The sequence below is a fragment of the Talpa occidentalis genome, unplaced genomic scaffold (genome assembly GCF_014898055.3).
Source record: "Talpa occidentalis isolate TD23 unplaced genomic scaffold, MPIMG_talOcc4v2.1 talOcc4.9, whole genome shotgun sequence".
In the NCBI taxonomy this organism is placed as follows: domain Eukaryota; kingdom Metazoa; phylum Chordata; class Mammalia; order Eulipotyphla; family Talpidae; genus Talpa; species Talpa occidentalis.
The window spans coordinates 75,850,698-75,987,167 of record NW_023605305.1 but is presented as its reverse complement, the minus strand read 5'-3'; the positions used below and the strand labels follow the sequence as shown (position 1 = coordinate 75,987,167).

Sequence of the window (136,470 nt, the reverse complement as noted above, 5' to 3'; positions counted from 1 at the left end):
TCTCGCTCCGGGAGAGCTCCCTCCCGCCTCTTCTGCCCTCCCTCTTTACACCAAGTCCACGGCTTCTCATTTCCAGAACGATGTCCTACTTCGCTCGTCCTTGCTCTCGCTGCTGCCACCGCCGGGAATCGACGCAGAACAGGGAGCGAGTCCCGTGACCTTCTCTAGCCCCCCGCGTTCGCGACCAGGGGCGGGGGCTGCCCAGGGAAGAGCGGGGTGGGGGCGGGGGAAAGAAAGGGGGTTTTGTACGGTGCCCGGCGGCCCGGCGCCCTCTTCTGAGCGTCCTACGGGCCCAGCCTCTCCCTGCGCCCGCGCAGTCCCCGCCGCAGTCTCGGTTGCAGCTGCAGGACCGAGCCGTGGACCCGGTGGAGACCCCCGGAGGAGGCGGCAAAGTTCGCTGTGCCTCACCCCCAAGCCAGTCCTCAGCCGCCTGCTGGTAGGTGAGTGCGGCCGCGGCCCTGACGCCTGGTCCTGGAGGGGAGAGAAGGGACTGCCCCCATCCCTCATCCCTGGCCTCTGAGGCTCCGGTGCCCCTCAGTCACGGGACCTGACACCTCGGCCAGGTACGCCGTCCGCCGGCCCAGGGCGCCGACAGCCCCCATCCCAGTCCCAGCTCGGCTACTCAGTACTGCGGCTGGCACTCCCACTGCCGCTTGCATCCTGCCCCGGGTCCGCGGCTAGTGGGAACGCCCCTCTCGGCCCTCTCGTTCTCCCGCTGCCCGCTCCCAGCCCAGCGCCGCTGCGGAGATTTCCGACCTGGCCGTGGGCTGGGGGCGGCGGTCCGAGTCAGTCCCCGAGTCCGGTGCACGCAGCACCGCAGGAAGAGCCGCGGTGAGCCACCTTTCTTTTGGGGACACCTCCCGGTTCGCCTCAGGACAGCCGATAGGAGGCGCTGTAGCGGGTGATCCGGCAGGGACTGGAGCTAGACCCCCCAACTCTCTCGTGGTGTGTGACCTTGGGCAAGATAGTTGACTTCCCTGAACCTGGGCTCCGCAGCAGCTTGATGACAACACATAAGCAACATTAAGTGAGAGGTCTGACTTAGGTGGATGCTCAGTAACTGGTAAGCAGGGAATTCTAAGCATTAACTTGTTGGCTGGGAACCCCCTCTTCCCCTGACTAGCCCCTCCTATCTGACTAGTTCTGCCCACTTGGCTCTAAGGAGGAGAGATTTGCCATTACTTTTGTGAGCACCATGATTATCTGCATCGGTGAGATTCCAGCAAATACCAGTAAGATCAAAGAACACGGTTACCCATAGATCCACCCACGGTACTGCCAGTGCGGGTGTTGTCCCACCTAACTTTGCCATGGATAAAAGTATAATCCACGCTTCAGATCTTGTACTAGGAGGGGCTACAATAGCTCTGTTGGTGATAGTTGTGCTTCCAATAAATAGGACTATTTATACAAATGTTACAATGATTCCTGCAGGCTGGGCTAAGGACTTGCCTGTATTGTGTAGGTTCATGTTACTCCCCACACAGCCATTAAGGGGATGACTGAGAGCTTCCTTCCTGCTGTGCCCAAAGCTCTGCCCCCCTGTGCAGATTTGCTGACCCTGCTGAGCCTGGAGCTCAGTTCCTGTGGGGCAGAGTTTGGGCTGCTAGCCTGTGACATTCACAGCATAGGTATGGTGGGTTTTGAGGGTGAGTACACATGTGGGTACACACAACACACACACACACACACACACACGCACAGCCTGGTCTTGATTCTTTGTGGATTAGGCTTCCACAGCCCATAAGAGAGATAGATGTCTGTGGTCAGGCAGTTATGATAATGTAACAAGAAGTTTCCTGAAGAGCTCCAGAAACTCAAGAAAGGGGGCAGAAATCTAGAAGCTGGAGCAGGAAAAGAGAGAGCCAGAGAGAGGGATGGTGTGGCATTAAGGGCAGAGACAGAATGACCGAGCTACCAGTGCTAGAGATGGGGCAGAGGGCCCCCTGCTCCTGCTCTGGAGGAAGAGAAGACAGCGTGGAGAAGAGTGGGTGTGTGGGATGGAGAAGGCCAAGGCCTGGACCGGTGCTTCTGAGTCTGGTGCCAGGTGAGGGGATGCTGAAGATGCCTGTGGTCATCTTAGCGTTCTTAGCTATACAGGGAAGGGATGAGGAACAAGCTTAACGCAACTGGCAGGGGGTGAGGAAGACCTAGCTCGCTGGTTGTGAGAATCATGCACTCTGGGCCTGGCCTCCTCTAGTCAGTGACTTCCTTTCGTAGAGTTAGGAAAGGATCCCCTCCATGTTTCAGAGCTGCTAAATCTGCATCAGCCTTGGGTCTTCTTTCATTCCGCCAACTTCAAAACAGAGGTGAAACAGTGATCTTTGGTGCTGGTTTCAGAGCGACTCCAATTATATGGGTCTCTGGGCTGCCTGTAACAGAGCTTGGAACCAGCTCTGTGAACAGCCCCAGCTCTAGCCCAGAGAAAGGGGAAGGAGGACACCAGGAAGGGCTCAGACTCAAGACCTGGAACAGTCCCCCCAGCACCTGGCAGGCACTATCAAATGGTCCCCCTCCATCTCCAAAAAACAGCCCCCTTGCCTGGAGCTGGTCTCAGCACCTTCTGACCTGTACGCTTCAAGAACTTCCTTCCTCTCAAAGGCCAGAGAGAGGCTCTGGAAACTGGTTCCTGCCACTCTTCCCACAACTCTGACCCTGAGGAATTGATGCCCAGTCGCCAAAAAGGAAATGAAAGTTACAGTAGTGAGAGGTACCCTAGGAGGTGGGAGGAGGTGGGAAGGCTCCCATCAATACAGACGCAAGAAAGGGGATGAGTGTGAAGGCAGAGGCTGAGAGGCTGGAGAGGATGGAGGTTGAACTTCGGGCCTCAAGTAGAAGCGAGTAGACAGTGGGAATCAGCCTGATATCTTGGCAGTCTTGTCTGCAGTCTAACCATCATCCCTCCTGCTGTACCAGTGGCCTACTCCATAACAGACTTGGGTTGCCATGATCTTCTGAAGCTAGTCTCACCCTTGAGGATGATGTTGGACATTAACTCTCCAGCCTTCCTGCCAGGGGGCACCATTGGCTTGGTGCCTGATTTGGCTTTGCTGGGGACCCAGGGTCAGGCTTTCCCTCTCTGGGTCTCATTTCTCAATGTCACACTCCCTTACCCCTCCACTGGGAGAGTCTAAGTGTGTTGAGATTTTTGGAAAATATTCTAGGTTCTCAAAGTTTCTGATAGCAAGGGTAATTTCTGATGGCCTCTCCCATTTATTCTAACATACACCCCCACCTTAACACAATCTCCAGGCCAGGGCTGGAGTGGGGGGAAGGGAGAGGCTGGATGGAGGCCAGAATGGCAGAAACAGGGGCTTTGTCCCAGCTGGTTTCTGAGCCAGGAGATCCGGTGGGAAAGCCCATGCCAGGCAGAAAGGAATGGCTGGGAGAGGAAGAAGAGAGGAGGCAGCCAGGAGGTATTTGGGGGGGGGGGGATGCTGTGGTATAAAGAGAGAGTTTCCTTATAAGTAATGAATGATGGGGTGGGTGGGGTGAGATTAGAGAGAGTTGTGCATTGCCTGGGTTCAATCTAAGAGACCTCCTGGAGGGCCTCAGGCAGGAATGGCACTCAGGGAGAGGAAGGGAAGGTTGCAGGTATGCTGGGGGAGACGGGGGCTCTGCGTTAGAGGAAGGAGTCTGGAGTTAGGAGGGGGAGAGGGCACCTACCATTCATGCTATAAGCATCTGTTGAGCACCAAATATGTGCCTGGCACTGTGCATTTGTACAGGTTTTTTTTTTTTTAAGATTTATTTATTTATGCATACAAGAACTGGGGTACAGGCTAGAGGTGTGGAGTGAGAGGATTCACCAGAGTCAGAGTGGGGAACAGAACAGGCAGATGTACTGAAATATACTGCTGAGGGGAGCAGCGGGGGAGACAGGAGAGGTCTGCTGCGCCATGTGGGTCACCTCCCTTGCTGGGGATCGAACTCATGTGCAGTGGCTGCGGGTAGCTTCACTATGCTGTGTCTTAACCCCTTGCGCCACTAGGGAGGCCCCTGCACAGAGTTTTAAGGATATAAAGGACTCTCAAAGCACAACCTCAACACAACCTATTTGGTAGTAGTAGTAGTAGTGCTCTTTTACCAGTAAGAAAATAAAGGCCCAGAGAATGTAAGGTACTTGCCTTAAGTCACAGAGAGTTGACTAGGACCCAGGTCTTGACTCTGAGGAAGAACTCCTGGATGGTGAGATCAGAAAGAGAGCTAATGGTGAGGTGGGGTTCTGGGGACAGGATATGTGGCAAGTCCACATGGGTGTAGCAGGCATCCAGAGGAAGACTATCCTGAGGTTTAACCGTATCTTTTCTCCTTAAGTCCCCCCATCAGCTTGAGGCATGTTCCTGCCCCTGCTGGCAATCCTGACCCTGGCCGGGGTCCCTCTGGCCTTAGCTGATGCCCTTGATGAGGACAGCTCAGGTAAGCGACCCCACTCAGGGTCATCTCCCTGATGGCAAGAGTGGCCTCTTGTTGACCATAACCAACCTCTGTCTGTCTGGGCTGGGAAATAAAGAAGAGTTTTGGGCCCCTGGTGGAGTGGCAGACAGGGCTGGGGCAGGTCAGAGGTGGCAGTCTCTAGGGAGGAGGATGAGTCACAAGGATAGGATGAAGGGTGCTGGGAGGCTGAACACGGGTGGAGCTGGAAGAAAACCTGAAGGTGACTCTAAGGGGAACAGACAGAATATTTGTCACTAGGGCTGGGGCACAGAGAATGTGAGATTAGAAAATGTGGGGTGGTCCCTGGAATCCTAGGGGGGTGCCGAGAGACCCTAGGAGTGAAACTGACGGGGATATTTTGGGGAGGGGTCTAGAGGCCGTGGAAGGTGAGCCTGAGGGACCCTGGGCTGGGACCCAGGTACGGGGGGGGGGGGGGGAGGTGGTGGGGGGGGGGGGGGCGCGGGGCGGCGTGAGATCAAGAAAATCCTAAAGCCAGGGAGGCAGGGAATTCTGGGGCGGGCGTGGCCAATCCCCGAGTCTGGAGGAGCCCAGGTGAAGGCGGGGAAAGCCTGGGTTGGGCCCCCGCGGATTCCCACACGAAGCTCCAGCCCGCCCCGCCCGCCCACAGAGGACCGGGCCTTCCGCGTGCTCATCGCGGGCGACGCGCCGCTGCAGGGCGTGCTGGGCGGCGCCCTCACCATCCCGTGCCACGTTCACTACCTGCGGCCGCCACCCAGCCGCCGCGCAGCGCCTGGCTCTCCCCGCGTCAAGTGGACCTTCCTGTCGGGAGGCCGGGAGGCCGAGGTGCTGGTGGCGCGCGGGCTGCGAGTCAAGGTGAGCGAGGCCTACCGGTTCCGCGTGGCGCTGCCCGCCTACCCCGCGTCGCTCACCGACGTCTCTCTGGCGCTGAGCGAGCTGCGGCCCAACGACTCAGGCATCTACCGCTGCGAGGTCCAGCACGGCATCGACGACAGCAGCGACGCGGTGGAGGTGAAGGTCAAAGGTGAGAGGGCGGGGCCTGAGGCAGGACTCCGCCTTCGGGGGGCGGGCCCGCGGCCTGAGGGGTAGGCAAACACCACCGAAGGCGGAAGGCGCGGCCGAATCGGAAACGGGGTGAATAGATACCCTGGCCACCCCCTTCTTCTCTTCAGTTGGCGGAATTCTGCCTTCAGCGTAACTTACCTTAACTCCTCATGCTGAAGGGGCACGACTCAGATTTTACCCTGTGTGTACAGGGAGGTGAGGAGGCTCCCTGTACACACAGGGGCTGATGAGTGTGTGGTCAGGCCTCAGGTGCCCTTTCTGCCCACAGGGGTCGTCTTTCTCTACCGGGAGGGCTCTGCCCGCTATGCTTTCTCCTTCACGGGGGCGCAGGAGGCTTGCGCCCGCATCGGAGCCCGCATCGCCACCCCGGAGCAGCTTTATGCCGCCTACCTGGGGGGCTATGAGCAGTGTGATGCTGGCTGGCTGTCCGACCAGACTGTGAGGTGGGCTGGGGTTGGGGCCCAGTAACTACCAGTTGTCTCCGTGGTGGCTGTGCTCTTGGGTTCTCCCAAGAGCTGCCTGTGGCCCCCAGGGAAAGAGGTTCATCTGGGGAGGGGGTGAGGACCCTGTGTTGGGGGTGTGGGTTCCTGCTGAGCTGGGAATTGGCTGCATTGAAAGACAATGTGACGCCGAATGGGCACCAGGGCAGCTCCCTGGTGAAGCCATCTGTGCTCCCTCCCTAGGTATCCCATCCAGACCCCAAGAGAGGCCTGTTATGGAGACATGGATGGCTTCCCTGGGGTCCGAAACTATGGAGTGGTGGACCCGAATGACCTCTATGATGTCTACTGTTATGCTGAAGACCTAAATGGTGACTGGGGGTGAGGGGATTACCAGGGAATGAGCCCCTTCACTAGTGTTGTCCATAGGTCCTCCTGGGTCCTCTATTAGACCATATTGTTTCTCATGTGTTTAAAGGAGCAGCCAGGGAGAAGGAAACTGCCTCTCCTTCCAGACACTGTTATATAGGCAAGTCTATGGCTAAAACCCGAGACTGAGCTTGAGTTTCCTCTGCTGCTACCTACTGTGTATCTCTTTATCTCTTAAAATCTCTGGGCCTCAGTTTCCTTCTTTGCAGATTAGGAAGTTGGGTCAGTTTCCTTTGAGCAATGATATTCATCCAGAGGTTTTATCCAGACTTTGATCCAATGAAGTAGGATGGTTAACTCCATGTCATAGATGGAGACTGAACCTAGAGAAGCTTCCTGAACGTTCCTATGGGATTCCAAGGTGAAAGCGGCTACCAACTTCCTGATAACCAAATCTCGTCTTCCTGAACAGGAGAGCTGTTCCTGGGTGCCCCTCCAGACAAGCTGACATTGGAGGAGGCGCGAGCATACTGCCAGGAGCGTGGTGCAGAGATTGCCACCACAGGCCAGCTGTATGCGGCCTGGGATGGTGGCCTGGACCGCTGCAGTCCGGGCTGGCTAGCTGATGGCAGTGTGCGCTACCCCATCATCACACCGAGCCAGCGCTGTGGTGGGGGCCTGCCTGGTGTCAAGACTCTCTTCCTCTTCCCCAACCAGACTGGCTTTCCCAACAAGCACAGCCGTTTCAACGTCTACTGCTTCCGAGGTGAGCTGGCCTTCTCATAGAGGCTGAGTGAGCTCAGAGAGGCAGAGTGGCGCCATGAGGTCCTGTACCAGCTTGGGCTATTTTCTCTCAGGTCTTTTCCGCTTGCCTGAAGGAGAGTTGGTTGATAATCAGCTTGCTGACTAGTTTTCTAATTCTGGTCGTATCTTCTGGCTTGGACAGTGAGGCCTCAGCCGCCGCTCTGCGTTGCTTTACCTGCCTCCACATGGCAGCCCATGCCTGGTCTCCCCCAGTTCCACAGCTGCTTGTTCTATATTGGGCTGCCAAATATGTTTCCATTTCTGGTCAGCTCATTGGCAGAACAGAGGTGATGAGTCTCTGAATCCATGAATGATCTGCTCCACTAAACCAAATGTACTCAAGAACCCTCAGAGGGGTTACCAGAACCTTTAACTTAATCTTTAACCACCAAATATTAATGGGTAGAAACCATTCCCCAGTCCCCACATGCAGCAGATCCTTAAGGATAGTTGGGTATAGAAATAGCTCCTGCCATATTACGTATTGGGAGCAGAAGAGGCAGTGCCTGAAACTCCCAGGAGCACAGGGCCCAGACCAAGGGTAATTGATAATCAGGGAGGCATTGCCATGGGGTGTCCTGGGCCTTACCCCAGTACTGTATGTATGAGGACTAGAGGTAGAAATGAGAGGAATGTACTGGTATGAGGACTAGAGGTAGAAATGTGAGGAAAATACATAGCTTTTTCCCTCAGGGAGTCCCTAATCTGAGGGAGGAAGATACAACTTCTATGAGAGTCCCCAATCTAAGGGGAGACAAGGTGGCTTGCTCCCAGCATGAGGAAAGTCTGGGAGAAAAGCATTACTTTCACTGGGCAGATCTCCAGACATCTTAGGCCTGGAGTTGGGGAGGGGTAGGGAAGTGAAACCCCTAGGAAGGTAGGTCCATCTGGAAAGGCTTACTGGAGCAGGGGTGAAGATGGTGATGGTGATGGTGGTGACACCTAGCCCTTCTATGCACTGATTACAATTATGTGCCAAGCACTGTTCTGGGAAAACATAAAAGGAGGAACTGAATCAGGAGGAAAGGAAGAGGGTGGCACATGGAGGAAAGAAGCAAGTATGGGCACAGGTTTGCTTGTCTGGCACGAGCAGGCTCACTGGAGCAGGTGAGGAGGGCAGGACGTGCTGTCCTGTCTTGTCTGACTGAGCACAGGCCCTTAGGGCTTTTCTTAGCCCAATTCCAGCCTTACTTCATTGGTTTTCTACTCCTGGTTCCCTTCCCCAGAGACAAGGTAATCTATTCTAAAACTCTGGATATTTGAAGGGACCAGATCCTGGAAGGATGGGGTGGCCTCTGCTTTTGCCCTCTTCCTGCAAAATGCTGAGATCCTCAGCTAGGGACTGTTGAACATTCATACAACACTCTGCCCTTCAACCTAGACTGGTGGCTGCCTGTCCCCTTCCATTTTAAGTCTTGGGATGACCAGGACTCCTTGCTCGTTGGCCCAAGCCTAGAGACCAGTCTGTCTGTCCTACTGCCTTCATCCCTTACTCAAGGGAACATCTTTTCCCTGAGCCTTTCCTGCTCAGTCTATCTAAAGCAGTACTTTTCCATCCTATCTGCTTATTATTCTTTATATGGTAACATTATAATAGGTGTTTATTATCTGTACCTGAAATATACATTCCCTTGAGGGCAGGAAACTGTTTTGCTCTTTACTATATTCTCAGGGCCTAAGACAATACTTGGCATTACTCATTGTGCGTACTTGATTACCACTTGAGGAGTGAGTCACCAAGTACAGGTGCTCCACAGGGGAGGTATGAGCGAACTGGCTTCAGTGGCTGGAGTCTAACCCAGAGTCCTCTGACCCAGAGCCACCTATTTGACTTCCCGTTGGCACTTTCCTCCTGCCACAGACTCTGTCCAGCCCTCTGCCATCCCTGAGGCCTCCAACCCAGCCTCTGATGGACTTGAGGCCATTGTCACAGTGACAGAGACCCTGGAGGAACTGCAGCTGCCCCGGGAAGCAGTGGAGAGCGAGTCCCGTGGAGCCATCTACTCCATTCCCATCATGGAGGATGGAGGAGGGGGAAGCTCCACTCCAGAAGACCCGGCAGAGGCCCCTAAGACTGTCCTAGGTAACTTGAACCCCTTATCCTGCATGTCTTCTTTTGAGAGAAGTTGGAAGTAGAAGGTTCAATCCCAGGTTGATGTTGGTGTTGTGGCTGGAATGACTCTGCCCTGTCCTTTCGCAGCAGCTCAGTGGTACAGGACATCTCTCCTGTCAACCTCCCAACCTGCCTTTCTAACAAATTCCACTCCCATATCTCTAGGTCTGGAATGTTTGGAATAAGGAGAGTCCTCCTGGGAAGGGGGGGTGGGTCTCCTTTTTTTTTTTTGGTTCTTCCCCATTTACCTACTCAAAATAGAACATTTGAACAGACTGAAAGGGAGATCATGTTTTCCTGTGCTAATGAAAAGCCTCAGAGCCTTCTCAGGTGTTGCCTGTTTACAGCTCAGTTTGAAATTCTTCTGGTGTGGAGCAAAGACAGCCTCTCCCCTGGGCAGGCTCTTCCCACTCCCTCAGGCCTCACTCCAGCCAGCTGGCTTTTCTCCCCTTTCCCTCCCTTCTTCCTGGCCTCTGGTGGTGCTGTCCCTGGTGCTGAACCATTTCTACTCTGCCTAGAATTTGAAACCCAATCCATTGTACCTCCCATGGGGTCTTCAGAAGAGGAAGGCAAGGATGAAGAAGAAAAAGAGGAGGAGGATGAAGAGGAGAAAGTGGAAGAGGAGGCCTTATGGGCCTGGCCCAGCGAGCTCAGCAGCCCGGACCCAGACACCCCTCATCCCACCTTAGAGGATTTGCTGTCCCAGGCAACTCCACCAACAAGGGCAGTCCTACAGCCTGGTGCATCACAATCTCCTGATAGAAAACCAGAAGCTCCCAGGCCTCCAAGGGTCCTTGGACCACCCACTGAGACTCTGCCTACTCCCAGAAAGGGGAACCTGGCATCCCTGCCACCTTCCACTCCAGTTGGGGAGAGAGAGGTGGGGAGGGAGACTGGGAGTCCTGAGCTGTCCGGGGGCCCCAAAGGAGAGAGTGAGGAGATAGGGAGCTCCGAGGAGGCCTCTTCCCTGCTTCCAGCCACACCGGCCCCTGAGGGCACCAGGGAGCTGGCGGCCCCCTCCGAAGAGAATTCTGGAAGAACTGTCCCAGCAGGGACCTCAGTGCAGGCCCAGCCAGTGCTGCCCACTGACAGCGCCAACCGTGGTGGAGTGGCCGTGGCCCCCTCATCAGGTAACTCTGCCCAAGGCTCAACCACCCTCTTTGTCCTCCTCCTTCTCCCCCTGCAGCTCTGGGTCACCTGACCTATAGTCCTTTAACCACATTCCCCAAGCTCTCCTGTCCTCTGCCTTCATTCTTCTTCACACCTCCACTTGTGGATCTCCCATCTTGGATACCCCACCTCATGGCTTCCTTTCCAGACCTCTAATTCCTTACCCATGTCCCCCAATTCCATGATCCACACGCTGTGGCCCTCTCCCTGTTGCTGAAATTCTCACCCTGTGACTCCAGGCCTACCGCTGACCACCTGTGACTCTTCTCTACCCTTGGGTTCTCCACCTGTTGACTCACATGCCACTGACCAGGGCACCCCCAGGCCTCATGAGCTAATAGGGTTCCATGGTCACTTACTACACCCTTAGAGTCCAGGTTCATCTTCCACTGCTCCTCCCCCAGTCAGGTGTGCCCTTCAGATATCTGCCACTGATACTGGGGAGTCTGGGATTCCATCCCCGTCCCTCAACCTCTGGGGTCCTAGCGAACCCTTATTCCCACAGAGCCTTAATCGACTACTTCTGTGAAGTATTTTTTGACTGTTTCATGGAAAACAAACCTTGGAAATAAATCTCTATTAAACTGCTTTATAACCAAAACTCTAGCACCCTCTGTCTCCATCCACAGCTCCCTTTTCACTCCATGGATTTGTGTCATGGGTAGCTCTTTAATCTCTCTCTCTCTCTCATATCTTTAGCCTACACCTTTCCTGTCCTGGTGATCTAACAGCCCTATGCTATTCCCTCATCCTCTCCTTTTGTGGTCTCTCTCCACCTTCCTTTCTGACTACTGAATTCCCAGATCTAACCCTACACATTACCCCAGAGAAGGCATTTTCCACCAGTCTTCAGGAGCGCTGGGACTTGTAGTCCCTACCTCATGATGGGGAGGACCTCTACAGCCTGGAATGTTCGTGTGTGTGCATCTGTATTCATTTCTGATCCATATAGAATCATACATACATAGTAGTGACTGGGAAAGTCTCTCTTGGCATAGAGGTGTTCCCTGGCATCCAGGTGCCCCAGCTCCCTGCCCCCATTTCAGCAGGGGACAGTATCTAACTTTAATCACTCTGCCCACAGCCTCCCCCTCCTCCACTAACCTTTACACTAATGACCACCCCTGTCCTCTAGGGGGAATAGTTTCATTCTCCTTGAATCCAAAGGATCTCAGAGTCCCTAATGCTGGAGAAGACAAAATCGGGAGTCAAGGTTGGAGGGGGTGGAGGGAGGGAGAATAAGGAGGTAGCCTTTAGGGTCCAAGAGAAGCCCTACCTACACAAAGAAGGCTGAGCTTCCCAGTGGAGAACCTGGAGAAAGCTGGGATCCCTCCAGTCTCAGGAATCCTTGTCCTATGTGGCCTGGGAGCCCTGGGGTCCCTGTATCATACCCGGGCTCACCCATTTCAACTATTGGCTCCCTGCCCAGCTGGCCTTCAAGTTCAGTGTGTGAAAGTTGGGGACGGGTTTAGTGGGAACAGGAGCACATTCAAATTATCCTCCATGTCTTAGTTACCACACCTGGAGGATGAGGGACAGTTCTGGTCTGCTACTGCAGCAGAAAGGAAAGGAAAGTTTCTCTTCAGTCCTAGAGAAAAGAGGAAGGAAAGAAGAGCTTCAAGAGAAATTCCTTCACTCCACCTGACCTCTTCTGGTTTAGGTTCTGCCACCCAGAGCCAGGAGGGGGGCCTATGAACTGGATGGGGAGCCAAGAGCTGAGTTTGAGAGTCTCTGTCTCCCCGGATTGGAGAGAACAGAGAGAACAACAGGAGGAGCAGGAAGTGTGAGGAATGAGAAGGGGGTTCAGGACTTCTACTCTGTGGGACCTAGTGCTTAATGGATTAAGTAAAAACACCTCCCTTCCCCCTTTGCACAAGAAGGATAGCACTACCAGCTTGGAAGAAGCTATTGGCAGGAAAGGACAGGACAGGGGGACCTGTGTTAAAACAGCTGATTCATTTTTATGCAAAACAGCTAGGTCATCCCAGCAAATTTCTTTGAATCAATTCCAGCTTCTCCTCCTCTCTTGTTTCCTCTGATCCCCACCAAGCAGAGAGATTTCAGGTGAGAGTGAAGTCTTGTGGGCCTAGGGTAGATGGCACAGTCTGAAGGGTCCTGCCTAGAGAAGGTTTTACCTCCCAGATTTGAGAGCGCAGACCTGAACTGTTGCAACAGATTCATGGGGCTGTCCTCCCCTGTGATCATCAGACCAGAAAGGAGTGGAAACTTGACACCACCCTTCCACATTCAAGCCCAGTTTAAGAGCAGCCACTTCCCACCCTAGGATCCAGAGAGGGAGTGTCCAGAGAAGACAAATGACCTAGCCAGATGGAGCTAGAGCCACACGACAGATTGCAAGCCTTCAGGGTTGTGTGTTAGTCTAAGAAGACAGCCTGGAGGTTGACAGGGAGCCATCTGGATCAGAGAGGTTTCTAGATGAGGAGACTGTAGGCCTGAAGTGGGGGAGGGACCCTGGTCAAGGGGAGTAAGGAGAGAGAAAGAGATCGGATATGTTGGGGGAGGAGTAGTGCTGTAGGACAGTGGGAGCCTCTGCAGCTCCATCCCTTGGGCTTTTGGGGTCCTGTGGACAGCGGGAGGAATAGTTAGCTCCCATATGGAGCACCTTAATATCAGGTCCCAGAAGCGATGATGGACAGACGACTGATGCTATGGGGACGCTCCTCAGGTTCTCTACAGCCCACCGAGACTGCAGAGAACTGTCCTGGGGCTTGGCGCAAAACCTAGAGGGTGGGGAACTAAGCTTCCAGATAAAATGTAAAGTGACCTTCACAATGTCACCCACCAGAGGCAGGAAACGCATGAGAGTACAGGTCTCTTGACTGACAGCCCAGTCTCTTCCCCTTAGCGGGGTTGAGTCCTGAGGGCCTTTCTGGCCACTTCCCCAGTCCCTGTCTAGCTGGGCTCACATTGGTGGCCATGACAATGACCAGCCCAGGCTGAGCCTGTGCCAGAGCAGAGGGCAGTGAAAGGGGGTGGAGAGGGGGGCAGAAACCCAGCAGTCAAGTTTGGACTGACCGGAGGCAGCTTCAGCGCGAACCATTGGGGTCTATGACAGCTCCTGGGACAAGGGGATTGGAGGCTCAGACTGCAGAACTGTGCTCCCCTGCGTCCCCCACCTCACTTCTCTCCCCCTTAGGTGTCTGTGTCCCCAGCCCCTGCCACAATGGTGGGACATGCTTGGAGGAGGAGGAGGGGGTCCGCTGCCTATGTTTGCCTGGCTATGGGGGGGACCTGTGCGATGTTGGTGAGTGTGTGGAGGGACCTGCCGGAGGTGGGGGTATATCTGAAGCCGCGACCCCACAGGACATGCTAGCTCCCCAGTGGAGAGGAAGGGCGCTGGTTTTAGCTTTGTCATTAGAGAATCCCCATTTTAGGAGAATCCCTCAGAGAACCGCATGTAGTTCCCTTGCTGGTTAACTAGACCCCGGAATCCTGAACGCTTTTCTCCGCGGGCACGGGAGAGGAGAGCTCAGCATGATTCTGCCCTTGCTAGGCGGTCAGTACCTGCCGGCGTCCATTCTCCTGGAAGGAGCGGAGGGTAGAGCTGTTGAGGATGGAGGGTGGCAGAGACTCAGGCGGGGACTCCAGCCTTCACCCCGGCCACTGCTGTTCAGAAAATGGTGGCATCAACACCCTCGGCTCCCAGACCCTCTGGGCTCCTCCTGGTCGCCCCTCACTCGCCATTAGTCCCTTCCCTAGCCCCGCCCCGCGGTCGCGGTGGTGGGAGGAGCCGGGCCCCTTCCCCGGAACCTGGCCGCTCTGGGCTCCCCGCTCCTCGGCCCTAAGGTACCCGCCCTTCTGTGCCCCAGGCCTTCGCTTCTGCAGCCCTGGTTGGGACGCCTTCCAGGGCGCCTGCTACAAGCACTTTTCCACTCGAAGGAGCTGGGAGGAGGCAGAGACCCAGTGCCGGATGTACGGCGCGCACCTGACCAGCATCAGCACGCCCGAGGAGCAGGACTTCATCAACAGTGGGCTGGGGCGGGCGGAGGGGAGCCTGCCATCGCTCTCGCGCGCTATGCCTGAGTGCCTGTGCTAACTCGTCTGGGCACTCAGTGTCACTTGGTTTCCCTCACTCATCCCTGGACTTTCCCACCTTCTCTCCCTCCGCTCCTCTTGTGGCTAGTGGGGCTTCAGGCAGCGGAGGGCTGAGGTTCCCGCAGGAAATGCAGCTGCTTCCGCCCGGCAGTGGCTCAGGGGCCCACTTTCAACCCGCCCCACCTCTTACCTCCATCTGTTTCCTGACTCTGACTTTGTTGAAAGTTTTTACTCGTTTTCCAGTTTTCCTTTTCTAGCCCTGGTGCTGTTTTCCTTCTCCCCACAACCCCTCCCTCACGCCCCTGCCTTCCATCTGTCCGGGGCAGAGGTCGGAGGGAGGGGTTGAAAACTGGGAAGCGCAGGTTCGGGGTTGCCAGAGGGACTTGCCTCCCGGCCATCCACACACAGCGCAACACCGGGGACGTTGCCATCTGCTGGCGGCGGAGCCCACTGCACACCTGCGTGTCCCTGTGGCTTCTTCCCAGATCGCTATAGAGAGTACCAGTGGATCGGACTCAACGACAGGACCATCGAAGGCGATTTCCTATGGTCAGATGGCGTCCCCCTGGTGAGACCCCCGCTGCCCCCCTCCATGTGTAGGCTGCTCCTGCCAAGCATTCTGTCCTCCACCCCTAGGGACCTCATGCCCTTCTCTCCTTTTTCTGGCCCCTTCCCTTTCCCATGCTTTCCCCTCTTCCATCTAGACGCTCCTCCCCTTCTTGGGTACCTCTCCTCCTCTTAGGTACCTCTCCATTATCCCTTCCCAAAGCCTCTGGCCTCCTCTTTCCTCTTCCCTGGGGTCCCCTACCTTCTCTCTCCTGCTATCCCTTGCGCCCCTCCACCCCCTCAGGTCCTCTGGGCCTATTCTACCCAGTGCTCCGGAGGGATCCTCACTACCCCCTCCCTCTCTGCCCAGCTCTATGAGAACTGGAACCCTGGGCAGCCTGACAGCTACTTCCTGTCCGGAGAGAACTGTGTGGTGATGGTGTGGCATGACCAGGGGCAATGGAGTGACGTGCCCTGCAACTACCACCTGTCCTACACCTGCAAGATGGGGCTGGGTGAGGGCAGCCAGGGTGGGGGCAGGGCATCGGGTTCTGATGTATGTGTAGGGAGGGTACAGGGCCACACAGAAAAGTTTGAAATGCCACCCAAACTGGGCGGATCCACTTGGAATCCCTATTTTTTATGGTAAATCAGATTATGGTCCATTCATCTCCTCATCTGAATTTTGGGAACAGTCACCCCAGAACCAGGCTCTAAGTTCCCGACTGTGTCACTTCTCCTCCTCCCCCCACAGTGTCCTGTGGGCCCCCACCAGAGCTGCCCTTGGCTCAAGTGTTTGGCCGTCCTCGGCTGCGCTATGAAGTGGACACTGTGCTTCGTTACCGGTGCCGGGAGGGGCTGGCCCAGCGAAACCTGCCACTGATCCGCTGCCAGGAGAATGGTCACTGGGAGCCCCCCCAGATCTCCTGTGTGCCTCGCAGGCCTGTGAGTGCCAGGAAGAGGCAGGTGGGGGTTGTAGCCAGCAGTAACTGTGGGTTCCAATCCTAATTCTGCCAGCCAGTCATGGCTGTGTGACCTTGGAGTCGTTACTGCTCTTCCTTTGGGCAAAAGGAAGCTGCTGTCCTAGCGCATGCACCTACACTCTGGGATTTTAAGGGCTGAGCCAGGGCAAGTAATTAGATGAGGTGGAAATTAAGAAGCAAGAACACCAGAGGGCAGACTCTGAGAAGAAAGGGAAGAGGAGGAGCCCAGGGTGGAGGGTGAGTATGTTTTTCTTTTCTAGGCTCGAGAATGGCACCCAATGAAGGCCCTAGAAGGCCCTCGGGGGAGGCATTGGAAGGCCCCACGGACCTCTCCTTCCAGTTCCACTCCAGGTGCCTAAAGGCAAGGTCTTGAACACTGCTGGGGGCCCCAGTCTTGCCTTCTCTTCCTAATCTGCCCCTGGAACCTGTGCTCTTGCCACCACAGGAAGTGACATCATGAGAGGGGTGGAGCTGGAGTCCAGGTGACAGTGTCTGAAGGGGCTTCTGGGAAATACCTGGGTGCCTCTGGCCCAGCCCTGGCCTCTTACCCTTACCCAGGGCATCAGATTTTCCCCTCAAGGCCTTGAGTAAGCCCCTAAGTGCCTCTACTGCCCTCTTCTTGCCAACTATCCTGCCCCCTCCATTCCCCTGGGGAGTACTGTGCCTGCTTATTAAGTTTTCCAAGGGAATAGGTTTGCAGGATAAGCACCTGTAAAACCAGCAGGAAATAAAGCGGTGTTTGAGCCCAAACAAATCTGATGCTTCTGTGTGTAAGAGAGAGAGGTGAATGGCAGCCAATGTCTCAGGGGACACATAGACCTTCTGGGTAGAATGTGCCTGGCATAGAATAGATGCCCAGTAATATGAAATGAAAGATACACAGGGGTTGGGGAACAGTATATGGACATTTGGATGGAGATGGAGTGCCCTGAGTCAAGTGGGTCTAAGTGTGTTCAGACTGGAGAGGGAGAAAGGTTGAGTCCCCAAGGAAAAAGGCAGGAAGGTGTTTGGGGTTCCCAAAGGAGTTTTCAGGGAGTGTGAGAGAGAGGGTGAGAGTGAGAGGGACGCACATCTGGAGGTTAGGCTGCAGGAAGGCTTGCTTTGGGCAGAGGAGGCAGACATGCAGGAACAAGGAAACAAGGTAAGGGCAGAGGAGAGGTCCCCAGGGCAGCTCTGGGCTGGACTCTGGGAATGGCCTGCAGGCTCCTAGGCTGTGGCCGGCAGTGGGCGCTGTGGATGCAGAGTGAAGAGGACAGGTGAGGAGTTCCAGGGGACACCAGGGGGCGCTGTGGCCTCTCTTTTGGAGCAGCTCAGGGTGGGGCCAGAGGACTGGCTGTGGAGGGGAGGGGAAGGCTTCATCCAGGCTGGGCTGGCAGAGGTTGTGAGTCAGCGGAGCTGGAGATGGTGAGGTCACTCTGAGAACTGGGGAGAGAATGGCTCGTGTGTGTGTGTGTGTGTGTGTGTGTGTGTGTGTGTGTGTGTGTGTGTGTGTACACCTCGCTGCAGTGCACACAATTTGCTCATTGTGCCTTCTGGTGTGTATTAGGATGGGAGTGAATGTTACTGCAGCAGATCCTCACACTTACCCACACTCGGTCACACACATACGCTTGCATGCACACTGTCATGTGCACATACTTCTGCTTGCGCCCACTGTCACCACCTGGACAAGTCTTACTTTTTTCCCAGAAGTCTGTAAAACCTGGTAAACGAAGAGACTGGGGGCCAGATTCACAGGAGCAAAAGGCAGAAAGTGATATGGAGAGACCCAGAGACAGTGAGGTAAACAGAAAAACAGGTGCTTTTGGGGGGGAGCTGGGGACTCTCCAAAGCCATTCCTGCCCACCCTATCTGAAAACCCCAAAACAGCTGGTGTGTGAGCTGCCAGCACTGACCTCCCAGCCCCACCACATTCCTCTCTTCACCCCAGGGCTCCCCTGCCCCACTTTTTTCCCTCCCCATACAACCCAACCCAGCATGACTAGAGTTTTTCTTAAGTTGCTCCAGGGAAGAAGATGCTCTTGGGGCCAGAGTAGACCCCATTCTCTCCTGTACTACCCTGAGATTGCCCACTAATTGTGTTTTTAGGGATGTTGGAACTGTAGCTTCAACTGTGAGTGCATCAAGACCAAGGTGGGCCTTTGAAGGTAAAGCCTGAAGAGAAGGCAGAAGGGGGATTAGCTGTTCTGGGGCCCCAAGGGATGTTCTCTGAGGAATATATCCTTCCAGAGATGGAGTTCAGACAGCAGGTTGGGTTTCCTGGAGAGACCCGGTGGCTAGCAGGGGGCTTTGGTGTCAGCCCTGTCACCAGTGCCTCCCTGCCTCCCTGTTGGTCTTCGCAGTAGGCAGGGATGTATCTTCTCTGTGCTGCGATTTGGAGACTTCCAGGGGTTGATACAGGGCTAGAGCTAGAATGATCCTCCCACTTCTGGTCACCTACCAGGCTGCCTCAGCAGGGCTGCCGGAAATGAAAGCATTCTCTTGGCTTTGTTGGACTTCCTGGGGAAGGGGCACTGGTCAGGGATGACTCAGCGTGCTGCACAGAACGCAGCCCCAGCCTGTGTGCGCATGTGCACCAGGCCTGTCTTGGCCTGGGAAAGGGAATTGAACCCTCCTGGAGTGTCAACCCCATCTCTTTTGAGGACTGCAGTAGGGGTGCCCTTGTGTCTGCCTCTGCTTTTAGGGTACACAGGGATCTGAACATGACTCGCCCCTGCCAAGCCCTTGGGTATGTGATTAAGCTCTCAGCTTTCTTTTCACATGTCTAAAACGGGGTACCCCCTCAGGGTTTCTAGCTCCTTGGGGATGAGGGAGAGAGTATGGGTGTATGTGGAAGGGGGAGGCCCAGCCTGGGTGAATCAGGGGCTTTGGCATCCCTGTGGGTCTGAGAGCCTGGAGAAAAGGGCCTGCTAATGTCCCCCAGCTTCCCCCAAAGCTGCTCTGACTCACACCTCACCTCCCCATTCCTCCCCCCACTCCCTACCTCCCCATCCCAGCTCCGCCTGCCCTGGCCTCCCTGGGCCTTTGTCCCAGCCCTGAGGCCCCTTCTGTGGGCCTGTCTCCTGTGTCCAGAGAAAAAGGGCCCCATTGTCCCGCCAGCCTGCCACCACACAGCAGCTCCCGAAGACTTCCAAAAATGCTCAGCCTGTCAGACCCTCGTGGGTGGCGGGCTGCCCCCACTCCCTTTCCCCGCTTGCAGCTTCCTCCATTCCCCAGAGGAAGGTCCTTCCTGAGCTCTAACCACCCTTCTGTCTGCTGCAAAGCTGCCACTTCCTCAGGGGGAGAGAGAGCTGAGACTCGGGGGTAGAAGTTGAGGAAAGAATGGGGTAGGGGGGAAGGAAAGGAAAAGAGGAAGAAGGAAGAGGTGAGGAAAGCCCCCCACCCCCCATCAGAAGACTCTAGATTCCAGTTAATCCCAAGTGGGTGGGACTTATGGTCTGTTATGGTTCCTTAGTTTTGGGGGTAGCTTGATAACAGAGGGGAGGCTGGTCACCATTGGAACACTAAGGAAGAGACCCACAGCCCTCTGGCCCGTGTTCTAGGGACCCCAAGTATCATCTAAGGACTCTTAATATCATTGGCAAGGGGTGTCCCTCTGTGCCTCAGTTTCCCCATCTAGATAAGCTGAAATTCTGTCTGACATATAACTTTCTGGTAAATGATGTGAACAGAAAAGGAAGGAGCATCTAGGATTCAGGACTTGGGAAGGGACGAGGAAGGAGAGCTAAAAGGAGGTGGAAGACAGAGGAGAGGTGGAAAGAGGGAGACAGGGGAGGAAAGTGAGTGGTGAGTGAGACTGACAGCAAAGGGTGTTTCTGTTTAGCAGGGAGCCCCAGAGGACACAGAGCCATCGGCAGCACCACCCCCCCCCCCATGCCAAGTCTTCCTGCTACCCTCCCTGGGGCCCTGGGAATTGACTTGGCAGCAGCTGACCCCACAGCTGCTGGGAGGTGGTTCCTCGACAGTGGCCCCCTGGCACCTGCCCGGGTTTATTTCTGGAGCCACAGCTGAATCTCGGGGGTGGAAGAGTGAGGGGGGCTAGGGAGAGGAGTCTGTGAAGAGGAGAGGCTCTGGCACCCAGGACTCTGGGCCTAGGCTCCAACCCTTTGCGGCAAAGGGGCTGAAGCTACAACATGAAGAACCAGAGTTAAGTCAAGGGAGGGACATCCAAAAGGGGACCCTGGAATAATGGGGTTTAGGGAGAGATGGGAAGCAGGAGGAAGAATCTATTTCTCCTGAAATGTCTGTGTTAGAAAGGGAGGAGGGGACCTCCCTGGTGGCCTAGAGGTTAAGTTTCAATGTTATCACTGCTATGGCCTGAGTTCAATGCCCAGTCAGGGAGCTCACCCACATGGCACGGCAGACCTTTCCTGTCTCATCCACTGCTCCCCTTAGGGTATTTCAGTAAATCTGCCTGTTCTGCTCCCCACTCTGTCTCTGGTGAATCCTCTAACACCCCCTCCCACACCTCTGGCCTATACCCCAATTCTTCTATGCAAATATAAAAAATAAATAAAAATGAAATAATTATAAAAAAAGGAAGGTAAGGGGGAAAGCCCTCCCCCCAGGGCTGGCTGGCAGCAGAGAGATGGCTGTGGGAGAGGAACTGGAGAGGGAAAGAGGACAGGGATTCCCTTCACTATTTTTTAAAAATATTTATTTATTTATGCATACAAGAGCTGGGGTACAGGCCAGAAGTGTCGGGGTGGGAGGCAGGTGAGAGGATCCACCAGAGACAGAGTACGGAACAGAACAGGCAGATCTACTGAAATACACTGCTGAGGGGAGCAGTTGGAGAGTCAGGAGAGTCTGCTGTGCCATGTGGGTTAGCTCCCTGGCTGGGGATCGAACTCGTGCTGCAGTGGCTGCAGATAGCTTCATAGGTTGCATCTTAACCCCTGGCGCCACCAAGGAGAACCTCCACTATTTTTTTAAAGATTTATTTATGCATACTAGAACTGGGGTGAAAGCCAGAGGTGTGGGGGTAGAGGGAGGGGGTAAGAGGCTTCACCAGAGAGAGTGGGGAGCAGAATAGGCAGACTGACTGAAATACACTGCTGAGGGGAACAGCGAGACAGAAGAGGTCTGCTGTGCCATGTGCGTCAGCTCCCTAGCAGGGGATCGAACTCGCGCTGCAGTGGCTAGTGATAGCTTGATAGCGCTGTCTCTAACCCCTGCGCCACTGGGGAGGCCTGATTCCCTCCACTTCTCATGGCAGACTTCAGACTCAGAGGGCCCTCACCTGAGCCCATTCTCTTCCCTGAGCCAAGTGATCCCTTCCCTGTTTCTGTCCTTTGAGACTCGCTTTGCCTGTAGGGCTGCAGGGAACTCAGGACCAGGGCAGCAGGTCCTTTCCTTATCCACTGAGCTGGTTCACAAGGAGCCTTCTCTTTCCCACCTCCCAGGAAGACCCTCAAGTCTGGCTTCCATCCATTTTGCCTCAGAACCCTTCCTGTGGGGTAGGAGTGGGTCCTAGAAGCCCCCAGGGGTCTGTCACCAAGCCCAGAGTCCTCTTGGGTTTCCTGGAGTTGGGGGGTGGGGAGCTTGGCCTCCATTTTCTCTCCTTTCTCTTGGCAGCCTCAGAGGGCACATTCCGGCTGAAATTAAATCACATTCCTCTTTCCCTGCCTGACAAAGATGGCACTGCCGACAGCAGCTGTGACACCACAGGGTCAAGCGGCAGCAGCTGGTTCCCCTAGGAGGGGCTGAAAGGGGGGCTGAGGGGAGTTGAGGGATCAGGGTCTTTGGAATCTTAAAAGGCCAGCGCAAGAGGCACAGACCGGGCAGTGAGAAGTAAAGGTTAGAGGGCAGGTGCGCACCTGGAGGGAGTCCGGGGATGCTCAGGCCAGGCCTGACCTTTGGTGAGGACACTTCTTCCCTCCTAGACTGGGCTTCCACTGCAGCCGCTGTGAGGCTGAGGGGCTCTTTCAGAGGTCACATTGCGCTTCCTCGGCCAGAGCCCAGCGTCTGGGCCTTTGATTTCCTCTGAGACTCTGGCAGAGGCAGTAGTGACAGGAACACCATCAGGCTGGACTGAATGGGAGCGCTCAGCCCCTGACCTCACCCTCCATGGCGCCTCAGCCTGCACAACCTTATAAGGAAGAGGCCCAAACAAACTGAGGAAGCCACCTCCGCCCCCCCCCACCCTGCCCCCGCCCTCCCTGTTCAGGGGCTATATTTACCCAGAGGAGGCCCCAGAATAACCTCCCACTTGTCCTCCTGCTGGTGGGGGAGGGGTGTGGAGGGGGAAAAGGGCAGTCTTCTCATTCCCTCTGGGGACTCTACCCTCTAAAGAGCTTCCTGTTGTCTGACCTCATCCTAGTCCTTCATTCATTCATTTATTCAATACTTGAGCACCCTCTGGGCCTCAGGCCCTGTACTGGACAAAGTCTGTATTTTCCAGAGGACAGGGGCTTCTGAGGTACCACTATCCTCTCTTTCTCCTCTGGTGTAGTCTGGCCTTTCTGCAGTCTCCTGTTCTGGGGGCCCTGTCCTGGGCTTTCTCCCAGGACCTCTACGACCATGATGCTCCACATCTTGTCTCAGGGCCCCACATGCCCACCTCCTCCAGGACAGTTCCCACTGGAGGTTACAACTTGCTAATGGAGTCTCCTGCTCAGATGAGACCACCCACTCCTGACAGCCCACCTAGGCTAAAAATTTCTGCATATCTGCTGCCCTATCCCTCCTCCATCCCCACGGCAGATCACTAAGTTCTGAGAGTCTGCTTCCCTTACATATCCACTCCTCTCCATCCCCACTGCCACCACCAAGCCCTGCCCAGAGTAAAGTTCCCTGAGCAAGGAGCCCCAGATTCCCAGGGCCTGCACAGGGCCCAGCATGTAGTAGATGCTCAGTAAATGGTGGTGGAAAAATGGCCTTCACTCCTACCTTCAGCCCTGGGAATGGCCGTTTCTGGCCCACCCTCACTTCTCTTGCTAGGTAGACAGACTGCCATTTCAGAAGAGAACACGCATATCCCCTTGAAGGAAAGCCTTCACTCCCTCTGCTTGACATTTTTCTCCCTGTTTGGGATTGTTTGCAGGCCGGCGAGGCTGGGACAGCATGGGCAGCTGGGCCCAGGGAAGGACTGTGAGTGGCTGCGCCTCTGTCCTTGGTCCCTCGCCTGAGCGGAGGTGCCTGAGGGCCTGGGGACATCAAGCACCTCCTCTGTCCCACTAGAGGACAGGGAGTGGACCTCGCCTGTCTGGGTGCCAGTGTGCTTGGTCCCTGGGCCTGGGGTGAGGCAGGCCTTGGTAGCTGTGGGCACATGGAGGAAAGTGTGGAGGCTGGGCTGCCAGGATCGGGGGCTGAGGACAGGCTCTCAAGGATGGGGATCTGTGAAATGGGGGCCTGAGCATCCAAGACAGAAACTCTTGGATGGAGGAGAAAGGCGGGGTCAGAGAAGCAGATTCTGTCAGGAAGATCCTGTCTACTCGTCCTTGGCCAGAGGACATGAGTGGGGGCCTGCGGGGCTGGGACTCCATTTTCTCTGGCCTTGGGCCAGAGGAGAAGAAGATTCCCAGACTTCAGATTGTCTCCAAATGTAAAACATTTGTCTGACACCCCCCACCCCCACCCTGGGTGTTTAGAGGTGTTGCCAGATCCTTCCCTGCCAAGTGGAGCTGGGGAGTGGATTCTATTCGGGTATTCTGACTTCAAGGCCTTCAGACCTGCCTAAAGCAGGATCCTCTGTACCCTCCTTATCCTACACAGGGACCCTGAGAATTTGTGGGGAGGGATGTGAGGAGAAGCTGCAGCTGGCTGGGAGAAGCTCCGGTCTAGCCCGAGTTATCAGCACAGCAGTTTCAGTACCAGAGTGCTTCCCTTAGCACTGCCTGCTTCCGGCACCCGGTCCTCGCTTTCCTTTGCTGGCTTCCCTGTCTCCTGCTTCAGTGCATGGGAAAGTCCTACTGAAAATGGAAGCTGCAGCCCTGGCTTCCCCTAGCCTCCCTCCTGCTCTCCCTGCCCCAGGAGGCCCACAGGTCTCTCCCACTGTGACTGGGCCTCAGGTTCAGAGAGGAAAGCTGAGCTGAGGCCACACAGCTAGACCAAGGCAGTATAGCCCTCCCTCTCCCCTCACCCGGCTCTGACTCCGCCAGTAGCTGCTGACATCACAGGCCAGACAACTGTTTATATTTGGGGGCAAGGGGACTTATTATGTTGGCGTCACTGAAGACCAGTGGGGAGGACTAGCAAGGGATGGAGGGTGGCCCCAAGGCCTAATCTCTATAATCAGCACTGAGGGTGATGACAGGCCTGGCTTCTGCAAGCAGTGAGGTCACCAGGACTAGGCCCCCACCACCACCACCAAACAGCACCCCACCCTCCCTGGGTCCCCAGCACAGCTGTCTGCAGCCTGGGTCTGTCTACCTTGAACCCCCCACCCCAGGCCTTTCGGATCCCCTGCTGTGTGGGAGAGGGAGCCCCTCGCCAACATTCAAATCTCTGGCTTCCTCCCTCGGTCTCTTCCACTCCAGTGTTGGCCCTGAGGACCCCCAGACTGGGGAAGGAAGAGTACAGACATCGTCGGCAGAGGCATTACTTTATTCAGGTAGGGATGAGCCAGACAAGGCCATAACTTGGTAGGGGTCAGGACACAGAGATGCCCCACCCCCACCCTCTCAAGCCACCAGTCAGACACCCTACAGAGGTGTCTCTAGGAGGGGTAGGCTGTTGAGCTCCTCCACTCTGAGGAGCCACACACCTAGGCCTTTTCTAGCTGATGGGACAGGTTGGTAAGGAAGGAGTGCAAGGAAGAGGGGCCTAGTACTAAAGATTCAGTACTATAAAGCCTGTGGGATGGTGTGGGCAGGACGCCCCCCTCTGCAGGACCCAAGGGGCTGGCTTTCACTCCTGGAACCTCTATTCTTGGCATGGGCCCCTTGGTTACACCACACTTCACCTTGGCCAGCCAGGCTTCTCACAGAAGCCACAGGACAAGAGCTCATAAATTAAAGGTGCTGCCTCTGAGCAGGGAGGGGGCTTGGAACACCCACACATACTTAGTGCAGGGATAGCTCTTTCTCTAGTCCTCCCCCGAGGACCAGGAATCCCCATCTCCTTCCTGCTGGGTGAACCTCAGGAACTGGCCCGGGCCCAGGTGAAGAGGAGCCCCTGCCCAAGGGGTCTTCAGGGCACTTCCCTCCTCCTCTTCCAAGGGGCTCCCTCTGTCGCACTCAGGGCTCCCCAGCTTCCCCTGCCCTACTCCCTCGGACTGCTCTAGGCCATTCACCACCCCGCCATTCACATGCTCCAACTCCTCCTTCAAGCTGGGACCCTGGCCATTGACACTGAGGGCATCCCCTCCCTCCAGGCCCAGGTCCTCCACCCCACTGAGGGGCTCCAGGGGGCCAGGGGCTCGGTCCTTCCCCTCTGAGGGGGTAGCACCCGACTCCTCCCCTGAGCCGGAGGGGTCAGTGCTGTCCTGGGACTCTGATTCCAGGACAGTCACAGGGAGATTGGCCACCGCACCCCTCAAGCCCTCATCCCCGGGGACACTGACCTCCACGGCCTCAGACAGCGGAAGGGCCCCTCTCTGCAGATGGTCTCCCACAGAAGACTCTGGACCCCACCACCCAGCCCCTGGCTCCCTTCTAGCCTCTTCCTCTCCCTCCTCCGCACTCTCCTCCTCATCAGCAAACCCATCCGACTCGCCATCCCCATCCCAAGCTGCAGGCTCCAGCGGGGGCTGGGGCGCCAGACCCAGAGGGCCCACCACCTCCCTGGGGACCCCCGGAAGGAGAGTAGCCTCAGTGGCCAGTTCCTCAAATTCCTCTGACAGATCAGAGTCACGGCCACCTTCTGCCTCTTCAGCTCCCTTCTCCCCGTCTGCCCCGTCCTCCTCCTCCTCCTCCTCCTCCTCCTCCTCCTCGTCCTCCCCCTCCTCATCCTCCCCCTTCTCCTCTTCTCCCGCTTTCTCCTCCTCTTCCAACTCTTCCTTCTCTTCCTCCCCTGGATGTAGGGCCCCAAGATCCCCTGAGGTGAGGCCAGCAGGATCCCAGCCTTCTTTTCCAGCCTCCCCTTGAGGGGAGGGCCTCTGCACTCCAGCCAGGCCCCATCTGAGGGAGGTTGGGGAGCTGAGGTAGAGCCCCAGGGGAGTGGAGTCCGGGAGAGTCTCCCCTAGCTCATCAACCTCAGCCTCACTCTCCTCTCTGCTCTCCCCCACCTTGTCCTGAAGGTCCTCGGGACAAGGACCTTCCCCACAGCCTAGCTCCTCTTGCTCATCCTCCACCTTTGCCAGAGCCTCAGCCCTGCCCCCCAGTCCCCAACTAGCCTCCTGGCTCCCCTCAGCCAGGGGCTGCAGCTCCAGGGCATCTTCAGGGATTGGGGTAGGTGACCAGGGCTCCTCGCACCTTGGGCTGGTGGACTGCGTCCCTGGTTGTTCATCTGCCTCAGTTTCCTCTGGCCCCAGGGGCCTTGGTTGAGGGGCATCACAGCCCTCCTGGCAGAAAGTCTCAGCAGAGAACACTGCCTCTGCTCTCCAGGGGGACTCAGGTTCCAATTCCTCCCAGACCCTGGAAAATGGAGAGACTTCTGGCTCCAGAGCAACTGCCTCCTCTAGGGCCTTTCTGGGTCCTTTCAAATCCTCCTCGCTTTTTGCCTCTAAACCTTCCTCGCCCAAGGGTGGCTCCATCACCTCCTCCCTGACCAGTTGGTCTGTGCCCTCCAGGCCTCCAGCTCCCTGCTCCTGTCCCTGCTCTGTACCTACAGCAGCAGATTCCCCCATTGCTGTCTCTGACCCCAAGGTAACCTGTGGGGAATCCATGCCACCCCCTAGGGCTGCATCCCTGTCCTCATCTTCCAATACCAGCCCCATCACCTCTGACATGCCCAGAGGAACGCTGAGATCTAGGGCCCCCACCTGCTCTTCAAGGTCCTGGGAGCCTTTGGCACCTTCCTCCTCACTGGCACCCTTGCCTGGGACCCAGTCTTTGGGCCCCTGGTTCCCTGGATGCTCATCTGTGTTCCAGGCCTCTCCTGTGGCGGTCATTGGCTCCTCTCCCTGCTCTAGAAATGCCTCCTTCCCAGCAAAGCCATCCAACTCCCTAAGGGCCAGCTCTGCCTCATCCTCATGATCCACTCCAACCTCCCCAGGGGGTATTTCCTGATCTTGCTCTTGGTCTCCCACCACCACATTTTCCCACCGCTGTCTACTTGCTGAAAGGGGCAGGTCCTGTCCCTCCTCCTCCATAGACCTCAGCAACTCTTGATTCTCTTCCATCTCCAGCTTCCCTTCCTCTCCCAGGTACTCTTGACTTCCCTTGTCTAGGTCTTCTGGAGATCTCAAGTTCTCTAGATTCCATTCTCCCAGAGATCTCAGTGAGTCTTGGTCCTGCTTTTCTAGAGGTCTCAATGTCTCCTGGTTCTCTTCTACAGACCTTAGTGGTTCTTGAGTTTCCTTTTCTAGAGGTTTAATTTTCCTTTCATTCATTCCTTCTCCAGACCACACTGGCTCTTGAGTTTCTAGAGATGTCAACATTTCTGGGTATTCTTCTACAGCCTTTAATGGTTCTAGATTCTCTGTTTCTAAAGATCTCACCTCCTCTACACTCTCTTCTTTTGGGAACCTTAGCTCTTGATTTTCTTTTTCAGGAGGTCTAAACATTTCCTGGTATTTTTCAAGAGATTCCAGTGGCTCTGGTCTCTGTGTTATCTGCTCTTCTTCTAGAGACCTCAGTGGCTGCTGAGTCTCTTCTTCAAGAAGTCCCCATGTTTCCTGTTTCTCTTCTTCTAGAGACCTCAGTGGCTCCTGATTCTCTTTTTGTGGAGGTCTCAAGGTCTCTTGATTCTCATCTTTTAGAGACATCAGAGACTCATGATTCTCTTTTGCTATAGGTATTGATGTATCCTGGTTCTCTACTTCAGGTCTCAAGGCATTCTGATCATCTTTTTCTAGGGCTCCTTTTCTAGAACTCAGTGACTCAAAGTCTTCTTCCAGAGAGCTCACCAAATTATTATTTTCCTTTTCTGGATATAAACATATCTCTACATTACCCTCAAGAGACCTCATTAATTGTTGGTTCTCTTTTTCTGGAGATTGCAATGGCTGTGGGTCCTCTTTCCCTATAGGTTTACGTAGTTCTACAGTCTCTTTTTCTACAGGTCTCGCTATTTCTATATCCTTTTCTTCTAAGGACTTCAATAGCTCCAGATTCTCCTTATTTAGACTTTTTAGTGTCTCTAAGTTCTCTTCTTCCAAAAAGCTCACAGATTCTTGATTCTCCTCTACCGATCTCTGTGTTTCCTGGCTCTGTTTTTCCAGAGACATCAGTGGATCTTGAATCTCCTCTTTCAGAGACTTTGAAGTTTCTTTTTCCAAAGAACCCTGGGAGTCCTGGAGTTCCTTTGTGACAAGATCCCCCTCTTTTTGCCATGTTTCCTGCTGTAAGCTGCTTACTGCTTTGATCTCTGTAGCTTTGTCATTCTCTGCCAGCTTGCAGATTTGCCCTTCACCTTCCTCCTGGAATCTGCTGGAAACTACAGACCCACTGAGTTTTGCCTCTAAACTGGGGTGGTCTGGGCTGAGCGGTGGGGCCAAGGAGGCATGATCCTCAGGGGACTGGCCTGTACTGGCCTCTTGCTGATTGGTCCCAGGATCCCCTGGTTCTGGGAGAATGCTGGCAGGGGTGGCCACCTTAGCTTCTGCCCACATGGCCTCTGGAGCCTGCTGTCTCCCAGCTTGTGGCTGCAGCAGGGACAGGGGGGCATCCTGGGCTCTGGTCTCTGCATCTGTAGCAGGACAGGGAGCCTGAGGTGTGGGTGGGATGGGAGTGCTGGCTAAGGTGGGGATACGGGCCTGGAGGAATCCCTGGCTCTTCAGAAAGGCCGGCATAGGTGTCTCAAGGGTATCAGGCAAGGGTGGGGAGAGGGCAGCAGGACTCAGGACAGAGAGCAACGGTCCAAGACGCCGGCCCTCTGGTGTCCCAGGGAAATGCAGCTCCATTTTAGGGTCTAGAAGGGCAGAGGGGAAGAAATGATGTCAGTATGTGCTGGCAGGAATGGGGGCTTAGGTGGTGGTGAGGGTACCTCTGACCTGCCTGCCCCTGGGTTCCGCTCTGGCTTCCCACTGACTGTGCTTAGAGTATGCTCACTCCTTGGGGGCCATGGAGTGAAGACTTAAACTGAGATGGGGTGGGGGGGGGGGGCAGGCGGGCAAGGGAAGGAGTAGCTCTGGGGCATGAGGAGTAAAGAGGGTAAGCTGGGGGAACCTGGCCTCCTCTTACCCTGGATGCCGAGGGAAGCCTTGGAACTGCTGCCAGGTGTCTGCAGCCTGGAGTTCTCAGCCTCTAGGAGGGTCCTGGGGATAGGGGAGGAAAAACTGGGTCGGTCTTCTCCCCACAGGTCTGTAGGCAAGCTCTGGGGATTTGGGGAGTCATGGGATGGAGGGTGACTCCCAGCCACACTGGTACATCCCCGGCACTGCAGTTTCCCCTTCATTTTCACCACTATCACAAAACGCAGTCCACATTACACTGCTGTGCACACAACAGAACACAGCACACACACAGCTTCCACATGCCTGATCACACAGAGTCACACGTATTTGGGACACACAGCTGGGCTCACAGACACAGAGCGGATTCCCACACAGTGGACACAATGTGCACACACCCACACTTCACTGAGACAGTCTCCTCCTCCTCACCCCAGGCCAATGACCTCATCCTTCCTGTGGGGGGTCTATTCTCATGCTAATTGGTGCCTTTGTCCACCTGCCATCTGGAGGGTCTGAGTAGGGGGCTTCCAGGCAAAGTGGGAATTCTCAGGCTGTTCCCAGGAAATAGGCCCCCTCCTCCTCCTCCCCCGGGGGCCCCAGCACTGGTCATGGACAAAAGCAAGCGAATTCCACTGCCTTTCTCCAAATCCTTCTGGTGCCTCCAAAATAAGCAGAAAAGCCTACCCAGGCCCCTCACCTCAGTGGTTTGCTTGGAGGTCAGGGCCCTCATCTTGGAATCCCAAACATTTCAGGGCAATGGAGGTCTTTGCGTCCATTCCCCAGCCTCAGTGCCTCACAGAGACTAAGGAGGAGATCCACCAAGGTGTGTGGGGGGGGGTGACGGGGGGGGGGCACTTAAGGGTCCAGTAAGTGAGTTAGGCTGAACATCCATTGAGTATTTGCTGGTCTCACTCTGCCCCCAAGGCAGTATCATACCCTGAGCCCTGTGCTCCGTGGGGCCTCCCCCTTCCTTATCCTCCCCAGGGCCTTACTGACCCTTCTCTGGGTCCTCTTGAACCAAAACAAATGGCCCCCACCTTTGTTTGCCTGTGGATTGTGGGGCCACCATCCTCAGAGCCTATTCCCTGCCCTGTGAGCTTGGAGTACACAGCTCTTCAAAGTGGCAAAGCCCCTTCCTTAGGCTTCATCACTGGAAACTCAGTCAATCAGGCAGTTTTCCAGAAGAGAGTGGGTTTGCCCAAATCCCGCAGCCTGAGAAGCAGTGCCTCCTCCAGCTCAGGCGCAGGGACTGGGGTCAGTGGGAGGGCTGGGCAGTGTCAAGGGTGTTAGGGCTCAAAAGGAGCCAGGGCCCATAGCCTTTAGGATGGAAGGACCCTGGACGTCCCCCAGCCCATCTCCCACCCTCCAGACACAGAGACTTGGACCCAGTGGGCTGGCAAGTCAGTGCTGAGCCTCATCCTGCAGTTCTTTTGGAGGCTGCTCAATCCCCCTCAGTGTGAGCACCCACACAGGGGCTGGGGCTTTATAGCCCCTTGGGGTAAGGGTCTGGGTGCAGGTGCCCACACAATTCCAGCCCTCTCTACTGAGGTGTGCCACTCATAAACATCACCTCTCCTTGGGGGATTTCTGGGACACAGGATACTTTTCAATCCTGAACACTTGGGGAGCAGGTAAGCTCAGGAGGGACATGTCCTGGTGTGGAAGAGAAACACTTAAAGTCACAGAACCTACTGGCGGCGGGGTCTAGTGGTGGCTCTGGCCCCTTCAGGGGCGTCTCCTTCAGGATGCTCCTGAGGAGCGTCCCCCAGGCATGTATGTGTGCATCTGTGTGCCCAGGAGGGGGTGTCAACCCGTACCTGTACGTGGCCACCTCCAGGCTAAGAGACATCTTGAGGTGTGCCAGCTGCTGCCGACCTTCCAGGATCTGGGCAATCTGGCTCTGCAGGCCCTGTTTCTCCTGTTCCAGGGCTTCCACCGTCAGCTGCAGACAAACCAGAGGTGAAGGGCAGCAGCATCTGCTCCCTGACAGAGCTGGGCCTCTCCTGTACAGCAGACTCCTTCCTCCCCTGGCCCAATCCCTGCCCAGAGGACCCCCTCTGACACCTTGAGAAGAGAACACTGATCCCTCTGGCCCCCTCCCACAGTCTAGCTCTTCCTCAGAGGGTGTTGATTAAATGGTAGCACATGCTGCTCAGAATTTAGCTCCCACATGAAAGGGATGGGAAGGGACAAGAGGAGATGGCTTACAGAGAGGAAAGGGAAACAAGTGGAAGCAGAAGGAGAAATGATTAATCAAGAGGCCTGGAGCCCTAAGAACTGGAAGCCAAACAGCCCTGGTCCCAATTGCTGTCTCCTGCTCCTCACCACAGGCCCCCCACCTCTTCCACTTCCCACATGTTCTGGAATCTTCCTCCTCTGAGAGGAGAGGGGATGTGGCCATGTTGAGACCTCTGTCTAGCTGAGGCAGGCGGCTGTTTTCTCAGCTGCTGGTCACATCTGCAGAGTGTGAGAGGGAGCAGCTGTCCCAAGCCTTTGGAATGTGCTCCGGGAGGTAACTGAGAAACCATGACACCACAGAAAGGCTGGTGGCTGCTCACCCAAGGCCCTTTACCCTCTACTGTCAGGGAGCTTGGAGGGGGAGGTCCAGGGCATCTTCTGAGAGGGTAGCCTAGGGAGTAGCCAGGAACCACAAGGGCAGGAGGCTGCTTCCAGTAAGGAAGCTGCAGCACAGGTCTTGGACCAGTCTGCCCTGGGAGGAGGGGAGAGGCTATGTTGAAAGAGCTCTGAACCCCTATCATCCCCACCCCACTTTTGATGTTGCTGTGAAAGTTTAGGGCCTGTGGCACCAGGTATGGGTTTTCTAGGAAGTGGCTCCTGACTTGATGGCCATCTCCACTTTCTACTCGGTTTCTCCCAAGACCTCTGAGGTGAATAGGGTCTGTCAAAGGCCTTGACTGGCCCTGTCCCTGACTCCTTACCTGGAACTTCTCAGTGGCCTGCAGCCGCTCCTGCCATCGACTCTCCAACCTCTGCTCCAGCGCTGCCCTGCGCTCCTGGAGGCCACCGCGCTCCACCTGGAGCTGCTGCAATTCCAGGCGACCCTCGCGAGCGCCCTGCACAGCCTGACCCAGACGCTCGCAGGACTGACCCAGCGACGTCTCCAAGTGCGCCACGCGCTCCTGATAGCCGCGCACCGCTCCGCGCCACGCCTCGCCCAGCCGCCGCGCCAGCTCCTCCACCTCTGGGGCCGGCGCGGGGCACGCGCGGGGAGGTGCGGGGCCGCGGGGAGCGCAGGTAACCTGCGCGTTCAGGCCGGCGCGCTCCTCCTCGTGCTCGGCGCGCAGGGCTTCTAGCTCGCGCTCCAGTTCCGCCGCCTGGTTGCTCAGCCAGACCTGGGCGCATTTCTCGGCCTCGACAGCGCGCCGGCTGCGGGCCACCTCCTCAGCCATCCGCTCCCGAGCCAGCCGCTGCTGCTGGCACCGGCCTGCCACACCCGCCACCTCTTCCACCAGGTTGTCGCGCGCCACTTCGGCCGCGTGCTTCTCCTGCCAGCGCTGGTCAACTAGGGCCCGCAGGGCTGCTAGCTCGTTGTCAGCGCGGGTTCGCCAGGAGCAGTCCCGGGACTGCGCCCGGAGACCACCGAGCTCCGCGCTGAGCAGCTCATTCTGCTCCTCTAGCGCCTTGACCCGGGCCAAGTAGGCTTCCAGGCGCCGATTGAGCTCCCACATCTGAAAAGATTCCTCCCCCAGGCAGCCCTCCATCCTGCTCGTCAAACCCACCGAGGGTGGAAAGAAGCAGGGGTGCTGGGAGAAGCCAGCGGCTCTCGAAACTTTGAGGAGGAGGGAGAAAAGGCAAGAAGGGGACAATGGCGGGGTGGGGCTGGGAGAAGCCGGAGCGACGCGCGTCGGGAGTGGGAGCCGCGGCTATTCATACTCCCGCCGGCCCGGCGGGAAAAGGGGCGGGACCCAGGCCTTAACCCTTTAAAGTTCAGAGAAAGGGCGGCATCCTCTGTCTCCGCTGCCCTGGGGATGCAGAGTGGAACCAAAGGAACCAGGTCTAGAAAATCAGATCCTGTGGTGGTGGTTTTCTGTGACAGCGGCTGTGAGGAAGGGCGTGACTCCTCATAAAAGTACGTTATGCACAAAATCGAGCCTATGCGGTCATTGCAGCTCTTACTTAGCCGCGCGAGAGAGGTGCTACCGAATTTCTCTAAGACTCAGTTTCTAATCCATAAAATGGGAGCAACGATGAAAATCTCACCTGACTGCTGAAAGCATAGATGGGACAGACAGCAAATTTCGCCCTCCTGAAATACTGGAAGGCAGTATTGCTGAGAGGCAGTGCTGTTAGACATGACTGGAAAACAAGAACAAATGCATGACGTGAGGGGACACAGCTGAGCGCTTGTGTATGTGGACGCACACACGCACCCCTCCATCCCACACCCGGGCCTTAGTCTCCATCAGGAAACCGAAACATCAGGCGAAAAGTTTTCCCGATTACGCACTTCCATCCTTCTTACAGCTCTTCCGTAGAACCTGGGTTTACAGGATCCCTTCAGCTGAAGAGCCCTCCGGTTCTCAGGGAAAATGGCTCCATCCTGGCCTCCGCGTAGGGAATTTTGGCAGAGGGCGCCCCCTAGTGGCTGACAGACCGGGAGGAGGGAGCGCAAAGAAGAGGCCCCTGTGCGGTTATCACAACTCCATTATCAGCAAACAACTCCATTATGGCAAACAACCAGCTCAACTGTGTTGTCTTCCTGATGGCCAAATCATGTTCTGACATTTTACTTATATCATCTGAAAATCCTCAAAACATCCCTTGCAGGCGCCTACAGTTCAGGAAGCAGCGCTCACAGGGCACAGAGATCTCCCTGCAGAAGGCCTTCTGGAGGGTGAAAGTCCTCCTGCGTGGCGCACGGTAACGTGGGAGGTGGGATTCGCAGCATGCAGAAAAACGGGGAGGTGAGATGGGGGAGAGTCGGGGTAACGAGACTGAGCGGATCATTGAGGAAGCCATTTCTGCTCATATAAATCCAACTTAACTATACAAGTGTTAGCTGAGTCTATGGTCAGCACCTAAGAGAGACACCTCTGTCCTAGCCCTGAAGGGGCTCATGGTGGAGGTAAATATAATAAATATAATAATATTATTACTATAATCAGCACTTATGGTGTCCACAGAGAGCTGGGGACACAAAGGATGGAAAGGGGTTTCTGGGTGCTGGATACAGCAGGCCAATGACCAGGAGGCCATTCCAATAATACCCTCACCCCTGTCCCCAGCTACCTAGGCTTTGGCATTCGCTGTTTACCTGTGGATTGCAGGTCAGGGAGGGGCCGGTGGGTGTGCAGTGAGGGGACTCACTGAGGCTATGCAGACCCAGATGCTGAACTTCTCCACCCTCACCCCCACTGCTGTTTGGATTGGGCTTGGGGCCTCTCCCTCCTCATTCGTTTCCCAGGTGTGGAGAGAGATGCTGAATATTTGAGATCCCCTAAGATCCTTGAGATCCTTTAGGGAGTCCCATGGAGAGGTTCAGTGGGGTGGATGACCTGAATGTCACATAACTTCTCTAAGTGAGCTTCAGTTTACCTGTTTGGTATCAATCCCATAAGTTTATTTTTTTTTAAAAAAAGATTTATTTATTTATGCATACAAGAACTGGGGTACAGGGCCTCCCCAGTGGTGCAGCGGTTGAGCCCTGGGTTGAGAAGCTGTCTGCAGCCTCTGCAGCACCGTTCGATCCCCAGCCGCCTGGCAAGAGTCCCACATGGCGCGCAGACCTCTCCTGCCGCCCGCTGTTCCCCTCAGCAGTGTACTTAGTCACTCTGCCTATTCTACTCTCCTACTCTCCACTCTGGCTCTGGTGAATTCTCTCACCCTCCCATGCCTCTGACTGTACCCAGTGCTTGTATAAATAAATAAATAAATCTTAAAAAAAAAGAACTGGGGTACAGGCCAGAGGTGCCGGGGTGAGAGGAGTCACCAGAGACAGAGTGGGGAACAGAACAGGCAGATTGACTGAAATACACTGCTGAGGGGAGCAGCGGACAAGTCAGGAGAGGTCTGCTGTGCCGTGTGGGTAGCTCCCTGGCCGGGGATTGAACTCATGCTGCAGTGGCTGTGGATAGCTTCATAGGTTGTGTCTTAACCCCTTGCACCAGGGAGGCCCCCCATAAGTTTATTCTGAGTGTCAGCAAGAAAAGGTGTGGGAGGTGTATATAAAGCTTCTTTGAGGACTGTCATTAAGTTGGCGCAAACTCCTCCTAGGAACCTCTTGTGGTGAGTTGTGGGAGTCAGGGGACACAGAGGCCATCTAAAATGCTGGAGAAGAGTGTAGTAGGTTTTCCTCAGGCAGGAAAAGGGGGACTCCAGCAATCATAGTCCGGTAGAACTGACACCAGTGCTCATCAGATTCTAAACAGATAACTGACATTTCAAGCAACAGGAAATCCAGGCCCTCTGTGGGCACCAGCAGGCACTCTGTGGGTGCAGGGTGGGCCAGATGGCCAGGGAGCGTGGAATGAAGTTTCATGAAGACCTTCTGAATTGGAACCTCCCTGTGGCGCTCTCAAGCAGCTCAGCTCCCTGCAGAGAGCAGAAGAGGCTTCAGGAGACATGGACTCTAGGGGCCGCTATGGCATCAAGGAAGCTGTGCTCCCTGGGAAACTGAAGAACTATGATTTATATTGTGAGTCAGGTAATGTCATCATTATTATTTCCATGCTGTTCTACCTGAGGAAACAACTCAGGGAGGTTGGCTAACTGATCTAAGATCACACAGCTAGAACTTGAACTCAGAGCTCTGACTCAGCCCGCACCTCCCTGTCCCTGGGAAAGAAGGTAAAGGTGTGGAGGTCAGAGGATGCATCACAGAGGACCTGAAAGGGAAGTCTGTAATCTCATCACCATCTCATGCTTCTCCTGTCACCTCACTCAGAGGCACCTTTGGCCACAGGTAGCCAGGAGATGACCAATTCCGGACTCGAAACCTTGTCCCTGGTCAAAATTAGAGCCCTTCAGGGCCTCCCTGGTGGTGCAAGGGGTTAAGTCTCAGCACTATGAAGCTACCGCAGCCACTGCAGGACAAGTTCAATCCCCGGCCAGGGAGGTTACCCACATGGCACTGCAAATCTCGCCTGTCTCACCTGCTGCTCCCCTCAGCAGTATATTTCAGTAGATCTGCCTGTTCTGCTCCCCACTCTGTCTCTGGTGACTCCTCTCACCCCTGGCACTTCTGGCCTGTACCCCAGTTCTTCTGTGCATAAATAAATAAAGCTTTTTTAATATTAAAAAAATAAGGGAGAGGACATTGGTTCCCTCTGGGGGTGGGGGGGGAGAAGGAGAAGCAAGTGGGATGGAGAGGCACACCACTCTGCACAAGAGTTCTTCCCTAAAAGAGTAAATGAAGCATTTCAAAAATAAAAATATAGGGTGGGGGCCTCCCTGGTGGCGCAGAGGTTGAGCGCTGGGTTGCGAAGCTGCCCGCGGCCTCTGCGGCGCCGGTTCGATCCCCGGCTGCTCCCCGGCCACCAGAGGAGGGTCCCACATGGCCCGCAGACCTCTCCTGCCGCCCGCTGCTCCCCTCAGCAGTGTCCTTCGGTCCTTCTGCCTGCTCTGCTCCCTGCTCTGGCTCTGGTGAATTCTCTCACCCTCCCGCGCTTCTGACTGTACCCCAGTGCATGTATAAACAAACAAACAAACAAATAAATAAATAAATAAACATGCCTCTATTAAAAAAAATATATATATATAGGGTGGGGTTATATTAAGTGTCTGATAGACTTTGAGTAAAAGGGCCTAGACATTTCTTGGGTGGATCCAGGAAGCAGAACCAGGTCTGAGGTGGGGGGAGCCCCAAAGCCCAGGCGTCACCCAGACAAGGAGGTGGCCATGACCTGCGGCCATGTACTTCAGCCTGTCACCACCAGAGGGAGCCATCGGCCCATTATTGGCACCCAGACCTGCTCCCCACGCCAGAGTGGTCATTTGCCCACCTGCAGGACCCTGTGCCGTCTTCAGTGCCCAGGATGACAGCAATGTAGGAATGAACACAGTCCAGCTTGATCCCAGGGCCCCTCTCTGTCCTCTCTGGAGACCTGCAGTTCCTGCTCTGGACTACCCCCAGAGGGTTCTTTGGACTTAAGCAAGAGACCTGGAAGTTAATTCCAGGAAGAACTTCCCTGCAGCGTGGGATCATATGGAAGCAGAGTGGCGTGGCGTAGGGCAGAGGAAGAGGCAGTGGGCTGCCTCGCTGAATACCAGAGGGATCTCAGTGCTGAGTCTGCAGCCAAGCAGGCGACCACCCAGTAGCAGTGTCCCTCTGCCCGGCCCCAGCCAGGCAGCTGGGCCCTTTGAGGAGGCCAGGTAAAGCCGGACACAGAGGCTGCCCCTCCCATGACATGGGCTGGTACCCTGCTGGGAGTCCAGGAAGTACCCTCAAGAAGTCCAGGGGTACCCTCAAGGAGAGAATGTGAGGTGAAGCCATTAGAGATGAGTCAAGGCTGAGGAGAGAGATGACTGCTAGGAAGGAGAAGGAGGAGTCTGAAGGGAGTGTTGGTCTGTCTGGGCAGCTGGCTGGAGGGGAGGTATATTTATCTTCTGAGCTGGTGGCATTAAAAATAACCAGGGGCCCCTAGTAACTCAAGCTCCTCAGCCTTCTAAGCTGGGGTGGGGGCCATTAATGGGGACTAGAAGGAAGCAGAGGATGGGGACAGAAAGTTCCGCTCCTGCCCTAACCCCAGCCTGGGCCACAGCAGGGCTGGGCAGGCTGGTGCCCTGGGGGTTAGCTGGAGGGGGCAGGGAGGGAAGGGGCAGGGAGGGAAGGAGGAGGGAAGCCCTGAACTAGGCAGGAACAATGCTGGCTCCTAGCCAGGAGCTTCGAGTGGGGGGCTGAAGAGAGAGCAGGGAAGGGGAGAGAATGAGGGAAGGGAAATGAGAGACAAGAAAAAACAAAAAAAATTGATGGAAGTGGAGAAAGTTTCCCACTGGGGTGCTCCGACTCTACCCCCTTCCCTGCCCCTGAGGAGAGCCTGTCCTCTGGGCTCTTCCCTGTGAGGAGCTGAAGCTACAGCAGAAAGCACCACTTAAGTTAGCATTCCAGAAGAACTTCCCTGGATGACAGGAGGCAAGGAGAAGGGGGGCGCTAGACAAGGCTGTGGGAAAATGTAGTCTCTCCTCTGTCAAGCCTCAGACTCAGCTGGCTTGTAGCCCTTGTTCTTGCTCTGAGACAGACAGCTGGACAGGATGACCTCACCTTTTACCTCCGTGTTTCCATACTCCCTGGCTGATTTCTGAGTCAAGGACTGTGATGACAGAAGGACAATCGCAGGAAAGTTTCACTGAAAGATTTACCTCTGAACACAGCTGTGAGGAAAGGGGCTGGAGCTGAGGCCCGCGCAGCCTGAGAATGGCAGAGGCTGGCAATGGCAAGAGAGTTCCTCCTCCATGCCTAGTCCCTCAGAGCTTGCTGTGAAGGTCCCATTTCTGGAAAACAAAACAGGGAGGGCAGTGCAGGAACCTCATGCTAGGCACATAGCAGGAGCTCAGAAAATATTTCCTTAGTGGTTGGAAGGACAGGTGATAGCTCTCGTGTCAGGGGCTGCCTGGCTCTGCTCGCCAGTGTCTGTCACATAGCTGAGGTACCACAGATGTTTGTTTAGGGAATAAATGCTGCTCATCCACCAAGGCTGGGCCAGGCCTGCGCCCTGCCTTTGTTGGCACCCCTGAAAACTATGACACCTGTGCCCGCATGTCACTAGTCCGTGGGTCTCCTTATACTCAGGCATATGCCTGGGTGAGCTGAGGTGGATTGGGGGCTGGGAGGGGTCTCTGAGAAATCTCTGGTGTCCCCCAACCCAGGCTGGGTCAGGGGAGGCTGGATCTCTCTCCCTAAGTAGCTCTGGGCTGGGTCCAGAGTCCCCTGCCCTTGGTCTCCTGATGGAACTTTAACCCCTGATCTCTTACTTGAGTCTGAAGACCCTGACCTATCCAAGGGGTGCTGCAACCCCCCATTCCATGTGGGAGATGTAAAATCAACTGGGAAGGACTAATGTTTCCCAATACACTGAAAAGCCCCTACCCCCAGCAAGAGAAACAGAAGAAAACACCTGTTGGGAGCAAGCTGGTCTGTTCTGAACCCTAGCAGCCCCCTCCTACAATGCCAACAATTTCCCTGCTACCTGAGGGACTCCCCTTCCCCAAGCAGGCCACACCCCTGCCAGGCCCTCAGTTTCCTCAGGAACAAAGAAGAAGCATGATCCTTGAGGGCCCTTCCTTCTGGGTCTCTGCTCTCTGGTTCTAGAATTCCCAGCTTCTAAGATTCCACCTTGGGCCACCGGGAGGGAGGGCTGGTTGCAGAGGCTCTTGCAGCTGCCAGGCTGCTCCAACCTGAGTCACCAGCGCGGGAATCCCAGTTGGGCCTGACACACCTGCTCACCTCCAGGGTGGGAACTGAGGCCCACATCCAGTCTCCTCAAGAGGCCCAGTACCCTGACAACTGCCAGAAGTGCCCTCCTCTCTGCTTTTTGATCTCCTGTGCCTTTGCAAGTGGCTGGATCCTGGGAGAAGCTGGCCAACCCACTGGCTGCCAGGACAGGAGCAAGGAGTACCCTGAGATTTCTGGGGCATTGGCAGGGGCTGAGGTCAGACAGATACTTGAGGAGGAGGCAGCAGCATGGAGGAGATGAACTTTTAAAGTCCCTTTTAGTTGGAGCGGTGGGGGCTGGAGCCCGAAGAGATGAGAAAGGGACTAAAATGTCATGGGAAGTGAATGATGGTTCCAGAGGAGACCCTGGGCTGGGGTTAAGTGGGGTCAACCCTGTCTCACCCTGCCCCCTTCCAAGTCAGCAGCTGGGCCTGGGGTTCCCTGCTGTGGGGGAGCAATTGTCAGAGCCCTGAGGGGGCAGGGGCTGCTACGGGAAGGGGGCAGAGGAGGTTCAGGCAAATGCCCCCTTACCCTGTGAGAAATGGAAGTGGGGGTAGGAGGAGAGGGACTGGCCTGTCTTCCAGAACAGCAAGGGAGGAACCCTGCCTCCTGAGCATCTGACCACCTCCTTTGAGGCCATTCTTTTGGGCGGGGGTGGCTGGACCTCTAGAGGGTCCAAGTGTCGTTGAAAAAGAAGAGGGTGCTCTCCTTTAAGCAACAAGACTTTACCCTGAAGCAGGGGAGATTTAAGAATAGACCCCCCCCCCAAGGGGTCTAGGAAGGTGATTCAGGACGGAGGAGAGATGGCGCGAGGAAGGGACTGGCCTCAGTGGGCCTAAAGTGGGGGACATCTAGGCAGACGGACTGGGGGTGGGGTACTGTGGGCCTGCCAGGTTTCTGGCACAGCCTGGGAAGAGCCCAGCCCAGAGATTCTTATCCAGGGAAGGAACAGAACAGGTTTCTCGACTGGCAGCGCCAAGGGGGACAGGGGCAGGGAGAAGCCACGAGGTCAGGAGGGCAGAGGCAGGCCTGCAGAAGCAGGGGGCACATGACCAGGCCCCTACCTCACTAGGACAATAGTCTCAGCCACCCCTGCTGGGTCTATGGAGGCATTACCTTTGCATCTCATTTGCTCATTTCTATATAGATTGAAGGACTCCCCAGGTCCCCCACTATTCCAGTAAGATCCTCCATCTTTCTCAGGTATGACTGGCCCAGCCAGGAGAAATACCTGGTTGGACTTAGCCCCTCCCCTCCCCCTCAGCTTCTCCCCCACCCTCCACCACACTTGAAGGCTCCTAAGGTCACGGATGGGAGGGACAGTGGAGCCAACAAGTGGTTGGGGACCCTGGAGGACTCCTCAGGCCTGCCCTATCCTTTCATCTCCCGCCACAAAGGGCTCAGCAGCTCCAGTCCTATCCATCTTGTCCCAGGCTGTCCTTAGGCAGCTCTTTGTGGGACCTAGGGTCAGGGGGCCTGGCCAGCACGCCCCCTCTCCTCTGACCCCTGCTCTTGGGGCCTTTATTCTCCCTTCTCCCCCCTTCCTAAGAATCTCAGCCCTCTCCCGTCTGGATTCCTCTCCCTCCTTGCAGCCCGGCTTTCTCCTGTGTCTCCCACCCCAGTCTCCTGCCTTTCCTCTCCTCCCAACCCCGTCTGCCCCCCCCACCTCTCTCTTTCTGTCTCTCTCTCTCTCCCCCTCTCTCTCCCTTTCTCTCCTCCCCCTTTTCCTGCCTCTCTCTTTCTCTCCCTTCTTCCTGTCCCTGGTTCCACTCACTTCTGCCAGTCCCTCCCATGTGGATTCTTGGCTCTTCCTATCACATTTAGGCACGGAGGGCTCTAGGTCTGGGGGCCACAGGGGCACTCTGGATCCTGGGCTCCCTCTGGGTTTTCTCCTCTCTGGTCTCAGCTGTCCCTAATCTCTTGGTTTTCACATTGCTAAAACTTTCTCTCCTCTCTCTACTCTTGTCTCTTTGGTGTGTATATGTGGGTGCGTGCCTCAGTTTCCCTGGTACATTCCCTCAGTGACCATCAGCACCCCTGCCGTGTGTCAGCCCCAGCCCCTGGGGGAGTCACACATGGCCCCTTCCTGTCTTGCCCTTCTACCCTCTCTGACCCTTCTTACTCCAGCCCTCTCCCTGGCAGGACAGGGTCTCTGTGGTCCAGGTCTCTCTGCTGCCCCCAGTGTTTTACCCTCCAGTTTGTGGGGTTCTGAGAAGTCTGGACTCCGGAGCAGATTCTGCCGCTGCCATGGAGATCTCATGAAATCCTCAGGATGCTGGTGGGGAATGGGGGGTCCTTGTGCGTTCTCTCCCAAATGCAGTGCTGAGAAATGCAGGCATGGGTAACGGAAGAGGAACCCAGAGCCTTGGAGTGGGAGGGCAGCCTGGGGGACTTGCTCATAGCCGGGCCAGGCTAGTGAGGTGCCTCTCCCTGATCCAATCTCTGGGTCTGAACCAACTTCCCTGTCATCTCAGGCTTGGGGCTGGGAAGCATTGAGACACAGGGGTGGGAGGGGGAGGCCCCACCCTTACAGTCACCTGCAGGAGCCCCTACTATGCTGGGAAGATCCAGTCTCTGCCCTCAGGGATCTCCTGGGAAAGATAGTCCTCTTCTCTCTGCCCTTAACAACTTTGTTCCAGAGGCAAATAATGGTAGATGCTGAAGCGGGTGGTCCAAATAGACCCCAACCCCAATAGCTAGAGCTCTGAACCTGTGCTTGGGAGGGGACTGCTGGGAAAAGACTCTGGGATGGGTGTGGGAGTCAACTTAAATGGAAAAGGTAGGCTGGGTGGGGAGCTGGCAGCCTGGAAGGGGGTCAGCAGAGCTGGAGTCAAATAAGGGTTATAGGGTAGAGGCCAGGGTCGAGGCCTTGAAGAAACAGGAGGAAGCAAGAGTTTGGGTTCTTCTGGATTAGAACAATAGAAAACCCAGTTTGATTCGTTTTTCTACTTTTTAAAAAAAGATTTATTTATTTATGCATACAAGAGCTGGGGTTCAGGACAGAGATGGGGGGAGGGGGTTGAGAGTATTCACCAGAGACAGAGTGGGGAACAGAACAGGCAGATTGACTGAAATACACTGCTGAGGGGAGCAGCGGGTAGGACAGGTGAGGTCTGCTGCACCATGTGGGTTTCTCTCTGGCCTGGGGATCAACTTAAAACTCGTGCTGCAGAGGCTGCGGATTGCTTCATAGTGTGGTGCTTAACCCCTTGCACCACCAGGGAGGCCCTTCATTTTTCCATTTCTATGCAAAGCACCACCAGCCGCCTCCCACCCCAGCCAGAGCACAAGAACCATTCTTGGCAACTTCATTTTTCTCACTCCTCTCACCTCTAATACATCACTGAGTCTGCATCCTCCTCCCCCCAAATTGCACCCCCCTCAGTCCCTTCCACTGGATTTCTCTCCTCCTGTACCCAGATCATCTCACCAGCCTCCTGCTGGCCCTTTCTTCACTCCATCTTTTCTCTAGTCCATCTTCTGACAGCCAGAGGGAACTTTTGAAAACACAAAGGGGATACCTCCCCATCCCCCCCTTTTAAATCCTCCCATAGCTTCTCATTGCTCTTAGAATAAGCTGAAGAGCACCTACAATGTTCCATGCCCTCAGGCTCTGCACCTTCGGGCCCTGAGCCCCCAGTGGTCCACAACCCAGGGTTGGGGACTTTGCACAACCCCAGAGTGTCCACAGGGCCTTAACCCTGTGGTCCCTCTGCCCGGAGTACTTTCTCCTCTGTTGTGCCCACTAAGTCTGCAGGGTCCACCTGTCTTGTCCTCTCAAGGGCCTGGTCTCCCGACACCTCTGCCCCTTCATTCTGCAGGCCCCTCCATGACCCTCTCTCTCTGCTTCTCTTTCCCTTCATAGCATTTGCCACAGTATGTGTTGATATATTCAGTGGTGCATTTACTTTTAGTCATCCGTCTTTCCCCACTAAAGGTCTGTCCCCCACCCCTAGCCCCCACAAGGGCAGAGATCTTATCCATTTTCTTCCTCTCTGTGTCCCAGTACTAGCAGGGTGCCCAGCTTGGAGGAGGGAGGCTCTGGAAACAATAGTCAGATGAATAGTTGGGTGGATAAATGAAAGGCCCCCTCACCTCCCCCACCCCATGCTCGGAGAGGGGCCTCGCTTACCCAAGGACTCCAGACATTGTCTCCCTGTCTCCTTGTCCCCCACTCCCTGGTCCTGACCTTCTGCCCTCAGCTACAGCTGTGGCTTCTCCTGGGACAGGAGCGGTAGGCCCTGCCCCAGGGCACCCTGGTCTTTCAGGGGAGGAGGCTCACCTGCCGACACAGGCTACAGAGGCTATGGAGCATGACCACCAGCTGTCAGCGCTGACAGAGGGTTTGGCCGCTTCAGGCTATGCCTGCCCAGGAGTAAAGCTATGGGGAAGCACTGGGTGCCCATAAGCAAAGGCAGTTTAGGGGCAGGAGGCCTGGCAGGGCCCACGCAGGCGCTGGGCAGGCCACATCTGAAGGGTCTCTCATACCCCTATGAACTTTATTCTGGACAAAAAGAGGGATTGAGACCCACCGCGACGGCCTGCGTTCGAGCCAAGCCAGGGAGCTGACCCACATGGCGCAGCAGACCTCTCCTGTCTTGCCCATTGCTCCCCTCAGCAGTGTGTTTCAGTGATCCACCTGTTCTGTTCCCCACTCTGTCTCTGGTGAGTCTTCTCACAGCCCCCCACCCCCATCCTGCTGGCCCTGCACCTCTGGTCTACACCCCAGTTCTACACAAAAATAAATAAAATCTTTAAAAAAGAAAAAGAGGGACTGAAATAAGTTTTTATTTTGCTTTTATTATTTTTTTTTAATAGAGGTATGCTTTATTTATTTATTTGTTTGTTTGTTTGTTTTTGTTTATACATGCACTGGGTACAGTCAGAAGAGCGGGAGGGTGAGAGAATTCACCAGAGCGGGGAGCAGAGCAGGCAGAAGGACCGAAGTACACTGCTGAGGGGAGCAGCGGGCGGCAGGAGAGGTCTGCGCGCCATGTGGGACCCTCCTCTGATGGCCGGGGAGCAGCCGGGGATCGAACCGGCACCTTGGAGGCCGCGGGCAGCTTCACAACCCAGCGCTCAACCGCTGCGCCACCAGGGAGGCCCTGCTTTTATTATTTTTTAAACAGAACGTAATAACATTTATGTTTTGAAGGATCCCCCTGACTGCATTATGGAGGTAGTGGTTTTTTGAGCACTTACTGTTACTAGTGCTATATACTTAGTAAAATTTATTTTACTTGTTTCATAGCAAAGGTGAGGTAGATGTTTTATATAGTTGCTATTTTGTAGACTAGAGCAACCAGTTGCTGAGACTCACAGCAACTATCTTCACTGGAAAACCACTGCTTCCCATCCCACAGGACTCTGGTGGGCTTGGCGGTCTACAACACTGCCCCTCCTGTCCCTTGGCCATGGCATAGTGTGAGGGCCAGGCCTGGCCAGGCATCGGGACCCTTGACCTGCCAACAGCAACTAGTCCATGGGGTGGTCATGTGATACAAGCAGAACCAAATTCAACTCTTCTGAGATGCTGAAAATGTGGTCCCTCTTCTTTTTGGACCTCATATTGTAACCTTTGGGCATCTAAAGTATTTGCCAGACTTGGAGCAAACTATGTGATAGGATTGAATGTGACCAATGCACCAGAGGGGTGGAGGTAAGCAGGATGCATGTGAGAGAGGCTGGTGATATTGTTTGAGGCTCTGGATCTGGCACACCTGAAGCAAGACCAAGCTGAGTCCCAAGTACATGAGCCATTCAATTACATTATTTTATGTTTTAAAAAAACCCCAACAAACCCTAGGCCTCAAAGAAAGTAAGTCACCTGTCTGAGGTCACAAAATCAGTGAGTGGCACAACCACTCTTATTCCAGCGCCTGTACGCAGTCACTATCACGCCAAGATAAAGGAACCACCAGGCCAGGTGAGCCAGATGGGAGCTGCTGCTGCAGGAAACCAGGTGAGCGATGAGGAGGTCCGGGAAAGGAGGGCAGACTTTTGAGAGATTCATGGATTTCGGGGAGCAGTGTTATAGACCTGGGTGTGGAGTGTAAGGGAGAAAAATGGGAGGAGGGTCCAGGGGCTGGAGGATCTAGAAGCCAGGCAGGAGGGCTCGAGGCGGAGATGGCTTATCTGCTGCACTGAGCATGGACAGGCAGGACGAGACCTCTGCCAGGAGACCTGAGCCGGAGCAAGGCCAGCCTGGGGGTGACGATGAGCTCATCTGGCACCATGTGGGAGGCCAAGGCCAGATCTGGGGGTGGCCCAAAGATAGGGTTTGGAGAGGTGAGAAGGAACAATTGTAGGAGGAGGAGAAGCTGTGTCACCCTCACGGAAAACGTGGGCGGGAAAGGTGGGAGTCTGCACCTTGGCCCAGGGCCTGCTGAGAGGGGGAGGCCCGGTGACCTTGGGAGGCAGAGCGGGCACCAGGGAAGCTGGAGGAGGGGAGGTGGAGGTGATGCGCACAGATTCTGCAGCAGATGAAGGAGTGGGCAGAGCCAGAGGGAAGGACTCTCTCTGCTGGTCACACATCCAGGAGGCTGAAATGTCCCCTCTTTCCCACGCTGCCTCCAGGGGCCAATTGGAGCTCAGGCGACTGCCCCCTTCCCAGTGAGCCACAGACAGTCTTTGTTTTTTAAAACATTTTAATAAAATTAACCAATAAATATTCTACACCACGTAGGCTACAGGGACAAAGAGTGGAAGCAGAGGGCCCACTTGGGCCCTCAGGTCCCCTCAGGGAAAGAGATCTTGCTCTGGGCTGGTTTGGGGGGCGAGTGACTCTGGGATGGGTGATCCGGGCTCTCACAATCCATCCCTCTTTGTTGGTGGAAGGGAGGGAAGGAGGGACCAAAAAAGAGCCCCTTCAGGAGGCATCCCAGCACCCCCAGAAGCCAGCAGGGTTAGGGGAGAACTAGCCTAGAAGGAAGGAATGGAGGGGGCAGGGGTCGGGGTGGGGGGCGGCCCATGCTCAGCAGGGAACACGGGCTGGTGGTGAGCCAGGGCGGCTCTTGGACTCGCGGCCACTCACTCTCGAACGTAGACCCTGGTGCACACAACATCATCCGCGGTCATGGTCTGGAAAAGATAGAAGTCATTGTCAGTCGGGGAGATCCCTGGGTCCTGTGACTGGGAACCAGGAAGGTTCTGCTTGACCTCTCCACGTCCAGACTGCTTCTCGGTTCAGGACAGATAGACTGGAGCTGGTCCGAATTTCTGGGCACCACAGAAAGGAGGTTGGCAGGGGCCCATCTGGCATCCTCCTCCCCAAGCCAGAAAAATCCCCTCCAGAAACATATTGGGGCCTCTCCATGCATGTCCTCTGCTCCACACAGAAGGGACGCCATTTCTCACCTGCACAAGGACATCGTGTGGGACAGTTAGCTTCGTTGTGCCCCAGCAGCCCCATCTGGAGCGGCGAGACCAGTCATGGTTGTCCTCCAACCTCCAGCACCAGGGAGAGGTTCAGAAAACCCCCTGAAGGCAGCATTGCATTTCCACCCACCTGGGAGGAGACAGGCCTTACCAGGATCAGCTCTTCATCATTGGTCAGTTCCCTGGTCCAGGAAGTCTTGGGACCCTCTCCCTTCAAAAGCCTCTGCTCGCAGACCATTTTGTTCTCACTCTCCCATTTCACCAGGCTCTGCAGGAGAGAGATGGCTGAGTGAGCAGGGACAAAGCAGCCCCGCCCGCCTGCTTAGGGCCCGCCCGCCTAGGGCCTTCGCCATTGGAAATGGAGAAAAGAATCCAGGAAAAGACTGAGAAATGTGGAAAAGTGTGCAGAGGTGGGGCAACAGATAGCTTGACGCTGAGGGACCCCAGCCTGGCACTCACCTTACAGGGTCTTCCATCCACAGTCTGCTCCTCAAACTCTTCCCCGATCTTAAAGTTGATCTCAGTGGTGCGCACGGTGGTCGAGGTTTTGATGTAGAAGGAGTCTCCCTCCTGTTTGATCTCCACGGCTGGCTTGGACGCCGCAGCCACTGCAATCTTCCTCAGCATCACATTCACCCCTGCAGGGAGAGGAGACCCTGTGCATCTCTAGGGGTGCTCCAGGCCCCTGTCTCATGCCCTCTGCTGGGACAGCAGTGCAGGCTGAATGTGAGTGTGGAGAGTGAGCCCGGGGGTCCAGGAAAGTACCTTCAAGGAGAATGGGTAGCCCAGCCCTGAAGGATGGTGGGGTTGGGGCGAGAGGGGCAGAACGGCAGTGCCCTGCCCGTAGGAGCCTGTTCCCAGTTACGCCCCACCTTGATGAGTCAGCAGGCCCGGATCGGGCTCCCCAAGTCTCAGGGCTTCACACTCAGAGTTCTCAGAGGCAGCGTCTCCAGATTTCCCTTTCTCAGCAGCATCCTGCTGTTGACTCTGCTCACCTCACTTTTGGCCCTTTGTCCACCCTGTTAGAGACCTCTTCTAGGGTAGGCACATCAGAATCACTGTGTGTATACCTGGCAGAGGCAGGGCAGACTCTCTGCAGCCAGGCCTTGCCCTGGAAGTTGGGGCCACCTTCCTCTCTGCCCTTTCCACCTTCCCTGTCGGGTGCAAGTTAGGCCTTTACTTGCCCAATCTCTGTCACGCCCCCAGTGAGAAGAGCTGGGCTTCCCAGCAGGGAAAGAGGTGGGGCAGCCGTTTCCCTCTGCTGCCTTTGGAACTGGGATTGTCCTGCAGCTTGGAGAAGCCAGGAGCTCTGGGCGCAAGATTCACTAGGCTATGATTTCCACCTGGCTCAGTCCCTCAGCAGGCTGGGTGACCCGGAACAAATGGTTTAAGCTGTCTGAGCCTTAGGTCCCTCAACTGTAAAATGGAAACAATAGTTTCTTCAAAAGCTTTTCCCATGGGACCTAGCATATAGTGTCAGGCACACCTTTATGTTTTCAAGAAATAATGGCTATGCTTATTGTTGCTATTATTTTTATTGAGAAAAGGAAGGCAAAGCCAGAGCCGCTCAAAGTTCCTTGCCTCAGATTCCTGCTTATTTGCCCTCCTGGAAGACTTCTATGCCCTTCACCCAACGGACTAAAAGGGACACTACCCTTCCCTGCCCTGAGGTGTCCCCAACTCCAGATCACACACCCATTTTGGTGGTCAGACTTTGTCACTCAGCCTCTAAGGATTCAATGTCCCTGTGCCCTGTCCCCATATCCTTTTCCAGATTTGACTCCCTGCTCCCCAGTTAATAAGAGGGTGGAGGACTCTGTTGCTGGTGAATCCTCTCTACCTCCCCCCGCCCCGCACCTCTGGCCTGCACCCCAGCTCTTGTATGCATAAATAAATAAATCTTTAAATAAATAAACAAACAAAATCTTTAAAAAAATAAATAAGAGGGTGGAGGACCCAAGAGAGAACACCTCTCTAACAGGAGACAAGCAGTCAGGGAGGCATCTCTCAGCCCCCAGCCCCAGGCCAGGGTCCTGGTCCAAGCTCCACATCACTTTAGCAGACCTGGCTTCCTACTCTGAGCCAGCACAGGATCCTTCAGGGAAGCAGTAGGTGTGGTAAGTGGGCAAAGCTGGGTTGTGCCAGGTGAGTGGGATTTCCCTGCCCTCAACTGCCCACACTCCCAGGCCTTCCTCCAGACCTGGGTTCCTAGAGAAACAAGTCCTGTGACACCAAAGCCAGTCCCCTCTGCTCTGGATTAAAAGGAGCAAGAGGGAGGAAGCCCTGCCCGCAGGAGTTCCAGAAGTTTCCCTGCGTGACTACTGACTTTTAGGTCCAGGGAGAAATAACTGATGTTCCAGCTTTAATTCACTTGGCAGAGGAGACTCATCGCACTTCATCTTGGAAGAGACCACTTCACCTGGGAAGTCTATCCTGCGCTCTCACACCTACCTCTCCTGTTACAGGAGCAGAACCTGCCACAACCACCCTACTGGATGGGACAGGTATTCCCCAAATACCTGAGCATCTCTTCCCAGGAGAGGGACCCTTGGATAGTGCAAAAGGAGGTAAGAAGGGATCTAGGTTTTTGTGGGGCCAGGCAAGGTTGGGAGGAGACACCCAGCCAGTCAGACTCTGCTGCCTTTGAAACTGGAGTTAGGCTAAGCTGACCTTGGATGGCTAACTCAGGACTGTGTTTGTGTAATGGGTCTGTTTTCAATCTGGCCCCCAGCAGGGCCTGAGGAGGACACGTGGCTCCCAGAGACCCCGCAGGGAGGACAAACAAACTGAAGACAGACAACAGGATTGGGTTTGGGATCTTATTCTCCTGCCAGGGACTGAGTGTTGCCACTTAGAAGAGGGGCCAGAATCCAGAAAAGATGGGGGAGGAATGGCATCTTGGCTTTCTGAAAGTAAAATTTTTATCCTTTTGGTCTTTTATTCCCACAAGAGCACAGCAAGGCTGACATGACTATATGAAGTATTGGGGTTAGATTATGAGAACTAACAGCAAAGAATGATGGAAATCACTGCTCTTCCCATAGGGTTTTTGACCCTTCTAAGGTCCAGACTCACTTCCATAGCTCCCTGCCCCTTCCCCAGCGCATTTGGGATCTCTCTGTTTAGTCCCGAAATCGATGGCATGCACACCCTTGGGCTCCAGGACTCCCAGGAGGCTTCTCAATTGCTGGGGTCCTGAACTAGCCTCCATCTCTCCCCAGAGGCCTCTCCTCCGCTGGTCCCAGCCTCTCCCCCTCGCCAGCCAGCCAGCCGAAGGAGTCTGGAAAGGCAGTCTAGGTAGGCGCAGTTCCCCACACCTTTGCCCAACAACGGCAACAGGGCTGAGGGGGGTCTCCAAGGAGGGAGGGAGAGAACTCGGAATTTCAGAAATGGGGGAGGTGTGGGTTTTCACACAAAGCCATTTGTTGAAATCTAAGAAAGTGATAATTATCCAGAGCGATTTGAGGACGCTGGAGCCGCTGGCTGTAGGAAAATATTTGTCTCACAGATTGAGGAGGGGTGGGGGTCAGAATGGAAAGTGCTGAAATTGGCAGAAAGGAAAAACAGGGATTTCTGGGGTGGTGGATCACCTGGATCACCTGGTGGGTGGAGCCCTGCGTTCAGAGGTAACGAAGGAACACGTACCCTGGGGATTGAGTTACCCGCGGGCGCAAGGGAATGGAGACTGGAATGTCTCTGAGGTGCACGGTTGTGTAGGGACCCAGGCTCCCAGCCTGGATGCAAGATTTTCAACTTTAGAACTGCGGAGTGGCCCCCTGTCCCGCCCCGAGGGGCACCGAGCTCGTGCATCTGGTTTCTACTTGATTCACAAGCTGAGTCACCGAGGAGCTGGCAACGGTGGGCGCCCCGCCGGGAAAAAAGCAGGATTTCGTTATCCCAGCCCAGCGCCCCAGGACCCAGGCGTCAGGCCCCTTTTCTTGAGGATGCAGGCGCCCAGCCTCCCACACCCTGATTTTAGCCCCCTCCCCTCTTTCTCATATTCACTCCAAGGACTCCGGAGCCTCTTTCTCCTCCGTGCACTGGAAAATCTCCTTACCCAGCACTTTGAGCAAATCCTCGAAGTTTTCCGATCGGATGATTTTCCAGTTGCCAGAGAAGTTGGGCATGGTGACGGCGTGGGAGATGGTCTCCTTAAACACTTCAGCTGGAGCACTGGACGTTGAGTCCTTTCGTCGAAAGAGGTAGCCGCTGCCTTCGCCCGATCGTGGGACTCAGAAGCCAGGACACGTCCCAGGACTACCCCAAAGCCGGCTGGGCTCCCGCGCTGGCAGCTTTTATACCCCGCGCGGGCCCGCCCCTGTGCAAGGATGGGTGGCCCCGCCTCTCGCTCCGCCCCCACCCCACCTGGGGGGCCAAGAGTCTCGGGTCTGCTTTACCACGACACCCCCTCGGGACGTCCTAGGGATTCCTAGCCCCGCGGGCGGTCCAAGGGTCTTGGGGGCCCTAGATACCAAGCTCCAGCGGCGGTGGGAAGATGGGGAAGCGGGTAGAGGGCGAGTACTGGGATTGGGCTCTCAACCCAGAGGAGCGGGCACCAGGCCCAAGGCGCGGATGCTGGGGCCTCAGGTCCTGTGGTCGGAGATACCGGGCCACGTTTGCCCCCAATCCTGACTCGATGCTGTGGACTCCCTGGCGCCGCCCAGGGACACCGCCAGGGGGTGAAACCCTGCTTGCGAGCCACCGCGGGGGAGCAGAGTGCGCAGCCCCGCTCCAGCTCCCCTGGAGTCTGGATCCAGGGCGACCGATGGGAACTCAGAAACCTTTTGGGGAGACCTGGGGTTTCTAGGCCAGGCACCTAAGTGAAGCAACGGCGCCCCCTGCTGGAAAGACTCCAAGAGGCTGGGAGGGGGCAGCACCCCAACCCGACCCCGACCCCCAGTCCCGTTTCTGGCTCCGGCGGCGCCTGGGGACTGTGGAAGCTGACGCTGAAAGACTCATTCTCCTTAAGGCGTGGCGGGCAGCGAAGGGTTAAGCCTGAGCCCCGGGCGCGAGGCTGGAGAGGGCAGAGGTCACCGCCAATCACTTGACACGAGCTCATTATTAAGGCGCTTTCTCAGACGCTAGCCTCCCAGACCCCCGGGGCATCGCAGTAGGAGGCAGGGAGGGAGGCGGGGATAGAGGCGCGCCGCGGGGCCCCCTAGATTGGGGGGAGACTGGGTGCCCGGGAAGGGGTGGAGCAGGGTCTCAGGTGTCACCTTTCAGAGCTGTAAAGCGGGCGGAAGGACCGGCCGCCCTCGGAGACTGTCTTTGAAGTGGGAGATCAAAGGGGGGTCGGGCACAGTTCCCCGGAGAGACGCAAGTGGGAATGGGCGAGACCCCAAGCGAGGCCGGGTGACCGAGAAACGAACGCAGGCTCGGCGGGGACCCTCGGAGACAGCCTGGGAGACCCCGGGCAGAAGCGGCGCAGGCGCGGAGCCAGCAGGATGCGGGCGGGGGCCCGGGGTGGAGGGCGCGCGAGCCGGCCGAGCCGTCGGGGCCGCGGAGGGGCGCAGGTCCGCCGAGCCGGCCGCGGCCCAGTTGCCCTCGGCGAATTCGCGCACGTGGCCCGGCTGCCCAGACCGCGCCTTCCGCCCACCCCCTTCCAGCTCCTTCCGAGGCGGGACGAAAATCTCAACATCTGGTCACAGTCCTGGGTCCTTGCCCAGGCCCCTCCCTGCCAGCGTGGCCCTGGGTGGAGCCCAGGACAGGCTTTCTGAGATCCGGAGCGCTTTCCCTTAGAGCCGCGGAGCCGTCTAGGGGGTTGTGGGCCTTAGCAGCAGGGAGTCAGGGGAGTAGAGCCAAAGGAGAGGGCTGCAGCCGTCCCCGCGGTGTGGACAGCTGAAAAGCCTGGAGGACCAGCTGGAGGCCGAGGCTCTGCTGTAGAGGGAAGAGCTCTGAACAGTGAAAGCGTGGAAGAAATAAAGCAGCTAGGGCGTCTGCAGCAGGAGGGATGGAAACTAGATTGGACAAAGGATTTCTTGATGGCGCCCCACCCAGCAGTAGCCTATAAACTGTCAGATTTGAGGAAGGGAGCTGGAGGCTTCAGTGTGGTTTTAAGTGTCCTGGTTGGGTGTGGGAAAGCTGATTTGGGGGTGGGGGTGACCTGGGCATCTGGAAGTAAAAAGGCAGTAGGAAGAGCAGCTTTCTGAGGAGGGACAGACAAAAGCAGAGGTGGTGGAAGGGAGGTGGTCTCTGGAGGGTGCTTAGGGTCTGGGGTTGCAGACTCCGACTGTGCCCCTCCCCCACCCACCCAGCTCAGCAACGCTGTAGGTAAAGGGAGGGGGATTAGATTCTGACAGTGAAGTCAGGCTCCCAGCCAAAAGGATGAAGAGAGGCTGGGGGAGGGAACATGGAGGAAACCAGACTCCTGCTGCCCCTCCTTCCCCCTCACTGCTCCCTACCTCTCCCACCCAGGTCCCTACATCCATCTCCACTCCACCCCCCTCCAGCCCTCTTTGCACCCACCCTGGCCAGCCCCGCTCAAAAGGCATCCCTCCTACTGCAAAAGGACAGTGCGACCCTCCTGCCCAGCCTTCTGGCTAGGCATGTTAACCACTACCCAAAAGATGGTCATCACTGGGGACCCAGACCTGCGGACCAGGGAGGCAGGAATGGTCTGGCACTGAGGATACTGGGGAGACTGGAGGGGAGATCCTTGGGGCTGAGGCTGGGAGGCCCGGTCTACTCCCCTCCCTTCACTTCCCCACTCCCCCTACTGGCCAGCTGGCCAGAATTTCCAAAGAGACAGAAGTAAGACAAAGGGAAGTTGGGCTGGGAGGGGAATTTTTTCCAGATGTGAGTGTTTGTGGTTTGGCAACCCTGAGCCTGAGCTCCAGCCCCTTCATCCCAACCCAGACTGAGGGAGGTGGGTAGACGGTGCAGAGCAGGGCTCTGGCGGGCTAGGGCTGGGGGGCTAAGGCTGTGGGGCTCAGCCTCCGGCTGCCCTGTTACCTCATGGGAGGATGTAGGCCTGGGGGGTGGGGTGCATAGCGAAGATGCAGGGGAAGGAAGGGGAGGGGAATGGGGTGATCAAAGAGGGCTGGGGCACTGGGAAGGGGGGCTACCAGAGGAGGATGGGGGAGCCCTGGGGCAGAGGGAGGAGCTTCACGGCATCAGTCCCTCAGTCACAAACAACTGGCTTTAATTTCCCGCCGGGATCAATAAGGAGAAGGAATTTCCCAGTGTCGCTGGCCTTTTAATTATGACCAAATCTGCTGCAGATTTGCAGGGGGCAGCCCCTTCCCCCTTTGTGGGAGCCTTGGTCATACCCCTTTGGGGCTCCCCCAGGAATTTGGAGGCTCAAGTGGGGGAAGGGTGAGAAAAAAAGCTTGGGGAGGCAGTTGGGGGGGAGTGGGGAGGAAACATGCTGGAGTTAGGAAAGGAACATTCTGGGACTTTGTCCCCATGGCAGTAAGGCTAAGAAGAGAGTGGCTGCTTTGCAGCAGAAGGAACTGGGTTGTCAGGCTCTTGAATGGTTGGAGGGGTGTGAGCATAAGTGGATGCAGATGTGGATAGCTCAAGGGGTCTGGGGGCTTGGGGACGGGAGACATCTCCATCCCTTCCCATCCCTTCCTCCCCGCCCGCCCCCCCAGGCTGGGTGGGAGAGGAGGGACCACCCAACCTGGACTGCTGGGGATGGGAAGAGTGGGAGAGTCATGAACCCCTCGCCCCCAACCGGGACCAAGGAGAGTCTCTGGCCAAATCCAGCACTTGTAGCAGAGCCTCACCCTCAGCAGTGTTATTGCATCTGCCTGGTCCGCGTGTGTTGGCCAAGAGTCATGTAGAAATTAGACCCAGGTGGAGCCAGACACCTGGGTCTCTGTCACTCTATGTAGGGGCCTCGAGGACAGGATGTCTATAGAGAGTCGTGCAGCCTGACAGTAGAAGCAAGGAGTGTGGCGTGGCTGGGGCAGGACTGCTCTATCGCCTTCCACCCCTGGCTGCCTGAGTATTCCGCCCTGCAGTTAGTCCCAGCATCCTGCTTCCTGGTCTGATCTGATCCTCGGTACAAAGGGGAACATTCCATTTGTGTCTGTCTCCCTGGGTTCAGGGACCATCCATATCAAATCTGGTAGGACCCAACTCTGATTCTTCCCATTGCATTAGGGCTGGTGGGAGTTAGACCAAAAAAAGAGCTTCCATCAAACCTAAGAGCAGGTTGGAAGACAGGATCAGAAATCTGGAAAGGACTCATTTCCCAGAAACACTTGGGCATAGAGAAGAGGTTCTGAGGACCAGGGAAGAGGTGGGCAGTGAATCCCAGATGACCTGGGGCAAGGGGCAGTGCAGCCCAAAGGCAGGGGTTTGCATGACTCCCAGGGCTAACCTGGGCCCTAGCAAAGGGAGGCAGGTGTGGCCCAGCCTCAGCGCGCTCGGGACCACGGGGTGGAAGAGGGGCTGACTGTACCAGGAGGGATTACAGTTCGACCATGAGAGAATCTGCCCAGCACCCAGGCAGCCGGGCGGCTCCTCTGTTGTTTTTGGCTCCGCTGCCTGGTTCCCAACTCCAGCTGCCAACGCCCCACTCTCGCTCTCCCTCTAGCTCTCAGCTCTCCTCTGGCCTGGGCCAGACACACTGAGCCCAACCCACTGAGGCAGGGAGGGGGAGAGGAGGGGGGATGCACTGGATGAGAACATGTCCTGGCTGAATCTCTGTCCCCTGACAGGTCCCCAGCTCTGCTGGGCCTTTGCAGGGGGAGGCACAGAGGTGTGAGCAACCATCAAAGTGTCAGGGGAAGCCCACACAGGGCCAGGGAGCCATTGTACTGGTCTGTTTTGGGGTCCTGGGGTCTTTGCTTCTCTGCCCTCCACCACCAAAACAGACTTCTTTCTCCACGGAGGGTCCTGCCCAGTTTTCTCTTCTACTACCGTGAAAGGCGCCAAAATCCCACCCTCTCCCCTGCAGCCCCCTGCTTCTCCGGGAAACTTCAAGTTGGGGTGGCAGTCCGGTATGGCTGGGGCTGTTGGTGCAGCTGCTGACATCTGAAACTGGATGGCTGGGCCAGGACCTGGCCCACTGTGTTCCCCTTCTGTCCTGCCGAAGAAATGTCCCCCTCGCCCCCTGGGATCATTGCAAGAAGGAGAAATCAGTCAACACATTGAGCCACAGTGAGCCTCGGTTTAACTCCTCTTGTTTTTTTTGATCCAGTGAGTGTCTAGGACCAGACCCCCCTCCCACTGTCCGATACTGGTCCCTTAACCCCTGGCAGCCCAGGGCAGAAGGGAGAAGGCTGTTGTGGTGCGTTTGGCAGACTGAACACCTGGGCACCTGGGGATGGTGGCCAACCCTGAAAAGAACAGCCTGTGGCCTAGCCTTCATCCCTGCCACCGCTGCCCAGCTCCGGGCCTGGGCAAGCCAAGTCCTCTCCCAGATACCTCCTCTCCCATGGGCTGAGGATGGGATTTGGAAGGAAAGTCTGGTGTTCATAATCCCTTTCCTGTTGAGCTGACCAGAGTTTCTGGAGGGAGAAAAGAAGTCAGCAGGCTGCACACTGGGGGTGCTTTGTTCCTCCTTTAGCCTGAATTGCAGAAGGTGGGCACCGGGCCAGATAACCAGACTCTGGGATTGAAGAGGAAAGAGGCAACAGGGAGGGGGAAAGGATAAGGTCCCAGAGCAGAGGAGACTTAGGGGCTCTGGAGTTCTCCATTGGGACAGATAGAGGGTAGTGGTCTCAGTGTCCCTGGTGGGGCAGGTAGGGCTGGGTCAGCCTCAGGAAGGAGGTGGCCAGCTTAAATACAAGGCTCCCATGTGCTCCCCTTTCCTCTTCTCTCCAGCCCACAAATGCAACTACTGTCTCCAGATGAGATCCAGTAGTTGCACCCCCAACCTGGATCCTGAGGGTATATGGAAACCAGCTGTACTAAGTGGCTCCAGGAAGGGGGCTGAGCCCCAGGAGGCCGGTAATAAGGACCAGCTTCCCTAACCCTAGGGCCCTTCCTGCTGCGGTCCAGGCCAGGTCTACTCTGCTTGGGCCAGTGAGCCAGACTCCCTTGAGACAACATAGGAGGTGCAGAAAGATTTGCACCCAGCAAGGGAGGGCCCAAGAGCCCAGATTCCTTGTCTCGGCCCCCACCCTCCCATGTGGAGCAGGCAGGGAATTAAAAGGGATCAATTCAGTCTGCCCCCTTAACTAGGCTGGGGCCTTGTCCTTCCAGTGACCCCCCCACCCCCCTCCTTATAGCACTGCTAGAGATGGGCGGGTGGGGGAGGCCCCAGACTGACCTAGCCCTAATGGCTTTCCCTGGGCAGCACGAACAAAATGGGAAAAAGATGTGTGAGGTGGGAAGTCTTGATTTCCTTTCCCCTGCGGGCGCCAGCTCTGGAAAATGTTAGCTGTCAAAGAGTCTGAGCAGTCTCCCCGCCTCCTGTGCTGTGCCCAGTACCCTGACCCCATCCTGTTCACCAGGCACACACTACCCCCCCCCCCCCCCCCACCCCCCCCATGGACTTCAACAGGGCCCTGGGCTAATGCCTGGGATTTCCAGGATGCCCACTGCCCAGGGGAAGCCCTCAGCCTCCCAGCCTGTGCCTCCTCCCCCAACCCCCACCTAGAGAAGTCATTCAAGCAGGAGCTTTGGCCCTTGGGGGTTCACAGGGACACACCCCTGGGGATCACAGGAGATGGCAGTTCCTGTATTTCAAAGCTGCTACCTCTTCACCATGGTCTCACGCCTCCCAAATGCCAGGCACTCTCGACGGTCAGCCACAGGATTCCAAGTTTCCAGATGATCTGGATATTTGATTAGTCAGTTTACCCACTGAATTTGCAGTAACTGGCCTAGAGAGGGAGCCATCCTGAGTCTGGGACACCAGAGAGTAGGCTGGTCTGGTGCTGGTGCTGTCTGGCATTGTGGTCTCCATGGGCCCTAAGTCTCTTATATGGTCCCCGCCCCACGCTGGGCTCCCAGGAGCCCCAGGCAATTGGCTCCAAGGCTGGGGGAAAGCTGTCCCTGCTTTGGAGGGAGGGAGAGGGAGAGAGGGGACGGGAACAGACCACTAGAACACTCTATCCTTTCCCTAGTATGGGCCCCTTTGCTCCCACCCCAGCCCCGCCCTCCCTCCTTCAAGAGAGCTTCCCTGGTGGACCCGCTCTGCAGCCCAGCCCAAGGCAGCCAGCCCAGCCTCAGGTCTGGAGCTGCCAGGCTACATCACCTGTCTGCGTCCCTGCTGGTCCGGGGCGTGGGCCCTGACTCCCTCCCCAGGGCAGAGGCAGTCCGCCTTCTTCCTCCTTTAGTTATAGTTTGGATCCCTCTCATGGAAACTTTCCAAAGAAGCGACCTAGCAGGATTCCACAGGGAGGAAGGGAGAGAACAGCCAGGCCTTTGGGGAAGCTGCTTCTGGCCTAGGGGTGCCAATTTGCAGTCCTCGTGCTGCTCTGATCTGGAACACAGGCCTTAAGCCACAGGTGCAGGACCCTGCACCCGGTGCCTGGCCCTCAGCCCCGGCCCCCACCACCAAGCAACAGCCTGCTGAGGCCACCCTGCTCCTGGGTCTATCTGATTGCAGAGCTCTGCTCTTCAACACTTTAGAAAGGAATTTGAAAGAGGATTAAGGTGTGCTTATCTTTCCACACCAAACTCTTAAAAATACCTTCTCTCTCAGCCTCTCCCCATCATCCTACCTCTCTGGATATCCTATGTGCTATATATATACACATTTTCAGAGAAAGCAGATTTGATGGTGGCCCTAAGTAAGACTAGAAGCCATACACGCTTTTTCTTTCCTTTCTTTTTTTTTTTTTTTTTTTAAAAAAGATTTATTTATTTATGCATACAAGAACTGGGGTACAGGCCAGAGGTGTGGGGGGTGAGAGGACTCTCCAGAGACAGAGTGGGGAACAGGACAGGCAGATTGACTGAAATACACTGCTGAGCTGGCGAGACAGGAGAGGTCTGCTGCGCCATGTGGGTAGCTCCCTGGCCAGGGATTGAACTCATGCTGCAGTGACTGCGGATTGCTTCATAGTGTTGCCTTTTAACCCCTTGCACAACCAGGGAGACCCCCCCCATACATGCTTTTTTTCAAAAGGAGGAAGTAAAAATGAATTTATTCATACACAATATGACTGTGAGTACAGAAAATTCTAAGGACTCCAAAAAAAGAGTAAGTTTATCAAGTAGAAACCATACATATTAAAGAAAGAAACAAAGCCGGCAGTCAGCACTGCAGAGCAATGGTAGAGCTGAGGAGGAGACTTGAACGAAGACAGAAGCAGCAGGTCACAGTTCTCCAAGGCCGGGGCTTGGGGGGTAAGAGGCCTTCTCACCACAACCCTGACCCTCAGCAGTGCCACTGGATGTCATCTTCCCATTTAGTCACTTCCTGAAAGAGATGATGGGACCCCTACTGTCCAGAATGTGCAGCAAATCTCCACCCCTGACCACAGGTCCCCCATGTCTGAGGGCATGTACCCCCCACATCCACCCAGCACTCTGCTATACAGGAACTTGGATGAGAGGGAAGATCAAAGGTGTTGGTATTGATTTAAACATTTGTTCAGATCAACCACACCACAGATCGTGTGTGTGTGTGTCTGTGCGCAAAGCTAAATTGTCCCCAAATTAGGCCACTTACCATTGCCCTGGGTAGGGTAAATGAAGATTGGTCAGGCTTTTACGCCGCTGGCCTCTGTGACTATCACCTGCGGCCTTGATTGTGCTAATGTAGGAGATGCTTGGGAGCTTGGGCTCGGAGTCACATGCCTGATGTTGGACACTTGGAGTATGGTGAGGGCATGCGTAAGTGTGCACACCTGAGCCTGGAGGTGGAGGCTGTAAGGGCGGCATCACACAGAGGACACAGAGGCAGGGTGTCTATCGTGGAACAGCTACAAGGAAGACACTAGATGAGGCCAGAAAGCCCAAAGGATAAGAGTAAAGATTCACGGGGAGCTGGAAGGCCTGCCAGCCTCCTTCCCCACACCCCTTGCCAGCCTGCAGGTTTGCCCCATGATAAATGGTGTAGAAACAGCATTAATGCCTGAGGAAGTCATTGAGGGCTCCAGGACTCCCCTTGATTCCGTCTACTCGAATCCATAGAGCATCTGCCCTGTGCCTTGTTGGCACTACACCCTGCCACTGCCCCATCATCTCTTGTCTAACTACAGCTAGAACCTCTGAGTTGAATCTTTGTTCCCATTTTCCCCACTTCATAGCAGACAGGGGGAGTTCTTTAAATCATAAGGCAGTACACACCACTCCTCTACTCCAAACCTTGCAAGGAGGATTTAAGCCAAGTCCTTACAATGGCCTATTGACTATATTATTTGCCTACATCCCTCCCTGGTCACTGGCCCCACCTCCTACTGCTTTCCCCTTGGCTTAGCCTGAACTTGCTTCTCCTTGAAAGGACCAAACACATTCCGGCCTCAGGGTCTTTGCAGTTACCATTTTCTATGGAATGTTCTTCCCAACATATTTACATGACTAATTTCTTCATTTCTTTCAGGTCTCAGTTCAAATGTCACTCCTCAGAGTTATTTTCCTTAAGTCCATCTAAAATCTTTTGTAGACATGTACCTGCCTTATCTCCTTTACTTCATGTCACTTATCAACACACCCACTCATCAGCTAGAGAAGTCCAGGCACATTTCGCTGGCCTACCCAAGTGTCTGGCACCTGGTTGGCAGGACTCAACAAAATTCCTTGTACAAATGAACAAAACACATGTGTATGACTTCAGTACAAATCAATGCTACTAAGGCTGAAAGAAATATTTTATTATCTTCCATTAGTATGCTGGTTCTTAATCCTTTAACTGGCTTTGATAGGTGTTTGAGAGACAAAAATCAGTTCTGAAGATGACAGTGGCACAGCTTCAGCCAAGGTCGTGACCACTATCTGGAAAGTTCAGAATTCATGTTTCTCAGTGAGGCATCAGTCACCCTCTTAGAAATCCAGCCCCCTGGGCCTCCCTGGTGGCGCAGGCGGTTGAGCACAGCACTGTGAAGCTGTCCACAGCCTCTGTAGCACGAGTTTGATCCCGGTGAAACCCCACCCCCATCTCTTTCAGGTTCAGGCCATGTGCATGTGTTACATCTTTTGCTTCTTAAATGCTGGCTGCACATCTCAGGTCACTGAGCAACGTTTTAGCTCCCAATCTTTCTGCTTCTAATCCTGCAGCTTCCAGCGCTCACACAACAGCTTAGCCTCTCTGGTCCTTAAGCCCTTGAACTCTTAACACCTTTGTCCTCATCTCCTTTCAAATGTTCACCTCACCTGGGACCACACCCCATGGCAGCCTACCCAGCTCCCTCTATTTGAGTTGTGGAATGATGCTAGGAAAAACATGGCAGCTAGCTTGCAGCGCACCCCAAATTCATGTTGTGATCTCCATCAGGAACTCCACTGCTCTCCTCCCTCAGCTCCAACCCACAACTGAGCTTCTGCAGGCGCCCCCGCCACCCCGTCCCCTTACCACACATTGTTTCGATGAAGGGCTCCAGTGCGAAACCGATCTTTTTCTTTGCTCTTATTTTTCTGTCCCTCTATGTGGTGTTTGATATAGTGATCTACTCCCTCCTGGAAAGTTCTCCTACCTGTCTGAAACACGTCTCTTCCTCCAGCAGTTTGTAGGCACAGATATTTCCCAAGACTCTGATCTTGGCTCTCTGCTCTACTTTACATTCCTTTATAAATGAAGCCCTCATCCCAGCACAGGGTTTTCATTCCACTGCTGGACTCGTCTTCAAGTTTCCAGTCCCAAAACCCTTTCGCTCTGTAAAGTTCACCTGCTGCATTCAGCTATTGGGTACACAATCTCCATTTGGGTATCTTCAGGCAGCTTAGAGTCAACTCAATCAATACCCATCATCTTCCTTAAAAAACCTGTTCTCCCCACCACATTCTCTTAGTGAATGGCACCACTGTTGCCTAGTCATGATAATTCAGAAATACCAAATTAAACTTTCATCTTCTTGCCCTGATCTCTAAGTCTTGCTGTTTCTGCCTCCTTGGCGATGTTCAGACACACCTTCCCACTTCACCGGATCCATCACTGCCCACCCAAATTAGTCAAGCAGAACTCACCTGGCCCTTCTCCAACCCAGCTTCCATTTGGCTGCCAGCACCATCTTCCTAAAACACAGATCTTATCACAACCCTCCCTTCTTTGAATACTTCAGTATCTGCACAGCACCTGCCACAGAGTACTGAACTTAGTTTACTGGTTTCTGTTCACACTGCTATAAGCAACTTGGAGGCAGACAATGCCATTTCCCTAGGGCCTTGCACAATGCCTGGCACACAGCAGGTGCTTGTTTGAGTGGAAGGATTCCAAGTCTCACCAGATGCTGCTTGGATTGTTAAGGTGCAGCAGGGTTGGGCAGTGGTTAAGGGCAGAGACTTCAAGCAGGCAACTTGGCAGGCTTGAGTACCAGCACCGCCAACCTCCAGCTACTTGCCAGAGGGAAGAGTTCTGAACTTTGTCATCCTCAGTTTCCTCATCTTTTAAATGAGATTCTACCACCTAGCTGAATGTGGCAACAAACCTACTGGGCTTAGCAGTGCCTGGTGAGAGCATTGCTCAGTGAAGGGAAGCCATTATTACCATAATTAATGATACCAACCATCATTTAAATCCCAGGATTTTGATGCTAGAATCACTGAGGCTCTAAGAAGCGAAGTGCCTTACGATCACAAATTTAGTAAGTGGCAAACTCAAACTTGAAACCCAGTATCACTCGCTGGCATGCTGTCAGCTGTTTGATGGGCTTGCTCTTCAGACTAGCCAAGTCAAGTGCCTTATGAACAATACACAGACCATAAGTGCTGGATATGCAGATGCACCTGGCACACTGCATACATGGGCTTTTGTCTCTCTGAACTTAGACTTGGCTAATGTGCCTTGGAGCAAGTTCATAATTACAGTACGGTTGATCTTTCCTATTGTCAGCTGTAATCATCTGTTAAACTAGGAATCAAATAACTCCTCCTTAGACCCTCCGCTAGATCAGGGGTTAAGGGTGGGGGAGGGACATTGCTAGCACCTCCAATTTCAAAATACACTGCCCCTTTCCCTTTTGAGAACTAGGTTGACATTCTAGAGTACATTGGGGAGGACAGTGTTCATTCTTTGCCTTTCCCCTTTCTCACCTGCAGGGGCATGAAAGGATGCAATGAAAAGAATGATTAGAAGAGCTTGCATCTTGTCATGGGGATACCCCATTCTGAAGGAATTCTAAGGCAACACGGGACTTGTTAATTGGGATTCAGGCTGCTCTCCAATGAGGCTTGTCCATCAGCGTTAGATGAAGTCAGGACCCTGGGGATAGAGGGACAGGTAAGAGGGGAGTGAAGTACAGGGGATCCTCAGGCAACCTTGCAGGACGAGCTGCACTCTGACCAGAAAGTGAGAGCAAACGGTAAGGAGTCAGCTGCAAGGTCCTCTGGTCTCCCAGATTCTTCCTGGTGAGTCAAAGTAAGACCTGGCTCTTTCCCATGTTGGGCTGAGAGCAGGAGTCTTTCAGCACATGGGAGTGGGAATGAGGACTAGAGTATAAAAGCCAGCTGCTGCTTCACCAAGACACACAAAGTCAGACTTGTTTCTGCCAACAGGTACCCTCAAAACTGAATTAAGATGAGAACCTTCCAGTTAACATCTAGTTTACTGATTGCAGTGTAATTAAGAAGTGCTTGTGTGCTCTGGTTTTGATGCACCTTTCTACATTATTCCTACTCAGAGGCAGGTGAGGGTATCCGGCACTTCTTTGCAGAGTCTCACGGACAATACATGTTGGGTTCAACAGGAACCAACTTGCTCAGAGACCAACAGCGGCCAATGCAGGCAGAGCCAGCAGTGTAGGACCTGACAGCAGAACGATGCCTGGGTCCAGTATGTCTGCAGGGATGTTTCTTCTACAGGCAGCCATGACTGCTACGCTGGCTCCTGGAGCCAAACCAGGCACTGAGAAGGTGCAATGCCTGGTGCCTAAACAGAGTCGGCATTCTCTCAGGCCGGGCAGAGACGGTGATCCCAGACATAAGGTCAGACCTGTGACTCACCTTCCCAAGATGAGGGTGTGCACCAAGGAAGAGCTGGCGGGAGCAGCCAGACTGGCGTCACCAACTACCCTTCCTCCTCCACTCTGTCCCTCCTGCATGCCCTCTCTCTGAGTCACTCTTCTAGTCACAAACCCTTTGAGGGTGTTTGCATGGCCTGCGTTTCACTTTAGGTGTGCTTGTTGATGGGATGAGGCCAAAGCAACCGAGCACATGGGCTACACAAAGGCCTCATCAACTCTCTTGACTTCCCACAAACACAGATCCCAAGAGTGTCATCCCCGAAGCCCTGGAATCCCCTTACAGAATTATAGCCCTACAAGACCTTGCTACTCAATAATTAATGGCAAGCTAAAAAAGAAAACACCACACAATTGTTTTTCCAATATAAAAATGTTATCAAGGGAATTATTTGAGTTTTTAGAGGCTTGGTTTAGCAAAGATTAAAAACACTTTAAATTCTCTTTCAACCTAAAAGTGTGATCTAAATTAATTCTCTATTGCTTTAGGAAAGAGACTGCTTTCCTAAATTTGATTTTCAAGTTCACACTCTTACCTCCACTGCACTGCAACCCCAAGAAGGAAAGCTCACCAGGGACAGTTCTGGGGTCAAGGTAGGAGGAACAGCAACGTCCTTACGGCCTAGATGCAGACTCATCTACACAAGGGGACCCTACCAATCCAACCTGCATACTTTTGAGAGTGAAAGGGGATGCTGTTAATTATTTGAGAACAAAAGGTGTAAAATTGGATATGGTCACCCTACTGATAAGGCAGTTTGGGAAACCACATTTCCATCATGCCTTGGCCCCTGAAAGTAAAAAGCTGGACTGGAGCAAAATACCCTGGGACCTCGGTTAGCACCAGTAAGAGGTAAATAGCATGGGGCTGGGGTCTGTCTCCAAGGCTTCCTCCTCCTACGGGACACTTAACCAGACACAGAGCACATCACCAGAGGTGAAATTTCAATAGTTATTAAGTCTGGGGTGGAACCTCTCTCTCCTCAACAACTTTGGCTTCCGAAGTACGCAGCTGCTTGAGCTGTCCTTTGGCCCGCTGTCCTGTTTCTTCTGGGCGCTGCCTCCGCCTCCCCATATCACCAGTGCCCCCAATGCCACTAGTTTTCTGGAGGATTCTGGGCCAGGTGCTGTTCCCACTCCACTTCAACCAACTTGTACAGCTCCATGGTGGCCTGAGCATCTTCCACAGAGGAATGTCCACTTTTCCCAACCTGAATGAATAAGAGAAGAGGATAAAGCTACAAGAGACTATTTCTTCCCTTCCCAGCTGACCTCCCCCATTTCTCACACATGCTGTTAGGGTGCAGTTTGTGCTGCTACTGCTGCAAAGGGAAAATGGGGTGGGGCCCTGCTCCTTATCTAAGTTCAGGGTTCAATTCCTAAGGAAGTCATTGCTTTGATTGCTGCAATCCTTTCCATGTGGCAACATGTATATGCCATATTGTTCTACATTCTGCAGAGACAAAACATGCCACATATCAGACAAGCCTTCTGAGTCTTATCCCCAGTTCCTTAAAAGCTGTCTGTATAAGAAGGGTGTCAGGGGGCCTCCCTGGTGGCGCAGTGGTTGAGCGCTGGGTCGCGAAGCTGCCCGCGGCCTCTGCGGTGCCGGTTCGATCCCCGGCTGCTCCCCGGCCACCGGAGGAAGGTCCCACATGGCGCGCAGACCTCTCCTGCCGCCCGCTGCTCCCCTCAGCAGTGTACTTCGGTTCTTCTGCCTGCTCTGCTCCCCGCTCTGGCTCTGGTGAATTCTCTCACCCTCCTGTGCTTCTGACTGTACCCAGTACATGTATAAACAAAACAAACAAACAAACAAACAAACAAATAAAACATGCCTCTATAAAAAAAAAAAAAAGAAGGGTGTCAGGCAGCCCACCGCTTCTCTGAATGCCAAGCAAATGAACACACAAGAGGTGTTTGCATCCATGATGTGATCTCATAGATGAACACCTCTACCTGCTTCCTTCTCTTCTGAACTAGGGTTTTATTTATTTATTAACAATTTTTTTTTAATAGAGGCATGTTTTTAATTTATTTATTTATTTGTTTGTTTATACATGCACTGGGTATAGTCAGAAACGTGGGAGGGTGAGAGAATTCACCAGAGCCAGAGCGGGGAGCAAAGCAGGCAGAAGGACCGAAGTACACTGCTGAGGGGAGCAGCGGGCAGCAGGAGAGGTCTGCGCGCCTTGTGGGACCCTCCTCTGGTGGCCGGGGAGCAGCAGGGGATCAAACCAGCACCGCGGAGGCCGCGGGCAGCTTCGCAACCCAGCGCTCAACCGCTGCGCCATCGGGGAGGCCCAACTTGAATTAGGGTTTTATTTATTTATTTTTTTTTTAAAAGAGGCATGTATATTTATTTATTTGTTTGTTTGTTTGTTTGTACATGCACTGGGTACAGTCAGAAGCGCGGGAGGGTGAGAGAATTCACCAGAGCCAGAGCAGGGAGCAGAGCAGGCAGAAGGACCGAAGTACACTGCTGAGGGGAGCAGCGGGCGGCAGGAGAGGTCTGCGCGCCATGTGGGACCCTCCTCCGGTGGCTGGGGAGCAGTCGGGGATCGAACCGGCGCCGCTGAGGCTGCGGGCAGCTTCGCAACCCAGCGCTCAACCGCTGCGCCACCAGGGAGGCCCTTGAATTAGGGTTTTAAATCCACATAAAGCTCTTTTCCTTTTCCATGTACCCTCTGGAATGCTGTTAGAACAGGAATTATTATCTTTTTTTTAAAGATTTACTTATTTATTTATACAAGCACTGGGTACAATCAGAAGCATGGAGGGTGAGAGAATTCACGAGAGCCAGAGCGGAGAGCAGAACAGGCGGACGGACAAAATATACTGCTGAGGGGAGCAGTGGGCGCGGCAGGAGAGGTCTGCAAGCAATGTGGGACCCTCGCAGGTGGATGGGGATCGAACTGGCACTGCAGAGGCCGCAGGCAGCTTCGCAGCCCAGCACTCAACCACTGCGCCACCAGGGGAGGCCCTGGAATTACTATCCTTAGGCGCTGATGGAGAGACTACTTATTGGGGCCCTAGCAAAAAAGCTGTTCCCATCAAAGCAGCCTGACTGTATTTCTTTTTTTTCTTTTAAAAGATTTATTTATTTATTTATTTATTTATACAAGATTGATTGATTGATTTATACAAGCACTGGGTACAGTCAGAAGCACGGGAGGGTGAGAGAATTCACCAGAGCCAGAGTGGGGAGCAGAGCAGGTAGAAGGACTGAAGTACACTGCTGAGGGGAGCAGTGGGCAGCAGGAGAGGTCTGCACGCCTCCTCCAGTGGCCAGGGATCGAACCGGCGCTGCAGAGGCTGCGGGCAGCTTCGCGATCCAGCGCTCAACCGCTGCGCCACCGGGGAGGCCCTGACTGTATTTCTATAACCAGAGGAATTCTGGAGACAATAAGGGTGGTCAACAAGGTGGTCTCCAGAACCTGAGTTGGGGGTGTGGCAGTATCTGGGGACACATTACCTGGATGTCCCGATTCAGCAGCTTCTGGGTGAGACGCTTCAGGGACATGGTGGCATTCTCTGGGCAGTCGGCCTTACGGTTGAGGAGGGGGATATGAGAGGTGTCACGGGTGAGGGACTTGGGGTGAAAGTACTGAAGGGCTTTGAAGTCGTTGTGGATGGCATGCCCCACCACAATCTTCCCTGTGAGTATCTTCAAGATCTGAAACAGGTGTGGAAGAGGTGGTGGTAAGAACTCAAAGTGGGGGACCCACATCCTAAAAGTTCAGTGTGGCCTTAGATCCTTCTAGATTCCTTTTACCAACAGCCCCACCTCCCTCATGCTCGAAATGCCCTCTCTCACACATTTTCTTTCAGCTAAAATCCAGCTCCTCCCTGCAAAGTGAAAGCAGGCATGTTTCATGGCATGCCCTTTTGGACTTCCATCACAGTGGCTCCTTACCTTCTCATTACTCTTCACTCCAATGACAGATTAGTTTGCTTTGAGTCCCAAGGCACACTCACGTTTGAGACACTCATGTAACTATCTAGCTGGGTTCTGGCTTCCACTGGAAGTCCCTTAGCCATGGTCATGCTGGCCTGACATTACATGCTGCACAAACGGAATCAAAGTTGGGTTCCAGCAGGTAATGGAAGCCCCAAATTACATGTAAGGAGTGATGGATGGATAAAGATGTGGGTGTTTTGTTTTGTTTTTTTTTGGGGGGGCGTGGAGGAGAAGAAAATCTCTGGTTTTCATCAGACTCTCAAAGGGTGTACAAGCTATAAAAGATTAAGAATCACCCATGGACAAAGGCTACAGAGACAGATCAGACTGTGCTGCTTCAACAGTCAGTCCCATTGCTTTAACTCCTCCAGCTCACAATCAGGGAGCATTTGAAGAACCCTGTTTACACTAATCTTGGAACCAAATAACCTCTCACCATTTCAGGATCTAGAGAGGGCCCCAGGGCGTCCCTGGTGGCGCAAGGGGTTAAGCACCACACTATGAAATAATCACAGCCTCTGCAGCACGAATTCAATCCCTGGCCAGCCAGGTAGAAACCCACATGGCACAGCAGACTCTCCTGTTGTGCCCGCTGCTCCCCTCAGCAGTGTACTTTGGTAGATCTGCCTGTTCTGTTCCCCACTCTGTCTCTGGTGAATCCTCTCACCCTCTGCATCTCTGGCCTGTACCCAAGCTCTTGTATGCATAAATAATCTTTTTTTTTTTTTTTAAAGATTTATTTATTTATTTATATAAGCATTGAGTATAGTCAGAAGCGCGGGAGGGTGAGAGAATTCACCAGTGCCAGAGCGGAGAACAGAACAGACTGATGAAGAAATACACTGCTGAGGGGAGCAGCGGGCGTGGCAGGAAAGATCTGTCATGACATGTGGGACCCTCGCCGGCAGCCAGGGATTGAACAGGTGGTGCAGAGGCTGTGGGCAGCTTCGCAGCCCAGCACTCAACTGCTGCGCCACCAGGGGAGGCCCATAAATAGATCTTTAAAAAATAAAAAAATAAAGCAAGGGCCACCTAAGAATAAGCCATGGACTCTAAAGGCCATTCCCAAAGAGGGGTTCCAAACAGGTTGTGAGCAAGAGCAACAGTCCTGGCATCAGTACATGGGGTCCCAATGGGAAAGGGCCAGGCTCATGTGGATAGACCTTAGCCCCTTACCCCAGCGAGGCCATGCCGAGGTGCTTTGTCACACAAACCAGTGCAGTCCAACCAACTGGGCATTTAGTTGCTCCTTGGCTGCACCTTCAGTTTACTGTCCACCAACACTTTTACTTCACATTAACTTCAACACATAGCCCTTGTGAAAGCTGAGCAGGTTTGCTGTCTCCGAGTCACCCCATCTTCTGCCTCTCCCAAACCTCTGCTCAGCTGCACCCCTGGGGCACAGGATGTTCAACTCTTCCAAGTTCTTTCTAAGATCCAGACATTTCACCTCTGGTAAACCTCCCTCCCACTGATTGTTTTGGCATACAAGGAATGGTTGGAACAGTCAGTCTAAAGAAGGGAAAGAATATGCTGAAATTACAAAATGGAGTAAGGGTGCCCTCTGGAGGCCTCTTCAAGACCAGCAGGTTCCTTGCTCCCCTCTCCCACTTTGTCCTTAACTCCCTTTCTCCTTAACTCCCAGCAGCTCTTTCCTGTTCTGTTCATTTGTGTGCTCCCCACTGTCCCCACTGCTCATGCAGGACTGGAATGATGACTTGTTTTGCACAGTGAATGAGAGGAGAACCCAGTAGGGCTGGTGTCTTTTACCCCCTCACTGCAGACTACCCAGTTACACAAATATGCCCCATCTTCAATCAATGCCCTGCCCTCTCCTACCAACACTTCCACTCCTGCCCCAGGCTACCTCTCCCTACTAAACCCTAAACCCCAACTCTACAAGGTAGTCCCAAATTGGACCCTTTCCCCCTGGCACTCATGCCTGCTGCTCTGCCCATCACTGGCTGCCATTTCTCTATGCAGACTCCTAGTTCCCCAGATCAGGAGTCCCCTTGGAACCTTAAATAAGTCTCATTTGATGAAGTGTGTTACACCAGCTACAAGTACCTTCCAGATTTTCACCACTCTTTACCCCAGCAGGAAGACTTCTCCCTCCTAACATTCCACTTCCTCTGCCTGTCCCACCATACACCTTTGGTGCCTTCCAATGCTGATATTCTTTGCTAAAAAATGATTTGGACCCCTCCCCACCCACCTCTCCACTCCTGTGTCCCATGCCTCTCACCTGGCTCCGAGCAGTCTTGAAGGGTGTAGCATTAACCATGTGCTGCTTCCGAATACCACTCCATCTGGTACGGTAGTCCACAATGTGGCAGGGGGGGCGAATGTACTCATCATAAAGTACATCTCCATTGTAGTTAACGATGCTACATCTAGCCAAGGAACTGATATGCCCCTTGGGTCCTGTGCCTACCATCTCACAGTCAATTGCCACCATCTTACCCAGTATCTTCTGGGACGCTCCAGAGCATTTATTCTCTGATGGAGCTTGAGTAGAGTTCTGTGGAGCATTCTTCTGGTGGCCCTTTTTCTTGGAGCGAGTTGGGTGCTGCTTTATCTTTGGAAGGGCACTCTGAAACTCACCCAGCAGATCTACTTTAGCCACAACAGAGCTGGCCTTCTGTGAAGGGGCAGGGGTCAGCCAAGGCACCACAGCTTTCTTGTCCAAGGACTGCTCTGACCCACTGCTAGCAGTAGCTGTCGTCTTCTTTTTTTGAAGGGGAGGGGTGCTCCAAGCCCCATCCACCCTAGGAGTTTCCTCTTTCTTTGGTGCTTCTGAGCGCAACTTAGGTACCTTGTTAGCGGGCTGGTTCTTCTTATTCAGAATGCCTCTCCGTTCCAAGAGCCGACGCTTTTTGACAAAATTTTGGTGCTTGGCATTCCCCTCTAATGTCTTCTTCGGGGGAGGTTTGCCAAAATCCAGATTGAGAAGTAAGGTAGACATGAGGACAGTGGATGGTGGGAGAGCTGTTGGGACGATTGGCTTACCAATGGAAGGATTGAGGACTCATCCTTTGATGAATTCCACAGGAATTCCACAGGAGGCTTGTAGTATACCCTGGGGAAGAGAGCTCATAATTGAGCTTACAGACCTGGAAAAAAATAAGACCCACCTCTGTAGGACTGAATGGAGGTGCGCCGTCAGAGCAATTCCCTCACGTAGAGGGAAAATGAAGCTGCAACATGAAATGAGCACTGCCTGAGCCAGGAGGCCTTGATTCTGGCAAAACCCCACAATTCCCTAGCCGTCTGGTCTTAGAACAGTCATTTTCCCCCTCTAGATCAGCCTCCTTTGTAAACGCAAGGAGTTAAAGATTCCATCGAGCTCGAGGTTTGTGAGTCTGGAAAGCTAGAATAAGCGAACTCTATCACCTGTCCAGGGAGGGAATACCTAAGCATGCTTGAGAGCAGCGACGGGCATGATACATGTGACCTCTGGATTCTCCAGGCACCCCAGCGCAAGACCCACGAATAACAGATACAAATCCAGACGACTCCTTCCCTGTCTCCGGATGGGGGAAATCGCCACAAGCACCTCACGTCCTTCTCCCAAGAAAGGAACTTTGACAACACATACCAGCAAGGGGAAAATCGAGGCCTGCGGGTAATCGAGGTCGGGGCAGGCTGCCTCGGCGAGCACGCTTCGGCGGCGCCGGCCACGGAGTCCGGTCTCCACACTCACACACCTACCTCCCAACCGGCTCCGCTACGACCGGAAGCGCCCGAAGCCGGATCCGGAAATTGGCGCGCGCCGCCGAGGCCCGGGTCGGCAGGCCCGCGGATTGGAACGCGCCGGGGGCCGACGCGCACGCGCCCGCAGCCCCCCTGCCTCCGGGAGGGAGGCCAGGGATTCCGAGTGTGCGGGCAGCGGCAGCGGCGGGGGCGGCGGCGGGGGCGGGGGCGGCGTGGGCGGGGGCGGGGGCGGGATGCGCTCCCCGGCCCCTCTAGCCCCGTGGAGGTACAACTCCAAGGTGTGGGAAGGCCGCGACAGCGGGGACCTGCGGAGCGCCGGGTACCCCGGCCTCACTTCCGGGAGAGGAGGGGACTGGTCCGGGAGGGGCTGGGCCCGAAGCTTGGCCCGCCCCTCCCCTGGAGCGGGGCGCCCGCACGCTCTGTGGCGTCACGGCGCGGGCTCCGCGCCCCACTGGCCGCCCACGCGGGCACCTCGGCGCTGAGAGCCGTCGCGATCTGTGACGTCAGGAGAGCGCCTCACGTCTGCCCCCGGAACTTCCAGCTCCGGAAAGGGAGCGTCGGGGACCGGGTGCAGAGATCCTTATTCCCCGGCTTCTGCCTGGCTCGGCCTGGGTGCTGGAGTTTCGTAGTACTGACCCTGGTTCCTTCGCCGTGATCTCGCTCCCGGCGCCACCGACTGGACCCCGGGATGCCGGGCGTCTCCGCCCGGGGCCTGTCTCACGAGGAGAGGAGGCGGCTGGCTGTGAACCTCACCCGAGTTCTGGCTCTCTACCGTTCCATCCTGGACGCCTACATCATCGTGAGGCCACAGGGGTGTGGGCGGGGTATCCCGGTGGTGTGGTTGTTGAGGTGCCCACGACAGGGAGAGAAACTGGCGAGTTGGTTTTTGCCCTTTTCTTCCATCAGTTTCGGTCTTTTGACTGTACAAGAAGAGATTTAAACTGGGGCAGTCGCCCTCTTTTTCAGATAACATAGATAGCAATATTTTTAATATCTAGCAAGATTTTTAATATCCAGAGTAATAAAACTCATGGACACGTGAGCCATGGCTACGTTGAATTCTACTAGGAACGTGTGAGGTTTTCCAAGAACACACCTGTTCATTCACCCAAGCTTTGAATAAGTTTCTGGTATATAGTGGCATGAACACTTCCAACTTCGGAATCAGACAGACTAGAATCCTAGTGTGTTAACTCTGGGCATTGAAAAAAAAAAAAATCCCTCTTAGCCCCATTTCTCAGCTGTCAAAGAATCATGTGTGAAGGTTTATTATGAAGAATAAATGAGTTGGTGTATAAATAGCACCAGCATCCACTGAATTGTTCAGGCCCAAAACCCAGAAGCCATCCTTGATTCTTCAGCAAGTCCTGTTGACCCTACCTCCAGAACAGATAGTGAATTCACCCATTTATCTCTATCTCCTTGCTACTAGCTAGGACCAAGCCCCCATCATCCCGCTCATGGACTACTTCTAAACTACTTCTAAACTGATCTTTCTGTTTGTTTCTGCCCATCTATTCTTCACAAGGCAGATTGATCTCTAAAATGGAAAGCCGAGCACAACACTCCTTAATTCCTTCATGCTTTCATGAAATCTGAACTCCTTATCATTATTCATAAAGTCCTATATAATCTCCCTGCTGCCTCTTGAACCCGTCACATTTCATTGTCTCCCACGTTCACTATACCACACCCACACTTGCTGTCCTGATTTCTTTCCACAAATATGGTGGACACTCAGGCCTTTGCACTTACTGATTTGCCTGGAATGTTTTTCCTCCACAGAAAGGTAAGAGTAGAATGGCTAAGAGCAGGAACACAAATTGGGTTCAAGTCCCAGCTTTGTTACTTAATAACTTTTTTAAGTTTTTAATTGCTGTGCGTCAGTTTCTTTATCTATGAAATGTAGGATGAAACTGGTACCTACCTCTTAGGATTGCTTTGAGAAGTAAATGCCTTCATAGATGTCAATGTTGGGAACAGTGCCTGGCATATTAAAGTATTTTATAAGTGTTTTCTATTGAAGGTTTTTTTTTCCTTTTTTTGAGATATAATTGATGTATAACGTTTGTTTCAGGCGTTTGACATGTGATTTGATATTTGTATATATTGCAAAATGATCACCACAATAAGCCTAGACAACATGTATCACCATGCACGGTTACATTTTTCTCATGATGAGAATTTTTTTTAAAGATTTATTTTTATTTGTTTATGCATATAAGAACTGGGGTGTAGGCGAAGGGGTTGAAGCAGAACAGGTGGATCTACTGAAATACACTGCTGAGAGGAGCAGCAGGTGAGACAGGAAAGGTCTGCTGTGCCATGTAGGTTAGCTCCTGGCTGGGGATCAAACTCATGCCATAGTGGCTGGCAATAACTTGACAGCGCTGAGAGACTTTAACCCCTGTGCCACCAGGGAGGCCTCATGATGAGTTTTTTTTTTTTTTTTAAATATTTATTTATTTATGCAAGCACTGGGTACAGTCAGAAGGGCGGGAGGGTGAGAGAATTCACCAGAGCCAGAGCGGAGAGCAAAACAGGCAGACTGACAAAGTACACTGCTGAGGGGAGCAGCGGGTGGCAGGAGAGGGCTGCTCGCCATGTGGGACCCTCGCCCGGCGGCCCGGGCAGCTTCACAACCCAGCGCTCAACCGCTGCGCCACCAGGGAGGCCCTGTGATGGGAGTTTTTAAGACCTATTTCTCTCAGCAATGTTGAAATATACAACAGGATTAACTGTAGTGATCGTGTACATTATATCACATGACCTGCTTTATAACTGGAAATTTGTAAATTTTGTTGGCTGCCCCCCCATCTTACCCCGCTACCCCCACCTCTCACAACTACCGCCTGAATTATTTTTCACATGTCCTGTTTCCTGCTCATCAATCAAGTCTCAGGTCAGATGTCAGCTCCTCGGGTTGGTTTGTTCCTCATTGCTCTATCTAAAGTAATACTCTCAAAATCTCCATTATGTTTTATTCTCGTGTGGCACTTTTATGTCAGCTTTGCAAGAGCTAGGATTTTGTCTAGTTCATTGTATCTAGAATAGAACTTGGTATGTAACCAAAACTCCAGAATTTGTTTTAAACAAATGGATGAATAAAAATACATCTGGCATATATAGTGTTGGCATATATAACGGTAGGTTGAAGACATGCTGCGTGTCTGTCAACATGGTGGTGTTGGGGACGCAGATGTGAAGGAGATGTCATCCCTGACCTTAAATTCAGTGGAGTGGAAGAGACATGTAATTGAGGAAAGGGATTAATGGAGAGGTGTGTCCAGACTACATCTGGGCTCCAAGGAAGGAGAGGTCTGCCACCTGGGAGTTAGAGGGAATAGGAGCAGGCTTCTCAGAAGAGTTGACTTTGATGAGAAGGAGGAACCTACTCATTGCAGCCAGTGACCCTGTGCTGAGAATGGGGTAGGGAGAATGGGCCTGAAGTAGCCTGTTGACTGCCACTCCCCTCTGCAGGAATTTTTTTTATATTAATTTTTTTTATATCATTGTTCATTTTAAAACAATATTTGCTTCCCTCTACCCCCTCAGGTATAGTCCCCATAGAGTTTCCTTCACCAATGCACCTGTGCACCATCACCACAGTGCCCCCCTCTCTGATCCCTCTCCCTCCTCCTCCACCCCTCTGCAGGAATTTTTTACGGACAACTTGTGGGGCACACTCCCCTGCTCATGGCAGGAAGCACTGGATGGACTGAACCCACCACAGCTGGCCACACTGCTGCTGGGAATGCCTGGGGAAGGGGAAGTAGTCAGGTATGGGCAACAGGGCCCAATGCTGGGGGATTCAGGATGCTGTGCTCCACAGCGAGCCATTGCTCAGTCTCACAGGCTTCCTCGGTTGTCAACTGGCGCATCTGAACATGACGGAACTATTCACTGGCACCTGGGCTATTGCAGGTACAGGTCGGTGTGGCCACTCGCCCTGCTGGCCCTGAAGTCCACAGCCTCTGCTCTGGCCTTTACCCGGAAGCCTGGGTTCCGGACCCCTTCAGAGTTCCAGGAAAACCCCAGCCAGAGCTCCCGCCTGACAGCTCCATTCCGGAAACATGTCAGGCCCAAGAAACAGCATGAAATTCGGAGGCTAGGAGAGGTGAGATGGCTAGGGTGTCTGGGAGCCTGGGGACTCTTTAAGTCTGTGGGTTACAAAAATGTGTGTACCTCATACCAGTCCTGCAAGACCACACACCCTAGAAGGACCTTTCCTCACAGGCGTGCTGTAATGTCCATGCTTGGTTTTGGAGGGTTTCTTATACTCTTGGGTTGGTTGGTGGCTCACTGTTTCATTCCTGGTCTCATACCTCCAGTCTACCCGGTGCTTCCCGGTGCTTCTCTCCTTGTTCTGTGAGAGAGGCTGAATCACTGAGAGCAGCATGAAGAATAACCTGAGCTGGGGTCACTACCCCTATTTTGGTTTCTATGTGTCTTCCATGGCACCCTCTGCACACCTCCCTTTGCAGCTTTAGCTCCTGCACCCTTGTTTTGAACATTTGCCCTGGGAGTCAATTACCAATGGCTGGACAACTTTGTTCCCTTCTCTTTCAGTTGGTGAAGAAACTGAGTGAGCTCACAGGCTGCACCCAAATTGTGGATGTAGGCTCAGGCCAGGTGAGCCACACTCCTAATGTTTTCTGAGTTGTGGGGCTAGGACTGTAGAAGGCAGGTTTATCAGGCCTCAGGCCCAGGAAGACAGATGCCAAGGAGTGGTGAAATAGGCAGGGCAGAATTTATGCCCTTTGTGTGTGTGTGTGGGGGGGGGAGGCAGGGGGCTGGGGAGCAGTGCTCGGACCCAGGTCGCAGCCATTGAGAGAGTGGAGGCCAGTGGAGAGGTGCTGAGCAGGTCTGCCTCCAGCCCTGCCTTGTGACTCCAGGGCCATCTCTCCCGCTTCATGTCCCTGGGGCTGGGGCTGATGGTGAAGAGTATCGAAGGGGATCAGAGACTGGTGGAGAGAGCCCAGCATTTGGACCGGGAGCTCTTGCAGGCTCTGGAGAAAGAAGAGAAGAGGAACCCACAGGTAGGCCAGCCCTTCCTGCAGCTAGGACTGAGCTTCCACTTTTGAGTTTCTCAGCCTGACATGGTCTGCTCCTGATTTCAGCTACTCCTTTCCTGATGTTCCTTCTTTGCAAAACCTCCTCCCTCAGTCTTAGACACTTTCTTTTTTAAAGATTTATTTACGCATACAAGAGCAGGGTGCAGGCCAGAGCAGAGGTGCAGGAGGGTGAGAGGTGCACCAGAGACAGAGTGGGGAACAGAACAGGCAGACTGACAGAAATACATTGCTGATGGGAGCAGTGGGAGAGACAGGAGAGGTCTGCTGCGCCATGTGGGTCAGCTCCCTGGCCGGGGATTGAACTCCAGCTGCAGTGGCTGCAGATAGCTTCATAGTACTGAGAATTAACTCCTTATGCCACCAGGGAGGCCTAGGGGCACTTTCTATTTAAAAACTGCTTTCCACACCAGTGTATCTTCTCACCCCACTGTGAAGTGGCCAGTTGCATAGTATACTCAGAATACTAGGACTCAAATGAAGAGTTGCAGTGAATCATGACTGACCCAGAGCTGATCCCTCCTGATTTTAAGGCTCAGCTGTCTCCCATGCCCCAGCTTCTCTCCCTCCTTCCCTAGGAGGGAATGGAGGATAGTCCCTTCCTGTAGCCTGAGGTGGCATGGGAACAGAGAACAAATGTCCCATCTTTGTCCTTCCCTGCCTCCACAGGTGGTCCAAACTGGCCCTCGCCTCTCTCCATACCATGTGGTTAGGTGGGTAGACCCTACCACCCTGTGTGAGGAGCTCCTGCTTCCACTGGAGAACCCACCTCCGAGTGGGGTGCGCTTGCTGCTGACAGGCCTCCATGCCTGTGGGGATCTGAGTGTTGCCTTGTTGAGGCACTTCTCCTGTTGCCCGGAGGTGGTGGCCCTGGCCTCAGTGGGCTGCTGCTACATGAAGCTGAGTGACCCTGGAGGCTACCCACTGAGTCAGTGGGTGGCAAAGCTACCAGGCAATGAATTGCCCTACAGGCTTCGGGAGGGGGCTTGCCACGCCCTGGAGGAATATGCTGAGCGGCTGCAGAAAGCAGGCCCTGGCCTCCGAACCCACTGCTACCGGGCAGCGCTGGAGACAGTCATCCGACACGCCCAGCCTGAGCTTCAGCGGCCAGGGGTGCAGGGGATCCCCAGAGTCCACGAGCTCAAGATTGAAGAGTGAGGCTGGGGGAAGTTGGGGAGGGGATGGGGCATCTACTGGAAGTCTGACCCCCTCTGACCCTCACTTGTTAAATATCCTAAAAAAAAAATCTAAATGTACCTAGAGGAATTACTGAGTTCTCTGCGGCAGTTTCTCAAAAATTTTTTTAAAGATTTATTTATGCATACAAGAACTGAGGTACAGGCCAGAGGTGTGGGAGGGCGAGAGGATTCACCAGAGACAGAGTGGGGAGCAGAACAGGCAGACTGACTGTAAGCACTGCTGAGGGAAGCAGCAGGCAAGACAGGAGAGGTCTGCTGTGCCATGCGGGTATCTCGCTGGCCAGCCGGGTATTGAATTGTGCTGTAGAGGCTGCAGATAGGTTCATAGTACTGTGCTTAACTCCTTGCGCCACCAGGAGGCCCTCTCAAAAATTTCTTTAAAAGGAAGTTGTTACTCTTATCAGGAGGTTATCAAGTTTTTAAAAATAAGAGACCAGTAAAGAATTAGTCAAATCTGGCTGAAAATAAATTTGGGGATCAATTTGATATTGGACAAACAGCTCACAGCCAGAGAAACGTTTAAAAATGCTTATTAAGGTAACAAATCAAGCAAAGCTGGAATCGAATTAGGAATGGACAGTTTGGGTGGGAGGGGGAGATTCCCCAAACCAGACTGAGTGTTGTCTGTGGCTTACCCCACAGATACGTGCAGCGGGGGCTACAGCGAGTGGGACTGGACCCACAGTTGCCACTGAACCTGGCTGCCCTTCAGGCCCATCAGGCCCAGGAGAACCGTGTAGTGGCCTTCTTCAGCCTGGCCCTTCTGCTGGCCCCACTGGTGGAGACGCTCATTCTACTGGACCGACTGCTCTACCTTCAGGAACAGGGTAAGGGTGTCCTACAGCTGGGGCCTGAGGGACTGGAGTTCTGGGGCTTCTTTAGGTCCCAGCCCCAACATCTGTGAGGGTCATCCCTGGGTGATTCCTGGTCTACCTGCTTCAGAGCCCTCAGGTGGGCGGGGCCAGGGACTTGTTCATGTAGATTCCTACTGAATGAGCCTCTGGTGGTGACTTTTAGCAAGCATCCCTACCTTGTGTGGTATGGGAAACCTACAATGCCCAGAGGACTGCCTCCTGCACCCAAATCCTGATAGAGAACTGGGTTGTTAGTCCCCATGATGAAAAAAAGGGACTCTGCCCGTAGGCTGGGCAGAAGGTAGGTCTAAAGTTGGCCTATTTCTACCTTCCTGAGTAGCCCTGCATTTCTCCCAGGCTTCCATGCTGAGCTCCTGCCCATCTTCAGCCCTGAACTTTCTCCCAGAAACCTGGTTCTGGTGGCCACCAAGAGGCCTTTGGGCCAGGCCTTCTCTGTGCTGGAGACTGAGGACAGCTGACTTAGCCTGAGGAAAGCACGTCTCGGACTCCCATCTGCAGTCACCCCAGCGCCACAGTGGGTGGTAGTCTGCAGAGCCTCACCCAGAGAACCAGGTTCCTGCATCCTCCCTGGAATTATGGTTTTATAATTCAGCTACATACCCTGTCCCTCCCTTCCTGTGTTATGTCATGTGTAAAAATGTATTTTTTAACTTATTAAACTGTAATCTTCATTATAGTTGCATACCCTCTCTCACATCCTGCAGATGTGCTACAATTGGGTCTCACACCCCGAGCCCCCACTCTCCTCGACGCATCGTCTCATACACAGGTTTCCATGGAGAAACCCTGTCTTTCCCTTTGGCTTCCAGCCAAGTCTTCAAGCCCTGCCCCCTGCGAGGGCTGCCTTGAGGCTAGAGAACTTCCATCTGGGTTGTCATGACATCAGGACAGATGCTGCCTCTCTTTAGTCCCTGAAACCAATGCATCCTAGTTAGGGGTGTCAGTCCACTAGAAGATAGCAACGGTACACAGAGGACAATGCAAGCCTCTTTATTGGTATCTGAAGAAGACGAGCCCAGCTAAGGCAAGACAAGGAGGAGAGAAGCTGCCCTTCAGACTCCTCAATACCAATAGACCTTCTTGTGTCTCCGGGTCTCCTGGATCCCCATGGCCTCCATCACCTCTTCCTCCAGGGTCTTTAGAGAGGGCACGTAGGTTCTTTCTAGAGCATCTTCCACTGACGTATCTTTGGGGCCATCTATTGAGCCAGAGGAAAGAAGATGGGTATGAGAGCTGCTTAACACCCCTTATTCCCAACTCCGACCACCCTCACCCCAACTTTGTGCCCTTCACCCGATCTCACCAATCCATGTTTCAGGGATGATACCATCATCTCTGGGAAATTCAGGTTTGGGAATAATTCTTCCTGATCTTGTGGAGACTCGTACCCGCTCTCCTGCTTCAGTGAATCTCCACTCTACCTCAGTGGGTTTCCTAGAAGACAGAAGAGGTGAGTCCAGCTGGGGAACCATCTTCCCACTACCCTCCAACCTAAGTCAATTGCTAAAAACACTAAGATCACCATCTTGTTTGTCTGAGACCTCTATAAGAGTCATGTCCATGAGACCCCCCATCTCAATTTCCAGGGCATCTAACCCACCATTCCACTGAATAAATGTGGGCCACACCTGCATGGACTCAGAGGTAGGAAAAGCGCCGCATATGCTTACTTGTCCACAGGATCCACGAGTTTGACCTGGTGGTGGAGCAAGGGTGCTTCACTCTGGACCATGGTTCCCCGTGTATCCTTGGTCTTGCCGATGTAACGGTAATGCTGTCCAAGAGGGGGGATGGCAGAAAGTAAGATGTGTGAAAGCATTCAGTTCAGAGCATTTAGCTCAAGTTGAAAAGTAGAAGGTTCAGCTGTATCAGTAGCCTTAGCCATTTCCTGCCACTTGAGCTACTCTGGGTGGAGCTGGACAAACGGGACAGGCACCTCTGAGCACACTCATCATCACTCTTCACTTACCGTATTCAGCCCTTCAAGGACCACCCAGTTTCGCTGCCGAATAACTTGAACCACTTTGCCTTGCTTCCCGGCATCCTTGCCTTCTAGGATCTCTACCTGTGGAAGACACGAGGGTCAGAAGGGGCAATCCTTGAACAGAAGCCTCCCACCACTCTCCCCTGTCTTAGGCTCTCACCCTGTCCCCACAGAACAGATGCCAGTCTTCATCAGAGATGGGTTCCACAGCCACCCGTCGTCGCCTGAGCCCTGGAGGGTTCCTCCTCTTGTCTGCCAGGGAACCTGGGCGGTTCATCCCATAGCGGTAGTTGGGGGGCAGAGTGACCTTGGATGCCAAGGCTAGCAAGGCAGAGAGTCGCATGGCTGGAGGCTGAGAAATTCCCTGGTAAAAATGAATTAATCCACAATGATCAATGATGTGATCAATTGTGCCTACATAATGAAGCCCCATAAAAATCCTTGAAGTACATACAGAGTTTAAAGAGCTTCTACGCTGGTGAACACATGGAGGTGGCTAGGAGGGTGGCACTCCTTTGGAGGGCATGGAAGCTCTGTGCCCTCTTGCATCCCTTGTTCTATGCACGTCTCCTATCTGGCTGTTCCTGAGTTATATCCTTTTGTATAAACCAAAAACCCAGTAAATAAACTGTCCTCTTGACTTCTGTGAGTCACTCTAGTATATTGTCAAACCTGAGAACGTTGTAGAAATTTCCAATTTACAGTCAACTGGTCAAGGTGGCAGGAAATGGCTGAGGCTACAGATACAACTGAACCTTCTACTTTTCAACTTGAACTGAATGCTCTTAGCTGTGGTAGGCAAACCCCTTTCACACATCTTACTTTCTGATATCCCCCCTTCTGAATGCAAATTACCACCTGGGTTTGTGATTGGTGTCTGAGGTGGGGTTGTCTTGTGGGACTGAGTCTATGCAGTTTGATACTGTGTGCAGGTAGAATGTTCAAAATTGAAGTGAAATGTAGGACATTTGACAGGTGTCACAAAATTGCTTGATGTCGGGGGAAAAGAATACCTACATTTGGTGATCAGAAGAATTGAGAGCAGAGGGAGGTATAGAAGAGGAACAAGGTTTTCCTTCAAGGACAAAAAAGTGGGGGCCTCCCTGGTGGTGCAAAGGGTTAACTGTCAACACTAACAAGCTATCTGCAGCCACTGCAGCAGGAGCTCCGTCCCCAGCCAGGGAGCTACCCACATGGCACAGCAGACTTCTCCTGTCTCACCTGCTGCTTCCCTCAGCAGTGTATTTCAGTCAGTCTACCTGTTCTGTTCTCCACTCTGTCTCTGGTGAATCCTCTCACCCCCCATACCTCTTTTCTGTACTCTAGTTCTTTTATGCATGCATGCATACATAAATAATAAATCTTTTTAAAAAAGACAAAAAAGTGGTATTATCCCAACAATATGTCTCTTGTTGAAACTAGATTCAAATTCAATAAATGATTTTTTTTTGCGCATAACTGGGGTGTAGCCAGAGGTGTGGGAAGTGAGAGGATTCACCAGCGACAGAGTGGGGAGCCGAATGGGTGGATTTACTAAGATACACTGCTAAGAGGAGCAGTGGACATGACAGGAGAGGTCTGCTGTGCCATGTGGGTTAGCTTCCTGGCCTAGGACCTAACTTGGGCTGTAGTGGTGATAGCACTGAGATTTAACTCCTACACCACCAGGGAGGCCCAATAGATAATATTAAAAGAACATTAAGAAGGGTATCCCTGGTGGTGCAGTGGGTTGAGTGCTGTGCTGTGAAGCTGTCCGCAGCCTCTGCAGCATGAGTTCGATCCCCGGCCAGCCAGGGAGAAATCCACATGGTGCAGACCTCTCTTGCCTTGCCCACTGCTCCCTCAGCAGTGTCTTCGGTCCGTATGCCTGTCCTGCTCCCTGCTCTCTCTGGTGAATTCTCTTACCCTCCTGCACCTCTGACCTGTACCCCAGTTCTTGTATAAATAAATAAATCTTAAAAAAAAAAAATTAAGAAGAAAAAAGAAACCCTGTGAACAGCAAAAGACCCAGAAACCTGGGGGCAAAATAAGCAAAAGAACATTTTTTAAAGCACTTACTTCATTGCTCAGTGGACCTTGTTTCACTGAATCCTCATAAAATATTATCTTCACTTGAAGATGCGGAAATAACACAAGTTCAATGACTTGTCAATGGTCAGAGGCTACTGCGTTCCAGAGAGCCGGCATGCAAATTCACTTAGAGATGACTTCAAAATCCAAAAAGTTCAGGGAGGCCAGGGACCATGCTATCTAGCTCATCCCTCAATTCAATAGAACTTGATGTAGTGGTACTCACATAGTTAAAGAAATGCAGCAGGATAAGAAGAAAACAGAGAATGTAACAAAAGAAGGGCAGAAGGCCCAAAGGCAGGCATTTCTAAGGGAAAACAAACACCTAGCAGAGATAAAAACTGGGATGAAACTGTCCCTAAACCAACTAGCCTCCTTCAGAAAATAATCAATGCTCCTTCCTTTTCTAAAGGAAAAGGACCCAGAACCAGACTTTAGGATTTCTAGGCCCAAATTTGCCATCTAAGTTTGTGCCCTAAGCCTCCCAATTTTGGAGGTTGGAGTAAATCAATGGGGAGGTGATAGCACTGAGGGTAAACTGATTAAGCACTTCAGTTTACTAAGCACTTGCTACCTGCCAGGTGCCATGAAAGTGCTTATCTGTATCATTTCACTTAAGCCCCAGGACAACTAATAAAGGAGGTAGCATTAATTTTTTTTTTTTTAGAGGTTTATTCATTCATGCATACAAGAACTAGGTGGGGGCCAGGCATGAGAGGATTCACCAGAGACAGAGTGGGGATCAGAACAGGTGGATCTACTGAAATACTCTGCTGAGGGGAGCTGCGGGTGAGACAGGAGAGGTCCGCTGTGCCATGTGGGTTAGCTCCCTGGCCCAGGAACAAACTCATGTTGCAGTGGTGGCTGGCGGTAACTTGATAGTACTGTCTTTAACCCAGCACTGCCAGGGAGGCCCCCAGTAATCTTATTTTATAGTTTAGAATGAAATCTAGTCTAAAAGTACAAATAAAATGTACTATCACTGCATAAACAGCTCTGGACTAGGAGTCTGCGGAAGGGGGTTCTAGCCCCTGCCCCACTATCACCTTATTCTGTGACCCTAGGCTTAACTCCTGAGCTTAAGTTTCACATTGCTTAACACTTTAGAGGGTTGCCAGTGTCAAATTGTTTTAAATGTAAACAAAGCAAGATACAGAATGAACAGTATTTCTTAAGGGTAAATTAAAAAATATTCTGACAGGCATAAATATTTAAGAGAAGCAAACAAGTGAAGTACTTGTTTTGGGAAAGAAAAAGTGGGAGGGTCTTTCCACCACGTTTGCATTTTCTAAAATACCACTGGTTATCTGAGCAGGGAGATACTAGGTCATTTTTCTTTTCTATTTCTCAGTATGGAAAAAGTCTGATGTTATTTTCAATGGATACTGAACCAAAGGACCTAGGAGTTTTCAGACTCAGCAAACGCTCCGGCCGCACTACCATGTGACAAATGGAAAACGGGGACCTTCACTCCTTCGGCATTTGATTGTCACGGTTCCAAAAGGGGAGCTGACAGATTCTTTTTCTAGACAAGGACAGCAGGGTCTGGGAGCTGAAGCGACTAGCCTCAGAGTTCACAGAGCTTGACAGAAGCAGAGTTAATCTTAAGGTTCAAGACTCCTGCGTGATTGCGCCAAGAAGTCTCTTAACCTCGGCCAGTCTGGGAGGAAGCTCTGGCAGGTCACAGAAGCCGGCCCCCTAGACCTTTTCCTTCTGCCCCAACACGCCGGAAAGGCGGCTGCCCCTTTCGCAGTGAGGCTTTTTGTGAGATGCTGTGGAGGCCCCGTGCAAGGTAGTGGGGGGGAGGGGGAGCGTCTGCCGCGGCCCCAGCCAACTGCGCCAAAATCCCGAAGCCGGGGAACCGGGGCGACCACCGAGATACGGCCGGGATGAACGACCAGGGCGCCCGCCGCCGCCACCAGAGCACCCCAGAGCCGTCCACACCTCCCCACGCGCGGCCTCACCTCGGCTTCCCGCGCCGCCCGGGCGCCGCTGCCGGCTCCCGGCACGGCCCTGACCCCGCCCGCCGCCGCCTGCCTTCTGGGGAATGTAGTCTAGAGCCGAGCGGAAGCTCCGCGCCCAGAGCCGCTCGGGCGCGCTGGGAGCTGCAGTGCGCCGCTCTCAAGGAGCGGGAAACAGGAAACTGGATCGCGTAGGAAATCGAGGCGGCAGCGGCACCGAGAAGCAGGTCGGGAGTTGAAGGCGAAGCGCCGTAGGCCGCCGCGCCGGCGCCTTCCCGCACATGCGCCGTGTGGAGGCCGCCGGGAGTTGTAGTTCCTAGAGACGGTGGCTCCATTTTCTGGGTGATTGGCTTGCTAGTCAAAGCTGAGCCTCCCTTTCCCGACGAGTCTACATCCCGCGCCCTCTCCGCCTACACTCTCCACTGGAGGGGGCCAAAGCTTATCAAGAAGTTGTCACGTCTTCCAGAGGGGATAAAACGTGTGCCCTGCCAGTGGCAGTCAAGGATCTAGTCACAAAATGTCAGACCTGGAAGGAACCCGAAAGATCCAATCCAACACTTCGGAGTACTGGGAGGACTGCACCCTGTCAGCCTCCCCTTGCCCTGCTCTCCAGTTAACAGTGAGGGGTATCTGTACCTTTGAGCTTTGGGGGTTAAAGTTGTTTCTACAGCCAGCCCAAATACCCCGTTTCCATGGCCATGGTGGCTGTGGCTGATACTGCACCCTCTCACACCCAACTTCGTGGCCAGCTTTTTATTAAAAAAACACTTTCCCACATGCTTATGCTGGAGGCTGTATTAAATAGTGTGTGGGCAGGAGAAAAAGAATGAAGGGTGTAGTCTGCTCTGTGACTGCACTCTAAGGGAGCTTTGGCGATTTCTAACAGCCTTGGCTGGCCTCCTGTACCTCAATCTGAGAAGTTGATGGGGAAATCATTTTATACCCCACTCCCCCATTTTCAGTTAACCAACACCCCTCCCTCCAGCCAAGAATCAGTCAGAATCCAATGTAGTAATCAACGGGTTTTATTTTCCTAGAACTGAAATCTTCTACGGTTCTCAGAGCTAAACTTCCAAAGCTACAGTCAGCAATTTTCATGAGAGCCCAAGGGAGAGGGGCAAGGGTGAGAGAGACAAGAGACAGAAGAGAGGTATGATGGCCACCAGAAAAAGGTTGGGGGAGGGCACTTATTTCCCTGTCCTCTCAGTGGGTTACAAATTGAATCTGGTGACAACACTGAAGGGACCAGGAGAGGGTATGTGGATGGGAAATGACACCGGAAAGAACACCAAAGCCCCAGCTACAAAATGAAAAGTCATCAAGCCCCAAACAGAAGAGGAGCCTCCCAGTGCACCTCAGAAATGGGGGCAACAGTGGGGAATAAAGGAGCAGAGTCGGGGCACAAGAAGGGATGGGGGGGGTCTTTAAAATTTTTTTTTTGTAATTTTCTTTTATTAAAAACATTTCCTAAAAAATGTGTCTTTTCTTTTACGTCTGGGTGACATGTGACTGCAAGCTGGCCTTGAGCACTGTGGGGAGGGGTAGAGGGGCAGTTAGGAATCTCCCCAGGGCATTCCATCTCTGGCCAGTGATCTAAAGGGGGACAGTTACTCAACACTCCCACCTGCGCTGGGTGAAGTCAACCCTTCAGATAGCAGGTCCTTGGCCCAAACAACTTGGAAGTTCCAAAATCTCATGATGATAAACTACAATTCCCAGAACTCCTGGAGTCATCAAAAGGAAGAATGGGTGTTGTCAATCATCCAAGATTTATGGAAGGGAGCTCCTCCCTCATAAGTTGTTCCATTTTCCCTGAATCTAGGCAGTTGGGGTAACAGGTGTGGGAGGAAGGAATAGGAGCTCAAGATACTACCCTCCAACCCCAATTTGAGGATTGCCCCTTCCAGGCCCCATGAATCCACCCTGCTGTTTAACCGCCATCCCCCTTCCACTCCTACCTGGATTCCAACCCACCCAGAGGTTCCGAATACCTGGGTAAGGGGAAGAGAGTTGTCAGGGGGTCAAACAGCTGGCTTCTGGAAAATAGCTCCAAGCCAGGAGAGACACAATAGTCCCATCTCATCCCATGGCGCAGAAGACATGGCCCTGACTCAGATCACAGGGGCATGGGGACATGGAGATGAGGGCCAGGTAGCTGGCCCCATCCAGGTCTATCTCCAGGGGATGGATTTGGAAGGGGGAGAGTGAGTGGAAGAGGAAAGTGGGCTGGGGTAGGGAAGGGGTTCCCAGTTTGCAGGCCATGGCCAGTTTCCCCAGTAGCACCCAGACAGCAGCAGGAACGGGATGGGGGCTCCTCTTGAAACATTGGTGGCTACAGGCTGCAGAGGAGGTTGGAGGGGAGAAGGGTTAATGGTGTGGTCTCCTGGGAGCCCACCCTGTCCCCAGAAGAGGCTGACCTGTAGGCCCTCCTCATCCTCTTCACAAGTGGCTGAGCCCTCCCAGCACGGGGGCTGACTCACCTCTCATGATCTCTGATGCCTGGGGCCTCAGCATCTTCCTTGGCAGCCTCTTCTTCCTCTTCCTCCTCTTCTTCCTCCTGAGAGGGACCCCGGCCAGAGCCAGGCTCAGAGGGGGTGCTGTTCTTCTCCACCTCCACAGGGAGGGGCCTCTCGCCCTCCAAGGTGGCCACCTCCTTCTCCTCTGCTTCAGGGTCTTCTGCCTCCTTGGGACGTTTGGGAGAGTCCTAGACGTTGGCAGACATGAGGTGGGCTGAGGCTGGAAAGGGAGGACCCCAAACGACCCCCTATAGCTCCCCAGCTCTACCCCCTGGGCATACCCATATCCTTCCCAGCCTTCTGCTAGCTGAAATGTCCTCTGCATTCCAACTTCTTAGCAGGGGGTTCCCCAACTCCAGGGGCTGGGTCTTTCAGACTGGGGACACCCTGAAGAGGTGGGAACTGTCCCTCCCGAGCCTGGGTACCCAGCTCCTGCACCCCAGGTAAGACAGTTACCTCCAGCAGGTCCCCCGCTCTCCTCTTTAGCGCCCCCTTCTCATTCTTCTCCTTGGTTGGCTCATCAATGACCAGCTTTCCTTCCTCGTCACTGCTCCCCTCCGCATTCCCCTTCTTATCCCCGTCGCCCTCTGTGGCTTCAGGCTCAGGCTCAGGCTCTTCCACAAGGCTCTTTTTCTGAGAGGACTGCAGCAGAGATGGCAGGGGTTGAGTGGCACCAGTGCCTGCCACGCTGGGCCCCTCCCAGCCCCTCCCTCAGCCACTCACTCCTTCCTTCTCCCACCTCACCCCCGCCCCCACCCAGGTGCCCAGTCTCACAAGTGATTTGAGACCCACCTCTGTCGGATTAGCCCCAGGGTAAACCCACTGGCCGGGCAGGCAGGGCTCTGTGCAGGAGGGGGGAGGGCTGGAGCAGGAGGCAAAACCTCGGGTCAACTTCTCCCCAAAGGGAGCATGGGACCCTTTCCCCGCCAACCCCCGCCCCCCACCCTCCCGCCTCATCCTGCCCGGCTCACAGCACCTCTCCTCCTGGAAGCCTTTGTGGAAAAAGTTGAGGCCATGGCTGATCCTCATACTAAGCCCAAAGAAGGAAGGCCTGTCCCACTTACCGCCTCCATCCTTTCTGGCCCCCCAGGCTGCTAATAGTTGCCCCTAACTATGACTACATCACACCCGCAAACTCATCCCTCTTTCAGGAAGCCTCCCTCACACACACCCCCTCCCCCCCCCCCCTCCCCAAGTCCCTGAACTTCTACTCTGAAAGCTTTGGCATTGTGTGTGGGCCCAGGCTCCCGGAGCCTACAGCCACACCTGCTTTCCAGGGGTCTTTGGGGGCAGAAGGCTGCTCACCTGGTAGCCAGAAGCCTTGACGGTAGGGTTGTTCTCGATCTCCCACAGCCCCTCGCTGAACCCTTTCCTCTTGTTGGGCTTGCCAAATTTCTCCTTGGACTCCTCGTAAGGGAAGAGGTCTTTGGGGCCCAGGAATGCCCTGGTGAGAGATGGGAGACTGTGCTCTCGAGCCCCTGCTGCCTCTGAGCTGCACAGCCCAACTGCGGGGGGAGGGGTTGGTGGTGCCTTACCACCTCTCTTTTCCCAAAGTGGTCCTCCCATGGCCCACCCTGCCTGTGCCCACCAGCTGGCCCCTCACTCACGTCTCATGTGTCCCAAAGAAAAAGACTTGGTATTTATTGGCTGTTGACTTCACTGCAGCCTCAGGCATCTCGTCAATCTGAGAGAAAGATGCAAAAGTGAGCATAAGCTGTAGTCCTGAAATCACCAATTTAGGGCAGGAGACCAATGTCTAGGGTACATGTGTATAGTCTGACTGAGAGGGACCCAGAAGATCACCGAGGTAGTTTGGAAACCATTTATGTTTAGCAGTGAAAGACTGTTCAAAGTCAGACATGAAAGACTGAGGAAACACTGGCGTCACTCCCTCTCCCTCACAAAACAAATACACCTATTCTGCCTTCCCACACTTTCAGATGCTCTCCATGAAGCTCCATTCTTTGCAATCACTCTGACCAGAACACTGTCACCTTTTGGTCACTCTTGCCTGAACTAAATGGCTGCCTCTAGCTCCTCTCCAGGTCCATTTTTGCCTCACTTCCAGCTGCAGCCAAGGATGGCCTCTCAAAATGGTGACCTGAGCTTTTCACTCCCTCACTTAGGACTTTTCAATGGCTTTTCACGCCTTGAAAGCCCACCCACTCACCTCTTCTCCATAACGTCAGTCTGAATCCCAATACTGCCACCAATGGGCAACTTACCAAACCTCTCTCTGCCTTGATTTCCTCATCTGTTAAATGGGGATAACTGTAGTACCTTATTGAAGTCACAGAGTTGGGAGGATCAAATGACCATCACCTGTCATGTCATGCCTCTCATGTCATGCCTGCTCTCCCCCACTACACTGTCCTTCTGCCTCCTGCTCTGGCCACAGTGACCACTCAGTCTCCCATACTCAGTAACTGCTGGTCAGCTGTCTTCCAACCTCAGCCCATCACTTCTAGCAAGTTCTGTCATCTCTTTCCACTGGGTCAGCTTCCCAGATAACTCTCTCTTACCACATGTCCTTCACAGGGCTTTTCACAGCTGTACTTTTACAGCCACTCATATTATCACCAGATTAATGTCTAGTGGACTGTTTGGGCTACACCTACCCTGAGATCAGAGACCGGGTCTGTTTTTATCCACAGCACACACCCTAGTACTAAGCACACAATGACAAAAGCAGTCTGATCTGGGTGAAGGGGAGAGGGGTGAGGACAAGGGGCTGCCTATTCAACACCCTCCCTCCCAGTAGCAGCCTCCAAAGGCTTCTGGGGAACACTATGAAAGCCACCTGAAGTAGTCAAACTCTCATTTTATACAAGAGAAAACTGAGGCCCAGAAAAGTAATTTGTCCAAAATGACATGGCAAGTTAGTCTGGGGCAGGTCTCTGGAGGCAGATCTCAAGACTGGACCCCTGCTCCACACTCCTGGGGGCATACTGAGTGCTGCAGTGAAGGTACAGAAGTCTGAGGTCAGGGAACTGAGAAGCAGTGGCCCAGCCAGACTCTTTCAGATCAGGCCCTGGAAGCCCAGGCCAAGCTGAGCTGGGGGAGGGGCAGGGCGTGGGCCGGCAACTACAACTCCCAGCAACACTTGCAGCAGCCCCAGCGGCCTGGCTTCCCGCCGGACAGAGGCCAGGTGGCCATGTTGACTGGGGCCCCAGACGCAGATAGGGAAGAGACAGACAAGCCAAGGCAGTGATTAACACACAGGGACTGGGACAGAATGCCTAACTGGGGGAGGTGGGGGGATGGTCTGGGAGCCAGGGAGGCTGGGTGGATGAAAATGAGCTGAGACACAGAGAGGACAGGGGGTGGGTCCCTGGGCACGAATCTGAGGGGCATCTTGCTCCAGGCATGGTGTCTTAAGGCTCCCGGGCACCTCCCCCCTGCCCCCGTGGCCTCTGGGGACAGAGGTCCGGCCCCTCCCCCCCGGCACAAATTGGGCCCTCCCCACTACCAGGAGACATTGGGGTGTGAGAGCAGGGGGTGGAAAGGCACGTGGCTCCCCCCACAAACACGTTCCCCATCGCCATGACAACCCAGCCCCGCCCCCCGAGGCCATTCAGCAACCAGGAATGTGACCACCCCTCCCCCCAGGCCCTCTCTCCGGATTGAGGAGGAGGGGACACTAACACACACCCCACCCCCAAGCCTGGAGTCTGGCACCTGGGTCCCTGGCTGTGCCTGAAACCTAGCTAGGACTAGACGGGCCCGTCTCTGGAAGCTAGATGTGGGGTGGGGAGGAGCCAGTGATCGGTCAGGACACCTGGGTCCTGTTACCAGCTAGGTCCCCACCCTCCTCTCAGAGGGGGAAGCAAAAAACAAAATAAGAGCCTCCAGGGCTTAGAGATCCCAGGAGGCAGGCCTAGTACAATAATAGCAAAGCTCTTCCCTAGGCCTCTACTCAGAGGATCTCTGAGAACCAGGAGTGGGTGGAGATCTAAGGGTCTCCAGCTGTGCCTGCATTAAGGTACTTTGAGTGCTGCTTTCTCAGAACCTACACCTGAGCCAGGGCTTTAACAGATGTAGGAAATGTGTGAGGAAGAGGGGCAAACCGAGGCTCAGGAAGGAGGGTGGGATGTGAGAAGAGTCAGAAATGAGGAGCCAGGAAGTTCTCTCAAGCAAAGCAGCTACCCTCTTTACAGCAGAAAGCACCTCAGAGGTAGCAGAACGATGTGACAGGGGACCCAGGAGACCACCAGTCGACCAGCCTCAGGGGTGGGGAAGAAACAAAAAGATGGATGGGAATTAAAAATAGACAGAACAAGACACACCAGATACGCCTGCCCTGCTGACTTGAAGCCAAGTAAAGGGTGGGTCCAGAGGAAGGAGAGCGGGCAGGGGCCTGGGCCTATGGGCACCTACCCCAAATGGGCTGCCCCACCTCCACCTCACACCTTGAGTGTAGGCACATGTGGGGGAAGGGCCAGGAGGTGTGCTCTCTTCACTTAATGCAATTTCCAACCTCCCACCCAAAAAGGAAAGGGAAAAGCCCTCCTGCAGTGGACCCTCTATCCTCCAGGACACAAAGAAATGTCTTGTCTTGCATTTAGAAGGGGAGGGTGGCTTTTCCTCCATGGAGAGATATGCAGTCTCAGGGGAGGCCTGTACCCTCAATAGACATGTGTCTCCCAGGCGGTGCCTTTATATCCAGGCTGTGACTCAGAACAAGTGAGCCAAGGCTAAATGGGTCAGGGTGGGGCCAGATGACTGTTGGGGACCCCACTAAACCCCCTCCACTGGCCACAGTCATTCTAGGAATCCTAGCAAGTTACTTCTAGGCTGGGGTCCCATCTAATCCCATCCCTGTCCTTCTGCATTTGCCTGAGCACATGAAAACCCATCCCTCCCCCTTCCCCACCCCACAAATCCTCTGAGGTCAACCTCTAAGGAATTAGAAACTTCCAGGCAGAACACCTCTCCCCCACCCAAATCCAGGCCTGGGTCTCCTGCCCAGTTCATGGAGTGACAGCAGAGAAGGCCGAGTCCATTCTGACTGCCAGTCAGGGTTTTTCTGATCACCACACCCAGGGCCCAGGCCCGACCTGACCCAGGAACCAGAAAATCTGGGGCAGGAGACAGTTGGGGCCCAGGGAAAAGTGTGGCAAGCCCAAGAGGCAGAAAAGCGAAGGGGAGGGCCAGAGGGAGGAAAGATGGGTGAGGCCCTCTGGCTGCTCAGGTTTTCTGGGATTGTGAAACAGGAAGTAGAGAAAGGAGGAAGGAACCTTGGGGGGGGGGGGAATCCCTAAGTCCTGGAGGTTAATCGTTAGGTACTTGGAGATTCCCCTAGGAAGTCAGGCTGGAGGAAAAGGGACAGGAGATTAAGATGGAGTCACCCCATTTTTGAAGGGGGTCTGGCCTACCACATGGCCCCTGGGGCAAGATCTCTAGTCTCACCCGGAGTCATCCATCCACCCCAGAAGTAGGGGCTGAGAAGGGGCAGATCCACACTGGGGCCTTCCAAAATGAGGATTCTGGCTGCCTACTAGACTAAGCAGTCAGTGAGGGCCCCAACTCTTCCATCTCAGGAAGGGCCAGGTTCTTTTATGTGCTGTCACTGAGGCCGTGACAGCATCCAGGGATGGTGAGGAGATAGATTTATCAGTACCTCTGGCATTCAAGGGGTGGAAGTATCTGGAAGACAACAGCCTTGGGTGTATCCTTCCCCTTAATTGTCTTAATCAAGAGCCAGGGCACAAGCAGAGGGTGGAGTCCTATCTTTTAGGGATCCAGTCTAATGTTCCTCCCCCAACTCTAACTTTTATCTAAAAGGTACAGGCCTCAACAGAGGAAGACTAAGCCTCCCCGTGCCATCCTTCTGGCCTGGAACCCCAAGGTGAAGAGAAGAAATGGATGGCATCCAGTTCCAGGCAGTGCCCTCACTACAAATGCCACCAGAATCCTGAAGGTCTTTCTCACAGGGGTCAATGTGGCCCATCTGTGTGTATGCCCTTTTCTCTCTTCCCTGATCCAAATGGGGTTCTCTGTAGACCACATTCCTGCTGTGCCCCCTCCCCAGGGCTTAGCACAGCCACTGGACTTTGTCCTGCCCCTAGGAGGTGGGAGCCGTAGAGACCTGGGTTCAGTTCTTGCCCTGACCACCAGGGCCTTGGCATTTGAGCGAAGAAGTCAGTTGGATCAAAAGCTCAGGGTAAAGTACACAAGTGTTCACACACCACACACAAGATGTCCTGCGGCTGCCTCCTCACAATGCTGTGCCCACCCCCTTCCCTAAGAGGTCCTAGAAAGTGGGAGAGTCCCAATTTCTGTACTTCACTACTAGCCCACAGTTTTAGGCTTCTAGAAGGTTCAGGGAACAGGGAGCTCAAGGCTTATGAGATTAGGCACACATCTCAGGAGAGGGTACAGAGTGAGAAAGGGTCTCCGGAGTTTTCTCAGAGCGGCCCCAAAGTTGGCCTGGCACCCTACCCCAAGCGAACCTGGGGCAACTTCCTAAACTCAGAGCAAGGTCTGGGCCAGATGAAGAGTCACAGGCTGTAGTCAGAACATCAACCCACAGCCAGAAGGTAGTTCTGCACTTAGCCCCCTAGTCCAGAAGAATGCTCCCTGCACTAGTCTCTGACCCAAGATCTCATTCTACAGGAGTTGGGCACTAGGCACTGAGTCATGCCCACAACCTACGTACCTAAGGCCTCTCTCCACCAACTCTGCACTGGCCCAGGTGACATCCCTAACCTCCTTTCCCCCTTACTTCCCCTCGGTCCTTAGGGGAAACATGATGAACACACCAGGCTGGCTTTCAGGCTCCACCCTCCCACCTGGCCAGGTGCTAGAAGGGGGAGGGGGGGGAGAAAGGCCCTCACATTGGCGGGCAGAATCAACCACATGGCTGACTGGGCCATTCTGGCGGGAGAGGCTTATTGGGAGGGGGAAGCAACTCGGGCTCCCCCCACCTCCACTAAAGCGCAGTGTGGACTGCACTTCCCAAGCCCGCAGGGGCCCTAGCTGCCCTCAGCCCCAAATTTGCGTGTACAGCATATGGAGGTGTATTTTTGTGACGCTGAGGAGTGAAGGGTCCCGGCGGTCCATTTCTTTCCGAGCCAGGTAGATCCCCTCTTACACCACCCCCAACCACTCCTCGACCCTCCCAACTTCAGACCTCTTAAGACGCCCCAAACCAAAAGTTTTCTACAGCGAACTCCGCCTCCGTCTATCCCTTTCTGGGATGGTATCCTCCTTAACCATTTAATCCTGGAAGGGGAGTTTTGATCCCGGGGCAACCATCAGTGAGGAGACCGGGGGTCTCCAAGGGGGTTCCACAAGAGAGAGGGCGGCGGGAGCGCCTGGGGTGGGTGGGAGGAGTTCCATGAGGGGCCCCAATCTGGGCTGCGCACCCGAAACCGCCGGGACGGTGGGGGCTGGGGGCGGAACTGAGCACGCGGAGCCGGGGGCCGGGAAGTGCCCCGCGCCCCGGATCCCCACGCCGCGCGGACGCCGAACTCGCCAGGTGTTCCCCCGCCCCCACCATTATATAACTGGCGGGTGGGCTCAGAGGCGCTCGGGAAGAGTCGGCGCCCCGGACGCCCCCCGCCCGGCCACCCCCTCCGCGCGAGGCGCTCGTGCCCCGCCGGGTGTTATGCAACCCAAGCCCGGAAGGGGGTAGGGGGCGGCGGGCCCCGCAGCTCACCCGGGCCGGCCAGTGTGGGTAGCCCTTCATCTTGGCGAACACCAGGTCCCCGCATTTGTACTCCTTCTGCCGGTTGGATCGCGACATGGCGGGACTCCGGGCGCCCCGGGCTCCGCGCCGGGCCGGGAAGCGCGAGCCCAAGTTTGCGCGTGCGGCGGTGGCGGCGCCGCTCCGCTCCGGCCCTCGCGCGGCCCCCGCCTCGATGGCGGCCCCCGGCCCGGGCTCCCGCGCGGCCACGGCGTCTCCGCCCGCGCGCCGCACGGACGGGGCGGGCGCGAGTCGGGGGCAAAGCTCCGGCGCGGTGGGTGCGCGCTCGTGCAGTTGTTTGTGTTTGAAATTCAATTGCTCCCTCCTCTGCGCGAGGCCTCTTCCTCCACCCCCCGCCCGGTCCCCACTCCTCCTCCCGACTCCCTCCTCCTTTCCCCACTCGTCCTCCTCCCCCTCCGCGCTCCCTCCCGCGGCGGTTTGATGCGCGCAGCTTCTGGACGCCCCGTGCCTGCCACTGCCCGACGCCCAACCTGGAGCCGCCTGGCGGCGAGCGGCGAGGCAGGCGTGAGGAGCCGATCGCCGAGCACGCCGAGCAGGCTTTGTGTGCCCGCTGTCGGTGGGTGCCCACCCGCCCGCCCGCCCGGGGGGAGCTGGCGCCCGGCTGGACGGAGCGGCCTGGCGCCCCTCCCCCGGCCCCGCGGGGCGCTCACCGCCGCGACCTCAGCGCGGCCCGGTGGCGCGTCCACGCGCCGTGTCCCCTGCCCTCTGCTCCATCCCAGTCTACCAGCGCGTGCTCGGCGCGTGAGCGCAGGTCGGCGTTCGGGGCACCCGGGTGAGAGGAGGGCACGGCGTCGGAGGGCCGCCCTGGGCCTCGACGGGCTGGCAGTCTGGGGTGGCCCCCGAAACGTCCGGGATCTGTGCCCTTACGACGGCCTTTGTCTAGGAGGAAAGGCTCGAGTTAGAGAGCCAGGAGGTGTCCGAGGGGCCGTGGCACACAGTGGCCACGTGCCAGGTGTGGTAGCTAGCTCTTGGTTCTCTGTGCTACTTCCTGGCCAAAGAAAGCTGGGCTCAGCTAGCCAAGCTCATCTGAGCCCACCGAGATGGCCTTCGTTCTACTTAGGAAAGACAGTAGAATGCCAATAAATCCAAAACCATCAGTGAGCAGCGGAGACTAGGAAACCAGGCGCCATTTCTCTTGGGAGGAAAGTTACAATCTGGGAAGGCTTCACAAAGGTGATGACTTTGAACTGAGTCTGAAAGATTGTGATTTTTTTTTATCTTCCGGATTCTGAGAGATTACATTTGAGCTTAGGTTATATCCTGAGAAGTGATAAAAACCAAAACTTGAACTCAGGTGTTTCCCGTTAAGCCAAGCAAGACTTTACTACAGTTGTATCTTTGATTTGCTTTGCATTTGTCCAAATTCCAGACACCAATGGTCGCTTAGAAATAAGATTTGGATCCAGGTCCTTCTATTTTTACATCAAAATAAGTAAAATATGCATGTTTTCTCCCTCCGTTTCTGATCTTACAGTAAAGCATATACTCGCAGGATCTAGCCAAAAGGCTTCAGGTCCACATCCTACCTTGCTGTTCACCAGTCATGAGAACTTGGGCAACCCCCTGAACTTCTCTGAGCCTCAGTTTCCTCAACAGTAAATGGGATAACATCACTGCCCTGCCAGCATTAGAGGCACAAGCATCTGCTTATCATTAGCCAAGGGCGTGTAGTTTCCCCATTGTGCTTCCTATCAGTTGCTGTCCTTATGTCTGTGGCAATGCATTTCACAAGTTTTGCCTTTATTACAGTGTGGCCTCTGGACATAATTCCCCCTTGTGATAGGAGTCCCTCTGGTCCAGTCCACAGGCACTCCAGGCCCCACGTTGCTGGCACAGTGGGGCACTCTGCAAGGTCCTGTTGTAATAAAAGAGCCATGCAAGCCCTCAGCCACAGACTTGTCGATTTGTTTCAATAGCAAATCCAAACTTGTTGCAACAGAGCAACTAGATTCCAGTTGGTGTTTACTCTAAGATGCATTCCAGTTTGAAATGCAATGTAATAGTCCAAATTCTGTCAGGCTCATGCTTTTCTTTGTCTTTGGGAGAGAATCTTGTCACTGATTTTTAAAGATGTTTTGGTAAATTCAGTATCAAACTAGGTTTCCTTTGAGTGTCCAGACTGGTGTTAGAAATAAGCACACTTGTAGTGCAACAATCATATTTTAAAACTATATTCCAGGCTTCCCTGGTGGTGCAGCGAGTTGAGCGCCTCAATGTGAAGCTGTCCGCAGCCTCTGCAGCACAGGTTTGATTCCTGGCCGGCCAGGGAGAAACCCACATGGCATGGCAGACCTCTCCTGCCTCGCCCGCTGCTCCCCTCAACAGTGTATTTCAGTCAGTCTGCCTGTTCTGTTCCCTGCTCTGTCTCTGGTGAATTCTCTCACCCATTGGCACCTCTGACCTGTACCCTAGTTCTTGTATAAATAAATAAATCTTTAAAAACAATTAAACTATTTTCCAATTTAACAAGCTCCAATTTAGTTAAAATCAAGAGTCTTAATCCATTACTCCACTTTGTTGCATTATAATAGCCTGTTTAGAGGTGGCAATAAAGCTTCTAAATTTTTTTTGCAACAAATCTCTTGGGCCTGTCATTTGGTCCACCATGCAGATGCTGATGGCAATAAAACAACCTCAGTTCCCTTTGTTGCAATGCTCTCCCAGGCCTTGGTTGCAATTTAATATCCAAGTTCTCCTTTCAATAACATCATCAACTAACTCACAGCTGCCCCTAACAACCAAGCCAAGAACCACAGAGGGTCAGTTACATGGTCTGCATGAGCCTGCTTCCCCTGGGATTCAGATCTAGCTTAGGGCTTTGCAGACTTTGATGTGCAAGCAAATCACCTGGGAATCCTCTTAAAAAGCAGATTCTAATTCAGGGGGTTTAGGGAGTCTGCATTGCTAACAGGCTCTAAGGTGCTGCTGTTGCTGCTTTGAACTACCATTTGAATAGTTAGGTGCTGAAACAAACTGGTCAGTCTGCCAGTCAGCTTGAAATCAATTCACAGATTCTCTGTGAAATTGTTCTGTTGATGCTGGCTGGTGTGGAATTCCACAGGTGTGTGAAAATTATTGGACAAGACAGAGGTCAAGGGATCTGGGATCTCAAAGCAGAGAGGACTCGTGGGTGCAGGTATTAACCCTGGCTCTAGGATTCTGAAACCAGTCTCTGAAGGAGTAAGGTCAGGGGAGAGGGTGGTGGACTTATTTCCAGTCCTATCAGGAAGGAGGGGTTGATACAGCCTTGGAAGGGAGGAGTGACAAGGTGTAGTGGGAACAGCCTGGGTTTCCATGTCAAGAGATGTGGGCTTGAATCTCGCTGGCCTCTTACTGGCTTTCAGCAAATGACTTAACCAGAATTTATGAGCATAAAAGTTTCTTTCACTGTAAAATGGGAATGAAATAGCTACCTTATGGGATGATCATGAAGTGTAAAGGAGATAATTTGTATGAAAGCACCAGTGCCTCAACGGCTCATTGGGTTCCAAGGACATGTCAACTCCCTTCCCTTTAACTTTTTTTTTTTTTAATAGAGGCATGTTTATTTATTTATTTATTTTATTTGTTTATACATGCACTGGGTACAGTCAGAAGCGCGGGAGGGTGAGAGAATTCACCAGAGCCAGAGCGGGGAGCAGAGCAGGCAGAAGGACCGAAGTACACTGCTGAGGGGAGCAGCGGGCGGCAGGAGAGGTCTGCGCACCATGTGGGACCCTCCTCCGGTGGCCGGGGAGCAGCCGGGGATCGAACCAGCGCCGCAAAGGGTGCGGGCAGCTTCGCAACCCAGCGCTCAACCGCTGCGCCACCGGGGAGGTCCTTCCCTTTAACTTCTGAGAGTCTTAACTTTAACTGAGAGTCCAGGGGGTTGGCTCTGACTCCAGCGAATATCCAGCACTGTGTGACCTACTCCTGGTGCCACCTCGCCACCCTGCTTCCCTCTCTGGAAAACGTAGTGGACAATGGTTCGATTAGGCTAGGAGTTCTCAAAACAACCTCCCCATTGCCCCCTCCCATGAGTGCTACCCGAAATTAAAAAGCAGCCGTGGATAAGAGCTAAGGGAATCTAAGTACCTGCTTCACCACTGACTTGCTGGGTCACTGCAGGAGAACTGCCCTGAGTCTCGGTTTCATATTTTGTTGTTGTTTTGAAGTCTAAGGACATTTATTATTCACCTATGTAGATGGGAGCTAAGAAGTTCCAGAATCAACTCATCAACTCAACTGTCATAGTGTTGGGGGTTTAGTATATCTGTGATTCTGAGTCTCAGTTTCCATGTCAGATCAATGGATGATGATGAGGATTGAATAAATTAATGTATTTAATACATTAGGACTTGGAACATAGTAAGTGCTTGATAAAAGTGGTTATCACTGTATTTATTGTTAGATTCTGAGTAATATTTAGTTTGAGAAAATGGGCTTTTTTTTTGGCGTGCTTCTAAGGTGTGCGCATTCGGCCCTGATAAAGCTGGCACACTGCAGTGGTAAGGGTGGTTGGCATGGGCTTGGGAGCCACTTTACTTGGGTTTGAGTCCTAAGTCCAACACTTACTGCCTGTGTGACCTGCCGCAAGTTGTTCAGCTTTTCTGTGCCTTAGTTTTCTCATCTGTAAGACTGATTTACCTGCTATATCAGTTAATAGCTATGACATAGGGAGAAGCTTACAACAGTACCTGCACATATAGGTCCTATAGACTATTATGTTAGCTGTTAGTATAATATAATTCTATTAGCTATTTTTCTGAAAAATACTTAGTTTCGTAATATCTCTATGCATAACCTTCATAATAAAATATTTTTCGAAAGGAGGGTATTGTGGGCCTCCCTGGTGATGCAAAGGGTTAAGTACAGCACTGTGAAGCCATCCTCAGCCTCTGCAGCACAAGTTCGATCCCTGGCCAGCCAGGGAGCTACCCACATGGTGCAGCAGACCTCTCCTGTCTCACCCGCTGCTCCCCTCAGCAGTGTATTTCAGTCAGTCTGCCTATTCTGTTTCCTACTCTGTCTCTGGTCTCCTCTCACCCTTCCCGCCCCCCCACTCTGTACCTCCAGCCTGTACCCTGGTTCTTGTATGCATAAATAAATCTTTTTAAAAAAATAGGGTTCTGCATTTTAAAAACAAATGAAATCATTGGATTCATTCTCTAAAGCCATACTGTCCAACATATGTGACTTTTAAATGTTAATGAAATTTTGACTGACAATTTAAAAGAAAATTAAATATTCAATTCCTTGGTCGGACTAGCCACATTTTCAGCTGGGTAGCCTGTGTTGACTAATGGGTACTGCCTCAGAAATGCAGATGCAGAACATTTCCGTGAGTGCAAGGTAGGTTCAGCCGGTGCTGCTCCATCGCAGTGGCTTTCCACTTGAGCTGTCCATTAGAGTCACTTGATGAATTAAAAAAATACTAATGCCTGGGTCTGACTCCCCAGAGTTTAGATTTAATTGGTTGAGTGTGGAGCCATTAAAGTGTTTGGTCAGAAGAGGAACGTGAGCAGCAGTGAACTTCTAGAAGCTTCTTTCTGCAATAGAACAGGAAGTTCACAGCTCCTTGAGATCCCAAAGTTTCTGACTGCCATTTAAAAAATTCAGTTAGAATGGGCTCTCCCTGGTGGTGCAAGGAGTAAAGTCTCAGCACTATGAAGCTATCAGCAGCCACTGCAGCACAAGTTCAATCCCAGGCCAGGGAGCTACCCACATGGTGCTGCAGACCTCTCCTGTCTTGCCTGCTGCTCCCTTCAGCAATGAATCCTCTTACCCCCACACCCCTAGCCTGTACCCCAGTGCTTGTATGCATAAATAAATAAATCTTTTTTAAAAAAAAGATTTATTTGTTTATTTATACAAGCACTGGGTACAGTCTGAAGCACAGGAGGGTGAGAGAATTCACCAGAGCCAGAGCGGGGAGCAGAACAGGCAGACTGACGAAATACACTGCTGAGGGCAGCAGCGGGCACGACAGGAGAGGTCTGTCGTACCATGTGGGACCCTTGCCGGCAGCCAGGGATCCAACTGGCGCTGCAGAGGCTGCAGGCAGCTTCGCAGCCCAGCACTCAACCGCTGCACCACCGGGGAGAAAAATTCAGTTAGGGCCTTCCTGGTGGTGCAAGGGGTTAAGTGTTAGCACTATGGAGGGATCCTTTGCCACTGCGGCACAAGTTCCATCCCCCATCATGGAGCTGACCCACATGGCGCAGCAGACCTCTCCTGACTCCTTCGCTGCTCACCTCAGCAGTCTATTTCAGTCAGTCTGCCTGTTCTGCTCCCCACTCTGTCTTTGGTGGATCCTTTCTCCCTCTTGTACCTTTGACCTGCACCCCAACTCTTGTATGCATAAATAAATAAATCTTATTTAAAAATTCACTTAAGGGCCTCCCTGATGGCGCAGTGGTTGAGCGCTGGGTTGCGAAGCTGCCCGCGGTTCGATCCCCGGCCACCTGCGAGGGTCCCAAATGGCACGCAGACCTCTCCTGCCACCCGCTGTTCCCCTCAGCAGTGTATGTCAGTCTGCTGTTCTGTTCCCCGCTCTGGCTCTGGTGAATACTCTCACCCTCCGGTGTTTCTGACTGTACCCAGTGCTTGTAAAAATAAATAAATAAATAAAATCCTTTAAAAAAAATTCAGTTAAAAATAAAAAATTCAGTTAAATTTCATGTAAAGAAACCAACACATGTATATGATTGAAAATTTTGGAAACAATTTAGTGAAAAGTCATCTCCATGTCACCCCCATTCCTTAGCCACCCCAATTTTCTTATTAGAGAAAAAAAGATCATTTTGCATATGTTCTTCCAGTGATATGCTCTCTGTATACCTTTCAAGCAAATGCTTTTGTTTCCTTTACACAAATGGCAGCATCCCTTATGCCCAGTTCTGTTCTTTATGCTACTTAATATATCTTGGACAGTTGGGCATTCCAGAGATCCAGCCCATTCATTTTAATGGTTGCATAAGAGTTCGCAGAATTGTGTCATAAATTATTTAACCAAGTCCCCCGTTGATGGGCATTTAGATCGTTGCCTTTCTTTTGATATTTCCAACAATGCTGTAGTGAATAATACTGTACACATTTCATTCAGGGGCGAGGCTCTTCCCATTTTTCTCTCCAATTTGCAAAATAAAAACAGTCGGGGTGGTGGGGGGGCCTCCCTGGTGGCGCAGGCGGTTGAGTGCTGCACTGTGAAGTTGTCTGCAGCCTCTGCAGCGCAGGTTCTATCCCGGCCAGCCAGCACGAATCCCACATGGCGAAGCAGACCTCTCCTGTCTCACCCGCTGCTCCCCTAGCAGTGTATTTCCTCAGTCTGCCTGTTTTGTTCCCCTGGTGAATTCACCAGGAGGCCCTGGTGAATCCTCTCACCCTCCCACGCATCTGGCCTGTACCCCGGTTCTTGTATGAAAATAAATAAATCTTTAAAAAACAAAAACAAAAACACACAAAACCAGCTGAGGCCATTAGCAGCAACATTACCTGCAGGGATTTGCTCACAGCTAGTGCTGGAAACACCTTGCATACTACAGATGGGGTGCCTGAGGCCGGGTGAGACACCCACCACTCTACAAAGACAAGCCCCAGGCCTGTCTGCTTACCCCTTGGTCTCTGCAACTTAAAGTAATGAGGTCTGGGGCCAAGGTCAACTGGACAGAATAACCAGGGCTCTGGTGCTGTGTGGCAACACTGCAGCCCTCTCCCAATGAGGGTGTTGCCTGGACACATCCACTGGGGATAGAGACCAGGGGAGCAGAGGACCCTGGGAGGCATGGGTAAGGAGTGGCAGGGGCCCTTTCCTGGACTGATAAGATTGAGCCTCAGTGTGTGCTCTGCCCCACCCTCTCAGGTGCCCCAACATTGAACAGCAGGTCTGGCCCTGCTGGGTGAGGCCAATTGTAACTTCTGTGGGGACAGATGGCAATGGGGGCGGTGGCGCAGCGGTTGAGCGCTGGGTTGCAAAGCTGCCCACAGCCTCTGCAGCGCCAGTTCAATCCTGGCAGGCCGGCAAGGGTCCCACATGGCGCGCAGACCTCTCCTGCCGCCCGCTGCTCCCCTCAGCAGTGTACTTCGGTCCTTCTGCCTGCTCTGCTCCCCGCTCTGGCTCTGGTGAATTCTCTCACCCTCCCACGCTTCTGACTGTACCCAGTGCTTGTATAAATAAATAAATCCTTTTTTTAAAAAAAAAAAGGCCATTTCTGCCACCACATTGCCCAAGGGCTTGGGCCTTCATTCATTCACCTGGTCATTCATTCATCTACCCCCACACGTTCCTTGGGCATTGTTCCATGCTGTGCGAGGGCCTGTGTGAGTGTTGGGGGATGGAGTGCTTCCGATGGTGAATAAGAGAGGAGTCTGTCTGTCTCCAGCCACGGACCCTGTCAGCCACCCTGACACACCCCAGTCCTGCCCTGACTTCAGGGTTCCAGTTTGGAAGCCTGTGTTCTCACTCTAAATTCCACTCTCCACCTTCTCTTATTTTTTTGTTTTTGTTTTTTTAATTCAAAGTGTACCTGCAAACCAACATAAGACTGTGTCTATAAAGAACACTGACAAATCAATAAAAAAAAGACAACCCAATAGAAAAATAGATAAAATATATGAATAATTCACACGGCCAATACAAACATGAAAACACCTGTAATCTTATCCATGGTCTGCAAAACTCAAATTGAAATCACAGAAAGAAACCACATATACTCATTAAATGGGCAAAAAATTAAAAATCCATCAGCACCAGATGTTGAAGAGGTTAGGACAGTCATTTGTATGTTTTATATGTTGCTTTTTTTTATATTTTTAAAATTTTTTTTAAAGATTTATTTATTTATTCATAAAAGAACCGGGGTACAGGCCAGATTCGCGGGAGGGCGAGAGGACTCACCAGAGACAGAGCAGGGAGCAGAACAGGCAGACCGATGAAATACACTGCTGAGGGGAGCAGCGGGCGTGACAGGAGAGGTCTGCCGCACCATGTGGGACCCTTGCCGGCCGGCCGGGATCAAACTGGCGCTGCAGAGGCTGCGGACAGCTTCACAGCACTGCGCTCAACCGCCTGCGCCACCAGGGAAGTCCCAATGTGTCGCTTTTTTTTTTTTTAAAGGTTTATTTTTATGTATGCATACAAGAGCTGGGGTGCAGGCCAGAGGTCCGCAGGGTGAGAGGATTCACCAGAGACAGAGTGGGGAACAGAACAGGCAGACTGACTGAAATACACTAATGCAGGGAGCAGTGGGTGAGACAGGAGAGGTCTGCTGCACCATTTGGGTAGCTCCCTGGCCGGGGATCGAACTCGTGCTGCAGTGGCTGCGGACAGCTTCATAGGTTGCGTCTTCATAGGTTGCGCCAGTTCGATCCCGGCCTGTCGGCGAGGGTCCCACATGGTGCAGTAGACCCCTTGCGCCACCAGGGAGGCCCTAGCTGTTGCTTTGGAAGTCAGTTTGGTAGCAAGTTGTAAGGGCCAGTTTCCACTCAGCCTGTGACCTGCTGTTTCCACTCTTAAGTATACATGAGAGAAGCCTCGTGTGTGTGCACAGAGAAGAAAGAACATCACATTTTCATTCATAGCAGCAACACCTAGAGATATGAAAATGCCCAGCAGTAGGAGACTAGGTCAATAAAATTGTTGTGTATTCATACAAAGGAATATTATTAACACATGAAAAACAATAGACATGTTCAATGAACCCAAGGAAGAACCTGAGGAGTATGATACTGGATAAAAAAGTAAGTCATTACAGGGCTTTTCTGGTGGTGCTAGGGGTTAAGATGCAGCACTATGAAGTTATCCGTAGCCACTGCAGCACGAGTTCAATCCCTTGGCTTGGGAGCTGACCCACTGGGCACAGCAGACCTCTTCTGACTCACCAGATGTTCCCATCAGCAGTGTATTTCAGTGGATCTGCCTGTTTGCTCCCCACCCTGCCTCTAGTGACTCCTCTTACCCTCCAGACCTCTGGCCTGTACCCCAGTTCTTGTATGCATAAATAAATCTTAAAAAAAAAGTAAGTCATTACAGTTTGATTCCATTTTTGATAGAGATAGCAACATCTCAAATTGTGTAATATATTTTTAAGACTAGCTGTCAATGTGAATGCACTATATGTAGAAATAGCTTCCAGGAGAGTGAACACCTAGTTTTGTGGGTGTGATGGGCAGGGGAACATGAGAAATGATAAATTAGTGATGAAAATGGTTGGTTGGTGTTACAGGTATGTGGATGTTGACTACATCAAAGAGAGTCATGTGTGGGCCAGTAAGGAAAGTAAATTAGGAGCCAAGGATTTTGGTAACTTCTGTGCATCTGAGTGTTTGTTGTTGAAGTCACATATGCATATGGTTTAAAGAAACAGAGTTTGGCCTCCCTGATGGCTCAGGGGGTTAAGGTGCAACCTATGAAGCTATCTGCAGCCTCTGCAGCATGAGTTCAAACCCTGGCCAGGGAGCTACCCACATGGCGTAGCAGACATCTCCTGACTCGCGCTGCTCCCCTCAGCAGTGTATTTCAGTCAGTTTGCCTGTTCTGTTCCCCACTCTGTCTCTGGTGAATCCTCTCACTCCCACACCTCTGGCCTATACCCCAGTTCTTATATGCATAAATAAATAAATCTTTTTTTAAAAAAAGAAACAGAGTTTACAAAGTTTTAATGCTTTTATGGCTATTTCTTTTATTTTTGCATACAAGAACTGGGGTTCAGGCCAGAGGTGGGGGTGCGTGAGAGGATTCACCAGAGACAGAGTGGGGAGCAGAACAGATCAATTGACTGAAATAACACTGCTGAGGGGAGCAGTGGGTGAGTCAGGAGAGGTCTGCTGCGCCATGTGGGTCACCTCCCTGGATGGGGATGGAACTTGTGCTGCAGTGGCTGCAGATTGCTTCATAGTGCTGACGCTTAACCACTTGTGCCACCAGGGAGACCCAGCTATTTCTTGATTTATTCAGTTTTAGACATTATCTGTTGACAGAACCCTATAGACTAGACTTAGTTCTTTTCTCTTTCCATCTCAGCCTCATGGGTTCTTCCTGTCCCACAAACTCCCATTATGCCAATAGAGTTATCTTATCATTTCTTTTTTTTTTTTTTAAAGATTTATTTATTTATTTATACAAGCACTGGGTACAGTCAGAAGCACAGGATGGCGAGAGAATTCACCAGAGCCGGGAGCAGAGCAGGCAGAAGGACCGAAGTACACTGCTGAGGGGAGCAGTGGGTGGCAGGAGAGGTCTGCGCGCCATGTGGGACCCTCCTCTGGTGGCCGGGGAGCAGCCGGGGATCGAACCGGTGCTGCAGAGGCTGCGGGCAGCTTCGCAACCCAGCGCTCAACTGCTGCGCCACTGGGGAGGCCCTATCTTATCATTTCTTTACAGAGGTGGATTACCATGTAAAGAACACACAGGCTGACAAGTGGAGAGCACCAGGTCACAGGCAATGATGGGTAAACAAGAAAAGCACACAGAATCACAGGGAGACAGGGAAGGACAGGGAAAGAATCACAGGTCATATATGAGCTGGAAAATACATACAAATATTATTTGGATACAAAGGGCACTCAGTGAGACTGATTGATGAGGTCACACACAAAGACACAACAAACATCAAACAATCACAGAGACAGATGCAGATGACATACAAGGCTGACAGGTGGGCACTGCAGGCAAATTAGGGAGGAAGTCAGGTGCGACTCCTATCAGTGAAGGGGCCTGAGATGTTACTGGTTCCTGTTAACTAGAAATAAAGTGTCAGTGGTAGTCAAAGTATTTATTAGATAATCAAAGTGGGGACTTACAGATTTTACTCTGTGAGAACTGTTCCAATAAACATAGTTAACATGTTGAATTTATTTTATGTAGGTAGGAACAGGGAGTAACTGACAGGAAGAATGTACCTACTTATTTTTTTTTAACATAAATTAACCCATTTATTATAGGCTGGCAATGTTCCAAATTATAGAATTTCTGCTGGTCTTTCAATTCCTTCAGTCTTCTGATGGCAGACTTTACTGTGACAGCAGAAGTGGTGGTTGTAGGTCTAGGCACTACCACTCACTGTTTTCATGCAGGAACCACAGTGCCAGATCCCCACAGCTCGCCTCTTCATCTTTTTTTTTTTTTTTAAGATTTATTTTTATTTATACGAGAATCGGGGTACAGGCCAGATGTGTTGGGGTGGGGCGGGGTGAGAGGATTTACCAGAGACAGAGTGGGGAACAGAACAGGCAGATCGATGGAAATACACTGCTGAGGGGAGCAGTGGGCAAGACAGGCAAGGTCTGCCACACCATGTGGGTATCTCCCCAGCCTCTGGGATGGAACACGTGCTGCAGAGACTGCGGATAGCTTCACAGAGCTGCACTCAACCGCCTGTGCCGACAGGGAGCTACCTACTTGAAGTCAGGTGGCTTCAAAAGGTTTTGGTTTTGCCACAAAAGGAGCAAGTGTATTTGGCGTGCTGGCTGATTTCAATTTTCTTCACCATTTTCCTAAGGGAGGCACCATAACGGGTCCCATATTTACCGACGATCCCCACCTTCTTGGTTCGTTTGGCCATGTCGCTGTAAACTAGGTGAGCACCCAGAGAGGTGTATTTACTCTTGAGAGGTGGGGCTTTTGTTTGAAGTTGTCCCAACCTAAAGATATCCTGATACTTGAGGAAAGCAATGCAGGGTTTAATCGCTTCCTTTCTAAAGAATGCACTGCAGACAGGCAAAGGCTGGATACCCATTGCTAAAATCTCTGTATCTGGATCCAAGGTCATCAGTGGACATGAAGATTGCCTTTAGTGCTACCTACTTTTCAGGTAGCAGAGTTCCTGCAAAAGCTACAAAATGGTGCCTGCTCACATTTAAGTCTATGAAGATGGCTTTGCTCTTATGCCTACTGAGGTGGTGGGGAGGTGGGGAGTACAGGGGATATCCCTAGAGAATTTACGATATGTTCACACCCCTTTACTCCACTGCCTGAGAGAAAGGGACTGACTTCAAGTAGGCAGCTCTGACTTTAAAGCCCATCTTTTTTTTTTTTTTTTTTATTAATGCATACCAGACTTGGGGTACAGGCCAGAGGTGTGTGTGGAACATGGGGTGGGGGTAGAGGATTTACCAGTAGGGAGCAGAACAGGCAGACTGACTGAAATACACTGCTGAGGGGAGCAGCTTAGTCAGGAGAGGTCTGCTGCGCCATGTGGGTAGCTCCCTGGCCGGGGATGGAACTCGTGCTGCAGTAGCTGTGGATAGCTTCATAGGTTGTGTCTTAACAACCTCCCCCCACCCCACCTTGCGCCACCAGGGAGGCCCGCCCTGCCCATCTTAATGTCCCCCTATATGCTTCACGGAGGAGGTCAGCCTCCTCTGTTATAGCACATTTAATTACATCACATTAAATTAAATGTGTAGGGCCTCCCGGTGGCGCAGCGGTTGAGCGCTGTGTTGCGAAGCTGCCCGCAGCCTCTGCAGCGCCGGTTCGATCCCCGGCTGCTCCCCGGCCACCGGAGGAGGGTCCCGCATGGCGCGCAGACCTCTCCTGCCGCCCGCTGCTCCCCTCAGCAGTGTACTTCGGTCCTTCTGCCTGCTCTGCTCCCCGCTCTGGCTCTGGTGGATTCTCTTACCCTTCCGCGCTTCTGACTGTACCCAGTGCTTGTATAAACAAACAAACAAACAAATAAATAAATAAATCTTTGAAAATAAATAAATAAATTAATTAAATGTGTAGATATAGGTAGGTGTAAAGAATAGACCTAAAGTCTCACTTCATTCTGGTTTGCAGCACAATTTTGTTCAGGTCTCTCAGGCCCTGAATCCTTTCGGGTGTTTATTCAATATCCCAAAGGCGCTCCATCAGTTCATTGACAGATTACTTTCCCTTTAAACTATTTTCCTCAATCCGCCACCTTCCCAGACTCCCTCTCATTCCCGATAGCACTTGCAGTTTCTAAGGGCACTACATCTCCCATAAGTCTTAGCGCCCAGGAGGCCGCCCTAGGGAACTTCAAGTACCGAAATGCTCTCCAACCCGGCTCAGTGACTACCGCCGTGACTGATGGGTCTTGTAGTCACACAGAAATTGTCAGATGACTCAAAAAACTACTCATCCCAGGAGTACTCGGGTCAGAGGCGGGTTTCTCTCCTGTCTTTCTGCGCGCTCCTTCAGTCTTCCCTGGACTCCATCTCCCGCCATGCCTTGCGCTAAACTCCCAGTGGCGGAGAATGGGGCCGTGGCCAAAGTGTTCTCTGGGAGTCGTAGTTCCAACATTAGTGAGGCGAGGAGAAGGCGGAGTGACTCGGCGGCCATTAGCTGTGTGTAGTTGCCCGGGACTAGGAGCATAAGTGAAGAGGGAAGCCTTATTCTGTGGAAATCAACCGTGGCTATGGGCTCCTGCCGGCGCTAGCCCTAGAGTACGGGGAAGGCAGACTTTTCGGTGTCCCGCCCCGCCCAGTGGCGGGGCCCACTAGGCCTCCGGGCATCCTCGGTCTCAAGTAGGCCTCATCTGCCGGCAAGGGCGCCCCAAAGGCGGGAGGCGCCATGTCGCTGGTTGCTTACGCCAGCAGCGATGAGAGTGAGCCGGATGAGGCTGAGCCGGAGCCGGAGCCGGAGCCGGAGGAGGAGGACGAGGAGGACGTGGCGGTCCCTACATCTGGGCCCACTTTAGGGGGCTTGTTCGCTTCTCTTCCTGCACCCAAGGGTCAGGCCTTGCTGCCTCCGCCCCCCCAGATACTAGCCCCAGCTTTCCCCCCGCCGCTGTTGTTGCCCCCACCAACTGGAGACCCCCGGCTCCAGCCTCCTCCCCCCTTGCCCTTCGGTCTGGGGGGCTTCCCCCCACCTCCAGGCGTGAGCCCAGCTGAAGCGGCGGGAGTTGGGGAGGGGCTGGGATTGGGGCTGCCCTCGCCCCGAGGCCCTGGCCTCAGTCTGCCCCCTCCTATCGGCGGTGCCGGCCCCCCCCTGGGGCTTCCCAAGCCAAAGAAGAGGACAGAGCCCGTGAAGATAGCGGCACCGGAGCTGCATAAAGGGGATGTGAGTATCCGGGGAGGGTACCCCCGAACTGTCCACCGGGTTTGGGCATGGGCACCGCTCTAGGAGGGACTTGTGAAGAATCCAGAACTCCATCCATTGATTGCTAACCTCGGATTCCTGGTACAGTGTGATGCATTAATCTGAATGAAGTTGGTCAACTCTGGGTAGCCAGGTGTTTGTCCATGCAGGTTTCTTGAAGCTGGACTCTGCAGAAGGGCCACCCACATGCCATCACCCGGCACTGACAGACCCAGGCCTAGGGTTCGTGGTACCCGCTACTTTTTTTCACATCTTTCCCTCAGATTGACGTTACCCCCTCTTTTAATCTGAGGACAGGATAAAACTTGCACCTGTAGGAGTGACAGGAGACAGGACTTCTGAGCCCTTGTCAAACTTTTGGGACTAACCTTTCCTTTGCCTCTGAACTTAAATGCCTCAGAACTGACGAATCCTGGATTCTACTTTTGAGGGGAGTTAGGAAAGATATTGCATATTTGTTAAGTGCACATCATTTGGCAGGCGTTGGCCTTTTCCTTCAATTTCTACAGAACTCTGGGAGAGAACATACTAGTTTTTACAAATTAGAAATAGCTGTCCAGCATGGACGTGCTCACCTGATTAGGGACTGATGAAAATTCAGAGCGGTCTCTCTCTGGACTTTAGGCCTGTGGCTCTCACTGTGTAGGGATTGGTAAGCCTGGGTGAGTTGGGATGCTTGGCTACTATTTCTACAACAGGCACCCAAGCAGAACACAGAGGGCCTTTTCTGGAGTGGGTTCTTTGGGGATAAAGGAGGCCTTCAGCTGAGGGTCAGGTAGTGTTTTAGAGTTATCTGGGAGTTTTCTTCTGGGAAGTTATTTAGTCAATTCCTAGCTTATCTTTGGTAGCCCTCTGAAAGAAGCTTATTCTTTCTTAATGCTTTTCTTCAGACTTTCACTTCTGCATGGGGACTATTGCCATTCTGTGCACTTGATCTGTCTCTTAGTTTTTTCCAGATAACCAAATATTCTCCTCCTCACCTCTTTCAAGTTTTGATTTAAAAGACTTGTTCTCAATCAGAACTTCCTAACCTACATAGTTTGTGTTTTATTTTTATATTTTTTTGTAGCCTATGTAAATTGCAACCTCTTACCTCTTTCTCATCCCCCTTTGCTTTTTCTCCATAGCACTTCCCACCATCTAATCTACCATCTATCTTATTTGTCTCTCCTTCCACAAGTATACAGGCCCCACAATTGCAGGGTGTATTGTTTATTCACCACCCTATCCCTAGTGGTCAAAACACTGCCTGGCTCACATTGGCTCCAACCTTCTGATTCAGTATATTCTGAGTGAATGAAGTCAAGTGAACATGGATTCTTCATGGAAGGAGGTTCCAGAATTTTCCTCACTCTCCTGTTCCAGACTTTTCTCCTGTGTCATGTCCTCTTCCTTTCACACCTGAGTCTGTCATTTCCAAGGCTAGGATCTCAAAAACCTTTCTGTTGCTGAAACTTAGTTTGACTTTGATTTAACCTGGAACATAGGAAGGTCCCTGCATGAGACAAAGGAAAGTAGGTTCATTTTCTTAGAATTCTCCCCCTCTTCTCTACACTTTTTCTCCCCAAACCTTTATCTCAGTCTGATTGTGATACATGGGGGAGGTGGCACTGAGCCAGCCCACCTCCTTCCACAATGACGGTGGAAAGACTCATTTCTAGGTGGCTGAAGGTAGCATTAGAAAGAGTGGCTGGGAGAGCCTGTGTAGAATCTTCCAGTTAGACTGGCTGAAGTGATGGGAAATCCTGAGGACTCCTAACTCTAGTCCTCCTTTGTAAGTATAATTCACTTAACATTTCTGAAGTGAACAGTGATGTGGATTATTAAAATAAAGCCAAATCTTCACTCAGCTGGTTCAGTTTCCCATTTACATTCTTTTCAAGTTATCATTTTTGTTTTCTGACATAATTCCTGGGGAAAGGAAGCCTAAGAGAGTTCAGGTTGATTTAGGTGAGGGAGACCTTTTTCTTTAACATAATTGTGCCCCCTCCAATTCTGTGTTCTCCGAGCTCTGTGTCTCACACTTAGTAGGCTCTCAGTACAGTTTGAAGGAATGAATTAAAAAATTTCCTTTTAGGATTTGGTGCTGAAGTGCAAGTAATTAACTGAATTCATTCATTTGTGCATTCAATAATGAGCTGCTGCTCTCTGCCAGGAGCTAAGACCAAGGTAGTGAACTTGACAGACCTTGCCCAAAAGGAGTTGATGATCTGTTGGAGGAGACAGGCAGGAAATAGATTTTAGGTCTAGTCAGAGAAGAACTGGTGGTAGAGCTGGTGCCTTGGGAGCACACCTAGTGGCACTGATCAGTCCAGAGGTCGGGGAGACTTCCAAGAGGAGAGAAGACATATAAGACAGATGAGTAGGAGGAAGCCTGGGGAAGGTGGGGTGAAGTGGGGAGAAGCACATCAGGCAGAGGGAACAAAATGTATTGAACCCCAGAGGTGAGAAAAGAAAATGCTTTTGGGAAACCTCAGGCAAGTGAAGCAGAATGATTGGGACACAAGGCGGGCAGTGGAGAGTGATGGGAGATGGGGCTGGAGAGAGAGAGAAGCTGAGGCCAGGGTATAATGAGCCCTGGATGCCAAGCTTTGTGAATAATTCAGGGGTAGTGAAAAATCAAGAATTCTGTGGAGCCTCCCTGGTGGCACAAGGGGTTAAGCACCGCACTGTGAAGCAATTCGCAGCCTCTGCAGCACGAGTTCGATCCCTGTCTGGCCAGGGAGCAACCCACATGCGCAGCAGACCTCTTCTGTCTCGCCCACTACTCCCCTCAGCAGTGTATTTCAGTCACTCTGCCTGTTCTCTTCCCCACTCTATCTCTGGTGAATCCCCTCACCCCAACCCCCCCCAATCTCTGGCCTATACCCCGGCTTTTGTATGCATAAATAAATAAATCTTAAAAAAAAAAAAATTCTCTGATCACAGAGTGGTGAGAGACCCAGGGGGAGCAAGACTGGCAGAGCCACAGTGGGAGAGATGATGGCAACTTGGGTGAGGGAGTGGCAGGGAATGAGAACTGGAGGCTCCAGGTCCACCTCTCCAGGAGGCAGAAGTGACAAAACTAGGGGATGTCATAGGTGAAGGAGAGGCTTCAGGTAGACCCCCTGTGGGCTCAGGCAGTTGGGAGGGTAGTTAGTACCTTTAGTGAAGATAGAGGCATTGCTGATTGGGAATTTGTTAGATATTATTGATTGCAGGTATCAGAAACCAACTTCAGCTGGTTTAAATGTTAATGCATTTTTTAAAAAGATTTATTTATTTATGCATACAAGAACTGGGGTACAGGCCAGAGGTGTGTGGTGGGGGGCGGTGGGGAACAGAACAGGCAGATGTACTGAAATACACTGCTGAGGGGAGCAGCAAGCGAGATAGGAGAGGTCTGCTGCGCCATGTGGATAGCTCCCTGGCCAGCCCGGGGTTGAACTCGGTGCTGCAGAGGCTGCGGACAGCTTCACAGTGCTGTGCTTAACCCCTTGTGCCACCAGGGAGGCCTTAAATGTTAATGCATCTTACAGATACTGAGGTACCTTGGGAAGGACCTGTAATCAGGAATTAGGGATCTGTCAGGGACCCACACAGCCTCTCTGCTCATGGAATTATTCTTTCACTGCAGACCAGTTTCCTCTGCTTCTTAACCTTCGTTGGTGCTGAAAGATGGCCACCCACACTCTTTTGGTTTTTATAATTTTTGTTTATTGCATTTTGAAGGACAGGTTTATTAGGAAAAGGAGAAAAAGAGAGGCACCTGCATAGTCACAGTCAGGTCGGGGAGCTTCAAGTGCATTGCAGAATCATAATTAGTCAGCTTTTGATTTATGTGAGGAATTAGCAGTGATCCACACAATGAATAATTGGCCCCTCCTTTTCTTTCATTTATTTATTTATTTATTTATGCCTACAAGAACGGGGTACAGGCCAGAAATGTGGGGGGGTGAGGGGATTCACCAGAGACAGTGGGGAGCAGAACAGGTGGATCTACTGAAATCACTGCTGAGGGGAGCAGCAGGCGACACAGGAGAGGTCTGCTGCACCATGTGGGTCAGCTCCCTGGGCAAGGATTGAACTCATGCTGCAGTGGCTGCCAATAGTTTCATAGTGCTGCGTCTTAACCCCTTGTGCCACCAGGGAGGCCCTCCATTCTTTTCTTGTTGCCCACATCCAACCTACCTCCTAATACATTGGTCAGTTATCTATTTCACGGGCTTAGGGTATGCAGACTTCTAAAATTAGGAATACAAAAAAAGAAAAAAGTAAGTGCTGTAAGAGCTTTTTGTCATTTAGCATGCATCCCAAAGCAAATAGGAGTTTTAGATGATCAGAATTAGTATTGCGCGGGCTTAGATTGTTTACCCAGAAATCTTGAATTTGAAAATTTCGCTAATTTTGGTCATTTCTATTAAGTTATTAAGAGTTGACTGTGGTGGATATAGCTAAGTTTTAGCCCTTGATGGCAAGAGAAAAGAGCTTTCACTGCCATTTGTGGGGTGCCTGCTTAGTGTTTAACCCTGTGCTGGACACTTCAGTGACTAAGCTGAGGGGTCACTCTGGCTTACAGGGAGGATATAGTTTAGAGAACGGGGCAGTTTGCCCAAGTTGTAGCTCAAGTTGGATTTGAGCTCACCCAGGTGAGGTGTTCTGCTAAAAAGCCTGCTAAAAAGAAGCTCCATGGACACCCGGAAATATGAAAGCAATACAATGAGGAGTACAGAGATGGGAGAGAATGGTGTCCACACTGAAGGGTAGATGAGAGCAGAAGATCTTTGAGACTAAGGAGTAAAAGAAGTTAATGAATCTAGCTAATTGCGATAAAAGCAGAGAGGAGTGCCGCAGTGATTAGAGTTTGAAGCCTGAGGAGGGGTGTCTGTTCTTAGGTACTTATTTCCTTCTTGGCTCCTGGCCCTGGCAACTAGTGATTGCTTTTTGGAGAGGGAGTCTGTCAGAACTAGAGTCTGGGAAGATAAGAGGGAGGCTGCCATGGGGAATGAGACTCTGATAGATTAGCAGATCCCACTGGGCCTAGCTTAATGGAAAATGTCTGTTTCCGTTCTTGCTCAGCAGTCTCGGGCGTGTGTGTCTTGTCACTCTTGGCAGCTGGAGCAGAGAGGACAGAGGTAGCCCTTGAGGCTCAGGTTCTTGTGAGACAATACTTTGCTCTTAAGAGACACAACTGGTTTGGGCCTCCAGAACTGGTGAGGGCCTATTCTGGCCCAGCATGTGCTCTCGTAGCCCTGGTTGCTCGAAATTTCTAACCTCAACCTTTTCTCTGCGTCTGATGGCAGATCCACTCAGGCCAGTATTTCCTGGTCTTTAGTAATCTTTGGGAGTTGCTGTGCATCCTCCATATAATATGCTCCTGTGGAAAACAGTTTGGCAGTTCCTTGAAAAGTTAATTAGAATTATCATATGATCCAGCAATTTCACTCCTAGGTGAAAAGAATTGAAAGCAGGGACTCAGTCTTGTACATCAATGTTCACAGCAGCACTGCTCACAGTATCCAAAAGGTGGCGACAACACCACTGTCCATCAACAGGAATGGGTAAGCAAAGTATATAAAGTATATAAAAGAATACAGTAATGCCTACCTTGCAGTGTTACTGTATACATGCAACAGAGTATTATTTGGCCTTAAAAAGGAAAGAAATTCTCATATATATCACAACATTCTTCTATATGAAATAGGCCAGAAATTAAAGGACATATATTGTATGATTTCACAATCACAGTCCATAATATGAGATACCCAGATAAGGTAAATTTATAGAAACAGCAGAATAGAGGTTAGCAGTGGTTGGTGGGTAAAGATGAGAAATGGAGAAGAATTATTTGATAGGTACAGAGTTTCTGTTTGGGGTGATCAAGTTTTGGAATAGGTAGCAGTGATAGTTATACAGCATTGTGAATATTCTTAACGCCTCTGAATTGTGTGTCTAAGAATGGGCCAAGTGGTATACTGTTTGTCTATGTATTGCCGTGATCAAGGAAAAGAAGCCATTATGCTCCTGTAGTGCTCACCATCCAGGAAATTCTTGTGTGGAGATTAAATGCTGTGTGCTTAGAATAGGTCTGTTACCTTCAGCCCTGTTTCTGGTAGAAACTGAATTGATTTTCCCTTCAAATGCTCCAAGACAATGATGTCTCCTCTTCCTCCTCTCCTCAGGAAGGCAGGAGGATATACGGCACATCTTTCAGCATTCAGATTACTCATCTGTCTGCTTTTTGGAACTCTAAAAAGAAATTCATTTTCTTTTGGGAAATATTTGGATAATTCTGCAGTGAGTTTTTCTTGTGTTTCCTGTTTGTTTCCAGTCAGGTCCCTCCATGCCCAGAAGTGCTTCAAGTGGCACCTCTTTTCTTTTTTTTAAAGATTTATTTATTTATGCATACAAGAACTGGGGTATAAGCCAGAGGTGCGGGGTGGGTGAGAGGATTCACCAGAGACAGAGTGAGCAGAACAGGTGGATTGACTGAAATAACTACTAAGGGGAGCAGCCAGCGAGACAGAAAGTTAATTAGAAAAGTTAATTGTGGGTCACCTCCCTGCCTGGGGATCAAACTCAGTGCTGCAGTGGCTGGCGATAGTGCAATAGCGCTGACTTTAACCCCTGCACCACCAGGGAGGCCCCCAAGTGGCACCTCTTTTCATAGGAAATCAGTTGAACTCTTCAACCTTTTCTAGGTTGAAAATAGCACGAGGGGCAAGAGGCAGCTTCTCATTCTGTTTCCCTGCCCTCCCCACCCCCTGGACCTCCTCTGTGGCTCTGAGTAGATTACTGAATGTCTCTGACCCCTACATGGCGTATTTCTGCTTCCTCAAAGGTGAATAGTGATGACTTAACAAAGGTTTAGTCAAGGAACTTAGCCCATTTTTTGAGATTCTTACGTTAGGTTCTATTTTAGCAAGTCTCATATTTAGTGCCCATCACTGCAGCACGAGTTTGATCCCCAGCCAGGGATCAAACAGTAGACCTTTACTGTCTTGCCTGCTGCTCCCCTCAGCAGTGTGTTTCTGTCAGTCTGCTTGTTCTGCTCCCCACTCTGTCTCTGGTGAATCCTCTCACCCTCCACCCCCATTAATATTTTATAATGGGGCTCAGTAGATTGGAATAAGAGAGAAGGATGTGAATAGCCATAGCAGTACTCTAAATCCAGAAACAATAAGGTATCCTAAAGTCTTTGTATAGGCGCGTGTGTGTGTGTGTGTGTGTGTGTGTGTGTGTGTGTGTGTGTGTGTGCTTTTAAACTTTAGATTGTCAGCATAATGGAAACAATCTGTGACATTTAAAGAGAAATTGAATTTTCTTTCTGCAGCTGATCTGGCCTTCAGTTCTATTAGTGGTAGGACAACTTGCTTGCATTTTCACAGTTGCCTCTTTCTGTTTGTCACAGGATCTCAGAAATAAGAATGTGCTTGTATAATTTCATAAATATGATCATTATAACTGGGATACAATTTGTTTATTTTCAGACTGCTTCTTTTGGACCCGTTCCTTAAGATGTTAAAGTTTAGGGCCTCCCCTCGTGGCTCAGGCAGTTGAGCGCAGCGCTGTGAATCTGTCCGCAGCCTCTACAGCACTGGTTCGATCCTGGCTGGCCAGCAAGGGTCCCACATGGTGTGGCAGACCTCTCCTGTCTCGCCCACTGCTCCCCTCAGCAATGTATTTTGTCAGTCTGCCCGTTCTGTTCCCCGCTCTGTCTTTGGTGAATCCTCTCACCCTCCCGCACATCTGGCCTGTACCCCAGTTCTTATATAAATAAATAAATAAATAAATCTTTATTAAAAAAAAAAGAAGTTAAAGTTTAAATGTGCCTGGAGATGTGATGAGAGTCTTGTATACTCCATAGTGAGGTGGTTCTGTGTGGTCTCCTGGGAAGGATGTGGAAGGCAACGGAGCCTGAGGCGGTGGCATTTGGAACTGAGAGAAGTTGAAGGTGCTTAGGTGTTTTTTCTTTGGGTGAGTTTGACATCTTGGTAGACCAAGATAATCCCAAACCCTATGTTGGGTTTTAGTTTATATACATTTTTTGCAGATGTAGTCTTTAGATCATCGTTGTGACATGATATTATTTCCAGCTGAGACTTTTGGGCTTAGATGATTCATTGGGGATCCCCCAGCCAGTAAGTGACCAATTCGGAAGGTCAACCTGTGTTTCTGACTTCATCCTTGTGCTCGCTGAGCTGCACCATGTGGGCTCAGGTCAGAGACGCTGCCAGGTCTGGCAGATGTGGATGGCACTGCAGTGTTGCAGTTAAAGTGTGGCAGCCAGAACTGATCAAGGCCTGGTTCTGTCATGTACCAGCCATTACTCAACCTCTGTGATCCTTACTTTGTTTGCCCATAACATTGAGATACTGATGCCTGTCTTCTGACAGTATTGTAAGGATTAAATGAGGTCTCGTGAGTAGATTGCCTCACAGAGTAGGTACTTGGTGGATAGGCCTTTCCTTCTCTGTCCTCTTATACTCCACATTTAAGTACCAAGCGAGATTTCCCTTTTGGTTGTTTATTTTTTTAAAGATTTATTTATTTATGCATACAAGAGCTGGGGTGTACGCCAGAGGTGCTGGGGGTGGGGAGATAACAGGATTCACCAGAGACAGAGTGGGGAGCAGAACAGGCAGATTAACAGAAATACACTGATGAGGGGAGTAGTGGGCGAGACAGGAGAGGTCTACTGTTGGATCCCTGGCTGGGGATCAAACTCGTGCTGCAGTGGCTGCTGATAGCTTCATAATGATGAGACTTAACTCATTGTGCTACCAGGGAGGCCCGGTGTGTGTGTGTGTGTGTGTGTGTGTGTTTTAAAGATTTATTTATTTATTATCTATACAAGCACTGGGTACAGTCAGAAGCACGGGAGGGTGAGAGAATTCACCAGAGCCAGAAAGGGGAGCAGAGCAGGCAGAAGAACCAAAGTACACTGCTGAGGGGAGCAGCAGGCGGCAGGAGAGGTCTGCGAGCCATGTGGGACCCTCCTCCTGTGGCCGGGAAGCAGCCGGGGATTGAACCGGCGCTGCAGAGGCTGCGGGCAGCTTCGCAACCCAGCGCTCAACCGCTGCGCCACCAGGGAGGCCCAGTGTGTGTGTTTTTTTAAATACATTTGGGGGCAATTAGTAATTAAAGCATTGTGTTCTGATTACTGTAAGGCAGTATTGTCCTGTCAGATAAGGCCTTTGCTGTCAGAGCAAAGGAGGGGATATACACATGGAGAGTGTGGCATTTACAGAGCCAGCACAAATGAACAAGTGTTAATCTGATTTCAGCCCACACAGGTGAATGGCGTTGGGAGGGAAAAGGAGCCAGTACAGAGCGCAGATGGACAGTGGAGTGAGAGGTGCAGTGATAAAGGAGAAGGAAAGGGGTGTTAAGGAGGGACTCCCTGAAAGGGAGCACACATGTAGGACCCCAGACCCTTGGAGGGGATGTTGGAACCACACTTGATGCCCTTATCCCGTATGAACGTTGTTGCAGTTCTTTGAGAACTAACATTCTTCTTACTGGACTGTAAGTTCCTTGAGAGCAGGACATTTTTCATGTAATGCACACACAGAAAATTTAGGAAATACGCTGGGGTAAATGGTCCAGATTGTGCCTCTGGAGACCAGTTGGCTGCTCCATTCCCTGCCTGGTCTGCTTTGGACTGAGTGGATTGATACCACCAGATGTGTAACCCAGCCCTGGGACACCACTTGGGAAGCTCTGACTATAGTACCTTGCTCAGAGTCATGTATAAAGTAAGTTCTCAGTAATGATGTGGCAGATGAATCCAAAAAGGAACTTGTGAGAGAGGAGGGTCAGTTGAAAAAAATGACAGAGGGTGTGAGTTCTTGGAGATAAATGAGATCTCAGATTCCTGCCTAATCACCTTTATTTATGGATACCCAGACAGAGGTCCTGAGAATAAATAAATGTCTTTAAGGTTCTGGTCTTAGGGATTAATGTTTTTTTAAATAAAATATTAAATACATTTTAAATCAGCATCATTCATGTGCCTTCTACCTTTCTGATAGTTGAAGATGATGAGGAGCTGGTATTGAGCTGAATTTTAGGTATTTTTCCAGTGTGAAAACTTGTATTAGAAACAGCCCTGATGAGTCAGGGGGCGACAGCTGACCTCCTGTCTTGCCCCAAATTCTCACATTCATCATTTGCTTGCTTTCTTCCTGGACGCGAACAACTATCTGGCAGACAATAGATCATACTTGGAGAGGGAATGGATTTCTCCGATGACTTTGACCTTTAATGCCTCATAGAAGAGTAGTTAACACACCATTTAATCCCACTGGAGTTCTCCAGCCCTGTGGTTATATAGTCGTGTAAGTGGTTTTAGAAGTGAAGCTGAGATTGGGTGAGATTGTGGGCCAAAACCCATTCATTTTCTAATGGACAGATTTATAGGAAGAATGGGTATAGCTTTTTCTTTCCACCAAAGACTAAATGAAAGGAAATGTTCTTCATTTAAAGCAATAGAAATGGATGCCAGGAGGCTGAGCAACAGGTCTGGGAGAGAATGACCTGGGGTGGTCAGTCTACCCCTTTCTGAAGCTATCTGAGAGTAGGCTAGGGGCGCTGCTCTTCTGCTGGACTGAGGGCGGTGCCCGTCTTGTACAGAGCTGGGGCCACTTGCATCCTTTTTATGTGTTTTGTTTCATGTATTTCTTCCACTGCCTGAAAACGGCAAAGCCTTATTCCATTTCATTTTCTCTAGTCAGATTCCGAGGAAGATGAACCCACAAAGAAGAAAACTGTCCTTCAGGTAAGCTTTGTAACAGAATAGAAACCTTTTCTTCTCTTTCCATCTTCCTGGAAGGTAGGATTTATGATGCCCAGCAGTTCAAATCAGGCTTAGAGCAGGTATTTGAGGACCAGCTGTGAGGTGTGGTTTAGTTTTCCATGATAACATTGGACTTTGTGCTTCTCTGCCCTCCCTCCTGTCGCGACCACAGTGCTGTGGCATTGCGTCTCCCACAGGACAGGTGGTGGTAGGGGGACGAATTGGAACTCAATTCCATTCATTACATTTCAGGTAAAAGGATTATTTAGGAAGGGTAGAATAAACAGATTGGTCAAAATGATGTTAGGGAACATCTATATTTGAAAATTACCCATCTCCCTGTCTTATTTTAAGTCAGGAAAATAAACACTAAATAGCACTTACTGTGTACCAGGCACCATTCAAAGTGCTTTCCCGATGTTAATTGATTTAATCCTTGTAATAGTGCCTAACTCGGTGTTTTATCATCCCTGTGTTACATACGAGCAGTCAAAGCTTAAGGAACTTGCCCAAGGTCAGGCAGCTAGTTCCTATCAAAATGACTGAGCCCATCCAGCGTTCCTATTACTCATAAGAATCTCAGATTCTGCTGCTTCTTTTTTTTTTTTTTTTTTTGTTTAAATATTTATTTATTTATACAAGCACTGGGCACAGTCAGAAGTGCGGGAGGGTGAGAGAATTCACCAGAGCCAGAGCGGGGAGCAGAGCAGGCAGAAGGACCGAAGTACACTGCTGAGGGGAGCAGCGGGCAGCAGGAGAGGTCTGCGCGCCATGCGGGACCCTCCTCCGGTGGCCGGGGAGCAGCCGGAGATGGAATCGGCGCTGCAGAGGCTGCGGGCAGCTTCGCAACCCAGCGCTCAACCGCTGCGCCACCGGGGAGGCCCAGATTCTGCTTTTTGAAAGCTAAAGGACCAGTTGGCCTAACTGCAGGGCTGTGGGAGGTGTCAGTTTGAAAAAGGAAAATGGAACAAAGTCACCATGTCACTGCCTGGAGTACCAGTGTATTTCAACCCTCCCAGCCAAGAAACACCCAGAATGGACAGGACTTTTGAGTCAGGGAGACGGGGGTTCAGACTCAGGAGATCTGACTGTTAAATGGAAGCTCTTACTTGCTGCATTGGCTGCTGCTCCATAATCTAGACCACAAGTCCTTAATCAGACAGTGCTGGAGATGATCTCTCTGCTATGTTCCCCCTTGTCCCAGTGCCTCCACTCTGGCTTCCAGGGGTTTCTTCCTGTTCCACTTCACATTTATTGATTTATATTTCCGACTTCATGACTCAGGACATTATATGTCTCAGGAAGAGTGAGAGTGGCTGGCCTTTAGAAGGTTGTGTCATGATTCCATTATATGATGCTGAAGCTTCCCCTTTCCCTGATGCTGTGAAGTTGTCACTTCCACCTCTGAGGCGGGGCGGGGAGCAGGTGTCTTGGAAGGACATAGCCATGTGGAAATTAGAAAGATAATTGGTGAGAATGTCCATATGTATAGTGCGTGGTGGAGGAGTTGCCATGGAAACTGGTGTGCTGACATGGAAGGAGGCCAGTCACTCTCCTCTTAGTGTACTAGCTTCTTGGAGAAGGTGGACTGGCAACTAAGGAGATGGGAGGAACACTGGCTCAGAAGGACCCCCAGGAGTGAAGAGCCGACTTCCAGATATTAGGAAGAGATGAGTGGATAGAGGAACTGTTAAGGCAGAGTGGGGATCCAGCACACAAGGACTATATCTGTGATTCCAGCTGTCACTTGAGATCTGAAAAGTCTGACACTTCAGGGTCAGCCTGAGTTTGGCACCTCAATTTGGTTCCTATGATCCTGAGCCCCTGGGGCCTGCCAAACTCTGGAGTGATTCAAATCTGTGAACATAGCAGGCCAAGGAAACCATTTTCTGCATGAACCATTCTCCTGCCTGGCCTGCTTTACTCAAGTCTTGTCCATTCTGGGTGTTTCTTGGCTGGGAGGGTTGAAATACACTGGTACTCCAGGCAGTGACATGGTGACCTTGTTCCATTTCACTTTTTCAAACTGGCACCTCCCACATCCTTGCAGTTAGGCCAACTGGTCCTTTAGCTTTCAGAAAGCAGAATCCGAGAGATTCTTATGAGTAATAGGAACACTGGATGGGCTCAGCCATTTTGATAAATGCTTAACTCTTGAATAAACACACTGGGTTTCCCACATCTGTAGGGCTTTCCTTGGGCAGGGGAAGGGTTGGGATGGAGCTAAGGATGGGATGGCATCTTACCTTGAGAAGAGCAGCCAGCAGAAGGAGGAATCCAGCCCAGGATGACCTGTGTTGATGGCGGTAAGAAGGAAACTAGGGCTGGTAAGATTTTCAGGACAGAGTACATATCTGTTATTCTAGTTTCTGATGTTGATAGTACGTATCATAACATCTCACTTGTCATCTTTCTTCACTCTTTCCCCAAACCTGGGCTCACCAGGGATCTGGTGAGGGAACTGGTTTGTCTGCCTTGCTTCCCCAACCTAAAAACCTGACTGTGAAAGAGACTAATAGGCTGCTCCTACCCCATGCCTTCTCCCGGAAACCGTCGGATGGCTCCTCTGACACAAAACCCACCAGACAGGCTTCTAAGACCAAGCCCTCTTCTCTTGCCCCTGTTGTGGGCACCACAACTACCACTCCATCGCCCTCTGCCATCAAGGCTGCTGCCAAGAGTGCTGCCCTGCAGGTGACGAAGCAGATCACGCAGGAAGAGGATGACAGTGATGAGGAAGTAGCCCCCGAGAACTTTTTCTCCCTCCCTGAGAAGGCTGAGCCACCTGGAGTTGAGCCATACCCTTACCCCATCCCCACTGTTCCTGAAGAGCTGCCGCCAGGCACAGAACCCGAGCCAGCCTTCCAGGATGATGCAGCCAATGCCCCCCTTGAATTCAAGATGGCAGCAGGCTCAAGTGGGGCCCCTTGGATGCCTAAGCCTGGGGAGGACTACAGCTACAATCAGTTTTCTACATATGGCGATGCCAATGCCGCTGGTGCTTATTATCAGGTGGGTAGGGGTCTGGAGGGCTGCCAAGGAGAGCTTTGAACCAATGAAATGGCCTCTGTGGTGTCACTTTGGCTGAATTAATAAATATTCTAGCATCTTGATTTTCTTCCACTTATCAGGCATCAGAACATAGTCCTATTATTCTGAACCATATTGATCTAAAATTGCCTGTCTCCTAGTGTGACAGACAGAACCAGGTAATTGACACCTGTATTCTGAAACAGAATCTTAGTGTAGAAGCTTCCAGGAGCTCTAGTGAGAGGTCTAGGTAGAAGGCAGAGGAAGGGTGATCTTGTTTTAGAGATCTGAGTTTGACTCCATAAATGCGACTGTGCGGATCAGAGAGCTGCGGCCTAGACGCCTCTGTAGCTGTGAGTCCAGTTCAGGTTTCTGGAGGTAGGGAGTGCTGAACACAGAGGGTGGCAGAGGTAGACCAAGGATGCAAGGGGAGAGTTGAATGCAGCAGGGTGCTAAGGACAATGAGAGAGACCTTGACTGTCACTAGAAGTTGAAAGGACTGAGGCAAGTCTCTGAAAGAGGTAATCTTAAGGGACACAGGTTGGACAGGGACAGGGAAGGGAATGGAGTCTAAGGGTTTTAGAGTTAGGGTTTTAGTTCCAAGCTGTGTGAGTCTGGCCAGATGACTTAACTGCCTCTCTGAGTCTCAGCTTCCTTGGCTGTAATGTTGGAATAGTAGTCGGGGGTAACTAGGAGAATCGTGTTAGCTTGGAACATAACAAGTGCTCAATAAATGGTTAGGATGCTTTTTATTCAGTGTTACTTGGAAGAGGTGTTTAGCTTTGGTTTATATGTGGCATCCAAGGAAGTCCTGGGAGTATGGGCTGCCAGGTTGTAAATAGGTTTAAGAAAGACTCCCGTCATTAGAGAGCTCCCCCAGGTGGGGAGGGCTCCCAGGGCTGGGAGTAGTGGTGGTGGTTGAACAGAGGCAGCTGGTTGCCCCAGGGCTGGGCAGCTGTAGGAAGTTTCCCTGGGGTGCTGAGGGGATTTAAGTCCCCTTCAACCTCTGTGAGTCTGACTGGACAGTGTTAATCTGGGCACTGGTGTTGGGTGGGTTTTGAGGGATCTCTGGTCTAACCCAAGACTTTGAAAACAATGGTGTTTCCTAAATACTGTTAAACCTTGTTTCCTGTAGGCTGATCACGGACAGTGCATCTCCCCTCATCAGTGTCAGAGGGATTAAAATAGTTGAGAGTGTTTTGACCTTTTTAGCAAAAACAAAACAAAACAAAAAAGCCTATTTGAGTCTTACTGTTTACATCTAACAAATTGGAATTTTGTTTGCATTTAGAACCACCATGGGGGCAGTGTATGCAAATTGAAGCACTTTAAATATGCTGGAGCCTGTGATTTACATGTATTTTATTGTGGATATCTTTATAGAAAATTCATGCTCTAACACACTGGATTTTTAGATACTTTTATTTAGTGAATGTGAAACCTTATTTTCCATTTAGCTAGCTATAAAATGAATGCTCTTGAGGGCATTTGTTGAAGTTTTGGGCAAAGGTGGAAGAGTTGGGAGAAGGTGTAGGCAGTGAGGAAACAGTCTCAGCCTTGGCCCAGCAGGGACCTTGCCCTTGTCTTCAGCCCACTTCTCACGCCTAAGGGGAATCATCAGATCCCTGCAGTAAACACCTGGTAACATGAATTTAGTTCCTCCCCAGCGTGTAAGGTCTCTAGCATCCTTATTGCGGCTTATCTCACTTCAGGAGACCTGTGACCACCCTCCCCTCCCGTCATCACAGGCAGTCTCTCTGTCCAGAGGCCTGAGACAGGATGAGCAGGAATGGCGAGCCCCTCACACCTTCCCACCCCTCGCCCCCAGAGTATATGAAGTCTTAAGAGCAGGAGGGCTGGGCTGAGGGTGCCGTGGGGATAAGGAGCTGGAAATCACTCTTGGGAAGCAGCCCAGGGAGCAGGTACAAATTTAAGCAGGAGAGAATGTCATTCTTCCCTAAAAACTGCTTATTAATCTGGACAGTACAGACTAGAAAATGAAAATGTTTAGAGATCGTTCCTGAGTTCTGACTAGGTCCCTCAGATTTGTGCCTGTAGCTGGTCCATCAAGGTGTGGGTGTCACCACTGCCTCTGATTATTTTCTCTTTCCCTGGGCAGACCTTGTTCCCTCTCATCTGTGCACCTCATTGGTCTGTTTTTTCCTTCTTGGCTGCAGGACTATTACAGTGGTGGCTACTACCCCACACAGGACCCAGCCGTGGCCCCCCCACAGGAAATTGCCCCAGATGCCTCCTTCATCGATGACGAAGCAGTAAGTTCACAATGCACCAGCGACCATTGTTGACCTGTACACCAGGTTTCAAATCTGAAGCTAGAGGGCATTTTTTTTTAATAAAATTTTATCATTTAGGATTAGGCTTGACACCCTTTGACATAGAAACTCCAAATAATTATGGCATATGGAGGTGAAGTTAGTTTTTGTCCTCATAAAATAAGGCTGGAGGTGGGCAGGCCAGGGTGGTGTGACAGCTCCCTGAAGTTGTCAGGGGTCCTCTCCGGGTCCTTACTGTGCCACCCCAAGTTTGTAGCCTTTATTCTTATGATCAGTGATAGCAGCTAAGGCTCCAGCAATCCCACCTGCCTTTCCATCTGTAGCAGCGGGGAGAATGAGGGGGCACCTTTCCTCTCTTTAAGAAGACTTCTTGCAAGTGCCTAAGGATCCCTTCTGCTTCTATCTCTTTAACTAGAATCTGGTACAGGAGCCTAGAAAAGGAGTGTCCTGGCCCAAATGGCAGATGCCTAGTCAAAATGTTGGGTTCATTCACACAAAAGGAGAGGGGCAGGGGCAGGTAGATTCACAGAGGAACCAGCAGCCACACTGAAGACCCTTATGTTTCACATCACTGTATTCCCTGCTGCTGAGCTCCCAACCTCAGCTCAGGGGGTATGGAACCTTATGTCCTGCAGCTACCATCTTTCAGGATATAAAGTATTGTTCCATCTGTAGGGAGGTCACAGCCTATTAGGAGGGGGTTGGAGAAATAGGAGTGCTACCTCTTTGCATGAAGATTCTTGTAAAAAATAATTCTTCTCTACTCACTTTTTCACAGAAAGACTCCGTCCCTCTGTGCTCTTCTGCCTGTGGTTAATTTTGTGTCCAACCACTCCACTCTCCCTGTCCTCTTGACAAGTCTGTTAGTTAGACCCTTTTAGTCCTCTGGGAGGCAGAAGGAGCTCACCCAGGTGCAAAAATCAGTTTCTTGTAGACAGTGTGAGCCTTGGAGGCCTCCATAATGTGCAGATCAGGACCTGGGTCCTCCGAAGTTCTCAGTGGTTGTTAATTGGATTCCTCTACACCCATACTCCCAGGCACATCTCCTGGCGGCTTGTGTGATCTGCATCTTTTGTAAGGAGGAGGGGAGAGGCTATCGTTCTAGAAAATTTGCCAGACCTTTCTTTGTGAGGCTCCCTCTCTGCCATCTGCTCTGGTGTGGGGTCTGCTGATTGGGTGATACTGTACCAAGGAGGAACAGAAATGTAAGAAACAGATATTTAGAGGTGTCTCAGATTTTTTTGTCCTGAATTCTTAATTTGAATATTGTATGTAGTCCTATAGGCAGCTACATTTATTTATTTGAGTACATATGCATGCATACAGTGATTCTCTAGACTCACTCATGTTTGGGAATGCTTCTTGGCTTCCCTCCCCTGGTCCAAGAGAACTGGACCAACCGCCTCCAAGGCGGGTTGGTTGGTGGTTGGCAGGGTGAAGACACACACTGCATGGGGGGGTGGGCAGTGGGATTGAGAGTCACAAAACCATTCCCTGTTCCCTGGATCCTAGCAGCATCTGACACCTACCAGATCCCTCACTTCTATTTTTTCTTTTCCAGTTTAAGCGATTGCAGGGCAAGAGGAACCGAGGGCGGGAGGAGATCAACTTTGTGGAGATCAAAGGTGATGACCAGCTCAGCGGGGCCCAGCAATGGATGACCAAGTCATTAACAGAAGAGAAAACCATGAAGTCATTCAGCAAAGTAAGCGGAAAAGTGCCTTCTTGGCTGGCCCCAAGGCAGAACTGCTCCCTCTTCCCATCCCACCCCCACTCACTGTTATGGACACACACCTTTAGCAGATGCCTGTTGCCCCTGGTGCCATGAATGCACCAGGTTTACAGTTACAGCTCCTACCTTCCAGAATTTTGCAGGACTGTGCTTCCATCTGCATGGTAGAGTTGGTTGCTGAGACTGAACAGTTGGAGCAGTTTTCTGCCCAGCAGTTGGGAAGATCTCTCTGATAGGTGGTGACTCCTTGCCTGGCTACATAGAATCCAAAGCGGCTCTACTCTCTCCCTACAGTCATCTGGTCTTTCCCATTGAGCTGGGAGCTGGCCCAGCACATCCGTGAGGTGTGGGCCCAAGAGAGCCTCAAAAATCCTGGGGTCCCTAGGTTCTGGATATGCAGCCCTCTCCTTTTTCTCCTTTATTGTAGCCAGTTGTGGTCTTTTCAAATGCTTTATGCCTTATGCCTCACATGCCCACACCACCTCCTACCTTCTTTGTGCTGGTTTTCTTCAGTCAGTGTGATGAACAGCTCTTCACCTAGTAGCTGAGTACAGCAAATGTGGACATTTATAAACCTGCCACAGGGGCAAAATGTGGGGAAGCCCTGGATTCGAGCCCAGCATCAGCAAGGCCAAGGTTGGGCATTTTATTCCCTTCTCCTCCCCACCATTTTCTCTGTTTTGTTCTGTGGCCACAGATGGCCAGCTGAGCTCCAGCCGTTTGTTTTAACTGAATGCTGGCGGCCATACAGAACAGAGCACAGGATTGTGGTTAGATCAGCATAGATTCATCACTGTTTACTGGAAAAACCACTTAGGAGAGCATGCTCCACCAACTGTGGTTCGGAGGCATCATCACATAGTAATAGCTACTGTTGTCGGTGCTCACATGGCCGGGAATGGAGCTGGGTGCTTTATGTTTGCATCTTTAACTTAAATGACATTAATGACATTAATGACACTTAAATGACATTAATAGCAGCAAGGAATTGGAGTTTTCTGTCTTCCCAGTTCCAACTTTTCTTTGCATTATTTCATTGTATGGAACTAGATTATTTAGAAAAGAAGAGAAAGACACAGTTCCTGACCCTGAGGAGTTCAGTGTAGCTGTGAAAAAGAACTCGAAGGACATTTGAATGTAAATGATTATGGTGCAAATTGATTGCATAAGTGCTGAGGAGATTCTAGAGAGGAGTTTTGGGAGTTGGGTGGGGCTGATGAGGGAGCTTCTAGTTTGAAATGACACTGGCAGAGTACAGAAAACTGCAGAATGAAAGCTCAGACCAATATAGACTTTGACAGTAAATCATTTGCATCAAAATTTGGTTAGGGGATTGGTACAGTGCAGTTACTGGCCGAGGCTGAAGATTGGCAAGATGGAGTGAAAATTGTAATTCCAGGGAAGCTGTTGACACTTTCTAGAATGAGGGAGGAGGTGGGGTTTCAGCTGAAGGTGATTGATGGGAGATGGTTTGGTGAACAGCAGGGAGGAGACAGCCTGGACATCTGGCCTTACTAGGGACAGGGGGACAGGGATGAAGAGGGCTTAAGGGGAAGATCAGCAGCGGGATTGTGGGAGGGTCTGGAGGGAAGATAACCTGTGCCAGGGCACTTAAGCTGTGTCAGGCAATGGAAGTGGTATCAAGTGTCCGCTGTGGGCGGATCCCTGTGCTGGGGTGGGGTGGGATTACCAAAGAAATAGAAGACATTCCTGACCTCAAAGTATTTCCAGTCTAATGGGGATATTAGCTGGCTATTTCAGGCCAGTCTGAGCTTGGCTTTTTCACATAATGGCTTTAATAAAAATAACTTTTATGCATATGCAGTAGTCTCCCCTTATCCGAGGTTTCTGAACTTTGTTACCCATAGTCAGCCACTGTCTGAAGTATTATAGAGGCCAGATGAATATAACTTTTACTGTGTTTATTATATTTTATTATTAATTACTATTGCTCATTCTTGCAGTTCCTGGTCCGTAAATGAAACTGTTGTAGGTAGGTATGTTTAGGAAAGAACATAGTATATGTAGGGTTTGGAACTAACTGCCATTTCAGCATCCACTTGGGGTCCTGGGGCATATCCCCTGCAGATCAGGAGGGACTGCTATGTAGACATTACAACAGCCCAGGCTTGCTTTTCTCCCCCAGGATTTGGGCTATTGATTTCTCAATTCCTAACCTTGCAGCATATAGGCGCACAAGAAACTGGCTTTACTCCTGGGGGTTAATTGTGTTTTTTTCCCCTTACAGAAGAAAGGTGAACAGCCAACAGGCCAGCAGCGGCGCAAACACCAGATCACATATCTGATCCATCAGGTGAGAGAGCTGGAGGGCCCTGGCCTGCCAGGCAGGATCCCTGGGGATGTGAAGGCTGAGACAGGGCAGAAGCCCAGGAGGCAGGCACCAGCTTCCTGCAGGTCTCCTCCTGGGTTCTCCATATGACCACTAGGGGGAGCTGTGCTCTTTAGATAAGACTCAAGTACAGGTGCTTAGAATAAACACTACGTGAAAATTCTGATATGCAAAACAGAAATGTAAGAGAGGAGAGTGAAATGCCTTCTCATGTAGGTTTTTCAAATAATTTATTATTAATAATAAAGAATAATTCATATTAATAAAATAATAACTTGTTAGTAATTCAAAAAAGTAAAGAAAAAAATTAGTTCACCAACTTCTAACAAACATCCATGGCCTCCCTGGTGGCTCAAGGGGTTAAGACACAGTCTGTGAAGCTATCTGCAGTCACTGCAGCACAAGTTCGATCCCTGGCCAGGGAGCTGCCCACATGGTGTAGCAGAACTCTCCTGTCTCGCCCATTGCTCCCCTCAGCAGTGTACTTCAGTACATCTACATGTTCTGTTCCCCACTCTGTCTCTGGTGAATCCTCTCACCCCCCACACCTCTGGCCGGTACCCCAGTTCTTGTATGCATAAATAAATAAATCTTTAAAAAAAACAAAAAACATCCACCTGATGAGGAGGTTGGTCTTGTAACCTCTACTTTCGTGGGGACACAACTAATTCAAAATGACAGATAATCCAAAAATGTCTTTTGGAATTAGAATATAGCTTGGTATTTATTCGATAGGACCTGGCAGCTTTCAAATACTCATTTAATCACTAAACCAATGTCATTTTGAGGGCTGCTGCACTGCATGTGGTTAGAGGTAGACAGGAATAGTCAGTCGTTCCTGGCTCTTTCTTTCCCTGGGGGTGCTCATGCTTGGTGGTGACTTCAGTGGCAAATCTGGCTTCTGTTGTTCGTGTCATAGTTCACCATCCTTTTCAGGAACTCTTTTGTACCCTGACCCTATGTATTTTGATATGTAGGGAAAGAATGAAAGGGTAGGGTCTTTATTAAAACCCAAATTCTTTTTTTTTTTTTTTAAATAATAAATTTTATTTTTATATTCCCCATACAATTGCAGCCCCCCCATTCTGACCCCAATCCCTCCCCTCCCGCCCCCGCCCCCTAAAAGTGTCTCTGGTTCATAGTTTTTTGTTGATTTTGATTTTCACTTTCTTATAGTTATTCATTTTCCCGGTCCCTTATTTAAGTTTTCTAGATTCCTGCTATGAGTGAGACCATCCGGTATTTTTCTTTTTCTTTTTGGCTTATTTCGCTGAGCATGATCCCTTCCAGCGCCATCCATGTTGCTGCAAATTGCATGTGTTTATCTTTTTTGAATGCTGAGTAATATTCCATGGTGTATATGTACCACATCTTCTTGATCCAGTCATCTATTTTTGGGCATTTGGGTTGTTTCCAAAGCTTAGCTATTGTAAACAGTGCTGCTATAAACATGGGCGTGCAGGTGTTCTTTGGAATTGATGTTTCTGTGTCCTTTGGGTAAATACCTAGGAGTGGAATTGCTGGATCATATGGAAGCTCTATGTTTAGTAGGTCCAGAAATCTCCACACAGCTCTCCATAGTGTTTGGACCAGTTTGCACTCCCACCAACAGTGCAGGAGAGTTCCTTTTTCTCCACAACCTCTCCAACATTTGTTGTTGCTAGTTTTTTTAATATGTGCCATTCTCACTGGTGTAAGATGGTATTTCATGGTAGTTTTGATTTGCATTTCCCTGATGACAAGTGATGTTGAACATTTTTTCATATGCCTGTTGGCCATTTGCATTTCCTCTTCAGAGAAGTTTCTTTTTAGCTCTTCTGCCCATTTTTTGACTGGGTTATTTTCTTTGTTGTTGCTGAGTCTCATCAGCTCTTTGCAGATTTTTGTGATCAGTCCTTTATCATTAGTGTTGGGTGCAAAAATGTTCTCCCAGTTGGTGGGGTTTCTCTTTGTTTTTGTTATTGTCTCTTTTGCTGTGCAGAAGCTCTTTAATTTGATGTAGTCCCAGCTGTTTATCTTTGCCTTCACTATCACTGCTTTGAAAACCCAAATTCTTAGTCCCCTCCCCTTATTCCCTGGAAATTGAGGAAGCATCAGCAGCTGGTGTGTGGGGATGGGGTGGAGGAGCACCTTTTCTAGGGTGGTGCTTGCATATTGTCAGAATGCAGCCTGGAGCCAGGAGCTGCAGACTTCAAAGGGAGAGGTCATTATTCTGGGATCTTCCAGTCAGCTTTTCACAGCTTCAACTTGTACTTGAAAGTGGTGTGAATTTCTAGGAACCACACCATACAGTGTATTCAACACAACAACAAAACTGCGTCACACACCAAGGTGACCTGCTTCCACCCGTCCAGCACTCTGAGACCGCCACTCCTACTGGCCAGGAGTCTGAGGCAGCTGAATGTCTTCCTTTCAAACGCCAACTTTGAGTTCTCATTTTTCCCATTTCCCAGTTTTCTAGCAGAGGAAGGACCAGGATTCTTGAGTCTTTATTCTGCTTAAACTCTGTAGCTCCTTAAAGATGATTTTTCTTTGTTTTGCCAGCGTCTTCCATAACTGTTAGGACGAGACCGATTTTAAGTTGGGAAGCTACACAGGCAAGGGGAAATTGGTTCTCACCCCCGTTTGACTTGCTGCTGCTCCCTTTTCCTGCCGCAGGCTAAGGAGCGGGAGCTGGAACTGAAGAACACCTGGTCAGAGAACAAGCTCAGCCGCCGGCAGACCCAAGCCAAGTATGGATTCTAGGCTCTGGAACTGAGTGCGCCCAGGATCTCCTGCAGCCTGGCTGTCCTGACCCCCAGCGTCATTGCTGGGACCCCAGCTGCTCCAAGACCAGGAGGTCTTTTCCCTGAGGACCCAACCCTCGCCTCTGCGAGAATGAACATATTTGATAGATTTTTCTTAACAAATATTAGAAAATTCAGCTTCTTTCTGTCTTGGAGCTGGCAAAGACTGGAGTGATGCCTCAGAAGGGGCTCAGAGTTCTTGGATGGGAGTTCTGCTCCCTGTTGGGGTGATAAGATATTGAACCCTTGTCTTTTTTTTTTTTTTTTTTAAACCAGGGATGTCTGTTGAAATAAAACATTCAGTCTGACAGACTCTGCCTCTCCTGCTCCCCCTTTCCTACTTTTTAGCGTTGTCTGCTTTGTTCATTCTGGACCCTTCTCATTCATTATCCTGTCCCAGGATATGTTTCTACCTTGTGTAAGGCCCCCTCCAAACCATTGTGAGCTGCCTCAGTGATCACATTGCTATTTTTCTGTCTTATCCACCACCTACCCTGGGTTCCTGGCCATCGAAGAACCTCAGAATTGTATGGGAATGAGGCCTGTGAGCCCAAATATGGAAAGTAGTGCTGCTCTCAGGTGTCTTAAGACTAGTGGGTGTCAAGGTTATTTCTGTGATATCAGAGTTATTAGATCTAAAATTCTGCCAAGCAGGAGGTAAAGTGGTGAAATGTCCCTGAAGTGGATTCAAATTTATATTGTAGTCATTGACCTGGACTGGTTTGACATAGAGCCTAAGGGCTGGACAGATCTTTTTGGAGACTTCTGGACCCCTATCTTTTTTGCTTAGGAATAGGTGGGTGGTTGGGGAGGGAACAGGCAGGGACTATGGACTTCAGTTAGCTGTAGGGCACTGCGATGCCACAAATGACAAGATAGATGGCAGGATTCCTCCCTCACAGAGGGTTCACGTAGGGATGGAAGATAGCCTGCTTGGGTCACGAGAGCGTGCAAGGCCTCCTGCAACCACTACTGAACTATGTTGTTGGGAGGGTGCTGGTGCTCCGGGAGGATGCAACTGCAGCTGCTTCCTCAGGAGGGGAGTGTTGAAACTCCAAGAAAAGCCTTGGGTGCCAGACTGGGGGGCCCTGACTGATAGACGTCCGTCCGTCCGTCCGTCCGTCCGACTACAGGGAGCCACTGGGAGGAGCTGCTGTTTGATGTTGACAGGAAAGTCAAGCGCAGAGGGCAAGAGTGAAGAGGTGTGTGGTGGGGACTCAGACGACAGGGAAGAGGCAGAAATGAGGAATCACCGTGCTGCCGGTTTTGTGTGCTGGGTGAGTTGAAGAGTCTGTTTCTCATTAAGTACAGAGGAGGGTTTCATCACTTACAGGAAAACCACCCGCTTATCTGAAATCTGACCTACTTCGGTTGGAGCCAGACAGGGTTCCTGCATCCCACAGGGACGCCAGGCTGCACTGTCCAAATTGGAGCATCCAGCCAGCCTTCAGCTGGGAGCATCAGCCTCCCTCACCACCTCCACCCTCCATGGAGGTCCAGGGGGTCAGGGCTGAGTTGGCCCCTTTCAAGGGTCTTATGTGGTTAGGTCAGCTCAGGGGGACCCCCCCAAAATTAGACCCCAAGTCGAGTGCTTGCTCTCCTGTATCCAGCATGTGACAGATGCGGCCCTGCCTTCTGGGCTGTCGCCATGCTCCTGGAATTCAACGCTTGAGTGTTCTTGTTTCAGGGGCTGTGTCATGAGCTAGAAGTGCCCTTGGTTGGGAGGCAGGACATGGGCAGGGTGAGGCCTAGTGTCACCTGGGAACAGATGGAGTTAGGCCAGATATCTTAGGTATCTCTTCCTTCCCCACTCCTTTAATTCCTGCAAGTATTCCTAGCCACTTTTTTTTAAGTCATCTATTAGTCCTATGAAAGATGACATTTCATTTGGTTTTTGGAATTTCCTGGACACCAGGAGAGAGAATGACAGTTAGAATTGGACAGACTATTTGGGAGGGCTTCCTGGAGGCAGTAATCTCAAGTCCTGGTAGAAAAGACAAACGGGAATGAGGAAGAGGGGAGGAGGAATAAGGAATGTCACTTGGCTAAAATTGCCATGGCGTAATGCCAAGGGGTGGACTGAGGAAGGGGCAAAGGCCTTGTCAGAGTTACCCCAAATAGCCCCAGATGTTGGAGGGGTGGGGATGAAGCTGGGTGTGTGGCATTGCAGTGACCAGGACAGTGGAGCCGAGGGCTGAGGTCCTCCAGGATCAGTTAGAAACTGATCCAACATGCCAGTGCTGTCACAGGCAGGGGGCAGTGTTCAGTTCCTGCCCCAGAGCCTCCAGCCCTGAGGAGGGGCTGGCCAGGTCTTTACCCCAGCTGGGGAGCTGAGCCTGCTGTCCCAGAAGACACCCCTATTGAGGGAATGGCTGAAGTACTGTGGGGCCGAGAGAAATGACTGGAGGCTGGGATGCCCTGTGGTGCCCACTCCTATCTCCTTTACTCCTCCCTCTGCTCAGCTTGCTTTCAGGTGGGGACTGTTGTTCTGAGCTAGTAGAGGCGGTCGAAGGTGGGGCGTTTGCAGTGACTGGCCTCAGTCCTCCCTGAACCAGTGCATGATGTGCTATGGGACTGGACGGCTGAGGTAATGGAATTGTCTGGGCTGACATCCCTGAACCGGGGTCCCAAGGCCCTTTACTGCTGCGTTTGCCCAAGGAGAAGACAGGACAAAGGGCAGCTTAGGGGAGCAGGAATGCAATTCAGAGGCAGCAGAGTGCTGAAGGACAGCACAAAGGGAAAAATGGGGCCTGCCCCTCAGCAAGGCCCTCTGCAGGTGCTGCCCAGGTGGGGGATGAGACTGGCTTGGATCTCAGAGTAGGTGGGGAAGACTGGGAAATGCCCTGTCCTACCCTGACTGGTCATGGTCTTTGGCTGGTGCTGCACACTTGACCCAGCTTCTTCACCCCTGGGTTAGCGAGGAGGCTCCACCCCTGGCTTCATGGCTGGGCCTACAGTAGAGTCCTAGGGAGCATGGGGGCTTGGGCATAGTGGGCCCTGGATTAGGATGACGAGCTGCATTCAGCTCCTTGTTATCTATCACCCCCTCGAGGCGACAGTTTCCTGTTTGAGCCAAAAATTCAGTCGGGAGGATGAAGTGCCTTCTCACCCCAGCAGTCCTGTCTGCCAAGCCCTTCCATGGCCTAAGGAGGCGTTATCTCCATTTCCAAGGAATGTGGGGAACCATGGAGCAGAAAAAAGGTTTCACTGTGGAAAGCTACAATCGCTAGTTCACAGCACGGGAGGTACGCAGGGCTCTTGATTCGGGTCACTGGGGGCTGCTTTGACCACCTCCAGCTGCGTGGTGCCCAAGGGAAGAAGTCACTGGTCGCTCTGCCCCTCTCTAGGCAACTTTGCTCCTTCAGAAATGTCACCCAAGAGGGTGGCACTGCCACCCTCTCGGCTGGCATTGGCCCATCCTATTATGTTCAAGGTCTCAGG

The 136,470-nt window shown here is 52.3% G+C and overlaps 8 protein-coding genes and 1 pseudogene across 16 annotated transcripts; 3 read left to right on the top strand and 6 right to left on the bottom strand.

Annotated features, from left to right (window-relative positions):
* The first annotated feature begins 4,337 nt into the window (after nt 1-4,337).
* On the top strand, nt 4,338-16,707 carry BCAN (brevican). The gene is made up of 14 exons (XM_037500792.1): nt 4,338-4,419; nt 5,066-5,440; nt 5,750-5,924; nt 6,165-6,292; nt 6,763-7,056; nt 8,956-9,177; nt 9,726-10,337; nt 13,535-13,642; nt 14,208-14,366; nt 14,919-15,001; nt 15,350-15,494; nt 15,734-15,924; nt 16,223-16,313; nt 16,408-16,707. The coding sequence occupies exons 1-14, from the start codon at nt 4,338-4,340 to the stop codon at nt 16,446-16,448; spliced, it is 2,706 nt and encodes a 901-aa protein (XP_037356689.1). The 3' UTR covers nt 16,449-16,707.
* A 7,770-nt stretch (nt 16,708-24,477) lies between these two features.
* On the bottom strand, nt 24,478-33,068 carry NES (nestin). The gene is made up of 5 exons (XM_037499069.2): nt 32,121-33,068; nt 30,999-31,123; nt 29,189-29,262; nt 25,930-28,916; nt 24,478-25,824 (listed from the first exon to the last, which is right to left on the bottom strand). Exons 1-5 carry the CDS (start codon nt 32,901-32,903, stop codon nt 24,991-24,993), a joined length of 4,803 nt encoding a protein of 1,600 aa, XP_037354966.1. The 5' UTR covers nt 32,904-33,068; the 3' UTR covers nt 24,478-24,990.
* Nucleotides 33,069-46,209: 13,141 nt separating this feature from the next.
* On the bottom strand, nt 46,210-51,229 carry CRABP2 (cellular retinoic acid binding protein 2). Its single transcript, XM_037500275.2, has 4 exons — nt 51,006-51,229; nt 47,408-47,586; nt 47,100-47,216; nt 46,210-46,651 (listed from the first exon to the last, which is right to left on the bottom strand). Exons 1-4 carry the CDS (start codon nt 51,073-51,075, stop codon nt 46,601-46,603), a joined length of 417 nt encoding a protein of 138 aa, XP_037356172.1. The 5' UTR covers nt 51,076-51,229; the 3' UTR covers nt 46,210-46,600.
* A 13,065-nt stretch (nt 51,230-64,294) lies between these two features.
* ISG20L2 (interferon stimulated exonuclease gene 20 like 2) lies at nt 64,295-72,369 on the bottom strand. Of its 3 annotated transcripts, none has more exons than XM_037501183.2 (4): nt 72,275-72,369; nt 70,170-71,037; nt 67,439-67,639; nt 64,295-65,177 (listed from the first exon to the last, which is right to left on the bottom strand). In XM_037501183.2, the coding sequence occupies exons 2-4, from the start codon at nt 70,887-70,889 to the stop codon at nt 65,064-65,066; spliced, it is 1,035 nt and encodes a 344-aa protein (XP_037357080.1). In that variant the 5' UTR covers nt 70,890-71,037; nt 72,275-72,369; the 3' UTR covers nt 64,295-65,063. The 3 variants fall into 3 exon arrangements, with proteins under 3 accessions (XP_037357080.1, XP_037357079.1, XP_037357078.1); XM_037501182.2 differs by lacking the exon at nt 72,275-72,369 and adding an exon at nt 71,636-71,716; XM_037501181.2 differs by lacking the exon at nt 72,275-72,369 and adding an exon at nt 71,523-71,621.
* METTL25B (methyltransferase like 25B) lies at nt 72,105-81,148 on the top strand. 4 transcript variants are annotated; one of them, XM_037501179.1, is made up of 9 exons: nt 72,105-72,437; nt 75,294-75,418; nt 75,563-75,755; nt 76,208-76,270; nt 76,534-76,677; nt 77,380-77,423; nt 77,682-77,864; nt 78,552-78,736; nt 79,121-81,148. In XM_037501179.1, the coding sequence occupies exons 1-9, from the start codon at nt 72,327-72,329 to the stop codon at nt 79,240-79,242; spliced, it is 1,170 nt and encodes a 389-aa protein (XP_037357076.1). In that variant the 5' UTR covers nt 72,105-72,326; the 3' UTR covers nt 79,243-81,148. The 4 variants fall into 4 exon arrangements, with proteins under 4 accessions (XP_037357076.1, XP_037357075.1, XP_037357073.1 ...); XM_037501178.1 differs by having other exon boundaries at nt 76,582-76,677; nt 77,380-77,864; XM_037501176.1 differs by having other exon boundaries at nt 77,380-77,864.
* MRPL24 (mitochondrial ribosomal protein L24) lies at nt 79,771-84,850 on the bottom strand. 4 transcript variants are annotated; one of them, XM_054691854.1, is made up of 7 exons: nt 84,803-84,837; nt 82,827-82,879; nt 80,929-81,132; nt 80,754-80,849; nt 80,455-80,558; nt 80,088-80,218; nt 79,771-79,982 (listed from the first exon to the last, which is right to left on the bottom strand). In XM_054691854.1, exons 3-7 carry the CDS (start codon nt 81,109-81,111, stop codon nt 79,846-79,848), a joined length of 651 nt encoding a protein of 216 aa, XP_054547829.1. In that variant the 5' UTR covers nt 81,112-81,132; nt 82,827-82,879; nt 84,803-84,837; the 3' UTR covers nt 79,771-79,845. The 4 variants fall into 4 exon arrangements, with proteins under 4 accessions (XP_054547829.1, XP_037357083.1, XP_037357082.1 ...); XM_037501186.2 differs by lacking the exon at nt 84,803-84,837 and adding an exon at nt 84,225-84,577 and having other exon boundaries at nt 82,827-83,059; XM_037501185.2 differs by lacking the exon at nt 82,827-82,879 and having other exon boundaries at nt 84,803-84,850.
* A 935-nt stretch (nt 84,851-85,785) lies between these two features.
* Nucleotides 85,786-95,372, bottom strand: HDGF (heparin binding growth factor). The gene is made up of 6 exons (XM_037501184.2): nt 94,976-95,372; nt 88,923-88,999; nt 88,621-88,759; nt 87,772-87,957; nt 87,280-87,503; nt 85,786-87,138 (listed from the first exon to the last, which is right to left on the bottom strand). The coding sequence occupies exons 1-6, from the start codon at nt 95,060-95,062 to the stop codon at nt 87,132-87,134; spliced, it is 720 nt and encodes a 239-aa protein (XP_037357081.1). The 5' UTR covers nt 95,063-95,372; the 3' UTR covers nt 85,786-87,131.
* A 297-nt stretch (nt 95,373-95,669) lies between these two features.
* LOC129145191 (60S ribosomal protein L37a-like) lies at nt 95,670-107,562 on the bottom strand (annotated as a pseudogene).
* A 1,392-nt stretch (nt 107,563-108,954) lies between these two features.
* Nucleotides 108,955-133,339, top strand: PRCC (proline rich mitotic checkpoint control factor). Its single transcript, XM_037498306.2, has 7 exons — nt 108,955-110,021; nt 120,772-120,819; nt 123,283-123,849; nt 126,045-126,140; nt 127,723-127,866; nt 130,142-130,207; nt 132,902-133,339. Exons 1-7 carry the CDS (start codon nt 109,533-109,535, stop codon nt 132,986-132,988), a joined length of 1,497 nt encoding a protein of 498 aa, XP_037354203.1. The 5' UTR covers nt 108,955-109,532; the 3' UTR covers nt 132,989-133,339.
* Nucleotides 133,340-136,470: the final 3,131 nt, after the last annotated feature.

Excerpts from the sequence above, each read along its gene's own strand:
- METTL25B (XM_037501176.1), top strand. The coding sequence starts at position 72,327 with ATGCCGGGCGTCTCCGCCCGGGGCCTGTCTCACGAGGAGAGGAGGCGG. Across the intron at positions 72,438-75,293 it reads TCCTGGACGCCTACATCATC|GAATTTTTTACGGACAACTT; the intron begins GTGAGGCCACAG and ends ACCCCTCTGCAG. Across the intron at positions 75,419-75,562 it reads GGGGAAGGGGAAGTAGTCAG|GTACAGGTCGGTGTGGCCAC; the intron begins GTATGGGCAACA and ends GGGCTATTGCAG.
- NES (XM_037499069.2), bottom strand. The coding sequence starts at position 32,903 with ATGGAGGGCTGCCTGGGGGAGGAATCTTTTCAGATGTGGGAGCTCAAT. Across the intron at positions 31,124-32,120 it reads AGGCCACTGAGAAGTTCCAG|CTGACGGTGGAAGCCCTGGA; the intron begins GTAAGGAGTCAG and ends GTTTGTCTGCAG. Across the intron at positions 28,917-29,188 it reads GGCTTCCCTCGGCATCCAGG|ACCCTAAAATGGAGCTGCAT; the intron begins GTAAGAGGAGGC and ends CTGCCCTTCTAG.
- ISG20L2 (XM_037501183.2), bottom strand. The coding sequence starts at position 70,889 with ATGTCTACCTTACTTCTCAATCTGGATTTTGGCAAACCTCCCCCGAAG. Across the intron at positions 67,640-70,169 it reads TCAAGACTGCTCGGAGCCAG|ATCTTGAAGATACTCACAGG; the intron begins GTGAGAGGCATG and ends CACCTGTTTCAG. Across the intron at positions 65,178-67,438 it reads TGCTGAATCGGGACATCCAG|GTTGGGAAAAGTGGACATTC; the intron begins GTAATGTGTCCC and ends TTATTCATTCAG.
- MRPL24 (XM_037501185.2), bottom strand. The coding sequence starts at position 81,111 with ATGCGACTCTCTGCCTTGCTAGCCTTGGCATCCAAGGTCACTCTGCCC. Across the intron at positions 80,850-80,928 it reads ATCTGTTCTGTGGGGACAGG|GTAGAGATCCTAGAAGGCAA; the intron begins GTGAGAGCCTAA and ends TGTCTTCCACAG. Across the intron at positions 80,559-80,753 it reads TCCTTGAAGGGCTGAATACG|CATTACCGTTACATCGGCAA; the intron begins GTAAGTGAAGAG and ends CCTCTTGGACAG.
- PRCC (XM_037498306.2), top strand. The coding sequence starts at position 109,533 with ATGTCGCTGGTTGCTTACGCCAGCAGCGATGAGAGTGAGCCGGATGAG. Across the intron at positions 123,850-126,044 it reads CCGCTGGTGCTTATTATCAG|GACTATTACAGTGGTGGCTA; the intron begins GTGGGTAGGGGT and ends TCTTGGCTGCAG. Across the intron at positions 126,141-127,722 it reads CCTTCATCGATGACGAAGCA|TTTAAGCGATTGCAGGGCAA; the intron begins GTAAGTTCACAA and ends TTTCTTTTCCAG.
- BCAN (XM_037500792.1), top strand. The coding sequence starts at position 4,338 with ATGTTCCTGCCCCTGCTGGCAATCCTGACCCTGGCCGGGGTCCCTCTG. Across the intron at positions 15,925-16,222 it reads CCTGTGTGCCTCGCAGGCCT|GCTCGAGAATGGCACCCAAT; the intron begins GTGAGTGCCAGG and ends TTTCTTTTCTAG. Across the intron at positions 16,314-16,407 it reads TCCTTCCAGTTCCACTCCAG|GAAGTGACATCATGAGAGGG; the intron begins GTGCCTAAAGGC and ends TTGCCACCACAG.
- CRABP2 (XM_037500275.2), bottom strand. The coding sequence starts at position 51,075 with ATGCCCAACTTCTCTGGCAACTGGAAAATCATCCGATCGGAAAACTTC. Across the intron at positions 47,217-47,407 it reads TGGATGGAAGACCCTGTAAG|AGCCTGGTGAAATGGGAGAG; the intron begins GTGAGTGCCAGG and ends TCTCTCCTGCAG. Across the intron at positions 46,652-47,099 it reads ATGATGAAGAGCTGATCCTG|ACCATGACCGCGGATGATGT; the intron begins GTAAGGCCTGTC and ends TATCTTTTCCAG.
- HDGF (XM_037501184.2), bottom strand. The coding sequence starts at position 95,062 with ATGTCGCGATCCAACCGGCAGAAGGAGTACAAATGCGGGGACCTGGTG. Across the intron at positions 89,000-94,975 it reads ACCCACACTGGCCGGCCCGG|ATTGACGAGATGCCTGAGGC; the intron begins GTGAGCTGCGGG and ends TCTTTCTCTCAG. Across the intron at positions 87,958-88,620 it reads TCAAGGCTTCTGGCTACCAG|TCCTCTCAGAAAAAGAGCCT; the intron begins GTGAGCAGCCTT and ends TCTCTGCTGCAG.